At 33.2% G+C, this 144,179-nt stretch overlaps 1 protein-coding gene, 1 long non-coding RNA gene and 1 pseudogene across 2 annotated transcripts; 1 reads left to right on the top strand and 2 right to left on the bottom strand.

Annotated features, from left to right (window-relative positions):
• Positions 1-53,091: 53,091 nt before the first annotated feature.
• LOC133184286 (uncharacterized) lies at positions 53,092-80,177 on the top strand. Its single transcript, XR_009720806.1, has 4 exons — positions 53,092-53,187; positions 54,604-54,714; positions 54,964-55,166; positions 80,163-80,177. It is a non-coding gene; the product is annotated as an uncharacterized LOC133184286 (long non-coding RNA).
• LOC133180992 (THAP domain-containing protein 1-like) lies at positions 74,960-76,366 on the bottom strand. The gene is made up of 2 exons (XM_061315490.1): positions 76,115-76,366; positions 74,960-75,744 (listed from the first exon to the last, which is right to left on the bottom strand). The coding sequence occupies exons 1-2, from the start codon at positions 76,290-76,292 to the stop codon at positions 74,960-74,962; spliced, it is 963 nt and encodes a 320-aa protein (XP_061171474.1). The 5' UTR covers positions 76,293-76,366.
• A 12,278-nt stretch (positions 80,178-92,455) lies between the features above and the next one.
• Positions 92,456-93,783, bottom strand: LOC133180984 (uncharacterized; annotated as a pseudogene).
• Between the last annotated feature and the right edge of the window lie 50,396 nt (positions 93,784-144,179).

Here is a 144,179-nt window from a genome sequence, read left to right as displayed (position 1 = left end):
AAAACACAGAAATTTCTCACTGCAATACCAGAACTTTCGGCTTCACAAATGAACGACAGCTTATTTACTAGCCAGATTCGATATTTTACTGACTATTGACGATAAGGACTACCGGTAACTAATAATTAAATAAAATTGTATGACAAACAAGATGACTTCAGCTTTCCCATTGTCAACATTCCTTATTATCCCAAAGTATTTGATACTCAAGAGCATGCTCAGAATACGATTAATTTTTAAACCGAGGCAGACAACTAAGAGATGAGTTGATGTTAAAGGGATTTCAACAAGCTCGTTTAAAGTCAGCATTTCGTAAATTCTATGATCATTATACTAATCTTGTTGGCAAATATAACCTTTCATGGGGCGTAGTTTGGCTGACGTGTTTCATACCAATTGCAAGACCTTTGTTTTATTTTAAATTTGACTTCGGAATTTCCGTCTACCCGATCAATACATAAGTCTTGCGGCGGGTGTGACAGGTCAATAGGGGATGCTTACTCCTCCTAAGCACCTGATCCCACCTCCTGGGGTCCATGTTTTATGCCCTGTTCACATATTTGTATTGTTTATAGATTCTTTTTAAGATCGATCAATATTCCTTATCTTCACTTTTGTAATTCATTACCTTTAATAGCGATGACCGAGGCTATATACATAATACACATAAATCCATTACTTACATCGGTATTTACATGCAAATGTCGGAGTTCAAGTTTTATGACTTGCCGAACGGTTATGGTGATGACATGCAAAGATTTAATCAAAGTCGTTTCAGAAAAACAGACTGATACGACCTACGTTTAAATTTAAAAAAAAAAAAAGATTTTGCTGAAGATAAATACATCTCCGAATTTGCAAATAATTAATGATAATTACAACCAACTTTTAATGTTTATTTCAAATTACTACAATTCTACACCACAGTATGTCTCAACATTCGATTGATAATACGAGAGGTACAACAATAAATCTTCTTTGTTTTCTATTTCATAGTAATTACTGGCAAAATTACATGTACTGAGGTGGTACAACTGAAAATATGTTTTGTTTTCTATTAAATAGTATATATCTGTGGGACATGTCCTTATCGACAAGAAAATATGAATAAGGTTCATTGCAGGAAATGATTCCAAAAGTGAATAAGACATGCCACTCTCGACAGCTAGCAAGACGGAAAAAAATCGACAAAAAGCTACATACACCGGGAATATAATAAACATACTTTATTCAATGGGTTATAATTCCATGGAATGTTATTTCTGTTCAATCCGCCGAGAACTTGACTACCAGTCAAAATAAAAAAAACAAAAACAAAAAACAAAACAAAACAAAAAAAAAAACAAAAAACAAAAAACAAAACAAAAAAAACAAAACAAAAAAACAAAACAAAAAACAGAAAAAACCGCTGGTTGAAAAACGAGGAAATGTGTGTTTTTATTTGAAAATTGTTTTTTTAAATTTCTAAAACCGCAGATCCTTTACCCCCACTGAGAAGATTTAAATCTAAAGACTTTCAAAATTATTTTTACCATTCTCAAAAGACTTCATAATGTTACTCAACGAAAAAAGCGTGATTTCCCATAATCAGAAAAATCATAACATCAGTTCATGCATTTTAACAATGCATACAATATTTTCGTGGTTTAATTTTACTGTACAAAAGACATAATACGAGATTCAAATTCTAAATTCTGAGATTCAATATCTCTATTCAATATCTAAATTACTCAATCAATATTCAGGTTACATATACAAAACAGGAATAAAAGCCAGTAGTACACAACACGATATTTAAATCAAATTCATTAAATGTTATAAGTTCATTTTTGCAATTTTATTGGGATTCAGTGTGGGTGTGCATCCTGTATGGAATACCATTATGGTCTGAAAATATCTTTCAATTAAGATTTTCCTTACATGAAATACATGGGAATAACGAACAGTATTCAAGCTCAAAAGTCCATTAAACAATACAAATTTTGTAGCAGAGCAAACACGGACCTCTAAAACATCAGAGGTGAAATCAGGCTTCATGGAGGAGTGAGCATCCCCTGCCGACTGGTCACACCCGACGCGTGCTCTTGTCATGATCGAAAAATAACGGAAACATTCATCGACAATTCAGTGTGTAAATAATGACCTAAAAATGAGTAAGAAAAACGTCAGTCAGCATTTGATTAAGTGATAAATTATATTTGCTGACAAGGTCATTGTATTTACCATAGAACTTACGAAATGACGACTTTAAACGAGACTAATGATATTCCTGTTTCATCAACTTGTTTGTCAATAATTTACCTCGTTTAAGAAATCGTTCATAAGTAGAGCATGCTCTCCCTAACAAAAAAATACTATAGTAAACTATAGATAACTATAGTTTACTATAGTTAACTATAGTAAATCAAAGTTCCAAAGTTTTCACTATAGTAAATCAAAGTTCCAAAGTTTTCACTATAGTAAATCAAAGTTCCAAAGATTTTACTATAGTTAATTAAAGTTCCAAAGTTTTCCCTATACTTAATCAAAGCTTCAAAGTTTTTTTTCATTTGTTAAACAACTTATGTATTTTTATTAATTTTTTTTTATTATTTAGCCGTTTTAGGGGAGGGGGTGATTATGGGGTTGGTTGGGGCTGGTTTTTGTTGTACATCTTCATTTAAATATACGAAGTAGTTAATTCGAATGCAATATTTACATTAATAAATTTAAAAAAAAAAATACATGTTGACTGAAGTTGATGAAGCAGATGTTTTAATTCTAAATGACACGCCTTTTTATAATATATTATTTTTCTCCATAAATAAGACTTCCGTTACGTCTGCATAACATTAAAATTAAATACATTGAAATAAATATTGCTTATTTATCGGCGCAAGCGACAACCTTTACATTAAAATTCATATCTTGTACATTATACTTTTAGGGGAGGGGTCAGGATTTTAAAATGTTCTCTAACGCTTTCATGAATCTTAAACTTGAAATATCATAAAATGTAAAGAATGGGAATCAAAAACATAATTCCACGGGATTTATCGTACTTAATTAAAGTTTCAAAGTTTTCACTATGGTAAATCAAAGTTCCAAAGTTTTTACTTAAGTAAATCAAAGTTCCAAAGTCTGTACTATAGTAAATCAAAGTTCCAAAGTTTTTACTATAGTAAATCAAAGTTCCAAAGTTTTTACTTTGGTACTATAGTTAACTATAGTAAACTATAGTTAACTATAGTTTACTATAGAATTTTCTTGTTAGGGCTTGCAGATCGAATCATCTGAGCGATATAAACCCCTTATGCAAGGTTGAAGATATATTGCTGCGTAAATAAGGGAAGTTGACGATTGGAAAGTTAAAGTCATCATGTTTATCATAAAGCATAAAGGTTGTTAGATTACCAATAACGTTTTTTTTTTTCAAGTAAAATATCCAAATATGAAACAGATATGTCAGACTCTGTGGTATTTTTTATTTCAAGCTCACCGGGATATATCGTATCGAAATAAGAATCGAAATAGCCATTGTTAATTGACAATACGTCGGTATATCTAAATATAGAGTTGAAGGCCACAGCAAGTGTTTTCTTCTTTTCACGTATAGGATTTTGAACAAATTCTGCTTCATATGAATACAAAATAGGTCTGCTAATAACGGGGTGCAACTGGTACCTAGTTAATGATAGAAAGTTCAAGTCATCACAATTATCATAAAAATTTATTGTTAGTTTAAAATTTATGTGTTTTTTTCTAGTAAGATATCCAATTATGAAACAGATTTTGCAGACTCTGTGGTGTCTTTTATTTCGACTTCAAAGGGATATATGGAATCAATGTAGGAATGAAAATGAATATTGTTAATTGATAAAACGTCGTTGATATGTTTAAATGTTGAAACAAATTCCTGTAGGAAAAGAAAAAAAATCCCCCAAGAATTTTTATTTCTTACAGGATATTCTTTTCCCCAGGAACGGGCAAATATTTTGAAAGCAGTGAACTTTTCTTATTGGAATTTCGCACTAAAATATACATAGTATGGGAAATTATAAAAACATTCAAGGAAACATTTTTCCTAAGGGATTTTTTCTTTCTTATATACGAGATTATATCCCTTCAGGAAATTAAGATCTCCCTTAACTTAGTAAATTTAAATTGCTGCAGTAATTTTGATATGTCCTGCAAAAATGTCCGAATCTTACAAGGATTTGATATTTTTCCTTCAAAATTTCTATTTCTCTAGCAGGAATTTATTTTAACATGGGAATTGTCTTTTCAAAGGTGACTATCTCACCTGTCAGGTAAGATTTACCTGTAACAAAGGTAGTTTTGAACTTTGTGAGTGTTGGTCTACATGTACATGTATATGTATATGTGGTTTTCATGTAAAAATAAGAATTTTGCTTTCGCCGATTTGCCATTTCAAAAGTGTCAGATTTGTCAGACAGTGCTCAAAGTTCGTGAATTTTAATACAAGTATCTCAAAAAAAAAAAAAGCTAAAATCTCGTGATTTCTCATCAGAAATGGATTACAAGAGAATAGTGCAGGTTTATGAACAGTAAAGTTAGATTATTTACTTCTTAACATTTTTCATTAACATATCTTCAAATCTCTCTCTCTCTCTCTCTCTCTCTCTCTCTGTCTCTCTCTCTCTCTCTCTCCTTTTAAATTTTCAATAGTAACTATTTAAAGAGATGCAAGATATTTTCAAATTCTTCATTCATTTGATACTTGAAACAGTGTTTTCTCCAGTTATTTATTTCTTTTATGAAGTAATTTTACACTGCTTCACTAAAAATATACAATATTTTTTACCTTTATTGCCTTTACGTATATCCCGAAAACTTTTTGTATGGACTGAATATTAAAGATGTTGTAATATCGTACATGAGTTTACTTGACAATCGATATTTACTTATAAATTGAACAGTATGTTCCTTAATATTACACTTCAGCACATATTTAATCTTATTTCCTTATACGCGTCGTTGGAGTTTAATTATCTGATAATAAAAGTCATAACGAAATTTGATGAAGATTATTAAATTCTTTTTTACACTTCAAAACACAGCTTTTATTCTTCTTTTTTTCTTTTTTTAAATATTTATGAATTTTGCAGCTTTTCCTCTGTTCTCTTTCGTTTGTCGTTAAAGAGTTTTTTAAATTGATTTTAACTTGATCAAAATATTTGAAATCCTTTCTTTAGGGACAGAAGATGATGATTAGTGCTTCTGACTTCTTGGTGTGATAAAAAATGATGATAAAAAATAAGCTTTTCTAACATTAAACAGATAAACAGTAAGTGTTCCAGTTACGAATACTGGAACTTTTAAATGGATTCATTGATTTTTTTCCCTGGATATTTTTTATTCTATCTTTGTACAACTCGAAATTTATTTGGTTCTCAAGCTTCTAATGTCCTCGTAAAATGTAGATTACACTTTTTTAATACATCGTAATTATCATATGTATTTTCCTAGATATTTTGTTTAATGCAGAATCACGTAATGTTCTAATATTAAATATTCTCCCATACAGATTGATGGGGTCAAATTTATACCATAAAATATTTATACATGTAAGTATATTAGTATATACCCTATTGCAAAGGCAATTAAAAACACATTCTCGATAGATCAAAAAGTTAAAATATGAAAGTACGTTTAATTTAATTTGAACTTACACAGAGCTAGCGAATATCTTATCTCTATGAAGATTTACAGTATTAAATTTGCAGCATTTTACTTACCAAAATGCACAACTTTAAAACGTTTGTTTTAAGGATTTGCTTTTTAGATCATGTAAAAGAATTCTTTATAAATATTTTAGTATGAAAAACACACACACACAAAGTCATCGATGCCGTAAGGCACGCAAGTCTGTTTCGGTCAAAGTCGATCAAGTACAGGGCCTGATCCCTCCCCTCTGAAATACAGTATACAAAAAAATTAGCACACCCTAATTTTTAAGAATCTGGTAAATACAAAAAGTTTATATATAGTTTTTCATCTCCTAAAAAGACTCAGCACTAGTCTAATGCAAAAATGCCCGAATCGGGAGGGGAGATCAGGAATGCTATATATTTTCTTCAACCATGTTTTCACCTGATCCTCAATATAAATACTATTATGACACCCGCTATAAACTTAAATTTTGTGCTTGCAAGTATGAAACTATTTTCTTATCTGTAATGAATATTTAAAGTGAAAAAGTAAGCTTCCTGTATAATTATGTAAATCTGTCTCCAGTAAGAAAAGATATTGGTGACACCTCGTGACTGGTGTTAGCGCTCTTATATTTCTAAAATATGGCAAAGGTTGAACTGTATGTAATAAATTTGCTCTTTGACTTTTGCTTTCTCGTCTCAAATGTAAAATCAACGCATACTCATTTACATTAGGAATATAATCTGTGTAAATTAGGCGTATTTTATTACACAATCAAAGAAGACGTTTCTTGCTGTGGCTTTCAATTCGTCATTTATATTATATCGACGACGCGTTATCAATTTACAATAGTTACTTCTACAGAGATGTCGACTTGATATGTCACAGTGAATTGAAAAAAAAGATACCACAGAGTCTGACTCATCTGTTTCATATTTGAATGTTTAACTAGAAAAAGACGTTAACGGTAACCTAACAACAAAACTTGATGAACGTTATTTCAACTTTTCTATCGTCAACTTCCCTTGTTTGTGTTGCAATATAACCTTATCATCTTCATATGTAGTTTATGTCTCCCAGTTGATTCGATACGCAAGATCATGCTCTACGTTCGAACAGTTTCTAGAGTCTCCCAACGATAACTTTAGTTCCTTTTGAGATTTTGCCATGAAACGTTATACCTTTCATCAGTATTACTTTTAGAAGACCCCTACTGATTTTGAGGTCAAAGAACAAGGCCATAAATTTAAATATTGCATACATAGATTTGAGATGATTACTTGAGTTCTCTTTAGACTTTTACAATGAAATGAAGGTCATGATATTCCTTAACTATAAAGACCCCAATTGATTTAAGACCAAAAGCTAAAAGGTCAAGGTAAACTTTTTCCACTTTCTTCCACCCTTTTCTTTTTTCATTGACCGTCACCATAGCTCTGTCGGTAGAGCGCTCGCTCCGTGATCGGAAGGTCGTGGGTGCAAACCCGGCTGCGACTGACCTAAGTCAATAAAAAGGTGGCAACAGTTCCTTCGCCATGCGCTCTGCAATTTGAAGTGGAAGTTCAGGTCTTTCGGTTGAGACCTTAAACGGTCTAAGGTCACGGCAGGCGTTGGCACGATAAAGATCCCTCACTGCTCAATTGCCCTAAATGCCAAGTATAGTTCTAAATATGAAATCTTTCACCAGAAAATGGTAAGTCTCTATAAGAGTGAAAAAAAACTTACAAATGGGACGTAAAACAACATACAATCAATTAATCTTTTTTCCTTAAAAGGGGAACAAAAGACTTGGGTGAATTAGTTTGTTTCTCTCTAAAATCCTATATGAACCCTTTTCACATGCATATGTCTCTCATGATCAGCTGATTCGATACCCAAGAGCATACTCAATTATTTATGAACAATTTCTAAAACGAGACAAGTTATTGACAAACAAGTTGATGGAACAAGGATACCTACAGTCTCGATTGACGTCATCATTTCGGAAATTATATGGTTGATACAATGACCTTGTCAGCAATTACAACCTATCATTAAGTCAAATGCTGACTGACACTCTTCATACTAATTGTTAGGCCATTATTTACACACTAATTTCCGTTATTTCCCGATCATAACAAGGAGCACACGGCGGATGTGACCGCTCGGCAAAAAATGCTCCTCCTTCATGGCACCTGGTTCAACATCTGATGTTTTTTGGAGGTCTGTGCTCGTGTTTGCTCTGCTCCCGCTTTGTATAGTTCGAATGGACTTTGAGCTTGAATACTGTACGCTATCTCCATATTTCATGTAGAATTTTTGTATTTTTTGGTGAGTGGACGACAACTCTACTTTCAATCATGACAATTTCGGAAATGTAGGTTATGCTGAAAATGCTCTGGTTACTTGAAGGTACAGTACCAACCAGACCCAACCTGACACCTAAGCACTCCCAGAAAGCAGTCCCTGGGACTGCTCTGGGACAGCTAGGGACTGCTCTAAAAAGCAAACCCAGTATTCAAGCAGTCCCTGGGACTGCTTTTTGGGAATGTTGTTCACCCATGCGTGAAAATGATTCTGAGTGATTAGAAAGCCCCGTCCTTTGTGTATTCTGAATTTGCAGGTTTCATTTTGTACAGTAGTTTTGTTTACTTTCAGCAGAGAAGTTGTAAAAGTAAAATCAACAAGGATTTTCCAAAAAATTTAACAAATACGGTTATAGTTAGTGAAGGAAAATGGGATATTAATATATGTCAACCACCGATTTCGAACCATTGCAGTGTGAAATCAATTAGAAATATTAATTTAGTGTTGGTAATAATTAAAAATTGTCTTGCCAGTTTAAAAAAACGGAAGTCAGAAAATGATTTTTTTTTTTAATCCGTGTATTTAACGTAAATGCAGGTATTTGAAACTAAACAGTTTATTTAATTCATTAAGCTGTTAAATTATGTACTGAAAGTTTACATTATTCTAAAGGAGGAAATAATCACTGCATTATATTAAAATTTTAGAAAATATTCAAAGTCATATGCTGCACTGGAGAGTGATTATATTTTTAAACTGTAAAGGCAGTTATCACGGAAAGAAAAAGAAAATTTCAATGTCGTTTTTACTACCGCTTCAAAATAAAACCTTATAATTAATTCCAATAAAGACAATCTATTCTATGACATAATCTCCCGTCATATAAACAACGTCAGCAATTATTCGTTGATTTTCGTTGATTTTTTTTTCGGATTAATTTTTAACTTATAAAAAGGTTTTACTAAATATATAAAATTATCTTTTTAAATAAATATGATTGAAAATATCGAATTATGTCTTTTGTTTCTTATTTCCTTTTGTGTACGTTTGAAGAAAAACAAGAAACACAAAGCCGTACACGGTGTATAAAATGTGTACACACCTGGCTAAGTTTTCAATCGCCTTTGGGCATGAATAGCAGACACTCCAAGCGTGTTTTTTGGGTATCAGTGTTACACATCACTGACTATGCCGGTCAACAATCATGACATTTATTTCGTTCTTCAGTCTGCAAAACCCTTGCTTTAATAAATATGGTATAAATGTATTTCAGGATTATTTAATTTCTAAAATATCCGAGGTTGTCACTTGATTGATCTACTTAAACAATAAAATGCTTTCTTTGGTTGTTAGTACTGAAATTAATGATGCAGCTGTTGCAGAAAAAAGGTATAACCCGCGTAAGGTATATATTAAAGGGTCTTAACCTTTTAGATAATTCCTTCAGATCATCCCAAGGAAGAAGGATCCCCCTCTGTCAGTCTATGATTATCTCCCTTGAGTTTCTGCTTAGTAAATGATTAATTCATATTAAGCAACTTTCCTCTTTCTAATGACCTTTCAGTTTCTTGCTTCAGACCGCTGTTGCCTTGTACATGTATACTTTTTCCACTACTAACCCACGCACCTGCTTTTTATCATTGTGTATCAATTTTAATGCGTTGCATTCAGCGACATGCAGCAAATGCAGGTACCATAAGGAAGTTCCTACCAAGAGTTTGCATTCCTCTTCAAATAATTTAATTTTGGTTGTAAAGCGTCTTTTGATTGGATGAAAAAATAGAATATAGCGTATAACCTGGGTTGCCTACGTCACAATGACTTACGTCGAAAACGTATCAATCCGCTTGACGTTACATTTAAAATACGTACAGTTTAAAGGCATTTTTGAAGGAGAAATTGTTTTATTTTATACACTTAATGATGGGAAATTGAATTATAAGGAATGACTTTAAAAGCTACCCAAGTGATACTGGTATAATCTGGGTTGGAACAGTTAACGCTTCGCGGTTTATAAAGCGTAAAGTGCCCCAACCCAGGTTATACCAGTATCACTTGGGTAGCTATTAAAGTCATTCCTTAATTAATAAGGTTTAGTAATCTAGTTATTATATTGAAACACAATATTCCCTTAAATTATTTAGAAAAAATAGAACAGAATAAATGATTAAGATCTAAATGTCATTATAATTCTGAATTATGCACCTAAGGTTTATGTTTTATCTAGCAGCGAAAAAAGGTTACGTTCACTTCGGATCATGGTCAATGAAATGACAATGAATCTTTCGAAAATGCATCCTTAGCATCCTTATACTTATGCAAAAACCACCTGTTGATTGTTTAAATGATCGGAACCCCCTCCCAAAGCATTTTTTACCAGCTTATACGTAGATATAGTGTAATGATTTCAATTATTGAAGACTGCATTACAGGTTTCCAGTTCACATGACAAGAGAAACTTAGACAAATACAACAGTATTCCCAACATTATGAATGGCTTCCTAATGTCAATCAAGTGCTTCAAGATTTTCAACAGAAAGAAGATCAAGACCTTGTGTCATAATTGTATTTAATCTTATCTATAAATTTAATATGTCACTTAATTATACATAATTAACAGAGGTCAACAATGAGCGTATTACATAAACTTTGAAATGTCGTCGTAAATCAGTATATTTTTTTTTAAATAATGCTAATTACGTAACGCAAACCGTACATCAGCATGAGCAATGATAATTCTGAGAATATATTTTGAATCCAAGGCCGCTAGAATAAATCAACTTAACTTCCTATAATTAGGTAAAATTATTATTATTATTTCATTTTTTTTTTTATTTTTTTTTTTTAATTATTTATTTATTTCCTTATTTTTGCATTCTAATATTTTTTAAATAAGAATAATATCGATTTGATCTAGTAAAGTTTCAATTTCTAAACCGTTGATCCTGTACATTTGATTTGTCACTCATATCGACCACATGATGCAATATTACAAAATGCATTTGTAATTACAACATTCATAGTCATTTCTTCATTTATAAAAAGTGTTTTACGCGATTCTTAGAATTACATTTGATATTCACTACATATTGTGCTAATTCCATTAGGCATCAACTATATAACAAGACACGTGTAATTTATAATTTACATTTCATTAAAATTCCAATACCTATCACCATGCAGTTACACATAAAAACGGTCCTTCAGCAAATGCGTTAGAATTCATGCAGTAACTCTAATGACAAATAGGTCAAAAAACATTTAATAATAATGAAAATGGTTTCCCTATCAGAATGGAATATAGCGCAATAAGGAAATATTTCCTACCATAAAAAGTTATAAATTATAATAATTAAAACGAATGGTCTAGTTAAATTATCTGGCTCAATATTATGATTATCTTATTCTTTTTCGTAATTTTTTGCATTTATTCTAGCCACTTGTATGTTCTTCTATAAGCATGAGAGAGAGAGAGCCCATTTTCCACTAGTTAGCATGATCAACATTTTGATTTGTCTCGTTGTCTTAGTCTAAACTATTGGGAAAAATGTCTACATCATGATCCATAAAGCTAGGGTTAGCAAAGCTTCTCTGCATTTCAAGGATCAAGGTACTCATTGATGTTGGCCTTCTGTTTTCTTCCTTAGAAACGAAAATCTGGTTGGCCCATTCTTTCTATCTATTAAGGTCTGTTAAGTTTGATGTAACTTTTTCACTCATCCGTCTGAAAATTATCATTCTGTTAGGCCTTTGTTTTAGTTACTTATATGACAACGGAATGTTCCGTCTACCTGAATTTTACATAGGGCTGAGGGCGGGTGTGACCGGTCAACAGGGGGTGTTTACTCCTCATAGCCTCCTGATCCAACCTCTAGAATTTCCAGGGGTCCGTGTTTTATGCCCTGCTAATAAATTTGTATTGTTTGTAGATTTTTATGAGACCGATCACTGTTTAATATCTTCACCTTGTAATTTACTACGCAAAGACCACACAATGGGAAATGTACGGAAGCGTATTAGTGCCACTTTATATTTTTTTAAAAGTTAGTAATTCCAACTTTAAAGTTGGTTATTCCAACTTTAATTTTCGCTTTTCCAACTTTAAAGTTGGATTTTTCAATTTTAATCTTGGCTTTTCAAATTTTAAAGTTGGATTTTCCAACTTTAAAATTGGCAATTCAAACTTTAAAATTGGCTTTTGAAGTTGGACATTTTTAAGTTGGAAATTCCAACTTAAAACTAAGAAATATTAACTTTAAAGTTGATACTTTTAATTTTAAAGTTGGCTTTTCTAACTTTAAAATTGGCTTTTTTCAACTTTAAAGTTGGTAATTCCAACTCTGAAGTTGTTAATTCCAACTTAAAAGTTCGTAATTCCAACTTAAAAGTTCGTAATTCTGACTTTAATCTTGGCTTTCCAAACTATCAAATTTTATAATTCTAAGTTTAATCTTGGCTTTTCCAACATTAAAGTTGGTAATTTCAACACTATTTGTAATAGTTCTACACTACGAAAGAACAAAATAACAAATTACGTTATCATTAATTGGAATTTAATATTACGATTTTTTAAATTTGTTTAATTTTATGCCCACGTAATGGAAGATTTGGGGCATATTGTTTTTGTCCTATCCGCCCGTCTTTCTGTCTGTTTGTCTGTTAGAATGTTTGTTTAGCTGTTTGTCTACAAAAAACTCTAAACTTGCCCATAACTTTTGATTGGTTGGAACTATGGCTTCTATATTTTACAGGTGTATTACTTGTGTCAAGACCTTTCTTTTGGTATCAACATGTTTGACCTCTTGACTTTGACCTTGCAGTTTGACCCACATTTCCATAACTTAACCAAGTTTTAACGCTGGCCATAACTTTTGAACGGATGGTGTTATGGCTTTCATTTTTCACATGTGTATTCCGTGTCATAAGATCTTGTTTATCATTGAAGGCCACAATGCTATAAATAGAAAAAGATACATGTGCGTCGCGCTTTCTTAATTCGATTTGACTTGAATATTTTCGTTGCTTTCCGAAACACAATGAACTCTAAACTTGCCCATAACTATTGAATATTTTCGTTGCTTTCCGAAACACAATGAACGATTAAACTTCGTCTTATCCGAATTAAATTCTTACGTATGTAAAGAATAAGGTAAGTGTATTCACCACGTAACTGAATAATAAACGTCTGCATCTCAAGGTAAATGAATTAAAATAATGTTCGTTAGTACTTAACATTTTCTTGCTGAATGTTTATTTGAAGCTGTCAGTGCATAGTAAACAAAGTAGTACAGGGCGTTATGTGAGCGCAGATGTTTAGATTTGCCGGATGCCTCATACGGAATCAACTGGGATCGGCCGAAGCCGATCGCAAAAATTTAAGGTACTCTACTGAATGTGAATTCCCGTCACATAATGCCGAGATTCAACCAAATAGCCATTCGCTTCTAATGAATCTGCTTGACAAACTCAGCCAGAGCAGTAGTATGTCTTAGATGGACAGAACAAACTTCTGATTACAGTCTCAGAATTTATTTTGTCTGCTCAAGAAATTTTATTTTTCAATAGCAAAAGGATTTATTGATGCACAATCAAAAACCTTTTTTGTGTCTTCTTATATTATCATCTGCATTACGTCTTCTCAATATTGCTAATCTATCTCAACTGAAACATAATATAAAGTATTACATTCAATACATATACATTTCTATTACATGTATAATTATTAAGCGTAACACATATTTAGATTTATCAATTAATCCTTTATCCAAAAATAGATGAATAATAATACTGTGGAATCATGTTAATTCATGTGCATCCAAAGTTTTGTTTTTTTTTTTGGTTCGTTGGAACGTAATTTCGTGGGTAACTCGTATATACAGAAGATTCAATGAATAAATATGTTGACAAAATAATTATTGTTCGTGGGGATGCAATTGCGTGAATAACGATGACCCACGAAATTCACGAACATTGATGATTCCACTGTATAATATTAATAAGGAAATAACTGAAGCTATCAAAACATTAAAAGCAAATTAAGTTTTTATTAAATTAATCTATTTGACATTTAGCATTGAGATTAATTTTCAAACATTTCTTGCTATCATATACATGAACCCTAATAAAGAAGCCCGAAGTCTCAGTATGCGTTAATTCCTCAATTGGTCTACAGGTCACATAATCCGAAGCACTGTGCTTGAAATTATTTTCATCCATTTTATTTTTGATTCATAAAAGGTATTTTCCTTGATGATTTTTGTAAAAAAATTATTTTCATTATATTCTTTTCTATTTATCATTAAACAAGATAAAATGTTTTAAGGACAGATTGTACCAAAATAAAATGGATGCGTGGATTGAAATAAGATTTTGACTTATTTTGGTCGTAAATGACGAAATTCTTAAATTTCTAAGAAATTTATTTTTATAATTCTAACAATTTTCTAGTATTTCTAAAAATAGACTGAATTTAATTACTAACACGATCATAATTCATTTGTGACATTAATGAAAGAACAGAATAAAAACAAAATAAAACATATTAATTTGAAATGTCATATATAAATTAACATCTGAATGCAGTTTTACATTACAAGTGGTGTCCCAGAAAATCGCGAACTTTTTAATTAATTTATAAACTACCTGACAAAATTTATCATTTTTGCACAGCGTTAGGAAATGATATGCATTTAGAAATAGAATTTAATAGGTGTTTAAATATAGGTGGTCTGCACACGGAAACGTTTAAACCTTCAAAAATGGCATTATGAGCTATGTTTCTTTATTACTAGCCTCTAAAGGAATATAATGTTTCAAAATTTACATTTAAAGAAACTCTATGATCATAGAGTACTCATGTGTAAAAAAAATCATTATCTGTATAGAGGAAATGAAAAACAGCAAGCAATATTTACATTTATTGTTTGGCGTTGTTGGTCGTGGCATAATATACAAGAAGCAAAGGGTCGCCAAGCAGGGCAGACCCAATATTCAAGCAACAACACAAGACAAAGCATATAAATTATTTGGCTGTTCCAGGTTTACCGCAAACAGTCATTTACCTTTAAGCTTAATAATATTTCTCGATTACAAAAAGCTTTGAACAAATTCAAATATAGCAACAACAAGCATAAAATAAGCAGCATAAATTAAAGCAGCATTTGTTTGTTCCGGGTTGACCGCCAACAATGAAATAAAATGTTATAGTATTTACATTATAAAATATGAAGCCAATGTCCACAGTTCAATGTCTTCAAAATATCATAGTCAGATGTACAAACTTGACACATCAGTTGAATGGATGGGCGCAAATGCCACATGACCTAAAACTTGAAAGTTTAAGATCACGTGTTTTCAAACCCAGAAAGACCAGAGGGGGTACAACGTAAACAAACCGGAATGGCATACCTTTCTCTTTTATAACGTATAGTGGGGTACTTTTGTGTGGAACGGTTATTTTGGGGTTTTTACGATTTTTTCCTGTGGTACACGTGATGAATAAGTGTAATAAATATAATCTGTGAAAAAAATGTCCAACAAACATCGGGGTCGAATGGGGAGGGGGGGATGTCCTGTCCACAAGTTCCTGTGGAATTAATCTAAAAGCACTTTGGATGTCTATTTTACCAAGTAAAGCCCTTTTTCCAAGATTAGCTATGATTTCAACCACATTGTCAAATGACGAGTAATGGATAGAACATAAATTTGGGTCTATGAAGTGATTTATGCTTTTGAACTTTGGATATGAAAGGTGCATGATCATACGCCACCCCCCATCAGACTTTGGTACTATTCCTACAGGTTTAATATGGAGATAAGGTAACGGAATTTCAAGAAAAGGGCCTATAATTTACCCATCTCTACCTCTTTCCTAACTTTATCCAACAATTCCTCATGATGATAACTCATGATGATAAGTGCCTGATGTTAAATTTTTTGACATAGAATGCATCCTTGGACCATTGTAATGTAATCTAAATCCCTCATAAAATCCCTGTTTTAATTCAAGTGCTGCAGTTTTATTTGGGTATGTTCAAGACTTTTTATTAACATTTCCCTATTAATTGGTGTTTTTCCCAATTCCCATAGGTCTGGTGGAATAGGGGTTATGATAGTTAGTGCCTGGCAAGTTATGCCTTGGAAGATTTGCTCTGGGGACTTTTGCCTGTGGTGCTCTGGGGCGAAAACGAATAGGAGTAATTGATGATGAGGAAGGAATTTTGGTATTTACCTGACCATAGTTATACCCTGCATAATTGCCTGATGGAATTTTAGCTTGATGGTATGAAGATGCCCGAGGGCACTGTGAAACTGGATGGTTACCTCGACATTTGATGCAAACATGGTTATAAGAACATATTGGGCGCACACAAATCCCTTCATAATTGTAATCAGAACATTTGTGTGATGAAGAGAGGGGACTGCACATGGGGTTTGAAATGCATTTGTTGGGCACATATAAATAAACCACAATTTTTTGTCTACATTTCCCCATGATATTGTTGGATTAAGGCTACGACGAAGACGAAATTGCTCGTATAGTTTTTGAAACCAAGACCCCCAACCCTTGATGCTCCCAACCTAGCATCATGCATGTATTTGAATAATCCTTGAACTGAATCGAGGTGAACTGCTGAGTAGATGCTGCTATATATGATAGAGGCATCCGTCCATTTCTCAATGCTATCAATTTTGACAGTTGGTTTAGTAGTTTCCCTTGTGACGAGTTCCCCCTTTTCGTTAATGTAGATAGATTTTTCTGAACGAACAGCATTAGTATTGTGAAGCAGCAAAGCAAGGTCTACCTAAGCTGACTTATTATTTTTGATTATATTTTGTGACACATTAAATGCCAACTGATGTGGAATATTTTGTAGCTTTTGAGGTGTACCTTGTGATTCACCCTTTGCATTCTGAATATCAGACTCTGAGGTACATGCGTATGATGTTGCAGAAGATTGCACACATGCAACTGTTGTTGTAAGGGGCTGGAAACCAACTGTCTCACTATTTTTGCTGAGTTGTTCGAAGACTAGAACCACCCCAGACTCAAAGGGTGCGTATACCGAACCCGATAGTGTACGTCGAACTCGAGCAAAAATTTCCTCATACGTTAAAGGCATCTATATCATATTTATATAGATGATATTTTTTTGACATCATAAATATCAAAAATATAACTTTATATGTTTAAACACCATTAGTTAGATATTGTCTATAACACGACGTCGGACGATAATGGGTGTACCAAAATTATCACTCAGTGCTGTGTTGAGCAGAGTATGGCTCTTATTTAATATAAAGAGATGTAAACAATGGAACCACACAAACACAGGTATTGAGTACTGGTTTATACCTGGTAAAAGAGGTTCCAAGATATCTGGACTGGTTATCCGATGGAAGAGTAACAAAATTCACAAACTGAAGAGTCTATGGACGTCATACGTGGAGACCGCTTTAGCTATGCAAAAAGTTATATTCATTGATCCATTAAGTCGATTTTATTGCTGAAAAACAAATCGCGTTACTAGAGATGCGCTTGTTTGTATTATCGGATCATGAGACTATTCCTGATCTTTCGTCTTTTTGTGAATTCGTATATACGAGGGACGTTCAAAAATAACGCGGACTCGGCTATTATTTACTTTTTCGGACGTCAAATAGTAATAAAATTTCACAGAAACATATTTCTTAAAGATTTCAATAAAATTTTGGTAAAATTTTGGGATTTTAATTAATTTCTTCTAAAATTACTGCTGTTTTGATATCGCTGATGGAGGTGTACGAAGCACAACAAAAAATTTTAAAAATCTCCATTAAAGCAAAGTAGGTTAGATTTTTTTCCTACTGTCAGAGCCACTTTTATCAGAATTAGATACATGTACAATAGAGCCAAGTTACAGATCAGATCATTCTATCATTTCTCTCTCGTTAGTATTTAATGACTTTAAGAGAGGTCGCGGCTTGTGGAAATTCAATAACTCATTACTTTATGATGAAAAGTACTTGAACTGTATTAAGGATGTTATCTTACAGGTTCAAAGACAATATGCAATTCCAGTTCACAATTATGACAACATGCACACAGTGCAAGATGAAAATATATTCTTCACAATAAATGATCAATTATTTTTGGAAACCTTACTATTAGAAATAAGGGGTAAAACTATCTCTTATTCATCATATGTCAAAAAGAAGAGAGAAAATGAGGAAAATTCTTTAATCAATGACATTAAAAATATGGAAAAAAAAATATTTCTGAAAGTAACGTAGAAGAACTATACGATAAAAAACAAGAATTAGAAAAAATTAGAAAGCACAAGTTACAAGGTAATTACATAAGAAGTAGAGCAAGATGGATTGAGGAAGGGGAAAAGCCCACAAACTATTTTTGTAAACTGGAGTCAAGGAATTTTACAAGTAAAATCATATCAAGATTAGAAATGAATAATGGTGAGGTTATTCATGATCAGTCACAGATTTTGAAAGAAATCAAATCTTTCTATGAAAATTTGTATACAATTAAAGAAGGGAATACAGACTTAAATTTAGATAATGAGTTGATACATACTGATGTTCCCAAACTTTCGTGTGAAGAATCAAACCATTTAGAGGGTGAAATAACCTTGTTAGAAGCCTCAAATACTCTTTATAATATGAAGGCTAACAAATCTCCAGGATCTGATGGTTTCTCCACAGAGTTTTTTAAAATGTTTTGGAAATATATTGGGCCTTTTGTCGTAAGATCTATTAACTATGGTTACAGGAATGATATCATGTCTATTACACAAAGACATGGAGTTATAACATAATTACCTAAAGGTGACAAGCCAAGACATTTTCTTAAAAACTGGCGTCCTATTACACTGCTAAATACTGTATATAAAATAGCATCTAGCTCTATTGCAAACAGATTTAAAAAATATTTAGATAAAATAATCAACCCTGACCAAACTGATTTTATCTCCAACAGATATATTGGAGAAAACATAAGATTGATATATGATATAATGCACTTTACAGAAGAAGAAGATATTCCAGGACTTTTATTACTGATCGATTTTGAGAAAGCTTTTGACTCTCTTTCCTGAAACTTCATACAAAAAGCATTACATTTTTTTCAATTTCGGCCCTTCCATCAGAAAATGGGTCACTCTTTTTGACACGGTTATTAAAGCTACTGTTAATCAAGGTGGTAATTTTTCTGATGTAATTGATATTCGGAGGGGATGCAGACAAGGAGACCCCTTGTCTCCATATACTTTTTTTGATCTGTGCAGAGATTCTAGCCATACAAATTAGAAGAAATAAAAAAATAATAGGTATTACCATTAGAAATGTAGAAAAAAAGATCTCTCAACTGGCAGGTGATACTTCCCTTATTCTTGATGGAAGTGAGGAGTCTCTTTTAGAAACATTGAAAACTTTGAACACATTTTCAGATATGTCTGGACTATGCATTAACTTCTCAAAAACACACACTGTGTGGATTGGATCCAAAAAATACAGTGATGAGGTTTTAATCCCAAATTATCAACTTAATTGGGGAACTACTAGATTTACTTTATTAGGGATAAATTTTGATGTTGACCTAGATAAAATGTGTGAAATAAATTATCAACCAAAGCTAGTGCAAATCAAGTCTATTCTTAGTCAATGAGGAAAAAGGTTTTTAACTCCAATTGGAAAAATTACTGTTATAAAGACACCGGCTTTACCTATTATATTAAATCATTTATTTATGTCAATCCCAAATCCATCTAATTCTTATTGTAAAGAATTAGAAAAACTTTTTTTTCTCATTCTTATGGCATAATTCAACTCATAGAGTTAAGAAAGATGTCATTGTTAAAAAATATGAAGATGGAGGACTGAAAATGATAAATTTAAATGCTTTCATTGTTTCTCCATCAGAGGTCGGAAAAGCAACCCCGAATGTTTTAACATTACCGGATATTAAAATTTTATACAGAGTCGCTTCCTATTCACGGTAGCTCAGTCGGTAGAGCGCTCGCTCCGTGATAGGGAGGTCGTGAGTTCGAATCTCGGCCGCGACAGACCTAAGTCGATTAAAAATAGGTAGCAACTGTTCCTTCGCCATGCGCTCGGCACTTTGAAGTGAAAGTTGCGGGTCCTTCGGATGAGACCTTAAAAACCGAGGCCCCGTGTCACGGCAGGCGTTGGCACGATAAAGATCCTTCACTGCTCAATGGCCCTGAGTGCCGAGTAAAGGTCAAAATTTGAAGCCCTTCACCGGTATATGGTGACGTCTCTATATGAGTGAAAAATTCTCGAGTGGGACGTAAAACAATATACAATCAATCAATCATCAATCCTATTTATCAAGGATAGACGAAGTTGAAAGTCCCCTCTAGCTAATTAGTATACTTGAGGTTATGTCTTTACATTCAATAAACTTGAACTCAATATTCAACAGATAAAATATCTTCCTTCATTGAGGGAAGATCTTTTTATAGTCATTTATTTCAAAGTTTGGGAAAGGGGGGCGGAGGGGGGGGGGGGGCGGGGGTCTACGTAATACATTCGAAGTTTTTTTTCCGTGAGTTGGAAAGGCCCGAGAAGTTGCGACTGACTTATCTTGGTCTAAAAACACTTGACAAACCCAAACCACGCACTTTTATTCAGGACACGTGTACAGTGAAATGAAAAAAAGTATATTCAATCCAGTTAATTTGAGAAAAAAAAAGTCCGGCATTTTTTTCAACCTCCTTTGGTTAATTTATTAATTAATCTTTTTTCCGTGAAGGAGGAGGGCATGGACAAAGGATTAAATAAAAAAAATATTTCCAGGTGTACAAAAGCACCCGTGCATGGACTTCATTTTAGTACTATATACTGTGATTGAAGTTGAAAATAATCAACAAATAGATTTACAGAATAGAGAGATTATGATTGATATTGTAAATAAAATTAAGAAAATTGAACACTATTTGATACAGGAACTACCTGGTATATATGTACATGAGCAAATGAGACTCTCTCTCTCTCTCTCTCTCTCTCTCTCTCTCTCTCTCTCGTATTTTTTAAAACTAACCCAGAAAAGTAATGTACGTAAGTTTCATGTCAATTATTTGAAAGAAAATACTCAATTCTATACGGTTAACGATACAAATAGTTTAATAGTTTATGACACAAAGGCTACCGATTATGATTTTAATAATTGAAATAAAGTTGTCAAAGTGTATTAATTAAGAATGTGTAAGAAATTGTGATATTCAATCGGTAGCTGCACTGAAGTTCACTGGTCTGAAAAAAAAATGGGATGGATGACCAGAGACGCCGGTCCGTCAATAAATTGTTTTTTTTCTCGCAAAGCTACATGTACAGTTCTGCAGTTAGATATTCAAGTGATTCTAAAATTTCCCCGGTGTACGTGTACCTTTTCCGTCCTAATTGATATTTTAAAAAAAATATGTTATATGTATTCTGAAATTTACAGTTCTGCACATACGATATAGTTTATTGTTATCTACATGTATAACCCGCTACCGATATTTAATCCCACAACAAAATTATGTTAGCATACTATACTTAAAAAAAGATCATTTACGGGTTTTGAATTAATTATAAAAACAATTATAAAGTTCTCTACCATGCAAGTTAATTTTCCCCATCTTATTTATAATTATTCAAATAAATTCCCCTTTTTATTTGTTCATTAATTGTGTAATATTTGTGCACATGTAAATCATAAGGTTGTTTTTATAATGTGGTCATTGAATAATTTTTATTATCTGTTGCATTATTTCCAATTGTGCAAAGACTCATTGTTTATAATCTTGTGTTTTATTATGTCATGTTATATTATTTGGTCATATTTTACAGGTTTTAACATCACCCCAAATTCCATTATGATAGTTAAATTAAAGTAACCGCAGATCGCTAGTCCATACGCAATGAATCACCAAATTAAAAGTAAAATTACACACGGTTGGGAAATAAATTGTTGGTAACGTAAAAACAATTAAAATATGGAGATAACGAACATTTAAAATTTAAGACTGATTAAATGCTTAGCGTTTTGTACTTAAATCAAATCTAAGATATTAAGATAATTTATTTGAAAGATTCGATTTACTTAAAGAAAATAATATTTTCCCGTAAGTGGTTTTGTTTGTAAATTAGATCTAGAATAGCAATGTTTGATGACTGCGCATTGGTTTACATGCACACGATGGACTGCTTTGACCACAACGATCGAAGGAATGGTTAATGGTTGCGTAATTGTAAACAAACACAAAACCTGGCTAGATGTTTTGGTATCATGATCAAATTTGAAATAAAGATAAACCAACATAATCTCAAATATTCGATAATAATAATTGTCCATTAATTGTCGTGTTTACAAAAATAGACTTAATACGCCGATTTTTATTTTGTTTACGGCTGTGGGTCAATGGTTCACACGCGGTGGATCGCTTTAGATCTTCTGGAAGGTTCTTTATTTAAAAACACAATAAAAAGAGAAAGTTGTCACCGAATAATCTGAATAGGAACCAAAGAGTACGTTTAAAACCTAATTAAAAAAATTAGGATATAGCGTTGAAAGATATATTATTTATGGCAAGTTTATTTCAGTTATACGCATAAAGAGTTCTTCTTCACTAGCCAAATGAAAACGGGTCCTTGTTAACGGGTCTAGCTTTTTTTCCCTACCATACACAAGACTCGAACAAAATAATATTTTCATGAGACAAAGAAGGTATAAAGGAACAACTTTTTATCGACAGCCATATCGAAATATTTTCTCGTTTTTGAGTTATAAAACAAAAACTTTCAAGGGCCCTAGATCCCTAATTTAAGGGGCCAGCTCCTTTTTAATGGTGTAAAATGAAGGGTAATTAAATTGTACACAACTTTTATTCTACATGTCTTAATAAAATATTTCTTATTTAAAAGATACGAAGGAAAACATGTGTCAATTTTTGCTCTTTCATGCGTCCTAATTTTTGACCCCTATCTAGCGGCAGTTTGAACGCAGAAATCAAAAAACAAAAACCAATGTTCACAATTTCATTGCTTCTGTTTCTTATATTCAGTAGTATTTATGTTCCAACTTTTGTAGTCTCGGAATATTTGTCTGGAAATTAAAGACCCTAAATTTTCACTTAAAGGGAAATAACTCGAAAGCGGAAGTGGATTTTGGAAAAATATTATATTATTCTGATAGAGTTTTGTAACGTCTATAAACTCTGAAATTTTGATTAAAATCCGTTGAGAAATAAACAAGATATGAGGCATCAAAGTTAACAAGTAGGAAAAAGAAGATAAAAATTTGGGCTGTAGCGGACGTTGATGTTTGGTATTCCGGGTAAAAATGAACATCCGAGTACAAATCTACATATGTTGCTCTATCATCACTGAAAATCTCACGTTCCTGTGTTAAGTGCTCTTCTTGAAAATGCCCGGACAAACTAACCCTCAAAAATCACAAAATCTCCAAAATCTCCGGACCGGAAGTGACGTCATCAAAATAAAAAAAAATATATCTAGATTTTTTAATTCTCTATCAGACCTGAAAGTTTCATGGAAATCGGGCGAGCCGTTTCTGAGAACTCGTGTGCACAAAATCGATAGAAAAAAAAATATAATAAAAATAGTGGAAAAGAAACCTAAAAATAACAGTAAGGTCTTCCGCCGAAGTCGGAAGACCTTAATAATAATAATAGAAAACAGACGGAAAAAAATAAGGTCTTCCGAAGGAAGTCGGAAGACCTTAATAATAGGGAAAAAGAAACGGAACGACAACAATAAGGTCTTCCGTTGGAGACGAAAGACCTTTATAAACAGTACAATCACTATAAGGTCTTCCGACTGAAAAGGAAGACCTTAAAAAGAAACAATACAATCACTATAGGTCTTCCGTTGTGAACGGAAGACCTAATAAAAAGAAACAATACAATCACTATAGGTCTTCCGTTGTGAACGGAAGACCTAATAAAAAACACAGTAAAAACAATATGTTCCCAAACTTCGTTCGGGGAACATAACAAACAGAAGTCTTTCCACAGATCTGGGCTGGAAAAAAAGGAGAAAAAAGCAAGGAAATAAATAAAACAGCAAAATTCTAATTTCTGTACTAGGATTTTAAGATCGGGTTCGGAGTTGGTTTTATTCCCAAGACAAGACGTACTGGGTTAGTCGCAAGTAGTGCCAGTTTAAGAATTTCGGACAAATTCTTGGGTATGTTTATGGGTTGGAATGGGATGGTTTTAGGGCCTAGATGGAAAGGCAAGGGTCTGAAAGAAGTTATAAAATTGATATTAATGGGAAATTGTGCATTTAAGGTGCCTAGTAAGAAGCGTGTACAGATTGAGCATAGGAGAAAACGTTTAGGAATGTACATGCATGATAGGTGCATAGTAAGAGTTGTTTGAAGATATCTTATTTGAGTTGTTTTATGTTTTAAATGGATGAAGATATTTAGTTTAGTATGTATTTCTAGATGGGAAACACGGGGAAGAAACTTGTATTGCTTTTTAATATACCGAAAATCGCCATTTCTGGGGATTAAGTAATTCTAAAAAAAAAATCAAATAAATTTCAAATGTAAAATAAAAGAAGAATGCTTGGTATTAAAATATTTAACGACATCTGAAGAAATAGGCTATAAAAGGTTTATATCATGTCTTTGCTCATCTGCACTTAAATTTCAAACACGACAGAATTTGTAATTTTCGCCTTAAAAATTCATAATTTCTATATACTTTAGAGACTCACCGTAAAACTTTCAGGAAACTTTCTTTGGGGTCTTTTCTGCAGTTAGCTTAAATTTTATGTCAATCCGAGGTGATGTTTGAGTTTTACAGTAATTCTGTACGTTGCTATTAGTTTGATTGTTTGGAAGAAGGGGGGGGGGGTATTTTACTCTAAACCAATTTAAAGTGGGATTTGTATCTTGTATCTACCTCCAAGAACTTAAGATTGATTGTTTGTGACCTTTAGGTCAAAGGTGAAGGTCATTAAAAAACTCTTTACCTTCTATCCTGCTAACCGAAATAAACACTGAAAACTGAATCTAGATACATGTACTTCATATTTCTTTTTTACCTTGGGTCAAGGTCAAAGGTCAAGGTCGATTTTCAAGTTCAAAGGTCAAGGTCATTTGGGTAAATAGCTAATACCAACAATTTATGTAGATTTCCAATGGCCTTGACTTTTGACCTTGACATAAATTTCAAGGCCAAATGTCAAAAGATTAATCCAGTATGCTAGATGCACGCCATCACTATAAATGTATACTGTTTATAATATATTTACTTGAATGTGCTAGCTGGCGTATATCATGTTTTTTTTTTTTTTTTTTTTTTTTTTTTTTTTTTTAAATACATGTATATACATGTGTAGCTACAAAAGTATCCTTCAATAACTGTCAATATAAACTTACATTGCACTGGCAACTTAACATTATACATACACTGAATGAGGCAACCAACGTATTGTTACATGTAGAAGAGAGTGAATATGGAATGTCTTAATATGGAGACGTCTCCGATGTCATCGATACTATTTCCGCCTTTATCTCCAAAGTTCCATTTTCACTTACAAGTCAGAGTTATCTTTCTTTGCCCATTGTATACACACTAGGTAAATGGGGAAAATGACGGTACCTAAAATCTAGAAAATGCGCAATCCAATTTTAAAACAAATTATATATTTGGTATTTGTAGACTAATCTCTGTTATGCCTAACAATATCTTGTAAAAATATTAAAAAACAAAAAGTTAAAAATTGACCGAAACACAAATTCACTTCCGGTTTGGACAGGAAGTGCCGGAAACAAACGAAAAGAACTTCGAAACAAAGAGAATGTCATGATCTAATACTCCCATAAATTTCACATCTTTACCTCACCGTTTGTGAGAAAAACGCCGGACAAAATTCCATTTTAAAACGGCGGTAACTTCGGATCGGAAGTGAATTTTTCAAAAAACGGAATTTTATATAAACTTCACATATCAACCTATTATGCAGTGAAAAATTATCAAAATTTATCGAAACATCTCTGAGTAATCGCGCTCACAAAATTTGGGAGGAATAATAATAATAATAATAATAATAATAAAAAGAAACAATACAATCACTATAGGTCTTCCGTTGTGAACGGAAGACCTAATAATAAAAGTGAAAAAGAAACCTAAGAATAACAAGAAGGTCGTCCGCTGATGACAGAAGACCTTAATAATAAAAGTGAAAAATAAACAATAGAATAATAGAAGGGCCTTCCGTTGGAGACGGATGACCGTAATAACTAGATGAGATCTCGTTGCGAGCAACGATTATGTCTTAAAATCTTGATTGGGAAATTTTGATTCATAAAAGAAAGTAAAAAACTTTAAATGTAAAAAATATTCATATCAACTCTTCAAAATTGTTAAGCAACTCATAAAAGAGTGAAATCTATCAATTTCAAACAACTTCCGGTCCTTTTTATTCACTTCCGGTATGACCGGAAGTACTCCAAATGACTTTCAACTCCTCACTGAGTGTGGAGGAATCATCCCTCAAAGTTTCAACAAAAAATGAGCATTTTTTCGACTACTTCCGGTTCGGAAGAAATAACTTCCCGTGGAAATAATATGACTCGAAACAGTCTATTTGCCTCTATTAAAAACATTTCAATTAGAAAAAAATAAAATTTGCATATTTTTAAACTACTTCCGGTGGACACGTCACGGCAACAAAAACTATACAGGTTTCTCACATCTACGAGTCAATCTATCATCCCTGAAAGTTTCAAGACTCAATCTCTAACCATTTTTGAGAACACTTGCGGACAAAATGCCATTTTTAAAATGGAAAATTGGCCATATTTCGCGACCGGAAGTGACGACGATAAAATGATCAGAAAACGCATAAAGTTCAGATACTTTGCCATCACTGCTGAAAGTTTCGTGAAAATCTATCGAGGCGTTCTCGAGAAATCATCTGCACAAAATCGGTAAGAAAAAAAAAATAATAACTAGATGCTGTCATGAGACAGTAATACCCTCACTAAGGTGTTTGCCTCTAAATGCACACTCCTTCATGTTGGGCTTACCAAGGAAAATGTCCAAATAATTCTATAATTTACACAGTACATGTATTCGTCAAATCGAGCATAAAATGCTCAGGTGACCATGTGACCCATGAACATCCTATACGCATTTCATATACTTAATTCATTACCAGTCTGAAATAACAGAATTTAATTAATGATGTAAATTAGGTTTTGATAAAAGAACGGGGGGATATAAATTTTTGGCCCATAATTGGAACTTTTTAAAGTTATATTCTCAACAACAAATAATATTATTTTAGTACAAAGCGTTTTTGATGAATTTATCAAAATGTGCAAACTTTTTTTAGTATTTGATTAGGCAAAAACCTCCTTGAAAAGCTATACCCAATCAATTTTGTCACCCCCCCCCCCCCCAACACACACACACGCATAATTTGCCTGTTTTTTTGAAATAGGCCTAGATGGCAACGTTATGTTAACACATCGTTTGTTATGATAATTTAAAATTTGTTCTTGTACTGTACATGTATGCGAACACCTTTTTGAAGATTTCTACATCACATTGGGCTTGCGTCACCCTACCAGTACTAGTACTAGTTTTACCATTATCATTTTTAGATTGCACATGGTGCAGTGTTACATGTATATCAGTGGAAATTAATTCATATTGTGTTTTAATTGGATTATATTTCATGAAGTTGACAGGACCTATGACAGTCGGTAAGTACAAGTTTAAGTATAGATTGGGGTAAAATAAACCGAAATGCAAATGGTTAGGTTAAAGTTTAAAAAGGATCAAAGATCATCGGCAATCTCCTATGCAGAGTTGTCGTTCGTTTCTCTCTCAGACACTGAATGTATGAGCCGATGGTAGAGAGTGGATCATCGGATGCCACAATAGACGAATTTCACATTCTGAAGAGTTATCTCCTGTTGTCAACATTACATTCAGTTACATGCACAGATCAGGAATTTTTTTCCGGGGGGGGGGGGGGGGGGAGGGGGGTCCACACCTCAGTCAAAAAAAAATTCCAGCCCAGAATTTCCTGAGGAGCCAAAAAAAAAAAAAAACAAAACAAAACAAAAAACAAAAAAAACAAACAAACAAACAAAATAAAAACAATGATCAATGATGGTGGGGTCCATGTTTTTAAAGGGGGAGGGCATCCAAAGTCATTTTTTATCTGCGTCTGTAAATCAGTATGTAGTCCTATTTAAATAACTCTGCAAATTCCAGGGGGGGGAGGGGGGGTCCAATCTCCCTAGCCGCTCCTTGTCCCTGAAATGACAACTGATCATGTGACTCCTAAATAGTAGAAAACTTTTCCATTTGACTATACATAATTTTGTTTCTTGTGTTATTATGTTATGTACATCTAATGGTTTAAGGTTATGAACCCTGGAGGTCATCCCCACTCTCTTAATGAACTGGAAATGTTCACAATATGAGTACATCAGATTAAATAAACAGTGCATCAATGATAAGATTACTTGACATTTCACTCATGAATTTGGGTCAACCCATGTACCCTCCTAGAATTAGGAATGAAAATCATTCAAAGAGATGGACCATTAAACTATTTGTATATATTCACATTTTTTTATGTCAAACCAAAGTATTAGACTAGTTTGCATACATGAACAAACAGGGGTCTGGGAAGGGGAAGGGGCAAGGGGAAGGAATTATCTCTTTACGTCTTAATCGTTGAAAACTCCTAAAATGAATGTTAACCTCAAATCCGACTTGTACGTCTTCATTATTTTTAAGTGGTGGTGTCTCCGTATGAGTGAAAAATTCCCAAGAGGGACATTTAACAACAAACAAACATTAATGACTTAAAAAACACAATATACATGTACATGCATGTATGTTTATTAGTGAACGGATATACCTCTGATCATATCTCTAGTTCTCCCTTGAATCAGAAATGATGATATAAATATTTTAAGAATGATTAAGAGTTGAAAATGTTGTGCATTTTAAAATTCACTAAGCTCTGTGGTTGAATTAGCTATACCAGTTTAGCCTATTAAATGCAACTCAAAGCACCTTGATAAACTATTTTTAATCATACTGTTTTCTGAAATGTGAAGTTTTTTCAACATGGATACAAGTCATACCTTTTCAGCTTCTGAAAACAATGCATGAAAAAAAAACTGCTTTTCAAATACTGTAACTCTTTCCAAGTACTTATGATCATCAGTTTTTAGCTCACTTGAGTTTTTCTGGTTTTCTGATCACATTTTGTTTGTCATCCATCTCTCCGCCTGTAAACTTTTCACATTTTTGTCTTCTTCACTACAACCGCTGGGCCAATTTCAACCAACCCTGCCACAAAGCATCTTCAGGTAAAAGGGATTCAAGTTGTTCAAGTGAAAGGTCACACCCTCTTTCAAGGGGGGATAATAAAAAATTAGTGAAAATTTGGTGGTATCATTTTAAAAAAGTCTTATCAAGAACCCTGACTGGGCCCAAAAAGTTGAAACTTTCTTTACATAGACTTAGTGTAGCTTCAAATTTGTTAAAATTATGACCCACAGGGGTAGGGTGGGGCCACATATGGGGATCCAATGATTTACATAGAAAAATGTAGGGGATTTTTTCCATCATAAATCTTCTTCTCATGAACAGCAAGGGCATTATTGTCATCCGTTTTCGCAAAAGGGACCTAGGGAACATTAAATCTCATTTGTCTGTCAGTCTGTCCGTTTGTCAGTCTGTCCGTCTGTCAAATAAATTTAACCTCGGTCATAACTTCTGAATAATAAGAGATAGGGCTTTCATATTTCACATGTACATTACCTACAAGAACTTTCTAAACATACCATGATTTTTGAACCCATGACCTTGACCTTGAAGTTTGACCTACTTTTCAAAAAATTTAACATTATTTTAAATTGATCATTTTGAAAGAGAAAAGATAGGGCATTCATATTATACATGTATATTACCTGTGACAAGACCTTTCTAAATATATCATGACTTTTGACTCTGTGACATTGACCTTGTTTAACCTACTTTTCAAAAATGTTATATTTCTTTATAACTTTTGATTGAGAAGAGATAGGACTTTTACATTTGACAGGTACATTACCTGTAACAAGATGTTTCCAAGCATGCTATGATTTTTTTACCCCTTGACCTTGATGTTTTACCTAATTTTCAAAAATTTTAACTTTGGTGATTACTTTTGAATGACATATGATAGGGCGTGCATATTTGAAACAATATGTCATAAATAATGGCATCCCATCCACTAGGACACGGAAAGCAGGGGATTTCTTTGAAATTCTTTGAATTTGCTTGTTAGTCATTTTGATATGGAAACATCCTCATATAGTGTAGATTCAAGTTTTTTATGCCCTGCCATGAATATGGCATAGGCATATAGTGTTTGTCATATCCGACTTCAATAAAACGTCATATGCTGATACATACTGATGTAAGCTTTTCAACTGCATCAACCTTTTTGACCTTGACTTTTCCTTTGACCTTGACCTTACTTTTCTTAAATTAGTGTCTAGATCAGTTTTGAATGAACAATTCAAGATATATTTATTAAACCTCATATGCTGATATATACTGCTGAGAGCTATCAATTGCGTGAACTTTTTTGACCTTGACTTTCCTTTGACCTTGACCTCAGTTTTTTAAATTAGTGTTTATCTACGTTTTAAATAAACCGTTTATGATATTTTTATCGAACTTCATATGCTAATAGTAAATACATACTGATATAAGCTTTTCAACTGCATCAGCATTTTGACCTCAACCTTTCCTTTGACTTTGACCTCTCTTTTCTCAAATAAGTGTTAAGCTCAGTTTTAAATAAATCATTCAAGATATTTTTATCAAACCTAATATGCTGATATGTATTAGTGGGAGCTATTCAACTGCATCAAAAACTTTTCACCTTGCACTTTCCTGTGACTTTGACCTCCCTTCTCTTTAATTTGTATTTTGCTTAGTTTTAAAGAAACAATCTAAGATATTTTTATGTAAGCATGCACTTATACATAATTTTGTGAGAATTTATCATCTATATCCATTTTTTTTTAGATTTTAGTTTCAAGTTTGAATTTTTTAAAGAAACCCTTCAAGATATTCTCATCAAACTTCATACACTCATACAAATTTTCATGTTGCATTAGTAATATATATTCGGCGGGGCATTTATGTCCTATGGACATATTCCTGGTTTTCAAATCATGACCTCCGAGGATAGGGTCAGGCCACAATAAGGGATCAAAGTTTTATAGAAGAATAAAAGGAAAAAAAAATCTTCAAAATTCTTCTTTTTAAGAACAACAAAAGCATGATTAATATGGAAACATTCCCAAGAAGTGTAGATTCAAGTTTGTACAAATCATGACCCCATGGGTTAAGGAGGAGCCATTTTTTTCCTGCCCCTATTTGCTATCCACATGGAAATGCAAATCTTAAAACCATTTTACACATCCACAGGACAGAATCAATCATCTTCCAAATGATCATGATTTAAGGCTAGTTCATAAAATATAAGGGAAGTTCTGGGATACAGGATGTTTAAACATGTTAATTTTTTTTTTTAATTTGACCCCCATTTGACCCCCAGGGGGAAAATAAGAATTCCGAAACCTCATTGCACATCTATAGGACACCACCAACCATCTCCCAAAAGATGATTAGGCTACTGTGTAAAATGTAAGATAAGTTCTGGGAACCAGGGGCTTTTTGCATAAAAAACATTATTTTTCGACCCCCATTTGACCCCCAGGGTGAAAATGAAAATTCCGAAACATTACTGCACATCTACATGACACCACCAACCATCTCCCAAAAGATGATTAGGCTACTGTGTAAAATGTAAGACGAGTTTGAGAAAGAAGAGTGTGACAGACGGACGGACGGACGGACAGACATGAGTAACAACAATATACCCGAACTTTCTTTAGAAAGTGCGGGTATAATAATAGTGAAAAAGAAACAACAGAATCAGTAGAAAGTCTTCCGTGAAGACGAAAGACCTTAATAAGAAACAGAGTAAAAACAATATGTTCCCAAACTCCGCTCAGGGAACATAATAACACCCTTTTTGACATAAACGATACCGTTACAGTACCAACCAGACCGAACCTGACAGATAGCAGTCCCTGAGCAGTCCCGGGAACTGCTTTCTGGGACTGCTCTTTAGCAGTTCCAGAGCAGTCCCACTGCGGTCCCAGAGCAGTCCCACAGCGGTCCCAGCAGTCCCAGAAAGCAGTCCCAGCAGTCCCAAAAAGCAGTCCCAGTAGGCGGGGTTAATAATTTGATGGGCGGAGCTTAGTCATAACTGAGATTACACAGTGTATCAACAAACAATGTCAGTAATATAAAGGCAGTTGAAATTTAATGATGCTCTTCTTTTTTAGGCGAAAAAAGTGTTAGACATGTTACATGTGCAGCATATTTACAATTCTTATGTGACAATTTTTTTCTGAATAATTAACAAAACTGCAGTATATATAAGAAAAAAATAATTATATTAAAAAAAAGACTTTCACACTCAAACTGTAATTACATCTGTAGTATATTAATTTGAAACCGAATTAAACCATTGCATGTTTATTAAATTTTATTTATTGACAATGGTTACTGCAAATATTTTTTTTTTCTAGAAAATGTGCTAATAAAATGAATGGCTTATTATATTTTTAGACTAGAATTCAATGACTTTGAAATACATGTAGATCCTACAATTATAGAGCAAGGCTAAGTCCCATATTACTCCGTATTATGTTTTTCATTGACGTTGAAGCTTCAGAAAATATACATGTATAACATGAATCTGATGACAGTTAATTTTTTTTTTTATCAAATTTTGCTTAATAATGTATTCTGGCTATCATTTTCATTCACTTGTCGATATAATTATTGTAAAAATCTTTACACAACGTAAAACAATTTCACTAAAATATTTCCTGAGCCCGTACATCAGTGTGCATGTACATGTAATTCAGGCAAGTGACTATGTCTCAGATATTTAAGAAATTAAATAATTCTGAAATATTTATACCATGTTTATTAAAACAAGAGTTTTGCAGTTTGAAGAACGAAATAAATGTCATTGTTGACCAGTATGGTCAGTGGTGTGTAACACTGATACACAAATAACACGCGTGAACTGTCTGCTATTCATGCCCAAAGGCGATTGAAAACTTAGCCAGTGTTTACACATTTTATACACCGTGTACGGCTTTTAATCGGCCAAACTATGCAGCTGTTACGTGTATCTTGTTTTTCCTCAAACGTACACAAAGAGAAGTAAGAAAAAAAACACACATTTCGATATTTTTAACCATATTTATTTTAAAAAATAATTTTATATATTTATTAAAACTTTTTTATAAGTTGAAAATGTCACAGAGCTATCCCCCAAGTTAATTAAATGTAAATAAATGACAGATTTAGAAGGCCTGATAAGGTTGCAGGTGCACGACGCAGGCGTTGTAGCCCTGCTTCCCATGGGTGTCATTTTAGCTATAGTTAGAGAGAGAGAGAGTTGAGCAAGCATGAATTTATAATTTGTTAGTGTGTCAGTTCTGTTGTCGTTTGTTTATTATGTTTGATAGAGTTCTGAGAGATGAAAATGAGCATTTAGTTAGGTTGATTTGTGTGAGAAACTGGGGAGTAAGAGATTTGGTATGGACATGCCCTGAGAACATGTGAGAAAAAGAGTAGAGAATGAGTTTGGAAGTCGATGAGAGTGGATGTATCTTATAATTGTGAACTTTGTGTATTACTATAATTACATTGCGTGTGTTGTAAATATGTAAATAAACTATGTAAATAAAAACCATCGAAATTATTAATCAGTGCCAGTGACAGGGAGGACCTCCGTCACAAAAATTAATCCGGGATCCGGGAGAAAAATCGACGAATAATTGCTCACGATGTTTATATGACGGGAGATTATTTCATAGAAAAAGAAAAATTGTCCTTATTTGAATTAATTATTAGATTTTATTTTGAAGCGGTAAAAAAAAACGGCATTGATTTTTTTTTCTTTCTTTCTGTGATAGCTGCCTTTACAGTCTAAAAATACTTACTTTCCAGTGCAGCATAATTATATATAGCTTTGAAATTCTTTTTAAAACTTTAGTGCCGTGATTGTGTCCTCCTTTAGGACATAGAATAATGTAAAATTTAAGTACATAATTTAACAGCTTTTATTAATTATATAAATCATTTAGTTTCAAACACCTGCATTTACGTTAATACACAGATTAAAAATATAATTTTCTGACTTCAGTTTTTTAAACTGGCAAAACAACTTTTTATTATTACCAACATTTAATTAATTTTTCTAATTGATTTTACACTGCAAAGGTGCGAAATGGGCGTTTGACGTACATGTATACATATGTATCTTTCAGTAGCTGACAGTATTTGTTATTTTTTTGGAAAATTCTTGTTGATTAATTTTCTTTTACAACTTCTCTGCTGAAAGTAAACAAAACTACTGTACAAAATGGAACCTGTATATTCAGAATACACAAGGGGCGGGGCTTTCTTGTCACTCAGAATCATTTTCACGCAAGGGTGAACAAAGCAGTCCCAGGGACTGCTGGGACTGCTGGGTCTGCTTTTTAAAGCAGTCCCACAGCAGTCCCAGAGCAGTCCCGGGGACTGCTTTCTGGGACTGCTTGGGTGTCAGGTGGGGTCTGGTTGGTACTATATATCATATACCTAGTAGTGTATCAGCCCTGATACACGCGTTTCGGACTAGGTGAGACAGCCTCTTGGAACTAGGGCTGTCTCGCCCTCAGGGCTGAGATATCTCTGTCTCAGCCCGTTGTCAAGGGGCTGTCTCGTCCTCAAATTTCAATCTATTATTTCTGTTTAATTTGTATGAATGAAGAGTAAAATTTACATTAAAGTGTTAAAGATAAATATTTTGTATACTAAAACTAGTCCTGAATCTTTAAGGATTATTTATTTATGCTAGAATATTGAGAAATTTGTTTTTAAAAAGTTCGCCAAATGATGGTAGTTGTGACTAAGAGAGGTAACTCTTGTTTACTTAAAGTAGTATGTTTTGAACAGAAATGGACGTTAATTTGCTTTGGCAGTAAGACAATATCAAGTTTTCTCTTTTTGTGTCATTATTTATTTTAATACATATCATAAGCAAAACAAACAGTCACTTTAAATCTCAGACCTGTGACAATTTGTTAAACATGTATCCCGGTTCGATCCAAAGTGAAAGTAGAGTTATCAAAAGTTTAAATCTTAGCAATTAAATGTGCACTTGATTGTAACATGTTTTTAAAGCACAGAGACTCATCTATTTAATGACCAAATCAGGCAAATCCTCACTTTACATGATTAATTACCTTTGCCAGCAACATCTTTACCTATTTCAAGATCGATGAACATCGAAAATAAAGAACGATAACTCATTTTAATTTAATAAAACATTTTGTTGGGAAAAAGTCTTAATATTTGTTCTTTTATTTCTTTGGTTTTAGATATATGATATAAACAACATCACACCACTGTTTTGATTTCGTCCCTGGTATCAGCCCGAGCGGTTGGTATCTGCCCAAGCCCGGAGGGCCCCGAGATCAAAACAGCAGTGTAATATTCTATATATCTCTCTTAAGAGGGCTGGGTGGTTGTGGCCATTTTCAGACTATATTGATCTCCTTTAGAAGAAGAGCTCCATATAAAGATTTACAAAATTGATCAAATTTTAAAACTAAAATGTATGAAATTTTTGTTTGCAAATTGATAGTTGACAGCTTAAGATATCATATCTAAAAAAATTAAGTTATATCTGATGGTTAATTTGTTGACCCCCCAGCCTCCTTAATCGGATCAATTTTCTTTGGGTACACAAATGTTTAAGACTTTAAAAAAACATATAGATTGGCATAGATTAATTAGATTGCAAATAGTTACAAATTACAATTTGAATTTATTTGTGTTTGAGTAATATTAAATTTTGTTCTAAAAGAATACAAAAAGGAATTTTTTTTATTAATATTCTTAGATTATATAACAGCTTAATCAGAATAGTCAGTGTTTTATATCTAAAAAAAAAAATGAAAACAGCGATTCGTTATTTCTAAATTAATTTTCAGAAGAACAGCAGATCAGATTAAAGGTGACATCTGACAAGATTTATTCACAGTTGGAAGCAGGGAAAAATAAACAATGGAGAGAAGTGGTCATTTTAAACAATATACCTAATTAGGTAAAAAAAAAAAAAAAAAAAAAAAAAACACGCACACCACCCCCCCGAGTCTTTGGTCTAACTAACACAAAACTAAATACACAATGTACAGTTACAGATTTCAGTGATATTTTTTTTTTCAAAATTTATTATAATATGCAAATAGAAAACAAGTTAAAATGCAGATTGTAAGCAATGACAATTATTTTTATACCCTTCATGGTATAAAAAGAATTAAAGCAGATGTAGATATGTTTATAAATATCTTAAAAACTGAAATCCGTTACGCTAAGATTATCAAATCATTTAAATAAATACACAAAATGTCGCCCGCGTGGTGCAGTGGTTAGAGCGCTTGCTCTAGAGTCGTAAAGTAAGGAGTTGATCCTTACGTCGCAGGTTCGAATCCCACTGTGGGACGTGGAGACCGGTCCATCGGAAGAGACCGTATAAACCGAGGTTCCGTGTCGCAGTAGGTGCTGGCACGAAATAGATCCCTCACTGCTCAATGTTCCTGAGTGCCGAGTAGAGTATAGGACAAAATTTGCAGCTCTCCACCGGCTAGTGGTAGCGTCTCCAAATGAGTGAAAATTTCTCGAGAGGGACGTTAAACAACAAACAAAAATACACAAAAACTTTCAATATCCGCGGCATAATCTGTCTCTCTTCGGTGATATACTCGGTTTTATATTCAAATTTTGTTTAATCTGTTGAATTCAGATCTTATAAAAGCGAGGAATACACGATCCAGAATTTAGACATAACACCGTTTTAACAAACCGAACTACTCAGTTACATGTATATGATTTTGATGTAGTATTTACATTGACTAGCATTCGTTTCTTAAAGATTATGAAATGAATACTTTTCAAGTACTGTGAATTCATTATTTTTCGATGACAACCAATTGTTTTTGTGATTGACCCAAACCACAACTCAAGGTGATCAAAGAACAACAAAATCAACTTCAGTCAATTTTGTTTGGAAAAGGACTATGTACCTGTCCACGAATTCACATAAAAAATGTGCTTTTGTAAAACTTCTCATTATACGTTCCATCCCAAGAAAATTAATGGAAGCACAGTACTAAAAATTAAAATTTTAAACCAAAAATAATTCCAATCTTAATTTTATTTATCGATTTCCTGTGTTTTGATTGGACGAAAACAAATTCAAGAAGAAGTTTACACATCGATAAATCCCTCAATCAGAACTACTTTCTTGACCCAGCTTTTATTGTAAAACAACTCCTTACTTCTAGTCTCTTTAAGCTAAACGATTACAGAAACTTGAAATTAAATAAAAATAAATAAATAATTAAATAAAAACGGACGACATGCAGGACTGACAGACGGGAATATTACATTTATGTCACTCTCAGATCACGAGTGTGAATTTAAAAATCTCTCATATCCTATTATCGTCGTTTCCAAGACTAAGCAAATCAGCTCAGTTCTCGGTGGCGCTGATATATAGGAAAGAGAAACGTACCTCAGACTCTTGTCTTATTAACATCAAATTCATATTTCTCTCCCGTCTTTAAACAAACCAGAGCAAATCAAGAGTGTCGTCGGTATGCTACTTTCATTTTAGAGCGTCAACATGGTCACGGATGAATTCTTCTGAAGGCTGCTTGTATTAACGATATTCGTTGACTTATTCAATATTCGAAGAGTGTTTATAAGTTTGTTTTATTGATTTTTTTAACAACTTGAGTAAAACTTTATCGATGTTCATCTCGATTAGGTTTCATTTCCACATCGCGACATAAAGTATTCCTACGCTGTATACAGAAATAACGAATTGTATGGAGGCTTCAAAGAGAAATAATTTTAACTTCGTAACTGGAAATATAAAAATTAAACGTTCTTTTTGAAAATTTTATCGAGATGTAAACTCTTGAAATTTTACTCACAAACTTAGCTTAAAAGTGCTTCGCACTTTTATTTAGTTTGTGCGTAACATGTCAAGAGTTTACACTTCGTTAAAATTTTCAAAAAGAACGTTTAATCCTATAATGAATACTCAGCTATGTTAAGGAAGGAAATGGAAAATGGTATCTTAAGTTTGTACATTCTTAATACGTATTATTTTTAAAAATCTTTGTAACAAAGTAACTGTAATCATGTAGGAAAGGTAATATAGATATCCATAATAGATAGGTTTGTGACCTACTCAGTGCAAGTTACATTGCATGTACCAGTTGTGGTTCACGTGACTGGTATAAAAATACAATTGTTCAGCTGAATGTAGAAAATGAGGGTAGAAAATTGCATACGCATGTTTTTGGAGAAAAATTAATACATATTAAAAAAGATTTACATCGGCTTCCCGAAAAGTGCTGGGAGCTAGTTTGAGCTGTTTCGGAAATACTCGTAATTTTGTCGAAAATGCGTATAATAGCTCAAAATTTCCACTTTGCTTTAATTCTGTCATGAATAAAAATAATGTTATGCAGATCAGAATCAGCTCCCAGCACTTTTCAAAATATACATGATATATGCAATTGATATTCCATATTTCAGTTCAAACAGTCCAGACTATGCCCTTGCACTTTTGAGGTTAATCAGGTACATGTATACACTTATTGTGTTAGCGATATTCTTTACATTCTCTGTCTTTGTGCAGCTCCATAGCACATAGATAAATTAATAATCTTTGTTTTAAATAAATTATTTCCTTTTTAATTTTATTGATTAGATTTAAACATTGGCGAATGTTTTATATTTATTTAAGCATTTTTGTAATTATTAAACCAATGGATTCACTCCTCTGGATCACTTGTACTGCGTCAAGTCAAGGCTAGTGACGTCATTTATGACACAAGATTTGCTATCAAATATTGAGATTTTACAAGCTTTTATAAATTAATGATAAAATAAATGAATGCAGGTTGTTATTTACGCATCATCATGTGGTTAAATAGATTTTTGTCGCTTGTTAATTTTCAATTACGTCACAATGAAACTTCCTATACGGTGCATCACAGTTGTGAACTCAGGTCTTCCTTAACAGAGCTGGGTACATATTGATTTCTTATGAGAGTTTTTATTAAAAGTATAAAGTAGTCATATTATTTTTTTCAGAGAAATGTGTAACTTGTAAATACATTACGTTGATTATGATTTGCCTCAGAATACGCTGTTCTTGTATTACTTGCGACTTTGTATAATAAGGAAACACGAGAACTAATTTCCCCATCCAATAAAGTTCCAGAAGTGTCCTACCTTTAGAAACAAATAAAGGGTATGCTTTATCAATTTCTAAAATTGTTAAGTTGATTATATCGACGGAATTGAAGGTACTGAATTAAAAAATGTAAAAGGAAAATTGTAAAATAAAGTTAAAAATTATCATTCAATTTATGGAAGTTCGTTATCTTTTAACATTTACATTTTACGCACTGATGTTTTCAAAAGCTTACCTGAAATTTTAAAAGTGAAAATATTTGATATTGCAAATTCTAAAGGAAGTATGTTTATTTGAACTTTTTTTTAAAGATTAAAGGTACTAAAAAAGCATATTTGTCAAAGAGTTTCTTTAATGAAACAGTATTTGTTCGAATTCCTCGGTGTTTCTACCAATTTCATGCTATGTTTCAATATGTTGTATTTTAAAGAAGCCGTAAGTTATCATATTCAAAAGCAAAATTCAGGAAATCAATGTAGATGTTCTCAGAGTGAGCTTTTGGTAGTAGGCAATATGTAACTAACGTCCATTTTGATTGGGAAATTGTTGTTTTTCATTATATTGTTGTATTAGCTACTGAGCATTCAATGTTTAGCGGATATATTTGATTCATTCATTTACAAAATATACAACTCAGACTTCCAGATAACTCTCCCCACCTAGACCTGAGGAAATCAAGTTAAACAAAAACAAGAGCATGAATGATTTTACTGAAAGTGATAGATCACCTTTGATACGTATTAGAAAAAAGGAAGTCAAGGAATATTGCTGCAGCAAAGAAGTGAAATGATAATATGTAACAGCGAATGGTTACTGGCTTATACGTACCAAATAACGCCAAAACTACATTAATTCATTCCATGAAATGAAGCAGTCTCAGCAAATAACACTAAAAGCAATTCATTTAAATACAAGTCGACTCTACGTTTTGAAATTTAATTCAATTTTGCTTTTCACCTCTTATCCCGTGGAAGGTGGTAAAGAAATATATCCAGCAAAGACTTCTGTAAACATTTTCGTGATGTTCGATCATTGCCTTTTATGATCGATATAATGAACAATATTGTTTATTTAATTTGGCCAGATGTCTGTTCGGCAGAGCGAACGTTCGCGCGCGCTCGCAAAAATTCCTTATCCCCCCAACAGAAATGTTTGCGAACGTTCGTTCTGTTGAACAGGCCTCAGGTTTACTGCTCCAAAATCTCTTACTAATATCATATGCTACTTTTTTCAATCCAGTTCAAGCTTTGACAGTCGTTCATGGTTCTATAGAGAAAAATTAGATTTGAGTATACCGTTAGTTGTTCTGTATGTCATTGAAATTGTTGAAATGCTTGCAAAGTTGCCTGGTGACGAAGTTTAATTTTCTTATCAAAACACGTTCAAAGTTATATTTGTAGTATCCGTATGTATTAATAGTAATCCGGAATTGTTGTATATGAACGAGTTTGGTTTGTAGAATATGTAATATATAACAGGTAGTGTGGAATAAAAAAACAAGAAGTCCGTGCATTGGAACATGTGGGTTACGTTGTTCTTTGAATCTAAGTAAAGTACTCATGTAGTAACTTGGTTAAGTAAGATATCATAATTGGCGACGAAGACAAAAAATGGCACAGTTCCTGAGTGATTTACCAGCGGTACAGAGCTTCGGTGTACACGGAGACTCGACAACAGTAAGTGCATGTTGGCAAAAGTGGCTACGTTCGTTTGAAATTTACTGTACTGGTAAAGGTGTGACAAATAATGAACAGAGAAAAGCTCTATTGTTACACTGTGGAGGAGTAGAACTCCTAGGCGTATATTTTATGTTCGAGATCAGGGAACTTGGCGGTGGCGAAAATGAGTAAAGTGTTGAAAGAAACAGTTCAACGACTTTTTTGTTCCACAAGAAACGTCCCGTATGAAAGCCATTTGTTTAGAAACATGATTCAGAAATCAGATGAGACAGATGGCCAATTTATTACGCGTTTACGACAGCGAGTGGAGTTCTGTAAATTCGGTCAGCAGTGATGAACAAATTCGGGACCAGGTAATAGAGAAGTGTATTTCTCATCACCTAAGAAGAAAACTTCTTGAAAAAGTAAAGGATCTCACATTAGAACAATTGCACGAGCATTTGAATCAAGTGAAAAAAAGGGCAAAATTTATAGAGTTCGGGAGTAGTGCCAAAGCTGAAGCAGACTAGTGTGAATCATGTGGTTAAATCTCGCGATGCAAAGACACAAAAGCAGAAGCGAAGTGTTTCAGGTGTGGTGGATTAAATAATATTTTAAAAGATCTCAATTGTCCAGCAAAAGAAGTGAAGTGTCAAAACTGCCATAGGAAAGGTCACTATGCAAAATTCTGGAAAACTAAACAGAAACATGTGAACTTTAAGAAATGTCCAAAAAACAAAAAAAAAGTGAACTTATATTAGTGGACTCTGATGATTCTTATGATGAAGATTATGCATTTATGGTGAATGCTGAGAAACATGCATCCAGTATTTCTGTGACGATAGGAGGAGTACAGACAGACATGATTACAGATTCAGGAGCAACCTGCAACCTGATCAGTAGACTTCAATAGGAAAGACTCAAGAAATCAAAAGTGAAGTGTGAGTCACGCAAGTGCACAAAGAAACTATTCGCATATGGAAGTAAGACACCTTTAGATGTTGCAGGAAGTTTCACAGCAGAAATTTCAGTTGGAAAAACTTCAGTCATGACAGAATTCATTGTTGTGCAAGGTCATGGACAAAATCTTTTGGGTAAAGACATTGCGTTACATTTGAATGTGCTCAGACTAGGACCAGAACAAGTTAACATTGTGTCAAGAAGTCTTGTTAAATCAGTTTGGTGATGTATTTAGAGGACTGGAAAAACTTAAGAACTTTCAGTTAGAGATTCCCATTTGCAGCAAAGTTAAGGCTATATAAAGGAGGCATGGCGTTTTTATATGTACCTCAATGGAATTGACTTTGACCTTCTTACAGATCATAAGCCTTTTGAATACATTTATTCAGGAAAGTCAAAACCAAGTGCGAGGATCAGTAGATGGGTGTTGCGTTTACAGCGATATCAATTTAAAGTTGTGTACATTAAAGGAAAGGACAACATAGTTGATCCGTAATCACGATTGACACAAATAAATGAGAGAAAAATCAAACAGACAGATACTGAGGATTTTGTGAAATTCATATCTCTACATTCTGTTCCGAAAGCGATGTCAATCAAGCAGATAGAAAGTGACTCGGCAAATGATCAAGTTCTTAAAAGCGTTCGTAAAAGTATTCAAACAGGACAATGGACAAAAGGTGAAAACAAACCATATCTGATTGTGAAAAACGAACTGTCAGTTATTGGAAAACTTGTACTTCGAGGAACTAGAGTCATAATGCCTGAAACTCTACTTAACACTACTTTGAAAATCGCCCATGAGGGACGCCCAGGAATAGTGGTAATGAAAAGACATTTGCGAACAAAAGTATGGTGGCCTGGGGTGGATCGCGATGCTGAAGAGATGTGTAAGAGATGTCATGCGTGTCAAGTAGTGAGTCAGACGTCCAGTCCAGAGCCTGTTAAGAGTACTGAACTTTCAAAAGGACCATGGCAGTTACTTGGTGCAGATTTACTGGGACCTCTACCATCCGGAGACAGTCTATTTGCAGTGGTGGATTATTACAGTAGATATGTGGAAGTTGAAATCCTGAGAGAGACCACAACCGACAAAATTATAAAAAGTCTTCACAAGATGTTCGAAACACATGGTTTACCATTACAGATTGTAACCGATAACGGCCCTTAATTCATCAGTATGGAATTCAAAGATTTCATGGAACAACATGATATAGAACATTGGCGAGTGAGTCCGTTTTAGCCCCAAGCAAATGGTGAAGTAGAAAGACAGAACAGGTCGATTCTTAAACAATTAAAAATTGCCCAGGTGGAGAAGAGGAATAGGCGAGATGAATTGTCTGATTATTTGACCATGTACAGAACGACACCGCATTCTACAACAGGAGTCAGACCATCTGAAATGTTATTTAAACGGAAAATCCGGACAAGATTACTAACCCTTGACACTAAGTTTTATGATCCAGATGATATTGACCAAGAAATCCGTGACCGAGAGGCAGAGAAGAAAGGAATTGCAAAATGCCATGCGGACGAAAAATTTCAAGCAAAGGAAAGTGATGTATTAGAAGGTGACAAAGTTTTTCTCAAACAGCGACCCTAAAACAGTCATCAAACTTTGAAGCGGTAACCATATAAAGTTGTGTCCAAGAGTGGAAACAGTGTTACCTTGCAGAAAAATGGTGCAAGCTACAGGCGTAACATTACTCATGTCGATATCTGATAATACAGTGTGTGAAACGAATGATTTCGAATCACCTGAATCCGGCAATAGTGAAAGTGTGCCCTATGTGTTAGTGAATTCGCGTCCAGTGAGGATCCGGATACTGCCCGGCAAATTTGATGATTTTATTATGACATAGTGAACGATTATTGTCATTCGTAAGAAAATCTGGTATATACCTATGTAAATCTTTGTGTATTGGTCATGCATGTGTTTTGCTATTTTTGTTTGACATGAGTTGAAACTTAAATGTCATTATAAAAGGTGAAATGCATTTATATTTCGTGGATAATAATAATTTCTATTTTTGTGTTCAACAGATATTGATCGCTATTGTTGTATAAAAAATGACAGAAAAAATCCAATGACATTAGTGACTATATATTTTTAACATGTGATTGTAAAATAATATTATAATAAGTAATTTGTATTTTTCTTAAAATTCTGTAATATTGATAAATTTATTCTGAAAAGGGGAGGAATGTAATATCCGTATGTATTAATAGTAATCCGGAATTGTTGTTTATGAACGTGTTTGGTTTGTAGAATATGTAATATATAACCGGAAGTGTGGAATTAAAAAAAAAAACAAGAAGTCCGTGCATTGGAACATGTGGGTTACGTTGTTCTTTGAAACAAAGTAAAGTACTCATGTAGTAACTTGGTTAAGTAAGATATCACAATATTATGATGTTTTATTGAACTAGTATTTTTTTTTTATCTTCGGGAAGCTTTTACAAAATAAGGACTTTTTCGATCGCAATGTCCATAAATTGTCCCATGAAGTTATGATCTCAATACCAAAACTTTCCCATGCCACCAGATACAATTTTTTTTCTAAACTTTTACCTGTTTGTTCCTATCATAAATTGAATGATAAAAACCAAGCATATTCAAATATAAATTAATTTCTCTTTTAGTTCGAACAAAATATACTTTTCAAAGATATACCAGTACACGAGTGTGCGTTTGTTTTTTTGAGTGTTAACACATCATAATTTTGGGGGCTAAGTTGTCATCCGTTTGATTTAATAGAAATGCAACTATTTACTGAATTGCACTATAATTCCATGGAATGACATTCATAACTAAAGGTCTAGCAACTTTGATTAAAAGCTGGTATCACAACAAAATGAAATGATTGTTGAAACACAGCAACTAAAACAATTGCCTATTCATTATTCTCTGACCAGAAGTATTCCTTTTAAATGAATGATCGGCATGGGATCATAAAGACAGCATTATGAAATGTCTTGAAATAAGATTGTAGACTTCTCTTTTTAATTAACTTCAATTGATATTTTTCTATGATCATGAGTATGCATATACATATAATTATTTTTAAATTTTCATTAATTCTCAACTGAGTACGACGTGTAAAGGAAAGCCATATTAATATGCTTTTCTTGATATATATGTACCAAATTCAAATAATAGAACAACTTTTGTCAGGACATTGTTGTTATATGAAAAAGTATGACCACGTACATTATGTTGCCTTTAAAAAATATTTTTCTTTTGGAAAAACATGAAAAATGTAATGTGGATTTTTTTTAATTTGGATGAAAGACATGAAATCAAATAGGCTAAACCTTTGAAAAGAATAATAACTCTGAAGATAAATTAACTATTTTTTTTTTTTTAGAGTTCTTAATTGAAGTTGCAAGGAAATAAAACTTTAGTATTCATGCATGTACCTAGTCAGTTTTGTTAATGACTTTTTTCTTATTAAAAGGATCATAAATTATGTTCAAAGACATCTCCCCTAGGCGTCGAAAGCAAATTGAAAGTTGTGGGGAGGGGGCTAACCAACAAAAAAATCCCAATTTTCAATGCATGTCGATATTATGTCTATGGTTGCCAAAAAAAGCAGACGAGGCGCTAAGTTAATGTTAAGAAAATAGTTTGAATGACTTTGCATACAATTTGCTGAATGAATGTTTCCCTCTAAACTCCAAACGAATTATGAGCCGTGTGCAAAATCAATGGACACATTCTATAATAAGAGATAGTGTTATCGTAGGTCGATGGAGGCAGTGTGATTTCATGTAATGTTATGGCTAAGTGATGCTTTATAAAATCATCATAACGGTAAAATTCAAAATACTCCCAAACTGTGAAATTAAAACTTTCTTTACAAACGATAATATGCTAGAAGTCCAAAATGCTATTAAAAAAAAAAAAGGATACATGAGCGTCGCGCTTTTTAAATTCGATTTGACTTGAATATTTTCGTTGCTTTCTAAAACGCCAATGAACGATAAAACTTCGTATCAACCGAATGACATTCTTACGCATGTAAAGAACAACGTAAGTGTATTCACCATGTTACTGAAAAATAAACGTCTGCATCTCAAGGTTAATACATTAAAATAATGTTTGTTCGTATTTAACATGTTCTGAAAGTTTTATTTGAAGATGTCAGTGCGTAGAAAACAAAGTAATGCAGGGCGCAATGTGTGCGCAAATAGTTAAATTTGCCGGATGCCTCATAAAGAATCAACTGGGATCGGCCAAAGTCAATCCCAAAAATCTATTAGTAAGGTACTCTAGATCTACTGTGGGTGAATTCCAGTAACACTATGCCGAGATTCACCCAAACGACCATTTGCTTCTAATGAATCTGCTTTACAAACTCGGTCACAGCAGTAGTATGTACTTTAAAATGGACAAAACAAACTTCTAATTACAATTTCAGAATTTGGCTTGTCTGCTCAAGAAATTTTATTTTTTCAACAACAAAAGGGATTTATTGATGCAAAAAAGCGTTTTTGTGTCTTCTTATATTTTCATTTGTATTACTTCTTTTCAATATTGCTAATCTGTCTCAACTAAAACATAATATAAAATATTACATTCAATACATATACATTTCTATTACATGTATAATTATAAGGCGTAACATTTAGATTTTAGATTTATCAATTCATCCTGTATCCAAAAATAAATAAATAATAATACTGTGGAATCACATTAATTCGGGGACAAGCAAAATTTTATTGGTGCGTGGGAACGTAACTTCGTGGATAACTCGTATATCGATATACAGAAGATTCAATGAATAAATATGTTGACAAAATAATTGTTCATGGGATGTAAATGCGTGGATAAAGATGACCCACGAAATTCACGAACATTGGTCCCCCACGAACATTGATAATTCCACATAATAATATTGATAAAGAAATAAAATGAAACTATCAAAACATTAAAAGCAAATTAAGTTTTTATTCAATTAATCTACTTAACATCTAGCATTGAGATTAATTTTCAAACATTTCTTCCTAGCATATACAGCATTAACCCTAATAAAGAAACCCGAAGTCTCAGTATGCATTAATTCCTCAGTTCATCTACACGTCACATAATCCGAAGCATTGTGATGTAAATTATTTCATCCATTTTATTTTTTTGATTCATGGGAGGTATTTTCCTTGATGATTTTTTTTGTTTTATTCTCTATATATATTCCTTTCTATTTATCACTGAACGAGATAAAATGTATGTAAGGACAAATGATACCAAAATAAAAGAGATGCGTGGATTGAAATAAAATTTTGACTTATTTTGATTGTAAATGACGCAATTCTTAAATTCCTAAGAAATTCAATTTTATAATTCTAATAATTTTCTAGTATTGCTAAAAACAAAGTGAATTAAATTATTAACACGATCATGAATCATTTGTGACATAAATGAAACAGAATAAAAACAAAATAAAAGACCTGAATTTAAAATCCTTACATAAATTAACATCTGAATGCAGATATGAACGTGTTAACATTACGTGAGGTGTCCCAGAAAATAGCCAACTTTTTAATTATTTTATAAACTACCTGACAAAATTATAATAACATTTTTTGCAGAACTTAAGGAAATGATATGCATTTAGAAATAGAATTAAAAAGTGTAAAATATAGGTGGTTGGCGCACAGTAATGGCATTACTAGCTATGTTTTCTGTATTACTTTCCTCTAGAGAAATATGTTACAAAATTGACATCCATTGAAACTCTTTGATCATAGAGTAATCTTGTGTAATTTTTTTTTTTATTTTGGCCTCAAAAATATCAACCAGAAGTCTCTGATGAGACTGTAGCTCTACTGGTCTGTACGTATAACAAAGGAAAAGTAGCACTTGGATTTGAAACTTTGCAACATGCATCAATAAATAAAATTATGTATCTTAATGTAGTCTACTTCTGTGCCAAGCTATATCGAAATCAAACGAAAACTGTAGGAGGAGTAGCGTTTTAAAGGAATTTCACAGAACTTTGTATTTTTAGTAACCACGACAACACCGTTCATTGAAATAAAAAACTGATGCACTAAATTATGTATCTTAGGGTAGTCTACATGTGTGCAAAGTTATATTGAAATCAGACCAAAACTGTAGGAGGAGTAGTGTTTTAAAGGAATTTTACAGAAATTTCTATTTTTAGCAACCATGGCAACACTGTTCATTGAAATCAAAAACCGATGCACTAAATTATGTACAATTATACAGTATACTTGTGTGCCAAGTTATATCGAAATCAGACCAAAACTGTAGGAGGAGTAGTGTTTTAAAGGAATTTCAAAGAAATTTCTATTTTTAGTGACCATGGCAACACTGTTCATTGAAATCAAAAACTGATGCACTTAATTATGTATCTTAGTGTAGTCTACTTGTATGCCAAGTTGTATTGAAATCAGACCAAAACTGTAGGAGGAGTAGCATTTTAAAGGAATTTCACATAAATTTCTATTTTTAGTAACCATGGCAACACCTTTCATCGAAATCAAAAACCGATGCTATAAATTATGTATCTTAGTGTAGTCTACTTGTGTGCCAAGTAATATTGAAATCAGACCAAAACTGTAGGAGGAGTAGCGTTTTGAATTTTTTTTTTACGGACAGACGGACGGACGACGGACACCTTACTATCGCATAAGCTCTTCTGGTCTCTGACCAGTAGAGCTAAAAATATGATGTTAAATGTTTAACACTATTAGTTAAATATATCTATAACAAGACATTGTACCAAATTAAATTATCACTCATTGCTGTGTTGAGCAGAGTATGGGTCCTATTCATACGGGGAGGAGATGTAAACGATTGAACGACATAAACACATGTATCGTGAACTGGTTTATACCTGGTAAAAGAGGTTCAAAGATGGTTGGACTGTTATCAGATGGAAGAGGCGTCTGGTAGACCAACAACAATCACGACAAACTGAAGAGTCTAGAGCTGGACGTCATACGTGGAGACTGTCGTTAACTATGCAAAAAGTTAGGTTCATTGATCGGAAATTGTCCATTAATTCGATTTTATTGCTGAAAATCAAAAATCGCGGTATTATAGATGCCCTTGTTTGGAGTTATCGGATCATGAGCCTATTCCTGATCTTTCGTCTTTAAGTGAAATCGTAGATACTTCCTTTTCCTTGAAAACGAAAAAGAAAAATTGTATTTGGAAAAAAAAGAGCAGACGCACTTTGTCATTTCAAGGTGTAAATTTGTTTGTTTTTTCTTGTATTGTGTTAAAAATTCATCTTTTTGTATTAAATTTAAGGAGAACATTTTTTTTTTTTCAAATGGAACTTTTTCTGATTATATGCGACAGTATGTAAATAATTTGTTAGATATTGTGCTGTACAGAAAGTAATGAAGTTGTCAGTATATCTGTAAGTTTGAGCGCAAATGTATCAGAATCAATCAAACAAAAAATTGTTAAGGGAGAGTAGATTGATTTAGGTCAGCTTCTATCTCATCCGGTCCAAATGGATGATAAACAAACGCTGACAGTCTCTAATGGTCAACTAATAATTGAACCGAAACGAGCTACATTAAAATGTACAAATGTGCAGCAGTGAACTGATACATTTTTGATTTTTTCTTCAATGCATGCCACTGTAAACCCTACAAAATTTTTTGGATTTGCTGAAATACATGTATATACCCACTGTTCGACTAGGGGCTAGCAGAAGTGCAGGTACAGGGTGGAAATTATTAATTAGGAATTTCGAATGAGAACTGCATAAATTGAAGCTCTTCATGGGGAATCGTTAATTAGAAACTTTGGCTGATGTACATAGTACCATTATATATTGGTCATCTTCAAGAACCTTAAGGAGCGGGGGGGGGGGGGGGGTCTCAAATGTTATGATTTTAACAATTATGGGGTATGTGTAAAACAGCAGTGCAATTGTTTGCATAAGTGTTTGAGTTGTTGTTGCCTTTATCCATCAAAATTGTGTGTAGGGTCTCCTTACAATCAACATGCTTCTGGAAATTGTTCAGGCCACAGATACCAATGAATGAACAGAAGACAGTTTCCTTCTTCAAGACCACCCCAGCAAGCCAGAGCACGATTCCCCAGTGTACCACAATCTAAAGGGCATAGGTTTTTTTCCAATTCAAGTGAAAGTTTACTTGGTTTATCTACAAATTACGATTATGATAGGAATTCAGAAATTTTGCTAAACGATTTGCTAATTGGTTGTGCTTTTTTTGTTGTTGTTGAAAGTTTCAAATTAAACTCAATATAACGTCAGGGTAGCTCTGTCAGCAGTTAGATGTCCCTTAGCTGATGATAAAACAGTGTGGCCTTCCATGTCACTAACCTTTGTGGGTTTTAAGTTAGATTAAGTTAAAATGATGATAAGAATCCCAGCTGATTTGATCAACATATTTATGTCAAAAAAGAAGGCTACTCCGAGGCAATTCCACGCTCTTGCAGGTTTGATGAATTTCTGTTTGTGTGCCATTTCTTTCGAGTCGAGTAGGGCATTCACTAGGCGTATTTACGATGCCATGCAAGGTGTTTCTAAACCACATCACTTCATCAGGTTTTCTGTTGCAGTTATAAAGGATTTGAATGTATGGCTTACCTTTTTAGATGCCTTTCAATAACTGCTGTTATTTTCCACCAGTATACTGGATAAAAACTGATCAACTATTTACTGCAGGGAATTCATATTTAGGTTTTTGGTGCTTTCTTTAGGAGTCATTTATTCTTTTAATTTCAATGGCCCTCTGAATGGGCTGGTACTGAAGTAATTAGGAACATCACATCTCTTGAACTTGATACAATTCTCTTAGGAATTCATGCTTTGGGAATGTTAATTATTCATCAAGAAAATAGTTTTACAAGCTGATCATGAGGCCTTAATTATAACAATTTTGAACAAAAGTCTTCCATCTTAAACAATGTGCAGTTCAGGGCTTATTATATTTCAGGTATGAATACTGAAGTTGCTAATTCATTATCTCGTCAGTTTCAACGTTTCCGTTACTTGCATCCCAGGTAGACTTGGAGCCAACATCAATTCCAGATTCCTTTCTAACCATCATCTTCAGGCTGAATTTGACAGATTAGTTCAGAGTTCAATTGCACCAAATACAAAAATTGCTTGTCAAACAGGCTTAGTTGAATTCGATCGTTTCAGTTTATCTTGTAGGTTACCTCTGGTTCGGCCTCCTTCTGAAGAACATATAATAGAATTTGTAAAAAGTTGTTTATTAAAGGGTTTGTCATCTACATCTGTTAGTACCTACATGTATTTGTCTGGTATAAGTTTCAAATGTAAACTTGCTTGTTCTCGGGATCCTCCGAAAATTGTTATTACAACGATGGTGGCAGGCATGTCAAGATTGGAAAGCTTTGTAGATGCTATATTTCCCATTAGACCAAATTCTTGGAAAAAATATTGAATGTTCTCACAATCGTTTGTAGATCATCCTATGAGACTTCGTTTTTTTCAGCAGTTTTTTCGTGTTCATTTGTTTGTTTTTTTTAGGTTGGTTAGTTCGTGTTAGATAGTAAAAAGTAGTAGTTTTCATGCCATGGATGCCACAAGCATTGAGTTCTCTCAGGACAATACAGAAGAAAAAAAAAATATTTGGCTTATTCTAAAACTGACCAACGTGGTAGAGGGTTGCTTTGGTTCTACGAGCAGCACAGGGAAAGATCTGTCCAATTAAGCTGCTGAGACAATATTCAATTCAACGTCCCCTAATTAGAGGCCCTAAAAAGTTGGTTCATACAACAATTTACACAAAATTTCAGTTTATAGTATGATATGTTTTATTTATATTTATTTAAGAAGGTGTAAGAACATTCATGGATTGTTGGATCATCAATAATAAGGCATGCTTTTGGCCATGGGAGACAAAATAGAGGGTCCAATCGTGGGTTATCTACATTACAAGCTAATATCTAGTGAAATAGCAAAGGCGGGCATGAATTGGCATCTTTTCCTCAAAATCAATTCATTTAAGGTATGAAGACCCCCCCCCCCCCATACAATTTCTAGTTCTACATTGCAGTGGCAATGACATTGGTCAAATTCCGTAAGGTGTTTTGCGTCAGAGTATAGATAATTCTCTGGATTCACTCTCGATACAGTTAGCAAACACCACAATTATTTGGTCTCAAGTATTGCCTAGATTAAATTGACGTGACGTTAGGGCAACCATACTCTTCGGTACCCCCAGTTCACTACAGTTAATTACAGCTTACTAGTAGTTAAAAGTGGTGGTGTACAGTTGTCAGAGCAAGGCAACCAGAACTTTATTGAAACTTTGAGGAAAAAAAAGCTTTGCTCAATTTATCATGTCGGGGGAAAAGTTTTTAAATAAAAGTTAAAAAAAGAAGCTTTTCTTAATAAAAGATAAAGGCAAGAGTACTGACTTAATAATGTAAATAACACAAATATAGATGCTTTCTTATAGTTCCTGTATTTGCAGTTCTGTCATTGCTTTAGTTCATTATGTAGAATTTATGTGCTTTTGCCTTGTTTGTGTGAGTAGGTGGGGTGGCCATCGAGCAGTGAGGGTTTTTTATCGTGCCACCACCTACTGTGACACGGGACCTCGATTTTTAAGGTCTCATCAGAAAGTTCCGTGTCTTTCATTTCTTGTGGCGGGCGCTTGGCGAAGGAACAGTCACTACCTATGTTTGGGTCTTAGGTTTGATGCGGTGTGCGACCCCGGCCTCCCGATCACGAAACGAGCACCCTACCACTAGGCTACCGTGTGAAATAGATGACTCGTAAACTAAAAGGAAAAAAGCAAATGAAGTTTCAAATATATGATTCGAATGATTTTTAAAAGACGCACAATTCCTGAACAAATTCACATACACCACGTTCTGACGTTGTCGATATAATTTCAATGATTCTAAGAATATCCGCTTTATTTTGTATATAATGTACATTCATACATACTGCAATGACATGTTAATTTATTCATATCTGCAATGACATGTTAATTCATTGCATTTTTTTTTCTTTCATCAATGTCACAAATGATTGATGCTGACATGTAATTTAACTCAAATTTGAATTATTTTTTTTAAGTTTAAATTCAAAGTAATGATTGGTCCGCTTAAAATCTAGGATGAAATAAAAAGATCCCAATAATACTGAAAAATTATCTTCAGCGGTCTTCCTTAAAATGGGAAAAGTGTTGGCTGTTTTAGTGTTCCTTTTCTGTCTGCTAAGCATTATTCACGGTAAGAATTTCGTTATATGTTTAGAAAAAGTTATACTTAAGTATAAATTATATAAAAAAACTCTTTTTTAACAAAAAAATCATGAAAATAACAACGAAGACATGTTAACAAAGTGAAATTAATAACTCTACCCGATTCATTTGTAATTCAAGGTTTAAGAAATAAAGTTTGAGTTTTTGTGAATGTTGTATAACCTCAAAGTGTAAGATTGAAGTGTTGTTTCAAATATAAGAGTCGCCCGCGTGGCGCAGTGATTAAAGCATCTGCTCTTGAGTCGCGGAGTAAGAAGTTGATCCTTATGTCGCGGGTTCGAATCCCACTGTGGGAGGAGGAGACCGGTCCTTCGGATGAGACCGTATAAACCAAGGTCCCGTGTCGCAGAAGGTGCTGGCACGAAAAAGATCCCTCACTGCTCAATGACCCTGAGTGCCGAGTATATGTATAAATATGCAGATCTCCACCGGCAAGTGGTGGCGTCTCCATATGAGTGAAAAATTCTCGAGAGGGACGTTAAACAAACAAACAAACAGACAAAATAACAGTCATAAATATGGCCGACTGTTTCTTCTATAGAGAAACGAATTAGGTCAACATGTTGCGATTAAGCTGTTCCATTTAACGCCATAGGGTCACTTTGTTTGTTTACTTGTGTATTAGTTGCAATGGAATGCAGACGATTTGATCTTTCGTTGGGTTAAAAATATCCTTTAATTATTTATAAACTTGTTTGTAAATATTGGTTTTATGAATGTAAAAAAAACACAAAATCCCTTGTCTATTTTACTGCCTTATGTGAAAATGTTGTGGGGAATTCCGTGGAACAGCCTCATTTAACTTTAAAAATAGACATTTTTCAGCTGCTTTAGGCAATACACCCTGTTTAGACTGCGGAAGATGACACATTGATATGGTCTTAATAAGTCTTAGATTCTAAAGTAAAATATTCATTTCAACTCTAGAAGTTTGATATGTGTTTCTCTTTTTATATTTTTTTGATGACGTTCGTGATTTATTTGAGGAAAAATCCGCGGTATTTCTTTGATCTCGGCAATAATTGTAGTAGAATTCACAATTATGATTTGCAAATTGATATTAAGTTGTATAGATTTACACGTATAAAAATAGAAAGCTAGCATTTTGAACACAATATTAAGCTTTTGTAAAATCTTATTATAAAAATCAAAATTACAATATTAGTATTTCGTTTTAGAAATTTAATATTTGCTTTATTTACAACCAAAAAAGGTCTTAAAATTTATTTCAATCAAGGCATCCATCTTTTTTTAATCATCTGTCCTGAAATATGTTTTATGATGAACAGAAAAGAATTTATAGGGAAAAAAACATTAATAGAATTGGTCAATGAAAATACGTCTTAAGACTTAAAAAGAAAACATTGCTTAAAATAATTTCCAGAAATATATGGTGATGGAGAATGCACCAACGTAATATGTAGTTTTGTCTGGCCCTGTCAAAGTAACTATTACTGCGACCATAGACTTGGTTGGCGGGGTTTTTGCTGTACATGTAAGTATAAAATATTTAAAAAATTAATCTCAATGCTAAATGTCAAGTTTATTATTTGAATAAAAACTTTATTTGCTTTCATTGTTTTAATAATTTGATTACCTTTGATATTATTACTAATTTATCATGTTTTGGAGGTGGGGTGGGGATAGGAGATTGATATATAAATCTAAATATTTTACACTAAATCATTGTATTAGAAAAATATATGTATCAAATGTAATAATTTATATTATACATGTATTTCAGATGATTAGCGCGATGTGAGATGTAATTCAAATGGAAGATGTAAGAAGACACAAAAAGAGCTTCTTTATTAATATCTGTGCATTAAAAAAATCCCTTTTGCTTTTGAAAAATTAAAATTTCTTGAGCAGACAAAATAAATTCTGAAACTATAATCATAAATTTGTTCTGTCAATCTAATACACATTACTTCTGCGGCTGAGTTTGTTAAGCAGATTCATTAAAATTGAATGATCGTGTGATTGAATCTTGGCATAGTGTGACAGGAATTCACCTACAGTACAGTACCTTTGATTATTCATTGTTCTTTGTTCAGAGAATATTTTTTTGGCAATTGTTCTAGTTGTTCTGTTTCAACAATCATTTTTGTGTCACCTGCAGAGAAGAGCGACACTTAGGGATCACTTTACCTGGCGTCTGCCTGTATGTATGTACTTCTAGCTGTATGTCTTGAGAGCTGGAAGACATTTGCATTTGAAATTTTTCACATATATATTTTGCTTTGCCTTATGGCTTTTGTAAATTACCATGATTATGGACGTCGATCTTGAGCTTGGCCTTTGACCTACTTTTACAAAAAGTTTATGGAACCAATATACAGTTTATTTTTGACATTTGAGAGGTAAGTCTGTGCTTTATAGCATGTGTACTGTTTGCCATAAGATATTATTAAACAACCATTCTGAGAGTATTGCATAAGCAATACATGTCCCCTACCGGTATCCCCTTTTCTTTTAAGGATGTCATTTTATAAGACCCTGTATATGATAACTGCGCCCCCCCCCCCCCCCAATGTGGACATATGGGATTACTTATTTATGAATCTGGTACTATTTCGTCAAGTATATTAAGTATTCTCTGGTAGGAATTGCTGAAAACAATGCACAATATTACTTTACCGTCTTCTGTCACAATCGACGACCCCTTTTCTTTTTAGGATGTCATTTTATAAGACCCTGTATATGATAACTGCGCCCCCCCCCCCCCAATGTGGACATTTCGGATTACTTGTTTATGAATGAAATGTTGGAATGAAATCTGTCTTACAAAGACGTGTTTGACTAAAATCGCATAATGTATGAATAACATGACAATTGCTTACGTTACTCGTTTTCCCTAACCTGGCATTTACCACCGTGTAACAAATCTCTGCCTTTAATTTATATCTTATTTATAACTTATAAATAAAAAGGGATATAAAAAACAAATCAAATCGGGAAAAATATTCAGTCTTTATTGCATCTGGTACTATTTCGCCAAGTATATTAAGTACTCGCTGGTAGGAATTGCTGAAAACAATGCACACTATTACTTTACCGTCTTCTGTCACAATCGACGACCTCGTTTTTCGAACATTTTAGTGCAGCACGAACCCGATCGCGAACCCGATTATAAAAATAGAGGAATGCTTACAACTGATTTACTCTAGCACCTGTTAGTCAAACGTGACAGAATTCAAACTTGACCTATAGTTTGTCACTATAAAGCTACCTAGCAAGTTTGAAATCAATAATTTTAAACCTGAGAACCTCCACTCTCTACCATCGGTTCATACATTCATGTGTCTGAGAGAGGAACGAACGACAACTCTGCATAGGAGATTGGACAGCCTCGTTTTGTAACATTAATATAGTGCAGCACGAACCCGATCTTGAACTATTTTTAAAAAAGAGGAATGACTCTGGAACCGTTTGGTAAAACGTGATAAAATTCAAACTTGATCTGTAGTTTTTCACTATAAAGGTACATAGCAAGTTTCAAATCAATTCTCAAAAGCATAAAGAAAAAAATACAAGTATATTTCTTAAGTTTTTTTAATATCATACTTATTTTTTTAAGTTTTGTGATCCGAGGGGGGGGGGGGGGGATACAGTTGGTTTGTCTTATAGTACTTTGTATGTAAATTATTATATGGAAAAATTCTAATTCTTTTAAATATCCATTCCATTAATTTATTTTTTATCAACATGTTCGACCATACCATTTGTATAACGAATTGGTGTTTCAAAAAAGGTGTGTGTGTATGCTTTTCTAATTATAATGAATAGTGGTTCATTAGCAAATTTGATCGCGAAAATACCGCGAATATTAGTGGTTCATGTAAAGTCTGCAACACAGTAAAATTACAAATGATGGAGATCCCTGCATTTTATTCCTGAGAGTTGGTAATATATTGTGTATATAAGCTTTTTAATCAAAGTTGCTAATCACTTAAGTTATGAATGTCATATCGATAGAATTCAAGTACAACCCCGAAATAGTCGTCTTTCAAGTAAATTAAAGGGATGAAGAATTTAATCCCAAAACTTCCGTGTTAAAACCCAAAATAAACACACACACACACACACAGAGAGACTCATGGACTGGTGGTGTATCTTTGAAAAGTATACTGTTAATATGTGTACATAAATTGCCGTATTCAAAATTTAGCGCATTTACTGGGCATTCAATAGTTTGCGTTATCATGAATTAGCGCTACACACATCTTCACCATTTATTTATATTTATGTACAATTGCCCGACACAGTAAAATTTTCCCCGACACAGTAACGATTCAAATTTTATGGGTGCGACACAGTAAAACTTTCGCGACACAGTAAGATCTGAAGATCAGAAAATCAGAACATAAATTCTCTCTAACTGAAACTTTGATTAAACAAATCTACCGTCTTTCAATTTTTTAGGCAGAGCACTTAATTATCTCTTAATTAGCGCACTTCGTCTTGCTTCACCTTGCATAATCAATTATCTCCTAGACCCTCGCTGGACTTTACGCAAGAAGGAACAAAGACAAATAATTTGTTTTCAGACTTCCATGTAATCGTATAATTGCTAGTGCATTTTTAAGATTATTTAGAAATTAAAAATTTATTATAAATATTCAGAACCACGTTTCTAGAATTGTGTTGGCACTGTGAATCAAACTAACATGGTATCGTAATCTTTTTATTGATGTTAATGTATTGTTGAAGAATTCAAAGACCCCCAGAAGTATTTTACTATTCTAAAGTTTCTTTTTTTTAAATTTTAAATTTGTTTAACTGAAAAAAATCACGTCATATTTACTTTTAAAGTTGGGAAGTAGATCCATTTTATCGACCAGAATTTCCTCTGCTCTTCAGAGCATGTGTAAATTATTAAGTTCAATATACATTGCATATACAAAAATGTCAAGGTTTAATATTCACGGTCAACTTGTAGACGGTGATACAAGTATATTTCTTCAGTTTTTTTTATATCTTACTTATTTTTTCAGTTGTGTGATCCGAGGGGTGGGGGGTGGGGGTTGGGGGGGGGGGTTGTTACAGTTGGTTTGTCTTATAGTACTTTGTATGTAAATTATTATATGGAAAAATTCTAATTCTTTTAAATATCCATTCCATTAATTTATTTTTTATCAACATGTTCGACCATACCATTTGTATAACGAATTGGTGTTTCAAAAAAAGGTGTGTGTGTATGCTTTTCTAATTATAATGAATAGTGGTTCATTAGCAAATTTGATCGTGAAAATACCGCGAATATTAGTGGTTCATGTAAAGTCTGCAACACAGTAAAATTACAAATGATGGAGATCCCCGCACTTTATTCCTGAGAGTTGGTAATATATTATGTATACAAGCTTTTTAATCAAAGTTGCTAATCATTTAAGTTATGAATGTCATATCGATAGAATTCAAGTACAACACCGAAATAGTCGTCTTTCAAGTAAATTAAAGGGATGAAGAATTTAATCCCAAAACTTCCGTGTTAAAACCCAAAATAAACACAAACACACAGACTCATGGACTGGTGGTGTATCTTTGAAAAGTATACTGTTAATATGTGTACATAAATTGCCGTATTCAAAATTTAGCGCATTTACTGGGTATTCAATAGTTTGCGTTATCATGAATTAGCGCTACACACATCCTCACCATTTATTTGTATTTATGTACAATTGCCAATGCGAATTCCTTTAATAAAATAGCTCATTTATAGAACTTCTCATTCCCTAACATTTCTGTGTACTGTTACGGACCCAACTCACAGTTATTATAGTATCCAAGCATTTCAAAAAGCCGCCTTCACTCTCCATTTCAATAAACGACAAAACACTTAGGTATGTTGCACTTTGCCACTAATGTGACTTTAATTATTGAAAATAATTGTTATTAATTACAGTGTACGTAATATTGGTAAAGAAATCCATAAAAATATTAATTTGCTACTATTATCTATCTCAAAAAATCACAACAAAATGAAACCGAATTATGAAAATAATTGATAAGTAAACATTGATTACATAATATGTAGCGTAAATGATTACATAATATAAAAACATTCTTCAAGTTCAGACCCCAAGGAAAAGAAAGAAAAAAGGGGTAAAGTGCAAGTATACCTGTCAAAAATAAAAAGTAATTGTAAAAGGAATAATCTCCTTCCAGTCTGCAGAGATAAACATATGTCCTGCTTGTCCTTTTGAAACGTTTGTATGATAGTTCCACACATATTAATGAGCTGGTATGAACAAACAGATGTCCTACCTTGTACCAAATGAAACCAAGAGCCATAAATGTACACCTGGATGAAAAAATTCCAAGTCAGAGATAAACATATGCACTGCTTGTCATTCAAAAAAGTTTTGTTTGTTTGTTTGTTTGTTGTTTAACGTCCCTCACGAGAATTTTTCACTCATATGGAGACGCCACCACTTGCCGACGGAGAGCTGAAAAATTGTCCTACCCGGCACTCAGGGTCATTGAGCAGTGGGGGATCTTTTTCGTGCCAACACCTACTGCGACACGGGACCTTGGTTTATACAGTCTCATCCGAAGGACCGGTCTCCACGTCCTACAGTGCATTCGAACCCGCGACTTAAGGATCGACTCCTTACTCAGCGACTCTACAGCAGACGCTCTAACCACTGCGCCACGTAGGTGATCCATTCAAAAAAAGTAAATCTACTTATAGCAGTCTATTAGTAGGAATACTGCTACTTAAGGAATAACTATGTCGCAAATGAACTGTTAATAAAATCCAAATCAGGGATAAACATATGACCTGGACTGAATCTGTCTCGAAAGTTTATTCACACAGACACTGATGTTGAATTTGGTTATCCAAGGTGTAAAAATTATGTCCGACATCATAAAGGTGTTCTTGCCTAGGTTGAACGTTTTTCACACTCCTGTGTACGCCTAATGAAGGTTTTCATTTAATATAACTTTATATTTTTTAAAAAAGTTACTGTTAAAAGTTGTCAGAGAATATTGTATGCATCAGTAAAACAGAAGGTAAATTCAGATGAAATGTCAAGGGTTGGCAATTTCCCCTTAACGACAATCAAGCTGGAAAAGGCGGAAGAGGAGGTATCTTTACTGGATGTTTGTCTGCCCATGTAGCCAGTTCTAGGAATTGCTGTAAGTTGGAACGAGAAAGATAGTCACATAGAAAATTTTCTTTGCTTGACGAATATATTGCTCTAAGATAAATATTAAATTCTAGACAGGTTAACACCAATTTCCTCAACAAAAGCATTAAGTGCTTATCCTTAGCTGTTTGCTTATTGATCACATGCTTGATTGTCAGTGTTAAACAAAATGCATTTATTAGCAAGGTATTTTGACCTCGTTTGAACAGCAAGTACAATAGGATACAAAACCAAAATAGCTATATTTTGGTATGGCAAATTAATATCCCAATTTCATTGAAACCACTGAGAACCAAGGACTGCAGAATATCCAACAGCCTCTTATGCATCCTTATACAACTTTATTTCAGTAGAATGTAATCAAATATCAGGCAAAAGCATGGTAAATCCAATGTAATTTTAAAGAAAACTCAGCCAAACATTTAGATCTTCTTTTACCTCCTTTGTAAATATAATTTTATATCATTGGTTTTTTTTTAATTCCAATGGTCAAGTCTCTCAGTCTTCTAAGAAAAGAACTGCCGGGCAACACTACATTACATACAAAATGCAATAAACCTATCAGTGATTGAAATTCCTTAAGTGTCATTTTTTTGTTGTTGTAAAATTAATTCAATTTTCATAACACACTTAAGGATCTTATCATCTGGAAGCCTAGATTCCATTTTAACTGAATTCAATTCATATCCAAAGTAATTTATGATCTAGTTGGGGCCACATGTTTTTTCCAGTGCTATTGGGACCCCTATACCCATCAACATATTAAGGAATGCCTTCAGCTGTTTCACACATTCAGTGGGTGATTTATTAACTATTATAAAATCATCTTAAACATGGGATATTTTCAGTTTATTCTGAGCTATCCATTGTAATGCTGTTGAAAATCTTTCAAAAATTCTGCAAGACCAAATTGCAAGCACGAGTCCACATAATATTTGTTATTCCACTTGAAACCAAGATACTTAAATTGTGATTGATATATGTTGATAATTCTAAAAGCGGACATTATATCTGCCTTGCAGCAGTATGCACCTTTTTCACATTCTTTAATTAATTGAATAACAGATGAGTATTGAACAAATGACTCATCCCGTGGAATCCCGTCATTGATGGACTTGTTTTCCGGATATGATAGATGATGAATCATTCTGTATTCCCCATGTTCTTTTTTTCAACTAAGCCTAACGGAGAGCATTGTAAATTAGGTATAGTTTGATTTCAAAAGGTCCATAAACCCTCCCAGCCAAAATTTCCTTTTGTTTCTTACGAATGTATATAAGCTGTGGGTTTTAGAAAGCAGAATTAAAATTCTTTGATTCAATACCAGGGCATTCACCAATAAAACCCAAAGGAAACCCATTAGAAAAACAATTTATTAGATATTTGGATTCATCTTCATCATAACCAGCTAACCATTCCGCCAATCTACTTACTTTTACTGGTGTCATCCCTTTGTTTGGAAAAATTGGCAAATTCTTTGTTATTTCTATTTGTTTGGTTGTAGAATTTTTGCAGGAAACGAAAGGGCTGCTGTGTTGTTTTTTTTACAGTGAATAAATGGATGGAAGCCACCACAGTTGTAACACTTATGCCATCCTCGCAATGCCAGGGGTCCTGAGTCAACACGTTGCCGTTGGACCCCTGGTATATTAGGGATTGCTTCTCTCATTGAGAAGCACCCCTTGTATATTAGGGATTGCTTCTCTCATTGAGAAGCACCAATCAAATTAAAGCTTTTATTAAAAGTTAGATAAGGATTCAATTGACACCTCAAATGCACTTGTTACAAGTTGTTTATCATAGAATGGCTTAATGTGATTGGTTGAAAAATAAGAAAAACAATCAAGATTTGTAATTTTTTTCGAAAGACATCGCTTCAGTCAGCCCACAAAATATCGAATTAAATATGCCAGGGGTCCAACGGCAACGTGTTGACTCAGGACCCCTGGTATTGCGAGGATGCACTTATGTTGGAAGCGACAGGATAAACCTGCAAGACACTGCTTACCTGCATGATGATGGAAACAAGCCCCTTTCGGGCTGGGCCCTGACTGTGCGTCTTTATTTTAACTACTTACTTTTGTCAATAGATCAGTTTTGAGTCTAGCATTTACATACAATTCCATGTGAACATCCCCCATGCTACCTGTCCTTGTGATACAAGCTGTCTAAATTCTGCATCATAATTTTTCCAATTACCTTTGGCATCAGCAATACTGTATCTCTTACTGCCTCTAAATGCTTGGCTAATTTTGACTGCTGTTCAGGATATTTTATACAATAGATTGCTGCATACCTGTTCCAAGATGTAATTCAGTCATGCATAGAAGAAACACTTGAGTTGTTTTCGGCATCGATCGTTTTCAACCTGGTGAATGGTTATCTTCCCCTGAGTATCACTATTCTCTATTTGCAAAGATAACTTATCCTTCTTTTGTTTTTCCTTTGATAACAGTTTATCAAAATCAATGCACTGATTAGACCAGATCTTGGCCTTGATTTGATCAGACACAAGAGCTTCTTTTGGCACTGCTGTGCTGAAAAATCCTGTTTGTCCCTTACCTTTATTTGACTCATCGTAACGGGCAATGCACTAGACTGAGTATTTACCGTGACACTATTATCTGAGATAGGAATCTTCGAAGATGCATGCACATTACTATTGTCTATACTCCCCTGATTATCCGAGTTCGATGATCTAGTGTTGACAACTTCGCTAATAAGTGTTGTTATTGAAGCCGTAACCCTTTCAGTGACAGTTTTGGTGATTTCTTCCAACACATCATCTGGTGCCGAGGTTTGCTCTGCTACCAACCTCTTCTCTTTCCTTATTCGGGAAGTATTGAGTGGAACCGCTCCTGCCCTACCTAACCGTCTCTTTGGAGGCATGGTATATATGCTGAAAATATATAATTCTAATTCTTTATATAATTAGTGATGAGGTAAAAGGAAATTACTTTATGCTAGAGCTAATTTGCTATATCCGGTCAATAAAGAAATAAAAGGGATATGATCGGATCTATATTTTCCGGATTTATTATGTAAACTATAGACATATATATAAATACATTAAATCCGTAAGTTTTTCTTTACCTTTTCTAACACTTTCAATGGAATGTCAGGTTGAATTAGCTGCTCAAAGGGTACTTTTGCATTCATATTATCGTTATTATTTTTTTTTAAATTATTAAATTAAAATTAGCTGGTTTATAATGATATGTATGTATAGAGAAATATATTTTGTATATTCAGACTTTTCCGAATAAGACAGTCACCCTCTTAAGTAATGTTGATGCCAAAGAATAAGATATCACAATATAATGTTTTATATCTTGTCACCAGGAATCACAAACAACTTGTGTTGATCCTAATGAGGAAAACCTCGAGAGAGGAGTTTTAATACAGTATTGTCCCCGGGAAACACAAACAATTTGTGTTGATCCAAATGAGGAAAATCTCGATAGAGAAGTTTGTAATATTTTCCTCAGGAAAGACAACAACTTGAATGTATGGATCCTAATGAGGAAAACCTCGTGAGAGGAGTTTAAATACAATATTGTCCTCGGGAAACACAAAAAACTTGTATTTATCCCAATGAGGAAAACCTCGATAGAGGAGTTTGTAATATTGTCCTAGGGAAACACAAACCACTTTTATTGATCCCAATGAGGACAACCTCGATAGAGGAGTTTGTAATATTGTCCTCGGGAAACACAAACCACTTGTGTTGATCCCAATGAGGAAAACCTCATGAGAGGAGCTTAATATTGTCCTATGGAAACACAAACAACTTATGTTGATCACAATGAGGAAAATCTCGATAGAGGACTTTGTAATATTGTCCTCAGAACAACTTGAATTGATCCTAATGAGGAAAACCTCGTTAAAGGAATTTTTATACAATATTGTCCTCGGGAAACACAAACAACTTGTGTTGATCCCAGAGAGGAAAAATAAATAAATGAAAATATAAATAAACATCAATAAATAAATTAATTAGATAGTTTAATTAAATAAATTAATATTGCAATCAAGTAAGGAGAGTATATTGATTATCAACAACAAGCTTAGTTTATACCAATTTTAGAACTGGGTCTACTCTCTTGACCTAGTTGCTAGCGCTCTCGAGCGCTAGCAACTACGTTAGTCTATATTTCTGGAAAAAGCATACTCGACTTCACGGTCGGACATTCTGGGAAAACTACTGAAGATAGGTTGTACGATGATAATTTCGTTTTATCATAGAAAATTGATATGATACGAATTCTGAATTTCTTAATTTATTGTCTAACCAATGATTAAAATACAAGAACATTTGGGTCATTTAATGCCAAGATTGTAGAAATCAACTGGTAAAACCTAGCTTTCCTTAAAGCTAACCATGTATACTACCTTCCTAGATAATTCCGGCAAGCTCAGAAAAAAAAAACCCAGGAAATCTTTCAGAGTTTGTCGGAAAGACGCAAGAAGAGATTGATACAATGCAGTAGCACTGATATAATTATAATTCTTTAATTTTTCATTTTTCATTTTTTGACGGAAAAGCCCGAGTAATGATCCGATTGTTATTGCCAGCGCTCTCGAGCGCTAGCAACTTCGTTAGTCTTTTTTACTGGAATAGGTATGCTCGACTTCATGGTAGGGCATTCTGGGAATACTGCTGTAGATAAACTGTACCATGTCAATTTCGTTTTTTAATCTGAAAAAACATATGATCTGAAGTTTCGCGTTTTGTTGTCTAATCTTAAATAAATGTACAAAAGGTAACAATAAATGCCAAAACTGTACAGATCAGTTATAATTTCTAAAATTATAATTAAAAAAACTAGCTATTTTTAACTATCTTCCTGGATCTTTCCGGCAAGCTCGGAATAACAACCTCGGATATGTTTTCCGAGCTTGTCGGAAAGGCCCGAAAGGATGCGATTGCTACAAAACAGTACCACACTGGAATATTTTTAAACTAGGTGTTCATTGGTTCTACTTATTTCTTATTTTTCACTTCAAAATTGAAATTACAGTAAACTACAGAATGCTTTAAGCACAGTTAATGATTCATGCCATTGCCAATGTGAAACCACACTCAAAACAAAGCTTTGGAGTTCATTATTGTAATGTTTTTTGACTTTGGGTATCCCGAATTAAATCCAACAGTAGCCTTTTTTATAGATAGTCTGATGAATAATCTGTATTAAACACTGAATAGCTGATACATTCACCATTCTGAATTAAGACACATCCCCCCAACACTACCTCCAGTGTACCACTGTGTCTTCCTATTAGTAATTAGGGAACTTCAAGGCTATTTGATTCTGAAGGGGGGGGGGGGCTGGCAGATTTTGGAAATAAATAATCTGTCCTCAAAAAAGTTGAAAATAAATAACTGTCTTTCCACGACCGGCAAGAAAATATATAATCTGTTATTGACAATTGCTTTTGTCAAACTTTTTCAGAGAAGAAGAAAATAAATAATCTGTCCTTGATCATCTTGAAAATAAATAATCTATCCTTGACTGGCATGAAAACAAATAATCTAAATCGAAAGATTTTGTCAGACCCCCCACCCGACCCTACTCCTCAGAATCAAATGGTCGTCCCCTTAATCGATTCAGCAAATTAATCCAATAATTCATATATCTAATCTGTGGTTTATGATAGCTACAGCGCTAGCTCACCTATCTTTTTAAAAGATAAGCTTGTACAATATACATTAGGTTGGTCCTCTGCGCACGTTTACTGAATATACAGTCCTCGTGTTATTTAATTAAGAGAGAACCTCCTCCGCTGATAATGACAAAGTAGAACTACATGTATTTGGCGTATACTTTTTATACAGCAGTATTCTTTACGCTGGAGAGCACTACCGCTCATAGACCATGCAGGGAAAATATCAGAGATAACATCGTCAAAAAAACCTTTTCATTTTTTTTCGTAAAAAAATTATTTTAAGGGGGAAAGAAAAATAATCATAGCCATATTTAAGTAGATGCCGCAAAGAAAATCTATTGAAAATCGGTATGTTTATTTAAGATTAGCAGGTAATTAAATATACACATAAATTAAAAAAAAAAATCATTTTTTCTCTTTATCTCTACCTCTCTCGTGTCCGTTATGAATAGAAAAGAACATAAAGAATGTATTATAGCAAATTGATTATCGGCCGCAGCAGCGGCAGATTATTCTAATTGTGGTTGTGTTAGAAAGTGCACATGGGGAAATGAGACGTTATTTCTTTATTAGTTCAGTAAAATAATTCTTTAATGATAACGTATAAAATCATGGGTAAAATATTTTAAAAACTTGCTTTAAACTAAGTTTTAATTGTTATTATGTTTCAAATTAATTTTCATTTGTCATCAGATAATAATCAATTTATGATTATGTAAAAAGAGTTTACAATATGTACTCCCAAACCTGGGAGTGTGTCAGTGTGTAAGATATGAACGTAAATCGTCATGATTTTCCGAATTATAATTCAGTGGTAAAAGTGCATGATGAATAAAATTGAAAAATTGTTCAACTGGTAAAAAATTGTTTTGAATAAGCTACAGCTGTGAATGACAAAAGGATATATTTTTTCTTACTTTTTGAACCGCGCCATGCAGCATAACCTACTCTGCAGAAATCATCGGTAAAGAGGCCTACATCTTCACTTTGATGACAATAAGTATTCTTATCATTCATCACTGATTTAATTAAATCGGCGAATCAATTTGATGAACAAATGCACTAAAATTTCTACTTATTTGATGAATTTGTATTTTTTTGTAATAAGTTTTTTTTTATCTGTTTATTTTTATTTTTTTATTTTTTGCTTTGAAGACGGTCCGAAATAAAAACGATCTTCCTCTCAGCTTTGATTATCTTATGCTTTATTCGACGCTTAATTGGGAAAGTATTTTTTGAAATGCTAAATTTTGTTCGCATCTAATTTGATGCTTTGCATCAATTTTACTAGGTATATATGTATTGTCTATTATTATTATATCTATAATTATATGTTATATATATTTATTATTTATGCCCATTTGGGGCAACCTCCCCAAAAATTTGACAAGAGAAAATAATGAAGTAAACAAACTCGAAAATCCTATTGGGGGGGGGGGGGGGTTCTGTGTGTGATACAGAGACTGATATACTGGTATTTTGATTATATTCATCGATTTAATTCATTTATTCATTCAAAAGTTCTTTGAATTACAGTTACGGAAGTTTAAAAAAAAATGTAAATAATGTGTAAATGTAAATGTAAATAATGGCATTCTTATGATTCTAACATCCAGACCTGCTTTTAATTTATTTCAACCTAGCACTCTTTATAAAGCATGCATATCTTAGATAATTAAGAGTGGTTCTATGATATTAATAGTATATGTCACTTTAACAGTGTTTAAACTTTACTAAATGAGGCATACACAAAAAATGTATTCACATACTTAATCCTGTAGTTTCTATAAGTCGTTTTATACATGTACATGATGAATAAATGTTGTTATCATAGCCTGATAACGTTTTGTACAATTGTTTTCATTTATAATTAAATCTTTAAATACTGCTGGTTAATTGACTCATTCTAAGTCCATTTTATCAAACGAAATGGGAAAATTATACATTGTATATATAAAAATGAAAATGTAAATTGAAGGAATAACTATATGTAGTTGTGTATCTATAACTACAAGTACTTTAAAATCCTTTGATGTTCCAAAGCCTTATTTTATGAACAAAAAGTCTTTACCACCTATAAAGAAGATTGTTAGTAATACTTGTCCCCCCCCCCCCCCCCCGCGCTCTTTGTCTAACAATATGATTATTCACACTCTCAACTGACGTTAATGTTGTACTATTGGAAAATTTGACAACTGAGACAAGAAAAAAAGACGTTCAACCTAGTTTAATAATTGTACCTGCATTGGCACGATATCCCTGCATGATACAAACTTGTCGATCACTGAATTCATGTGTTAATTTTTGCAAAGCATTTAAAATCTTAATACTCGGAATTACACGGGTGAATAGAATTTCTCTCTAAAAGTGTATTAAAAAATGCATTGAACATGCTTATTTTAACACAGTTTTGAAGGTCATTTTAAACATAATACTTCCTGATTATTGGACAAAAAATGGAGTTGTTGAGTTTTCTTTGTAATTTATATATTCCTTATCATGAGTATATTATTAAATTACACATTAAAACTCATTTTCCCCTTTTGTTGCAATATATGGATTTATAAATGAAGTAAAGTCAAACACAGTTAAAATTAATTAAAAGATTTATTGATTGATTGTGTGTTGCTAAACGTCCTGTTTAAGAATTTTTCACTCATATATCAGTGAAGGGCTTCAAATTTGGACCTCCGTACTCTGTAGTTAAATACTCTATACTCAGGGCCATTCAGCAGTGAGGGTTCTTTAACGTGCCAACGCCTTCCGTGTCAGGGGACCTCTGTTTTTAAGGTCTCATCCGGAAGACTGGTGTTATTCACTTCTAGTGCCTGGGTCTTGGCGAAAGAACTGTCACTACTTATGGTTATGTCTTAGGTTTGACGAGGCGCGGCGAACGAGATCACGAAGCGAACGCCCTACCACTAGGCTACAATGACCTTAATTAAAACAAAACCAAGACCAAACAAAATAAAGGTCAAGATATGTTTTAAAAATAAGGTCAAGAATTTAAAACAATTGTTACAAAAAGAAAGGTCTTGTCAACAGGAATACGCCTGTGAAATATGAAAGCCCTGGTACCGACCATTCAAAGACAAGTCATAGTTTCTATCAGATTTGTACTCTTTTCAATGAATCACGTAACATTATTTATATCATTTATTCTGCATTGTAAATCTTTAATCCATTTAATTATCCAAATTTTCTTCCCTGGAACTTCCAACAATTAAGAATTGCCAACTTTTGCCTACCAATCTCAAAGAATGAAAGCTCAAAATCTCAACAAAAGAGTTTTCATTATACTTTATGCAACTTTCTTCTCAAGATACATTTCAAACTTTTTTTTCAAACTATTATTTTTTTTTTTAAATGATGGAATCAAAACGATGTATTTGATATTGGAAATCTCTGAATTAATATTTGATTCGATTTTATCTAATTTGATCAAAACACTTTTAAATTCTGCTTTGTAATTTTTCATCTATCAAGAAGTTAAGCAGTTAAAACTAGATTGTATTTTTCCATTTTGAAAATTAATGACAGAAAAGAAAAGGCGGCCTTAAAAATTATCTTTGATTTCAAAGCAATAATTGTTATTTTATAAAAGGAAATTTGTCTTTAACCCCACGACATTCTAACTTTACATATTTTGTCGGAAGCTTTTTTCAAACTAACTCCGTGTAATTATTTTGATTAAATCTTTTTTCGATTGCTTTTAATGTTTATACAAATACATTTATTATTCTTTTCATTTCATTGCCAATGCACCTTTTTATTGTCTGTTTTGTAATTACACAATCCTTTAGGGTTGTTTTTATATTCTTCCTGGTTAATATGCACTTGGATAAGCAAGGACATCAAAAACGTGAATGAATGCCCTTCATTCTTATTTTTTCTGACAGCAAACATTGGGATTTTCATTTCTTTCTCTTTTAGCAATAACATTTTTTCTCATTTTATGAAAACAAAAGGCACATGGGCCAAAACACTCGTCCGAATCACCTATGCCCTGATGTTCTTCAGAAGAATTTGATAAAATTCTCATGAAAAAAATGGCTCCATATTGCTGCCCTAATTTAGACTTAAAGAGTAATGATTTAATCTACTCTACCTGAGGATACGTACATATTAATATACTAACACTTCATGGCCCTGCTGTTCTTGAGAAAAAAAGATTTTTAAAGTTTTTTTTCCCCATTGGGGGGGGGGGGGGGTCATGATTTGAACAAACTTGAGTCAACTTTGAAAGAATTTCTCATATAACATGAATTTCATCTTTTTCTGGTCCAGTCTCTCTTGGAGAAAATGTTTTTTTTTTTAAGATACCATCAAAGTTTCACATATTCTAATTATCTCCCCCTTGACAGCAACTGTGCTGCTCTTTTGAAAAATCTTGAATTCTTTTTAAACAAAGCAGATTTGATTGAAATTGGTTTAGTGGTTCCGGAGAAGAAGTCAAAAGTGTTAAAAGTTTGCAGACGGACGCCGCAAAATATGATCAGAAAAGCTCACCTGGGCTTTCAGCATTTTGTGAAACAAATAAACAATCAGAGCAGATAAATTTGTAATGATACATTAAAGTTAAAAAAAAAAAAAATTAATTAAATCGCAAATAATGAAAAGAATATATCTTAAACATCCTCAATTGCTATTTTCTCAATTCGTATTTTATCAAAGTACATAGATGACACCGAAAAAATAAAAACAGAAGTAAAATGTTTTACCTTTAAAAAATTGATTCCTATATAAATTTTTACTTTAAAAAGTCCAATGTTTTACTGAACGGTCATAATAAATCGATGTTTGACCGCACAGTGAGATATTGGACGGCTTACGTCACACAGTGGGTGGTATCAGCTAAATATTATTTCCATTCATGATGGCAGAATTGGCCGAGTTTTACTGCAGTGCGGGTAAAGATTTACATCATTGAATCCAGCACAAGATACAAGTATGTACAAAAAATATATAAATAAATAAAAGGTATAACAAAACATTTATTGACTGTGTTCTCGGACAAAATGCGTTTTGTCGACCCCTCGAACCAAACAGTTTGCCTTCGGCTTAACGGCCTTAGCAAACAGTTTGGTTCTTGGATTCGACAAAACGCATATTGCCCTCGAACCCAGTCAATAAATGTATATTAATTAACACATATAAAGAAAAACCACATAATTTTGAAATTCATGAAACAGTGTTTGAAAATTTGCAGAAATTTAAAATTTCAATTAATTTGAGTTACAAAGTGTAGTACATTGTCATTATATTTTTGAAAAGTTTTTAACAATTTTATCTTTATATGAAGAAGTTGCCAAAACTATATTTTCTACGTTTGTATTATATGAATGGGTGTGTCTTAACAATAAGAATTTATGGAATAGGTTAACTCCAAGAAACAATTCTTTAAAGAAAAGTAAGATTCAATTCTCAACGGACAACAAGGCAGAAATCAATGGCGGAACTGAAATATTTCACATTTTCTTGCTATATTTTTTGTTAAATTTAATACATTCCAAAACCGTGGATACTTATAAAATTATAAATACTATTAAATATAATGATTAATTGATTGTTGTCTCATCCTAGTCGGCAATATTTCATCCATAATGAGCATACATATCGGGATTTTGTTTTACATCTGCATATAGGTACTGCATTTAAACTTGAGTCAGAATTGTAAATTTTATGGTATTGGAGGGATATATGTACCCTTGTCAATGGCATTTAAACAATTTACCAGTAACTTTTATCTGATTACATAACAGTGGTTGTAACGAGCGTCAAACCAAATAATAGTTAAGAGAAATCCTCTTAGTCATCATCAGTATCGGGAATGAGACTTGTATATAATGTTGACACACCCTGTATTCATAATCAGTCTTTGTAAAGAATATCTTGAAACATCAGGGGAAAAAAACCTTAAGAAGTACTTTGCTGAAAATTGATACAATACCTCAATTGTAGTTTCTAAACTTCACAAATACGAATATCTATTTCAAGATCTAACTGAGCTTATTTGAATGGTCGTGTGAGACCTTGGGTGACTGTTTAAAATCGAATAATCTTCTGGTTGAATTTGGTTGAATAATTGATAAAAATAATAAAAGTTTAGTGTACATACCATGTAGTTGCATCTATAACATAAAAGCTATTCGAAATTTCGGTTTACCTTAGTGAAACTGGAAATTTAAAAAGAAATTATTAAAGGGTTGAAAATGACACAATTTTTCAAAAAATCTAATTTTTAAAAGCATCTTCCTTCTATGACTAAACCATTATTAACAGTTTCATGATTAGAAGCTGTAAATACGTCTTTATGGGTGTTACGTTTCTTTAAATTGTTTGTTCTCGCTGTATAATCAAAGAAACATGTCTTTCAAAAGTAAGTAAACTTTAAAATAATGTTAAGGACCCTCTATACACTGACGAAAAATGATTTTTGAACTTTGAGAAAATTATATAGTGTAAAGGAGGATATTTTGAAATTAACTAATTCATTTTTAATATAGGGAGCGTCCCTTTTTTATCCAGGGAAAATCTTCAAAGATAATGACGTAATTATAAATAAAATTCGCTTTTGCTTACTCAAATGGAGAAAATACATGCAAATAAAGTTTTCAACTACTCTATCTTGATCTAATAGTAATGTTTAGAATACTTGGATTTATTTTAAATTATGTCATACAGTGCAGATTACAATTTATTCTATTTCTATATCAAATGATGGGTCAGTCTAACTACACAAAAGTACCCTGAAATTATTGTGGAGTGTGGAGAGGGTCCTTAAATGTTAGAATTTTTACTAATAGTCTTCATTTAATGTATAGTCGCAGTCCATTCCATAAACTATGAACTTATTTTTCTATTGTCTGCATTTTCATCCATGAACACTTTAAGAATATAATTACAAAATATGATAAATATAAGTGAAACATAACAATGCTGACTCATGACTGTGCTCATTTGTCCAAATATATGGATATGTTTGATTTATAAATACTTGTGTCATGAACTATACGTACTTTGTCCATTGCTTTCATGGCACCTGATCCCACCTCTGATACTTTTAGAGATCCGTGTTTGCTCTGCTCCAGATTTGTATTGTTTCAATAGGCCTCTGAGCTTGATTACTATTTGTTATCTCCATATCTCATAAAAGAGACAACAGTCTGACAAACCTGTTTTATATTAAGATGTTTTACTAGAAAAAGACGTTAATTGTAACCTAACAATAAAACTCTATGATAAATGTGTTGACTTCAACTTTCCTATCGTCAACTAGGTTGGCCAGTTGATTCGTTAAGCAAGAGCATGCTCTATGTACAAACAATTTCTCAAACGAGGCAAGCTCTTGTCAAACAAGTTGTTGAAACAAGGATATCAAAAGTCTCGTTAAAAGGCAACATTTCACAAATTCTATGGTCGATACAATGACCTAATCAGCAAATACAATCTTTCATTGAGTCGAATGCTGACTGAGGGTTTTCATACAAATTGTTAGGTCATGAATTGTATACGGATTTTGTTCCCTTTGCCGATTATGCCAATAAGCACACGGCTGACCGGTCGACAGGGGATGCTTACACATATATGGCACATGATCCCACCTCTGATGTATTTTAGAGGTCCGTGTTTGCTCTGCTCCCGATTTGTATTGTTTCAATGGACTTTTAAGCTTGATTATATTACTGTTTGTTATCTCCATATTTCATTGATTTCACTTCCTTTTAGGTACAAGTATTTTGGAACTATTATTGCATCTTTGTCACTTACATAATTCCTATCTATCAATCACAATATCTTTGCATTTTAAAATCCCCTATTTACAGCTAAAATACTTATGTGTATGGTGGGCCATGTCAGTTAGATGTGTATTAGGCTTTCCGATTTTTTATATCTGTCCTATGACTCCTCAGGGATTCTATGAAATGTTATTATTATTATTTTTCTCTATTATTGCCAGCTCTCTGATTGGCTCAAACTAAATCACGTGATCAAGTATAAAAAGTCTTATAAACTGGGTGTTTCTATTTTAAGCTTCTAAACAAATTTATAAACCTGCTATTTCTAAAATTGGAAACATTCTTCTGTGAAGCGCTGACTTCATAATAGTTTTTATAGACTGGATGTTTCTTAAAATAGATACTGCAGATGCTCTTAATTGTGACGACATAATGCGAATGACAGAACAATGCCTTATATGAGAAAGTATTGAGCATTAGAAACATGGGATTTAAGACATTTCTTATTAACTGATAAAAGAAAATAATAAAACAATTGTAGCCTTTTGATTCGGCGTGCAAAAATGTATAATTAGTATGCACCAAAAAAATTGATTTTCGCTTAATTAAACTTGATTATATTTCAAATACACAAGTCATGTAATAATTTTTATGACTGAGGTTTGCAAACTTGATAATAAGTTTTAAATTGGCACTGTTTAATTTAAATAAAAGAGGTCTTATACATGCACCAAACATTCTTAGATGACTTTAAAATCAGCAAAAAGTGTGAAGCCATGCACGTTTCAATTATCTTAAATGTATGATAAATAGAATACTACATACTGAAATCCATATCATATGTCACATCAACCCATCGGGTTCCATATAAGCCATTTGGATTGAAATAGGGCTCTTCGGGCTGATATAACATGAAATGGATTTTTGTCTACAATATTCTCTATATAGATGCTTATATTGTCGCATAATTTTCTTGCACAATATCATGGTCTTTTTATAGTTACTTGATAAGTATTTAGAAGCATGAAAAAATCGTTTATTCATGCACAATATGATGGCTTTTTTCGGTTATTTGATTAGTATTAAGAGGTTTGAAAAACATTATTTATGCATATTATATATATATTTTTTTTAATTGTAATGCATCAGATTTTGTAAAGCTACTTTGACCAAAGAATAATCAGTTGGCTTTTGTTTCAGGCCACTTCACAAGTCCTCCTAATGAAGTATAAAGGACATCCAGCCATGCATGGAAAATGTTTGTCACTGAAGACTGGCTGATATTAAATCTGTAGGCCAAGTCGTTCATTGCAAGATTCCTCCTAAGTTTCACTAGGGTCAGCAACAGTTCATCTTCTTTTGGTAACTTTGTCCTTCTCCTCTTCACTTTTGTAGATGTTACACTCAACACTGCACTTAAAGTTTCAAAATTAGGGAATCCAGTGTAGAACTTGGTGCGTCGATCATCCCCTTTCAGATTCTGGAAACTAAGTGTCTTCTTCTCAAAATCATCCCGCTGAAATTTGTTTTCTTCTTCCAGTCTTTGTAATGAGGCCTTTAACGCTTCAGTGTCTTTGACGTGTTCTTCACACTTGCGCTGTAACAGTTCCTGCTCTTGTTTCAACTCGGCACAAGTTTCAGCATTCTTGTCGCACACACTCTTCAGGTACTGGTTTGTCACAATCAGACCTGTCATGACTGGCAGTGAGATTTCAGTTTGTACGGCCATTTCGCAGATAGATTGCACTGGTGTTTGTGTGGAGGTTCCAGTTGTGACACTTAATGGTTCTTCCTGGCTCAAGGAGAGTAGAACTTGGGCGGATTCGTTTTTAGCAATGTTCTCTTTTCTTTCAAGAAGCCTCTGGTGACGTTGAACTTTTTCTTGCAGAATGCTTTCAGGAACAGCTCGGTGAGAAAAGATTGTTGGCACAAAATCTGGATTTGTGGGATCCCTTGAAGGCTGGCCTATAACCAAAATATTTACTGTATTAATTGCTGTACAATAACTTTTTTGTGAAATTATGTTTTAACAGTTTAAAAAATGCACATTCAGGGATTTTAAATTATAGGTACATTAATCACCGAAATATTGACTTTATGGAATATAATACGTATCATGGATGGGCTTGAAAACATTATCTAAATTCGATTTCTTATTGTTTATACTGTCTTTGATAAAAATACTGAGGAAATTCGGTCTTTAATTCGATTTGTAAGGAAATTCGGTCGCCAATGTAATCTAAACACACTTTTATTTTTATCACTCATACCACTTGTTTTAAGGATTATAAATATCCAAAAAAATACATTAATATATTTAAAAAGTTTTATTTACCGTTTATAAAATGTTTGGAACAGATCCTTGAATGTTCGGTGGGCTCCCAGTCGTCTCTCTTGATGGCTGACACCCACTTTGCTCTCAGGTGAGGGTCCCTAGGTATTCTAAAAAACTTGAGATCTACGCCTGGAATCTGTCTGTTTTTGCAGCCATATGCACAGCAATGGGCAGGCATCGTGAAGATTTTAAACTAGAGAATCCAACCACGATATCGATGACACATGTCATACAGGTAAACAATCAAAATGGCGCATATACAGGTAAACTACTATAATAAGATTAGCGTGGCCTTGCCCTACGCAGCACTGCACATGCGTACGCGCACGGAATTATGGGAAGGATTTTTTTTTTAAATTAAAGGCGCGTAATAAGGTCTATATGTAAGTATCGGGAATTTTTTTTTCTCTTTTTTTTTCTTTCTTTTCTTTTGTAAAAATATACATTTTTCATGTATTGATATAAAAATACCATGACTACAATTAGCAGTTAACATAATTAACATCAGAGAAAAATCGTTAAACATCTTAAATACGCTTTATCAGTAAATGTTACGAAAATTTAAGAGAATACAATACTGTACGACTTACTATTTTGCTTAGTTACTCCGATAATTAGTTCGTTCAATTATTTAAATCGCGCTTAATTTTTTTCTTTTAATTACAGTTTTAAAAAAAAACAAGCTAAATCAAGATTTACATTATTTTTTTGAAAAAGATTAATCAAATTAATACCATAATGTAGTAGTTTACGATTAGACATACATGTACATGGACATTTATGCTGTACATTCTATTTTTTTTTATTTTCAATTAAGAAGATCAATTATTTGATGTTGATCTGGATTTATACGAAAATGTACAATAGAATTATAAAAATAAAATAATTGAATCAAAGCACATACATAAACATAATCTAGTACAGTATCTTGAGATAATGAGATGCTATAATTTGTCAAGAACCATTTTTTTAGTAACAATTGTAATAACCATTGCTTTCTTTTTTTCTTTTCTTTTATACATTAGGGTATGTTTTGTCTGATAAATTTACGCAATGTATATAAATGGATTTTGAGATGAAAAAAAAAATCTGTAAATATAATATGCTACCTGGATATTTAAAATATATTAATTTAATTTTTTTTGATAATGTTAAAAATAGTTTCACACTGTACATTAACACGCTTTGCTTGTACAATGTTTTATTTACATCGAATGACAAATTGGCATGCTGATTGGTCGACCCGCTGATTGGTTAACACGTTTTTATCGCTAATCCTGATTGACAGCTCTGTTACGCAACACCGAACGCGCGTTCGCTCTCTGGGTTCGCTACTGAATTTGGGGTTCGCTTTCGGCGTTCGCCTCTAGGTCCGCTGCGGGTTCGCTCGGGGTCCGCTGGGGGTTCGCTCCGGGTCCGCTGCGGGTTCGATTCGGGTTCGCTCGGGGTCAGCTATAGCGAACCCCAAGCGAACCCGAAGTGAACCCAGAAAGCGAACACGGGGTGCGCTTTCTGTTAGGTTGTGTCTGGTCGGTACTGTATATGGGATGAAAATTTCAAACTTATTTGGTAATACTCAGAGAAAAACTGTCAGATATTTTTTGATTGACTATTTTGAGACCTTGGGCTACGGACTATACATATGGTATTTTCATTTAATGAGAGACCATAGAAAAATAGTTGCTTTTTTCAGTAAATATTTGTTAAAACTAATACCTTGGAGTTCACACGTGTTTAATAAATCCTTTCATTTGGATATTAAATCAATTTATACAAAATCCTGTGAAATTTAACAAAATAAAACAAAAACGTTATATAAATTCACAATAAGAGTAAAATATAAATAGTCAGAACAAAATAATACATGTCAGAATTACATGTAATTGGTGTTTTGATAATAAAATATAGTTTAAGACCATCTGAAGACCAAGAATGAGCTTTAATTTAGCATCTAAGAAGGATGAATTTCATGTGAGCACGGTGGCTACGGACTATACCAGTAAACATCTCTATTGTGGACAATCAACTTAAAGAAATTATAATTGTTTAATAAAATTTTGGGCATTTTTTTTTATTAATTGGTTTTCTATAACAGTTCACACCACTTAGTTTGAGTATTTATAATACCATACTTAAAAATCAATTGTCTAATGTACTGTGTACTTTCATTGCCAAATGAAATTCCAATTCAATTAATTAAAGCATAATTGGTGTTCAAACTATAATGAATAAAAGCAACAGGAGCTGAAATTAAATCAAGGCATGATTTGTGTGTGTGTGTGAGGGTGTGTGTGAGGGTGTGTGTGTGTGTGTGTGTGCGGGGGGAGGGGGGGGGGTTACAGACTATATTGCTTCATTTTTTTTTTTCAATTTAATGTAATGCATATATCTCAAGATGGTCATTCAAAAGGTGTATCAGTATATAATTTATCATAATCATATGATTTAATTTAAAAAAAGCAAAACATGATTGACCATTTGAAGTAAAAAAAAAACTTAATTGTACAATATTTACCCGTAAAGAATCAAATGAATGCTTTTTTTAAAATTAACAATTCAGTGACAATTAGATTGGGTGACGCAATTATAAGAGTAAGTAGGCCTCACTTTGTACTAAATTGCAAAGTAAGGAGTTGATCCTTATGTTTTGGGATCAAATCCCACAAATCCGACAATGGGATGTTAAGATTGGTCGATGAGAACTAATAAACCATTGAATCCCCATTTTGCAGTAGATTCAAGTAGGAAAAAAATCTCTTGCTAATACAGAAGTACGGTTATATGGTCTGTAAATTTGCTAAATTTATTTGTACAGTCTGTAGCCCTTTTGTAAGTAGGATTTGTGTCTCTAAATATTCTTTTAAAAATATTCCAATGCTAATTATTGTAAATGGATTGATAATATGTATCACAAGAAGGAAAACTTTATCATGTATATTTAGAAATATGTTGTGACCACAAACATAACTAGACAGACTACAAAAGCAAGCCTTTAGTTGAAAAATGTTAATTTTCAGATATTTTATTTTTAATTACAGTGGCATTTAAAAACATTGCATTTGTTCGAATAAACATATTTTTGTATTGTAGTTATTGTATCAATAATGTATATGACTTTTTCTGATTTATTGGAGGAAAAATCCGCAGTATATCTTTAATCTCGGCAATAACTGTTGTAGAATTCACAATAATGTCCTGCAAAAGTTAGAATTTGAGCATCATATAAAGTTTTTTAAAGATATATTAGAGAATTATAAAAATCAAAATTACGAAATAGTATTTTTTAAAAGAAATTTAATATATGCATCACAATCAAACAAACTAGATCCAAAAATTTAATTTTATTCATACAGCCTTTTTTTGTATCAGTTGTCCTTAAATACGTTTTATCTCGTTTAATGTCACACAGAAAAGAATTTATAGAAAAATATTATTTTTTAAAAAATCAAGGAAAATCTCTTTTATGAATTAAGAGTAAAATGGATAAAAATATTTTCCAGAAATATATGGTGATAGCAATTGCCGCGTATTATGTGGTTTTTTCGATGAATGTTGGAGTGGCACATGTTGCGACTTCAGATATGGTTGGCGGGGTTTATGCTGTACATGTAAGTATAAAATGTTTAAAAATTAATCTCAATGCCAAATGTCAAGTTCATTAGTTGAATAAAAACGTTATTTTTTTCAATGCTTTAATAGCTTTATTTCATTTTATTTCCTAACTTTTATATCGTATTGTTTTTATGGATAGGATATTGATTCATAAATCTAAATATTTTACGCAAAATCATTCTAATAGAAATATATATGTACTAAATGTGATAGTTTATATTATATTTTAGATGATTAGCACTACTGAGAAGATGTAATGCAAATGGAAGATGTAAGAAGACACAAAAAGAACTTATTTCTTAATTGTGCATTCATATATCCCTTTTGCTATTGAAGAAATAAAATTTCTTGAGCAGACAAAATTCTGAAACTATAATCAGAAGTTTGTTCTGTCAGTCTAATACATACTACTGTTATGGCTGAATTTGTAAAGCAGATTCATAAGAAATGAATGATCGTGTGGTTGAATCTCGGCATTGTGGGACAGGAGTTCACCTACAATACAGAATGTTATTAGATTTTTCATTATTCTTCAGTCATAGAATAATGTATAGACAATTATTCTAGTTGCTGTGTTTTAACAATCATTTTATTTTGTTGTGATACAAGCTTTTTAATCAAAGTTGCCAATCACTATAGTTATCAATGTCATTTCCATAGAATTCTAGTGCAACCCAATAAACAGTTGTCTTTCAAGTTAATTAAACGGATGAAGACTTTAATCCCAAAACTTTTTATTTTTTACACCCAAAATAAACACACACACAATCATTTACTGGTATATCTTTGAAAAGTATATTTTTTTAAACCACAAAAGAAATTAATTCATACTTAAATATACTCATCAATAAATTATAAGTAAGCTGTGCAGAGAAACAAGACAGAAAAAAAGGCTTAGAAGTATTTTGAAGTTTTGATTTTATTGTAAGATTATGCTTAATGTTATTGAAAAATAATTTAACTGTAGTTGTCATGTTTTGCAATAGATTTGCTTTACATGCAAGTACCTGTTATTGAAAAACTTTTTTAATTATGAATTACACTTAGTTATTTTTTATTTTTTCAAACTACCATATCCAGATTTTAGCAACTTTTGATAGAGGGAATTTTAAACCTAATAGATAATTCACATGCAGAGGAAAGCAAAAGATGTTAAGTGAATGCCTTGAACAGCTATACTTAAACGTGTACATAAAACTTTTTGATTCTGATTCTTGGTCTAACAAACATGTACATATAAAAAACCTTTAAGGATTAAAATTATTTGTCATCTTATTCCTTGATAGAGAGTAATGAAAAAATTCCGTCAATATAGAAATTTATTCCAACAGTTTCGAAACTTCATAAGAAGAGCTTATATGCGATATTAAGGTGTCCATCGTCTAGCTGTCTGTCTGTCCGTCTGTCTGTAAACAATTTTTCAAAATGCTTCTCCTCCTACAGTTTTAGTCTGATTTCAATATAACTTGGTACAAAAGTAGACTACATTAAGATACATAACTTAATTGATCCTTTTTTAATTTTGTTAAGCGGTGTTGCCATGGTTACTAAAAGTAGAATTTTCTGGGAAGTTCCTTTGAAACAATCCTTCTACAGTTTTGGTTTGATTTCAATATAACTTTGCACACTAGTAGACTACACAAAGACACTTAACTTAGTGCATCGGTTTCTGATTTTGATGAACGATGTTGCCATGGTTACTAAAAACAGAAATTTCTGTGAATTGTTTTGAAACGCTACTCCTCCTACAGTTTGGGTTTGATTTCAATATAACTTGGCACACAAGTAGACAACACTAAGATACATTATTCAGTGCATCAGTTTTTGATTTTGTTGAACAGCGTTGGCATGGTTACTAAAAATAGAAATTTCTGTGAAATTCCTTTAAAATGCTAATACTCCTATAGTTTTGGTCCGATTTCAATATAACTTGGCACACAATTAGACTACCCTAAGAGACATAATTTCTGATTTTGATGAAAAGTTACTAAATATACAAATTTCTCTGCAATTCAAAATTTCAATTTTTCAAAAAAATTCAAAATGCTGCTCCTTCTCTAATTTTGCTTTAATTTCAATGTAACTTGGCAAGCAAATAGATTACACTGAGATATATAATTTCTTTTTCAGTTGTTTTGATTTGATGAATAACGTTGCCATGGTTACTAAAAAAGAATTCTGTAAAAATCTTTTAAAAGGTTACTCTTTCTACAGTTCTAGTATGATTGCAATAATCTTGCTACAAAAAGAAACTAAACTAAGGATCATTACTCTATTTATTGCTGTTGCAAAGTTTCAAGTCCAAGTGCTACTTTTCCTTTGGAATAAGTACAAACCAGTAGAGCTACAGTCTCATCAGTGACTTCTGGTTTAACATTCTATTAATAATTATCTGAATAAACAGTTAAAATTTAGGGAAAAAAATCATACATGGCGGGGATGTTTTAGTATTGGAATCATAACTTCATAGGACAATTTATGAGCATTGCGGTCAATAAAACCCTTATTTTGCATAATGTTTCCCTAAAATATAAAAATACTAGTACATGTACAATACAAAGCCATAATAAAACTTTGAAAGGTTTTTAATAACAAAATTAAACAGTCAGGCAAGTCTGCAAGTATTTCAACAAGTTCCACGACACACAGAACAACTAACAGTACACTCAAGTCCATATTTCTATAGAACCACGAACGACTGTAGAAGCTTGATTTTCATTGACAAAGTATCATTTTAATGGAAGATACCGGAGCAGTAGACATGGTTGCCTAAACAATGTATTGTTTATCATAAAGGCAATGATCGTACATCAGCAATAAGATTTACAGAAGTCTTTGCTGGATATATTTCTTTGTTACCTTCCATTGGATAATTGGTGAGTAGCTAAATTGAACTGGATATCAGAATGTAGATTGATTTGTATTTACATGAATTGCTTTTAGTGCTATTTTCTGAGAGGCTTCCTTATATGTAAGGAATTAATGTACTTGGTAAGATCCAGTGCACGGTGTCTGTCACATATTATCATCCCTCTTCTTTGTTGCAGCAATATTCCTTGAATTCCTTTTTTCTAATGTGTATCACAGACGGTCTATAATTTTTAGTAAAACCACTATGCTCTTGTCTATGTCTAAAACTTGATTTCATCAGGTCTAAGTAGAGAAAGTTATTTGGAAGTCCGAGTTGTATATTTTGTAAATGTGGAATCAAATGTGTTGAATGCTCAGTAGCTTACAACAATATAAAGAAAAACAACAATATATCATGCAAAATGGACGTTGCTTACAACCAAAAGTTCAACTGAGGAGATACAGTTGTATATCTACATTGTTTTCCTGGCTTTTGAATTTGAATATTAAAACTTCATGAATTTTTAGAATTTGTTACTTAAGAGCCATTCTCTGTAACGACTTGAACTTTTATATAGAAGCTGTGGCACGCGTAGTCTCAGAATTTCTCCAAACTCTCTATGATAAAAGTCTTTGATACCGTAAACTCAAATCAGGCAGAAATTGGTTGCTACGTGTCATGGTTACCATGGCAACATGTCCTAAAGTTTGAAAAATGGCATTTTTCAACATCTTCAGAGTCCCACAGTTAACGTTTGCAGCAAAGCAAACAAGTGGCAATGATTGTTTCTGAAAGTTGAAGGCCTGATGTCTTAAATGCATGATAAACATGATTGGTAAATCAACTACTACATACGTTACTATGGAAACAAAGTATTCAAAAGTAATAATTTTGCTCATATAATTTTATAAAGTCATACACTTAAGAATAAAAAAAAAATATAGGTTGAAATGCAAGCAAATAATAGACAAAAGATCCTTGTAACATATACCAAGGAAGAAATATGATATTTCTTATAGGGTGGCAATGGTTGCCATGGTTTTAATACCAAGAAAGGATTTTAAATTTACTCTCTTAGTGATTAAATTTAATCCTATCTTTTTAAAAAGCATATTTCTATATAACAAATGATCAATTTTTAAAGATGTTTATGTGACCCTAATTCTCACATTTCAAAAAATTCAAATTCAATTCTTTAAATAGAGCGTTGCTATGGAAATAAGCCGAAAAAATCTGCATAAAAATCTGAAAAATATTCTGTTTCCTTGGATACGTACCCTTTTATGTAGATTCCCAAAACTTTTATGATTGGTAAATATGAACAACTAACCTGACTTTCAATTTTGACTGCCACCCAATCTCTAACTGGATGCAAAAAGCTGGCACATAGGGTTTAATATTGATATAAAATTAACAAAATCGGACATTTTCCCTTCTTGGTTACCATAGCAACAGTGTTGTATTTTTCAACAAACGTTATCAATATATGATATTCAACTTTAGTTTTACCAGATAAGTACTATTCAAGGTGAGTCAAATAATATGTTTCTTGAATAAAAGGTAAGTAAATTCCTAAGGCAGCAAAATAATATCACTTTAAACTACTGGTACATTGTTTCCATGGTTACACTGCAAAGTAACAATTAATCCCATTTTTTCTTATGTTGTTGGTGTTGCAAGGTCCTAAGGATGTATATGTGCCAGTCATGAAATTTATGATTTTTCCTGAAGATAGTAGCATTAACCCAATCTTAGCAACACATTTTGGATGGTAACACTGTGTTACCATTGCAACCATAAAAGTTATTTTTAGAATAATATTGCCAATACCTAATTACTTAAGGTCAAATATTTTTATTGTTTTTTTTTAGGTTGTTGATTGAGTTTGATCATTTAACACCTATCATTAGTGAATATTGAGCGTTTTTCTGCATTTTTCAGCATCTAGAATGTATTCCAAATGTACCCATGGTTACCACTTACTTAGAGATAAATTCTAAATAGTTTCTTTATAGCATAAGTGGCAACAAGGTGTCAGGTTTTGGGGAGAATGGTTTGTTTGTTATTCTTATTCTTTATTAAGGCTTAATAAATATTCAAAGTAGCTGAAAATCTCAATTTTTCCAACTTTTCTGGCTGTTACCATGGCAACCAAGACACATAGCAACGAAATTTTATTTGATATATGTTTCTGGTGTCAAGTTGTAATAATGGGCAAAGTTTCATCAAAATCGGCGACCATGCGTGGCAAAGAAGTTTAAGTGGTTACAGAGAATCGCTATTAAGTACAAATTTGCATCGATCGATCGATCGAGAGAGAGAGAGAGAGAGAGAGAGAGAGAGAGATATTCTTAATCCTATGCAAAAGGGTTTTATTGCTATGACTTAAACTATAGAAGGAGATCTAATGACAAATTGTACCCTACCAGACCTTGAAGTTCCCTGATGGAACAAGGGGGGGGGGGGTTACCTCTGAAAATACAGTTACCATAACAAAAGTGTTACAGACGGACAAATGGACTAGTTAATAGCTTATCTTTGGAAGTATTTTTTTTTAATTAAGTTTAACTGACAAGTGCTACTTTTTTACGTGTCTGTCTTTTAAATGTCATCCCTCAAAAAACTGACCATTCGATCTTTGTGGACAATTTCTGTTGCATATTCCAGTTGAATAATTTATGTATTCAAAGCATGTATGACAGCTTTGAAAGTCGCCATCAGGATAAAGGCGACAATCCTCCACACAAATATTTAACGTATCTACAAAATATCACATGAAATTGGATAAAACAACGAGAGGAACAAACACTGTTTCATTAAAGATTGTAAAGTTTTAATCTAGGATATTTTTGACAATTCTTTTTCGGACTCCATGTGTTTTATTTCCAACTAAAATTTGCAAAACCTGTGATATTTTGATAACAAATATTTAGTTTAATAGCAACCTTACGAGACAACGTTTTTGTACTAAAACTGGTGAGAATTTGACTTGCATTTTGTAAAACTTCCAACGATGTCTATGAAATTGAATGTTCTCTATGCGGACTGATTTATATAGGGGGACCTAAAGGTTCACTAAACAAGAAAATGTCGGGGCATAGATTTAAAATAAATAATGGGACCATTTTAATAAATATTTCGATTCGATATCGCTATAAGAGAAGCATGAATGGACATCTCTTTCAAAATGACGGATTGGATTGATCAAACAAGTGTAAGCGTGTGAAAAATAAAGATCATAATTGTATTCATTAATAAACAGTGAAAGGACATAAGGACAAAGTTGCTATATTTTCTATAGTAAATTATATCGGTAAAATATATAAGGGGAATTGGGGGGGGGGGGGGCACGTGCCCAGGGTCCTATGGCTATGTTGTTTATTTTATTACAACGGTAGACAAATGTTCGGTTAGCAACATTCAGTGTCAATCTTGCTATGCATGGGCAAAATAATTACATATTCTATAATTATTGATAAGGAAACCGCTCGGGTCTCGCAAGATACATAACCAATCAATACACAAGTTTCAATACATGATGTAATGGCATGGAAAAAAGATATAAAAGTATTTAAAAATGATTAAAAAAAAATTAATTATTTTTACAAAAAAAAAATGCATCCTCTATACACTTTAAGGACTTTGAAAAAATCGTATAGCCTAAATGTACGAAAGCCTAGGCCTATTAGGATCAAACTACGGTAAAAAAAAAAAATAAAAGGCGTTATAACGCCTTTTCAAAAGGCGTTATAACGCGAAAAAAGGCGTAATAACGCCTTTTGAAAAGACGTTATAACGCGGAAAAAGGCGTAATAACGCAAATAAAGGCGTAATTACGCCTTTCCAAAAGGCGTTATAACGCGAAAAAAGGCGTTATTACGCCTTTCCAAAAGGCGTTATTACGCCTTTCCAAAAAGCGTTATTACGCCTTTCAAAAAGGCGTTATAACGCCTTTCTAAAAGGCGTTATTACGCCTTTCCAAAAGGCGTTATTACGCCTTTCCAAAAGGCGTTATTACGCCTTTCCAAAAGGCGTTATTACGCCTTTCCAAAAATTTATAATATAATTTATAACATTAAAACTATAATCTAAATATTGCATAAATAAAGATGGCTTTGGTTCAACCTTTCATATATTTACTATTTCAAAATAACGCCTTTCCATTTTTGGATACAACTCCTTTTCAAACAGGCCGGTAGTACGAATGTGAGTGGGGGGGGGGTCCCCAACCCCACTTTTGGGGAGAATAGTCTTGCTATATTTTAAATATAAAAAAAAATCATTAATTGATTGCCTTGGTCCCTTAACATTTTGTTGCAGTATGGTTAAACTCGGGCAAGTCATTGCATTTAAAAAAAGTTTTACCGAAAAATTAGAAAAAGTTTCCCCCCAAGTTTAGGCAGTTTATTTTTTTTCGGGGGGGGGGGGTCTTGTTTTTTTGTTTGCTTGTCAATTTTATGGGACCCCCCCCCCCACTTAAAAAGCACGGGCCTGTCAAAAACATAATTATGGCCTTTTAGAAAGGCGTAATAACGCCTTTTGGAAAGGCGTAATAACGCCTTTTTAAAAGGCGTAATAACGCCTTTTGGAAAGGCGTAATAACGCCTTTTAGAAAGGCGTAATAACGCCTTTTGGAAAGGCGTAATAACGCCTTTTGGAAAGGCGTAATTACGCCTTTATTTGCGTTATTACGCCTTTTTCCGCATTATAACGCCTTTTCAAAAGGCGTTATTACGCCTTTTTTCGCGTTATAACGCCTTTTGAAAAGGCGTTATAACGCCTTTCAAATTTTTTTTTACCGTAGTTTGATCCTAATAGGCTTTCGTATAAATGAGTACGTACATGTATTAAAATTACTTAGTTCATGTATGCCTTTTTAGTGTACACAGAAAATCTTGAAAGACATCGTAGTAGTGATAAAGAAAAATGCGTTCGCTTTCCCAATGGTGTATATTCCATATAGGCAAAAAGGCTGTAGCCTACACTTCATTTTCTTGATGCAAAAATAAAAAAAAATATTTATACATGTATTTGGTTGAAAAATGGGGGAAAGTTGACCATAAATCTTATTCATTTACCAGTTACTAGAATATATTTTCATCAAATGCAATAAAAGTATTTTTAGCAATCCACACTTTTATGCCTATCCAATTTTTACAGTATACAAAACTTTTGATTTTTATAGCTGGTTAAATCTAAAATTTAAATGTTACCCTGAAGTCGATATCAGACTATTAAAAATGACATCAACAGGAGTCTACTAATATGTTTGGGTTAGTAGGGAGTCAAACATAAAACATTTTAAAAATTATATTTAGATTATTCAGTAAAGAAGTTTCCATAACTTCCATGCACTGTGTAAGGATTTTAAAATTTCTCAATTTTATTACAAGTGGTCATGAAGATTTTAATTTCTGTATCATAAAAATATGTTTAAATGATTTATAATTATATTCACTGGAAAAATGACAATGATATATGTCTCCAAGATCGCAAAAAGTGAGCCTCCGAACCCCCCCCCCCCCTTCTATTGAGAGGGGGCGACTCCCTCCTTGCCTATCCGCAATTAGGCAATAATGCGCTTTAGGTGAAATCTGTGACCTCACATTAGTTTACACATTAGCCGAAGGGAATATACGCCACTGTTTCCCATTATGAGAAATACATAAAAACTGCTTTTCAATTAAGGCTTTGAATACTTGAATTAATTAAAAATCATATAAACAATACAGACTGGAATTTATTTTATTCCATATCAAATAGTTGATCAGTCTAACTGCACAAATTCACCCTTACATGTAATGAAATGTATCCTTAATTAAATTTCTGTGCAGTGTAAAGACGATCCTCAGCAATTCATATCAATAATTTATTACAGATTCCCTATTAATCAAACAAACAAAGATATTATTTTGCTTGTTTAATGTGGCGCTTCTGGCCGCGGTGACCAATTTGCTGGTGCTACCACAGGGCTGCCCCACAATCAACAATCAATACAACAAATGTGACGACCCAAATCGGGCGGATCATGCACTGGGTAGGTCACAAGTGCATGAACGTCACCAATTCAATAGCCGTGTTTCGAGTTCATCCGGAACAACGTTTTTATTTCTCGTTTAGTCACGCCATGTCAAAAATGTTCAGCAAGGAAACTTCCGGTTTCATAGCTATGGCAGAAGGAATCAATTTTTACGGCTTTCAAGTGCCAGATCTTAAGAAATATCTGCAAGATAGAGGTATTAGCTGCAGCATAGGCAGGAAAATAGATCTTGTGCGTTTATGTGAGCTTGCTGAGGAACTTCGTCTTGAGGTAATCGTTCGTTCACTGAAGCATTAACTGATCAGCTGATTAATACATTTCGTAGTCGGAACCGAGAACGACAAAAATAAAAGTATCTACCTTACAATTTATAAATTAAAAGATATGTTTTATTCAAATTTATTTTATTCATGGATGTTTTTTGTGGTTTAGCATAACCTGGTTAAACATATTATCATTCACCTTTCTGTATAATGATGACATAGGTTTTGACATCTACAAATGACGAAGAAGAGTACTCCGTGTTTGATGCAAGGCGCAGGACAGTGACAGTGGGAGACCAGAAAATTATTTTAGACCCTGTAAATGCTGTGACCGATTGGTAAGACTTTAATTTTTCACACTTTATGTAAAATTATATCTATTGACTAAGCTTTTCAGTATTGATACATCAAACCAAACAATTGGGGTAACACACACCTAAACCCACCTCAGTTTTCACAAAGTGAAATGAGCCCACATGATAGAGGCCTATTAAGAACATTTTTATAGCAATTTAACAATTAAGAAGTTGGAAGTTTAGATATTGTCTATATATTAACTAACTACTTTTGCAGGTGTAAGGATTTGGCCAGTATACCAGACTTTGAATCGTGTGATGTTTTGGTATACTTAATGAGGTGGTGTGGGTGGAGTCATGAACGACTAAGCCTTTATAAGCAAGATAATGGATATCGGTTACACATGGCTTGCCATATTGACGATGTCAAGGTTGCCTATCATGTCCACCAAGAATACCTTTACTTGAGGGCAACTTGCATGCCTGAGACAAGACAGACAGCCCTGCCTTATGATGTATGGATCTTGGCAAACAAGACAACAGGAGAAATTTTGTCTGGTGGATGCACTTGTGTGGCGTAAGTACATTCCAGTTTTTAGGTAACCTCATGTTAAATACATGTTGTTCTCTGTTTCCATGAAAGCATAATCTCTTGAAACTGATACAGCATATTTAATAATGTGAAGTCACAGTCTAATTATTGAAATTCAGGTTCATAAAATCTTAATTCTTATATTATTTTTTCAGGGATAATGGAACTTGCAAACATTGTGTTGCTTTTCTATTTTCACTAACAAGTTTTTGTGAGAGACACAGAGACCGAGGAACAGAGGTAGGCACTGATACACAGTGTATCTGGGATAAACCTAGAAAAAATCTAACCCCCAGAAGATCACCGACATAGACATGAGAGTGGACCAGACACATCCCCAACCAACATCTGCTACTGTTTACTTGTATGACCCGACAGTTCCCAGTCAAGGTCCCCTGGCCACTGTTTACTCGTATGACCCGACAGTTCCCAGTCAAGGTCCCCTGGCCAACCACGAGAATTACTTCTATGAATTATGTAGAGGTACAGGGGCTCTTCTTTTACAGACACTTTATGACAAGTCTTTCGAAAGTGATGATGACGATGATAATAATGTTGTACTTCCATCAATGTCAGATGTCTGCAAGAATATGCAACCTCCTTATGACATTTTTTCAGTTACCGAAAAATTGAAGAATATTTTTGATAAGAAAAAAATTACTGAAATTGAAGATCAAACTAAAGGGCAGAATGAAAATCATGAATGTTTTGAACACAGAATTGGTAGAATTACTGCCTCACATTTTTCATCAGTTTTGCATTTTAGATTTATAGAAAATGAAGAGAATTATATTTCAAAAATGATTATGGGGAAAACTTCAAAAGTATCTGTACCTTCTCTGGCATTTGGTAAGCTACATGAACCAGTCGCTAGGCAGCTTTATTTTGAGCAGTATAAAAAACAGCACAAACATGCAGAGATTAAGTTATGTGGTTTATATGTAGACTCAGATTATCCATTTTTAGGGGCTTCTCCAGATGGTGTAATTAAGTGCAATTGTTGTGGTGAAGGATTACTTGAGATAAAATGTTCCTTCTTGTATCAAAATAAAATGCCCAAAGATGCTTGTATTGATGACCATTATCATGTTGTCTTAGACGAAAATGAAAATATAAGACTGAAATTTGATTCTCCATGGTATGTACAAATTTAGGGCCAACTAGATGTGTGCCAAAAACAGTGGTGTGATTTTGTATTTTACACAAAAAAGGGCTTTATTGTTGATCGTATATATTTCGATGAACACATATTTAAGAGAATTATTGAAAAATCTCAGATTTTTTTTGAGAAGTACCTTTTTAGAGCACTAAGACAATTGTAAAAATAGTTATGTCAGCAGAAATATTATGTATTTAAAGTCTCAAACATACATTTTCAACTCTTGTAAAAATGAGACATTATGAACAATTTTCTTACTTTTTATTTGATTATCATTCAAGAAATATATGCTACTTGTTACATTGAAGTTCTTATACATGTATTTTATATCAGAAGTGAACACAATAAAAAAAAATATTTCTGAACACAGATGTCAGTTATAAGTATACATTCCAATATGGAACATCGATTCCTTACTTTTTGACCAAAGGTTCTTGAAGATTACAAAGAAATGCACATATGACAAGCATTTGATCAGCAAGTGGTTTTAAATTTGTTGGCATGGTGTTGGACATCATATGAAATGTTTTTAACCTTCCTATAGCCCTCTCTACATGGATGCGGAATTTTGCAATGTTCCTTGTTTTAAGTATTTCGGAGGCAGACAAATACTTACCTTTACCCCAGGAACACTTCTTTGTGAATGGAGGTATTATAAGTCTAGCTCTGCGTTGAAGCAAAAAATCCCTGATCAAAAATCCCCTGTCTGCCATTATTTCATCTCCAGCTTGTATGTTGTCTAGGAAACCACTTTCCTTAGTGATATACCTATCGGAAACATTGCCACCCCACAAATTTGATACAAATGTAAATGCACCAGAAGGTGACACACCTACCAGTGCTTTATAAGTATTATGTTGTTTATAGGAGCTAAATGTCTGAGACTGAGCAGTTGGATTTCTTGGTTTTTTGATGAAAAATTCAGTGCAGTCAATACAATTTACATTTGGAAATTTAGCTCTGAAAGATGAAGGCATGAATTTTTTAATTACATTTCCTGAGGGCCATTTTAATAAAGGTTTGAAGATTGTACACATGAAATTGATCCAGGTGGTGAAGACTTGAGAAACTCTTGAGGTGGATACGCCGAATAAATCTGCCATGACAAATGTAGTCAAAGCTAGTCGCAATCTGACCAGAGTTAAAACAAACTCCTGAAACCTGCTGAGCTTCCTCTTTGGGCCCGACTTTGCATTTAGACTGTCTTTCTGATAAAGTTTCTTTGTAGTACTCCCTTGTCCTGACCAATACTTCAAAGTTGGTGAAGCCTTTTCCAAAATTAAATATCTTAATAAATAAAGGGGAAAGTTATTTATTAGAAAATGTTATTTAATTATAGAAGATAAGATACCACAGTATTGATAAAATTTTGTAATATTAAAGACGCTTTGATCAACCTTTTTAGTGTTGTAAAAGACCATGTATTAACATTTATAATATCACTGAATTTAGTGTGCACCAGTTCATACCATATACACCATTTAGGATTTTCTTTGATGGTAGTCCAGTATACATCTTTACATTTTTGTCATCCTTCACAACTTTGTTTATAAAAAGCTCTCTCATGAGTTTCTCAGGATCCTCCAGTTTGGTTGACTTCTCCTCGAGAACCTTGATATCTGCAGTAGTGAGTGAGGTTTGGATTCCTATATCTCTGGTTGACATGTCATTACTGCAAAAACTACCACTGATGTAGCAGTGGTCCATGTCTACATGAGTACCTACAGTATATTTTAAATGTAAATTTTTGTGCAGTAAGCTTACCTCTCTTTAAGTTGCCAGAATTTTAAAATATGACATTTGATAGATAGCAATTAAAATGTTAATAATTCTTTTAAAAATCAAAAATTTTCACCTGTGTCAGGAAAAGATCCAGCTGTTGGACGCTCATGATCACTAACTTCTATTTCTTGAGTTATTGGCCAACTTCCATTCAATTCTCCAGAAACAAAAATGGAATTGTCATTATTAATCTGTGAATGCTGAAAAATAATAATCCTTAATTTAAAAAAAAAAATTAAAATTCAGTTTTCAAAAATACAATTAAATTATCAAATATTTTTATTGATCTGCAATGATAAATACTTGTGCACAAGTTTTGTTACTGAATTTTATATCAGCAAATAATCTTACATACAAGTACTCTTTCACTGGCAGCCAGGGAATCCACTGGGGGAGGAATTGAGATTTCAGATTGAGTGTCTTGTACAGTACACTTTTTCCTCTTGGATATTGAAGTTGTTGAAAGAATCTAAAGATAACAAATTATAAGCACTCAAGACTATAGTATGTGTCTCTCTAAATTGTAATACTCCATACCTATTTAAAATGTTAAAAGCACAAACAGTTCTTAATTTTGTGTTTAATCCTACAATATATCATAGCACATTATCATTTTCCAGTTATTTTGATGCAGGTTTGTAGAGCTATAATCTTGATTTTAAATTACATCAAAAGGAAATAGTGTGCACAACTATGCCAGGCAGACAGGCACCAGTCATTCGATACGTACAATCATGATACCTGATACTAACTTTGGGATGTTTAATAATCAAAACCATAACAAACCTTCAGACTTTCCTTAAAATTATTATATGCAAAGAGCTCTGGGTATGGATGATTTTCTGTTGGTCTGCCTTCCTTAAAATGAAGAGAGCATACTCTGTGATTTCTCTTTGGCTCATAATTTTCTCTTCTCAAGAGGTCCAGCCAGCGTTTTCTTTGTGCAGGCGCTTTTTTCTGGGTTGGAAAGGGATAAAATCTTACATCTTTCATGTAACCATATCTTCCCCTTTTTCTTTCATCAGAATTGCATCCCTCCGCAACGCAAAAATAGGATTTTGTGTCAGACGACATCGGGTAACTATCGTAAACAATCACAACCGAAAGTACCCTTGCTGAACATTTTCTGTAAATCACGTGATCGGCATAACTAAACGTAAATAAAAACGGACGTTCCGGATGAACTCGAAACGTGACTATTATAAATCAAGTTCAATCAATAAATCAATAATCCATCAAGTTCAATCAATCAATCATCATTCAATCCATCAATTCAATATCAATCAAGTCAACTGCTGGTCAATTACAAGCCAATGCACAAATTCAAATCCTGAATTCAATTTACATGTGCAATAGGATAAACAATGGAATGAGCGTAAGAATATGTGTTGCACTCCTCCAGTTGCGTTGAGGTGTGACGGAATACGCCACTTGCAAGGGCCATGAATACTCGTGTCTACCACGAGTAAGAATGGAACTGCAACCGCCACCAATGGGGGTGCCAAGAACCATGGTGACGGCGGCAGTACCTCAACGCAAATGGTCACCGTCGACCAGGGCCTGCTCATTCACCAATACAACTTATAAAACAAGTGACTTATTAGTCAATTACTATTCAATGCATTAAAACAAAATATGAATTTAAATCGTCAACGGTCATTGACCTATTCCGTTATATGTGTTGAAATGCAATTATGGACTTGTGAGAATAAAATAACTCCCCGTTTAATCTAAAATTGTGGATCCATACCTGCACTCTATTCCCTGTCCTGTTGTTTTATTTTATCGTATTACTTACCTACTAGGTTGTTACTCCTGTTATGCATTTTTATGGCTTTTATAAAAATTTAAACTATCTTTGCAAGTATTGGTTATAGTTGTACTAAAAAGTGTGGAGTTTATCAGACCCAAATTGAACAAAAACGAGATATTTACGTCATCTCTCAACTTAGAATACTTTTAAAAACAATATTTGTGTACTTAACCCCCCCTTCTCATTTCCCCAGCTGCATAAATCATATTTCCTCTTCACAATTTATCAAACAACTTTAATCCATAGTAAAATTTAAAAAAAAAATAAATAAATCATTGAAATGAAAGAAAGTAAAAATATGTGAGCCTTGTAACAACTACTTAATGGATGCCTAAACATGTACATTTTATAGCCAGCGTTTCAAAGCTAAAATAACCCCCCTGCATGTTAGTGGCAAATGTGCTTTAGCGGTTGCTCCCCAATTGTAGTGAATGAGATTTAAATTTTGTATTCTACAAATAATAAAACCTATGGGCATGATATGCCGTATCCAATACTGACTAAACCTGCTCGAAGTTTCCCTGAAAAAAGGATAAACACCTTTTATGACTGGTCATGGAAGTACTTGCAACTACATTCGAATCGTTAAACTGTTTTAATTAAAAATAACTGCCAAGGCTTATTAATTTAATCATCACCTATTAAGTGTTTTAAAGTACGACTAATTTTAGTTTTATATAACCTCATGCCATAAGGGTAGTTTAACCTATTTCAAACAAAAGGAAGAATACTTTATATCGCTATTACTTAACGTAATGAAACTCTTTTGCGTTGAAGGTAGGAACGTTGATTAATAGCTGAGGACAATGTGCTATAGCTATTGACTACACTATGAGATCGATCACTGCAGATTTTTAAGGGACATATAATATAAGAAAGAAGCCCTGGTGAAATACCTAGCTAAATGTTCGTTGCAGCACGCTATGAAATTAAAATGCTAGCTCTCTTGTGTTAATTTTTTTTTGTGGATATTTCCCGCTAAGTAGACTATTCTAATAATAAGTTTAATCATTTTCTTTCTTATTTTGGAAGTCTAAATATTCCGAATACTTTGACTTGCTTTCTGAAGTGCAACCATCGGCATTACATTGTACCTTCGGCATACTTATTGTTCGTATCATTCAATTGTCACGAGCGTAAACAATATATGTAAACAACATGTTATGCCCCGAAAATGAATGGAGATTTATAAGTTTCTTGACTTTATTGCAAAACAGCCGCAGTAAGTTATACAATTCGAGGTAATTGCGATACTAAGTGTTCTGAGTATTCAAAAAATATCTGTAAGGGAGTAGTTTTATCTCTGGGAAATTTAAGGTATAATCGTGGACCATTGTGTATTACACACAATTATACATGTATTTGGTAAAAATTAAACAGAATGATAAAATTAGTTTCAAGGCTTAAATCCCCATTAGACACTGACATAGGTGTGCAATAAAATAGAAAAACACAATAAAATATCCGAGAAAACAAATTCTTGAGTACGTTGCAACTCTTTGTCCATGGGTATGTGCGGTGGAAAAAAACTGGTATACTTTATAAGGCATACTTCTGGACATATCTTGGATATCTTTTACCAGATTAGCTTAAAATTGAATGTCAGTGTACCTTAAATAAATGGATCAATATTGTTTTGACAACACATTATTAACTCCTTGGTTTTGACTTTTCTTATGTACTAGTAAATTCAATATTGCAATTTCATATCAACCTATTAAATCTTTAAATAATAATAATAATTGATTCATATATAATTTAACTGATTATTTGACAAGCTTTGTTTCCCCATCTCGTCGAACACATTAGCAGACTATCCATTCAAAGATAGCCTGATAAGCAACATACGGAGCAAGTACTGGGTGCTGCCTATCCTAGTGAGACTCCTGACCAATCACTTTTATTAATCTGCCTATCACAGTGCTCTAATAGCTTAACTAAATATCAGAACTAGTCCATCCGACGGAGACGAGGAACCAATTTGATTTTGACCATCTTTTTAAAAAAAAATTACCAGTTTATTTGAAAAATGCCCCCCCCCCCCTTCACACAAAGACTCGCTTAACCAAATTATACTTTTCCCTAGAATGTAATCTAATAGCTGCGATTAATTGAAGCTGGATTAGGATCTATATCATTTGCCAAATCCACTTTTATATCTAGTATTAGCACAACTGCAACATTTCCTACTTGCTTCTTTTTGGCAAATCTTTAATTACTATTCTAATGAATTACTGGGGAAGTGATAAGGTCATGCTTTGATGGAAAGGAATGTTGTGCCCATTGCAGCTGTTGACTCACTGATAAAGCTGTCTTAAAAAAATAAAATTAAAAATGTTGACCTGTTTTTGGTAATGTACCTGAAAATAAATAATCATGGTAACATACAGTGCAGGAAACTAATTTTGTTACAGCATCGATGCTGATTTGAATGCTTCCTTTGCTTGCTGATTTAATGCTAGTAATCCTTATCCTGATGCTGTTTTATAATTAGGTCAATGCTACCGGAAGTAGCATCATGCTACCGGAAGTAGATAATGAATTTCAGCATTGCCGTTTAAAGCAATAAAAGTGCCTTTTACAATTATTTGATCATAATATCTCACTATGTACCAATAATGTGAATACTTTAACCAATATTCTTTCTTTCTTTTTTAATTTTTTTACTGAATTAAAACTCATTGATTTTCTGATGCTAGTGGGATAATGCTGATTTTATGTAGGTCAATGCTGCTTTTATCCTTTGCTTGCTGATGCTGATCCTGGTAATGCTGTTTTTTAAATGCTGATGCTGATACTAGCTCGATCCTGATGCTACTAATGCTTATGCTGATGCTGGTTTATGTAACAGAATAAGTTCCCTGCACTGTACATCTGTAATCACTATCAATTACTTAAGGTTTTTTATGTACTTACTGCCTTTTGTACCAATATAATTTGCTCCTTGCTTGTGCCTGAACCCTGCAAATTTGCCTACCTATTCTAATGCATATGAAGAATACTTTTCCACAGCTTTGCTGCAGTTTGACTGCTCACTGTGAGACAAATGCTTGCAAAATTAATAAGAAATAAGAAATGTTTTCATCCTATTTCAATAAACTGTGATTTTGCTTTCATTAGTTGGATTTTTATGCAGAAATTGACCATGTGGACGAAATGAGCTCCCATATGTTGTGTAACATAATATACAAGTTAACTCCCATCCCATTATGTAATAGGAAAATCAGTTCATACAATATCATCCATAAAACCTTACACCTTTTTGTTTTCTTAAAAAAAAAAAAGATAACAAACAGTACTGTTCCAAACCTTTTCAAAAGACCAACAAACAAATGAAATGATACAAGTCTGCAAATAGAGCATAACACTTACACAATTTAATAAACCTCCTCTCAGTACACACAGTACTTTGATTACTTGAAAAGTGAAAGTGCACAAATTCTCGTGAATGCTTTCTCCGATTTAACGACGATTACATTTTGTAAAATGCGAATCAATATACCTCCTTCGAGCACGATAAATCTATGTAGAAAACAAACTAAAATCCTTCTAGTAAGCCCAGCTTCTGAGAATATTCCGTGTTTTATGAAATTATCCCCCCCCCCCCCCGTTATAGCTATGATAGACTCGAAGTTCATTTCGCTCCTAAAAATAATAACTCAAGTTAAACAATCATTTGACCCCCAAACTGATCTTAATATATTCCTGTTACCTGTAAAGTCTCACAAATTACAACATCGCGTAAAATCAATATTTACGAAAAAAATCCAATCAGGCCAAATCCAAAGTCAAACTTCGCCATCGATACGTCTAATTTGCTTTGAAACTACAAACCTCAATAGTTATACTAAAAATCAAACTTATTTGATTTAAAAAATTTAAAACATTGCCACAATTTAACTCCCCAAAATTTTCCATGACCTTACCGTTTAATCGATTCTTCTAGAAAGGAGGTAGAAAAGAACTTATTATTAGACTATATACAAATGGACCTAAATTATCCGGAATGATAGCTTGTGACTAAGGGTGAAAATTTATATTTATCCGAATGTACGTAACTTATCCGGAATAGATAAATATTACTAGGGTTACTGAAATAAACTCACTTATCCGAGACCAGGCTCGTATAAGTGGTAATGTTCCTCCCTCATCAATGTGCATATTAAATAATTTATCGACATGCAATCTAATTTCGCAAGTCAACGATAAGACCATATAATATTCTATATATGTATCTATTTTTTTTTGTTTAATGAGGAAAATAAAATTTTATACATATTTTACAAAACGTTACCCAAAATTCATTTGTATTTTGTTTTGATACATATAACATTTTCTCTTGCATTATTAATTATGCAAATGACCCATTTGTTATCAATATATTCAGTGATTTCTTGATCGTAAAAACTTAATAAAGGGGAGTAATCAAATATTGAATCCGCCTTTTGATTGGTTATTTTGGATCTTGAATCTCGAATCTCGAATTTCGAATGTCGAATTTCGAATCTCGTATTTTGAAACTCGAATCTCGAATGAGCCTTCTGGGCTTTCGTATATACCTACCAGTTTTACTTTTTACTGTTTTTCTCCTACTTTATAAATTAAATTCATAAAACAAAAAACCCTGACACTTAACGTTATCTTTATAAACGCCAATCCCACCTCTGACCTTTCTTTTGCCGGTGTGAAGACGAAAAATGACACCCATAGAATAATGACCGTGGGTCGTTTTTCGCCGTTGATTAATGACCCCCGGTCATTATTCAACGACGATTAATGATCCCCAGTCATTATTCGACGTCGAAAAATGACCCTTTTGCCCGTAGAAAAAATGTCATCACCCTAAAAATATGCATACCCCATGTGAAGAAAAATGAGCCCTGTAGAATAATGACCCCTTGTGGATTAAAGTTGAAATTTTTAGGGGCAAAATGAAAATAATAAATCAAGAGATCTGTTAGTCAAAATGCTCACCTGAATCTAATTTGGAATAAATCGATGATATTTTGATCTCATAATTTCACATAATACAATTATTGCTGTTTTTAACGGCAATGCGATGATTCAGAATCTAGAGGAGTAAAAGATTTATGCCCAAAGGGCAAGGAGAGCATTGTTTTTCGATGGTGGAAAATCATCGTACCGACAGAAAAAAACAGCAGTAATTCTTTTAATATATGATTTAACGATTTAATTGATAGAAACTGATTAAGCAGACATGTCACGTTTCTTGTTTGCATTTGCTCAAGTCCTAGCCAAACACAGTGAGAGAATCGGAGTTAACATGATCATAACCAGTCTCAATTTTGCATTTGAAATCTAGTTTTGGTGTAATGTAGAAAAAATAGATATCAGGCATGGCATCGAAAGGGGAAATGACGCATTATAAGAGGCAAAATGACAAATCACCTTAGAAATATCTTTGATGGACCCCTCAAAACGTTTAATGATGTAAAGGGGATTTCCTTCTACTCTACTGTACATATCAAAAAGTTGAGAGTAGGGAAACCAGACATGCAATGACCATTTTCAAGCAAAAAAATAATTTACGTTCATGTAAATGGAAGGGTGAGGACACTCCCACCCCACCCCTGATTCTATGTGTCTGAATGTTATGTTTACCATGTCCACTCAAGTAGGTGAGATATGTTTAACTATTCTGTACAAAAAAGGGGTTGGTTACGAAACTTTCAATGAACATTTTCAAAGTAGAAATTGCTAAAATTTACATTCATAAAAGGGAGTGGGGTGCAATCTCTCATTCTTCTCCGATTCTTTGCTTTGTACCTGAATATTATGTTCACTTGACTGGAATTCGGATGTAGGTGAAATAACTTTTCAGAATTGTTTTCAATCTATTTTTAGTTCAATGTAGAAAAAAATAAATCCTTATATTCACCTGGAAAGTCAATAAAATGGTCTGTCTTTAATTACAAATTTAGAAATCTACTTCAATATATACAGTACTGAAATGTTTCCATATTGATTTGACAAATGTATCTCCGTTGAAAGTGAATTTTAAGAAAAAAAATATTCCTCTTACATGTATGTATCCTATTTTCAGACGACCATGTAAACAGACTTGAATGTACATTATACTGGGATTCTTCTTTATTACTTCCATATGTTTGAAAAGAAATTTCCATTGAGTAGACCACTGTTTTTAAATAAAATTGAATGATAATACAATTGTTTTTATTCCAGACATGCATAAATTTTAAATTTTTTGTCCTTCTTATGTTTGCAACGTCTGCTTCATATTTGGACGTTCTACTGAATATATACGATAAAGACCAACTAACAACTAAATTGTCTGACAAACGGGATGACCAGCTTTTTCTATCGTCAACTTTCCTTATTTACGTAGTAAAATTCCCGCTATCATTTGCATATGATGTTTACGTCTACCAACTTATTCGATACCACAGAGCACGATTGATTTTTAAATCGAGGCAAGCTACTGACAGAAACATGTAAGCTGATGTTACAGAGGTTTCAACAACCTCGTTTAAAGTCAGCATTTCGTAAATTCAATGGTAGTATCAATGGCCCTGTCAAAATTATAACCTATAATTCGGTGAATAGCTTGGCCCTTGTTTTTATACTAAATTCGACAACAAAATGTCCAGTTTACCTGATTTATTCATAGGGCTCACGGCAGGTGTGACGAGACAACAGGGGATGCTTACTCATTCTAGACACCTCATCCCATCTCTGCAATTGTCGGGGGTTCTTTTTTATGCCCTGTTCACAGAATAATATTGTTTGTGAATATTTCAAAATCATCACTGTTCGTTATCTTCACCTTTTTTTCATTAGGAAATATATCAACAATATGTCGTTGGCAGGAGATATTATGTCATTTTCGATAGATTCTACCTCATTTGCACGACCTTTTACATGTATGTCATTCAAAATATATATATATATATTACATTGCATAACTTTCCGTATTTATTTCCGGAAACTTATCTCATTCCTTTTTTTCCTTCAATTTTTTTTAAAAAGTTGATCCTACTCAAAGCAAGCTGAATACTTTGGGAGACATGTTTACCATTGAAAAGTCAGACCATCACGCTTGTCTGTTATTTAGCTATAACGTCTATAATCAAATACCCAAATATGAAACAAATGCAAGACAGTGTTAAAGGGAAATTACGTTAAGAGTTATAACCAATAGTAGCCATTTTGTGATTTTCTATATGTGCTGAGAACACAGTAGACTTAAAATATAGAAATATGCATGTAAATGTAATGCTGTTTTATTGCTTTTTAATTGCGCGTTCGTCGAGTATTTGTCAAAAAGGGCATAAACTTTTAAGAAGAATTAAACATTGAGATTCAAACCTTGGCATCAATCACCTGTTATAAATTTTGTACCACTCTGTTGGAAAAGGGGTCATTTTTCAACGGGAGGCAATTTTTTTATAGGATGCACATCTAAAAGAAATGACCCCTAGGGCTCTTTTTCTACAAAAAAGCATTTTTTTTCTACGGCTTGGAGGTCATTTTTTGTCGTTGAAAAATGACCCCCAAGTTATTATTCTATGGGGGTCATTATTCGTCTTTACACAGGTATTCATCATAAACCTCCATAAACACTGGAAAAAAATCTGGATTGGACGTCATTTTCCTTATCTAAAAATTGTCAAAGTTTATAAAACATGCTTGCATATTAGAGATTGTAAAATAATGAGTGTATGAATTCATTAAAATGTTCTTGTGATGAACTAATTGTTTTGCAATAGGAGGAGCTAGTTTATAATACATCCACTTTGTTTTTCCTTGTGGACTGTTTGTTAACAACTGATTACATGTAACCAAAAATAGTGGCATTAAATGTTTACAAAATAACTTACAACTCATGAAACCCTTATTTTATCTCTTAGTGAAATCATTAATCTTTTAAGCAGGGCTGTGACGTTTTCTTTGCTACATGTACAAAATTTGTCTCTTAGTTTGAAATGAGATGAAAAAAGATATGCATCAATTTATATTTTGTCGTTTCTGATTGAAAATTTTATTTATGAAATTTAACATATTCTCTATGAAAAGATTGTTTTAAAATTGTTATGTTCCAAATCTATAATTTTTGATTCATTTTAAATGTATCTAACATTTAAGTACGAGCGGGTTAAACACAAGAAAACAATTGAACTGAGAATTAGTTGATTTCATTAATATAACCATTATCAAATATATTCATTAGTAAGATGTAATTAGAATTACCTTTCATAAAAATAAGTACAGAAAGGAAGTTTTCAAAAACCTATTATTACAATATCTGTGAATTAAAGACAATACGTACTAAATATAATCTATTGAACTAATTTTAATGCAAAAAATGCCAAAGTCTTCTAATGCCTACTTTTAGTTTATATATTATTCCTGCATATATTAGTAATAAAGCCGTTTAATCCAATTGCAAATTTACAAGCGGTGTCACAATGAATCATATTCTGAACATAAACACAGATTATACATTAAGATAATTGTACATCACAGATAATTGTATTTGACAATGTTTATTATATACATGGATATAAAAAAGCGTACAAACATTACTCTTTTTCATCACATGTATTGCTTGACCATTCACATCTTTTGATGCTGTCATCCCAAAGAAGATCTTTCGCGGAACACTTCATATAGTGTATCTGCTGATTTACACAGGACACGTAACCGTGACATGTAGTACAAGATTGGTAATTTCCGTCTGTTATATTGTCGCAGTCGTCAACACATGATCCACTCGTCACGTTAATGCAGGTTTCTCCACATCCTCCTAAATATAGATATTTTGGCATATGTTTGACCTTTTTTGGGGGGAAAGGAAGTAAAAGATCATGATGCAATAAATACGGTATTTTCAGATATATCTAACAGGAATTTAAGATTTTAAAAAATAATTGTATTACATGTAAAGAAAACATTTATAGTATCTGGGATAAAAATAATTTCTCAAAGATAGCTTGATACACGGCTCAAAACATACATTTCTACTTCGGAAATGGATATATTTTGCCCAAGTTGTCGCACTAAAAACAACTAGCTTGCTCCAATTGTGACTTCATGTATATTAGATATTTCCTTTCCCCAACATTTCTATTAAATTTTAGATATCATTTTCTTCTATGATTTTTTTTCTAATGGAAATTATTATCCAAATATGCTAGGAATTTATTGGTACGGAAGCCCATTAGTGCCAATCTGTATATATAAAGAAAAAGCTATATATAAAATCAAACCTCTCGATATAAAGGTAATGCGAAATATGAAAACAAAAACTCGAAATTTAAAAAGGAATGCAAAATGTAAGAACAAAATTTCGAAATATATAAAGGAAATGCGAAATACATTGTATAAAAGCAAAACTTCGATATATATAAAGGGAAGTGCGATATATATAAAGAATAAAATTTCCACTGCATGACCTGTATTGCTCAGCTGTCCATCAAAATAAATTTACAGTTCAACTCCTGGCAGGAGGAAACTAGTGAATAGTATTCTTGTATTGCGTTCCCAGATTCAGCAGAATTGTGTTATTCAATAACGTTTTTTTTTTTATTTACACAGGTAAAATATGCATGAATAAACTGTTTAATTGTAATATTACTGAATATGATACACTTAATTGAATAGATGAGTATTTCATTTTTGTACTGTTAAAATTAGTAAAATCTAGCACATTTTTGTGTGTATTTATTGGTTATAATTGTACTTTATATCAATTTTATTTTGACAGCCTTACTTGTTCACTGTTTTACAAAATAGCTTACCCTCACAACTGAGAAATTTTGAAAATGATTTTCAACATGGTTTTTCTTATGCCCATAATCAAATTAATTCAAATAAGTTGTAAACGCAAAATACGCCCATTGATAAACATTTATGAATATATATATATATATATATATATATATATATATATATATATATATATATATATATATATATATATATATATATATATATATATATATATATATAAGAAATCGGAATTGGGAGGCGAAAGTTAACATTTTAGGTTTTTGATGTGAAAAAAAATGTAATGTTAGGGAAATAATAAAAAGGAAATACTAGTTTATGCACACTTATATATAGTGCGGATTATTGTTCCACGTTATAAATATAAATAAAAGTGTAAATAGAATAATGTGTTTTTATTTAGCGAGAAGATGTCGAAAAGAACCCCTGCTTTAAGTTCGTTCTGTTATTGATTTTAAATTCACTATGTATCATGTGCAAAACAAAGTAAAATGTTGCCTACTGTGCAAAACCTGATACGGCACACATGCCGTTTTGTACTAATATTATACATGTATTTAAATGGACAAAAACAAAATTGAGTGCTAGTGATAATACACTGCTGATTAAACAAACAATATCTTTCATTCTCTGCCCAAGACGATTGACATGTAAGAACAAGAGTTTTTGGCTTTAATATATATTAATCATCATATGAAGACAGTGAATACCATCCTGAATTGATACACTAAATACTATCCTGAAACTGAACCTAATCAAACAGTATTGGCGAGCTCTGGAAGCAGTGTATCAGATTTTGGCGAATCACTGATGTAATGAAGGTATTAAAGGTCACACCATTGAATTTTTTTCTCTTAATATATTTTGCATTTCCCTTTATATATATCGAGATTTTATTTTACATTTTGCATTTTTTAATATATTTCGAGGTTTTGCTTTTCGCATTTTCTTTATATATTTCGAGGTTTTGTTTTTATATATATTGCATTTCCTTTATATATAGTAGACATGTTTGCTTTTATATATAGCTTTTTCCTTTATATATGTAGGTTGGCATTAATGGGCTTCCGTTTTTTGGTTTTCAATAGATATAACATAAAGAATAGGCCCAAGAGCTAAGGTATAATACAACACTGTAAAGGATCCATAGAAGTATAAAACAAAATTAACTGACAGATGAAGCTATGTTGCCCAAGAATTTCAAAAATTCCAGTAAAAAATCCCCTTGCTTATTGTAACGCGCGAGACCCGAGTGATCTTCTAGAGATTGTTCTTGGCTTTCCCAAGTTTTACAGGGATGATAATGAATGGAAAATATACAAACACAATGGACACTTACCTTATGTGTAAGGTATTCAATATATACAGATATTTTAGTCACTTTCCTAGTACTACAATAAAGTTCACAAAGAGATGCTATTTATGTTCATAAATATGCCCATTTCTTGTTTATGTTTATTGTAAGTTTTATAACTTGATGAAAAGTTGAAAACTACATGTAAAATTTTGTTGCCGTTCAGGGGTTTTCTCCCTTATGCAACTTGTGGGTCTCCCAAGTCTGTATAATGGACAAAAGAACTCTAAGTCAGGATTAAAATGTATAAAAATTTATTATTGGTTGTTGTATTTAATTTGCATAATCTATTTGAATGATTATCCCTATTTCTTGCTCCCGTAGAAATATTATTTCTCTCCCAATTAGAAATGGGAATAAAATATTCTCAAATGGGAGAATTAAGTTTTAGGGAATTATAAATAAATTTACAAAAGTATAAAAGTATTTCCCAAAATACTGGGAGTCTCTTCACAATACAATTGATAGTTATGGGAGAGTTATTTCACCTCCCAATAATTTTCTCCCACAGAACAATTCAATATAATTATTAAAAGTAAAAAAATAAAATATTATCCCAAAATTCATCAGCTCCCACTAATTAATTAATGTTCAATAGTAATTACCCAACGGCTCTCGCTCCCAGACATGCTGGCGATACGAGTTGTAAAGCCGAAGTGGCAAAAACTTACAAACTTGCAAAACTGACACGTCGATCGATCTGCGCTGGCTTATATAGGCATCGGGCTCGATTGTCGTGACGTCACGACAAAGTGAAAATACCCGCCATCTTTGTTATTGCAAAGAAGCTTTGATATGCTGCCATGCCGATCGGATCGACGAAAGGAATCACGCACCCTAGGGCGCGGATAATATACTGTTTGGTACATTTGGGACTTGTGCTGATGAACTTCGTAAACATAAACAAAAACAATCGTAAACAGTTAAAGCCTGACTTGGGAATGTAAGATGTCGAGGAATTTCGGGGTAACGCTAATTACCGACCTCGTCCCAATGATGAACATGGTAAATATACAATTGATGATGAAATAAACATACAATTAATAAACATATTATTAGTCGTTTCATAGTCCAATATGTTACAGGGAGTATTGTTTAACTTGTACTGTGTATTTCCACAGAAATGTTTCCCATAGTAGTGGGAATAATTAGAGAACCGTAACACGGCCCCCTCCCATGTGAAGAACATTCGTCCTCGAATGGTTTTATACTTCAAGTCAGGGAATAAAAAGGTGGGTACAAGTTTTTATGTTTCCCTAAGTTGTTGGCACAAAAACGACTTACATTAAAAGTGCATACTATAATTGACAATAAATTAATTGATAAGTATATGTACATCATAACATTCAACAGTTAACAAGATATTTGATCAAACAGATAAGTTATCAATATACAAAATCATTAACAACATTCACGATAAATATATCCACAGACTAAAACAAGTATGTACATTGTACATAAGTATATATAATACAGAAGTAGTGTCCTCATCATATGTAATATCACTTCAATTCACAAAAATATTGTTGGCATTGTCTTTTCCAGAATATTGGAACAATCTATCCATAGGAGGCTTTGTACGACAGCTTTTGGCTTTTCTTCTTGTATGGTATACAGTACTGGATTCATCAAAGGATGGCTTTATCCGTAAGAAATACTTAGCATGGGAAATATATATTTGTATAGTACAAATATCCCATTAACAATTTGAAAGAGGGAATCTATGCATTAGATTCGAACCACGTGGGCTTATTTGTTCCCAGATATGGTTTTAATCTATTATGGTGGATAATATCCCCCTTATGTTTTGCATTTTTCCCTATTCTGTAAAGAACATCATTTATTCTTTGTAAAACAATGAATGGTCCCTTCCATTTAAGGGATAACTTTTTGTGTAGTCCCATATTTTGATTTGGGAAAAAGACCCATACAGCATCTCCTGGGTCATATTGATTTTGGTGAATTTTTTCATTGTAATCCCGTAACATAGTATCAAAAGATGTGCTTAGTTTATTTCGGGCAAATTCATGTATTTTATTTAATTTTTCTGATAGATTTTGGGCGTATTCAGAACTTAATTTTGATTCATATTTTTCAGGATCAACTCTACCAAGCACTAAATCTACTGGGAGTGTGACCGATCGCCCAAACACCATTTCACATGGGCTTATCCCTGTGGCCTCATGGGAAGATGATCGATATGCCAACATGAGTAAGGGTATCAGGTCATCCCAATCTTTCTGATTTTTGCTAACAAATGCTGAAAGCATATTTTCAATTGTTCTATTTGCCCTTTCTATCATCCCATCAGACTGAGGTCTGTAGGGAGTAGTACGGGTTTTATCTATACCCAGTATTTTACACATTTCTTTGAAAACATCAGATTCAAATGTTTGCCCTTGATCTGAGTGAATTTGCATTGGGACTCCAAAAATGGAGACCACATGATTGATTAATTTCTGAGCTACTGTAACTGATTTCTTATTTCTAATAGGGATAGCATCAACCCATTTGGTGAAGTAGTCTCCCACAACTAGAAGATAAGAATTTTTCCTGTGAGTCATTGGTAAAGGACCTAATATATCCACTGCCCATCTCTCCATAGGAGCACCAACCAGGTATTTTTGTAACTGGGCCTTTGGGATTTTATTAGGAGATTTTCTAGCTGCACATTTGTCACAGCTCTTACAGAAAAGTTTTATGTCTTGGGACATCTTGTGCCAGAAATATTTATCTCGGGCCTTTGACAGAGTTTTATTGAACCCCAAATGTCCGCCCGTTACATTACAATGTATTTCTTTCAAAACTTTCCCAGTGATAGATTTTGGGAGAACAGTTTGAAATTTTGGTTGCACACTTTCCCATTTATGATACAGTATTTCATCTATATAATGCAGAGAATCAAATCTTGCCCAGTAATATTTGCATGTTTCATTCAGATGGGATATGTCTTCCCAGAGAGGTTTCTGTTTAGCTTTGACCCATTTTATTACTTCCCTTAGATCTGAGTCTTTACTTTGTAAAGCCTTAATACTATCTTCTGGTTTTTCATTTTCTAGAAGGATTTTGGTTTGTTCTAGTTGTGTAGGGCTTATCCCAGAGGGAGTTCCCTTAGATCTTGTAGTAACAGCACAGTTTTCAGGTACACCACTATTAATGTTGGGACTATCACTTACATCATTATGTTCAGTGTCAGATATTATTTCCCTTTCTACTTGGCATTGGTTTTCATTGGGAGGCTCATTTTGCAATGGTTGATTAAAAGAAAATTTGTCTTCTGCCTTACTGCAATGCTTACAGTCTAGATCTCCCTTGAGACAAGATCTGCGGGACAAAGCGTCCGCATTATTATGAGTGCGACCTGCTCGATATTCAATTTTGAAATTGTATGAAGACAAAAATTCAAACCAACGTGCTATTTGTCCCTCTGGATTTTTGAAATTCAACAACCAAGTTAGGGACCCATGATCTGTTCTGACTTTGAATGTTTTCCCATATAAATAGTGGTGAAAGTGCTTTATTGAATTCACTATAGCTAATAGTTCCCTTCTAGTCACAGAATAGCGGCATTCCGCTGCACTAAATGTCTTACTGTAATAACTTATGACTTTCTCTACTCCCCCCTGCTCTTGGGAAAGAACAGCTCCCAAACCTATGTTAGAGGCATCTGTATCTAAAATAAATAAGCCTTCTTCATTAGGATAGGAAAGAATGGGAGAACTAGTTAATGCTCGCCTTAGCTTGTCAAATGCTACATGGCAATCATTATCCCATACAAACTTCCTATTTGCTTCTGTAAGTTTATGTAATGGCCTAGCCATATCTGAGAATTTGTAGATAAATTTTCTATAGTATGAACAAAGACCTAAGAAGCTTCTAACTTCCTTAACATTTCTAGGAATGGGCCAATTGTTGACTGAGTCAATCTTTGAGGGATCAGTGGCTATCCCATTTTCACTCACAATATGTCCCAGAAAGGGAACTTCTTTTTGCAAGAGAACACATTTCTTTGGGTTCATTTTTAAATTAGCCTCCCTCAGTCGCCCAAAAACTTGTCTTAAATTGTCAATATGTTCTTCAAAAGTTTTAGACAATATTATTATGTCATCTAAATAAACAAGACATATTTTCCATGAAAGATTTGATAAGACCCTTTCCATTAGTCTTTCAAAAGTTGCTCCCGCATTGCATAAACCAAATGGCATGTTTAAAAATTGCCAATGTCCTCCCCCTGGTATTGAAAAAGCTGTTTTGGGTTTGTCTTCAGGTGACATTTTAACCTGCCAATACCCACTCTTAAGATCTATGGTAGAAAATAATTTTGAACCTGACAAGGCATCTAATGTTGTATCAATTCTTGGAATGGGATAACTATCCTTAATAGTGACATCATTTAACTTTCTATAGTCTATACAGAACCGGATTGTCCCATCCTTTTTCTTAACAAGGACTATGGGAGAACTCCATGGACTGTCTGATGTCTCTATCACCCCCCTATCTAACATATCATTTATTTCCTTCTTAGCTTCAGCCATTTTAGCTAAAGGAATACGTCTAGGAGGTTGCTTGATCGGGAGTGCATTTCCCGTATTTATTCTATGCTCTACTAAATCTGTTGAACCCATATCAGATGATGAAAGGGAGAAACTTGTTTCAAATTCCCTTAAAAGATTTGCTAGTCTCTGTTTTTCTTCAGAGCTAATACTAGGATGAACCCTATCTAAAATTTGTTGTAAATGATCGGGCATATGGGTATCATTCCCATTACAATTAGCCCTTATATTTTTCACAACTTCCCCATTCTCAATATCTTCAACCCTTTCTATTGAGGCTACTACACTACCCTTGTGTAACTTTAAACTTTCGTCACCTAAATTCAAATAACGCACTGGGACACTTTCCCCATCTACTTCTACCAAAGTTTTTGAAATCAATATCTCATGTTTTCCCATAAACTTTTCTGAGGGTTCCACTATGGCAGCACCCCGCTGAAAATTGGGACTTTCTATCCTAGCAGGGGCAATAAATTCACAATTTGGGGGAATCACTAAATCTTCTGTCAAACGAACCCTACAACAATCAACTACACTATTTTCATCACTAAAACAAGGGATTTCTTCTCCCTGAATTTCAAATCTCATTTTCTTCAAACAAATCTTACATGAAAACTTCTTCATAAAGTCTACTCCCAAAATACATTTGTTTTCAATATTCGCAATGATAACAGTATGGGAAATTTCAATATCTCTAAGGCTAAATTTAAGGAGACACTCTCCCACAACTGGGATGTCATCTCCATTTGCTGATCTTAATTTCACACTACAAGGTTTAACACTTGATTTTTCTACTAATTGTATCTTATCAAACAGTTTGGGGCTTATAATAGTCACACTTGATCCGGTATCTACTAATATTGTTGTTTGAATATTTTCTATTTTCCCAGCTATAAAAATTCCCTCATTTCCTCGAACATCTCCCACTAAAATACTTTTGGGACTTTGTTCATTTTGAGGTTTACTCCCTATCTCTAAATTCTGATTTTTCGTAGTCTTATTTGATACCGGACCAACCCCTGTACAACTACTTAATGGTTTATTCTGGGGCTTGTTCCCAACTCTCGCCGATTTCCGCCCCATGAATTCGACGTTTGATGGTTTCCCTGTCTTTGAAAACCAAAGTCATTTCTATGAGGGGATGGCTTCTGGGAGTATTGATTCCCCTGATTAGTTCTATTTCCATAACTATTTCTTGACCCGTATTTGTCATGTTCCCAGTTGTTGAACTGTCTGGGCCTATTGTTTGAAAATCTGTTTTCCCGTAATCTCCCATAATTTTTGGACTTTGGATCAGAATTTTCCAAACCTGACAAAGAGTCTTTTATGTCTTTTAGCAAAGAAAGAATTAAATCTTCATTTTTATTGATGGGAGGTTTTTGAGAGTCTATGTTTGAAATTACAGCATGTACTGGCTTTCCTCTTTGGGCATCTGCCATTTTATGCGTCTCTAACCTAATTGCTAAAATTTCAGCCTCCCCAATATCTTTAGGCCTTGCCTCCCGTATTCTAAGGCGCATATCTGGGTCTGGGAGAGCATCAATAAAATGATCTAGAGCTAAAATGTTTGTAAGGTTAGGATCAGCAGTCGGGTAGGATTGTCTGATTAATTTCTTAATTGACTGAGCTAATTCAGATAGGGACTCATTTTCTCTCTTAATCCTGTTTTTCAGTCTTGCCCGATACATCTCTGACCTTTCTACTGACCCAAAACGCATACTGAGAACTTTAACAAGGGAGTCAAAATCCCTTATCTGAGCTTCATTAAGCTCCCCTAGAATTGCCCTAGCATTCCCAGTTAAACTACTGGCGAGATACAAAGACTTTGTTCTGTAATCCCAACCATGTAACTCTACCAAAACTTGAAATTGGGCTAAATAATCTTCAAAATCTTCTACCCCATCATATGTTTGTGGTTTGATTGAGACTGTTGGTTTCACTTGATTGGGAGAATGTAGGCTATTGTCATTTCTGTTCACCCTTGAATTTGGGGACATTGGGTTTGTGAAAGATTCAAATCTCTCCCCAGCCCCTAGAAATGGTGATTGACTGGGATTTTCAGAATGATTCCCATATTCATGTAGACCAGTAGCTTTCCCATGATTCTCAAGTGATGATAACCTCCCATGTAATTGATGGGACTCTTGTCTCATTTGTGATAATTGTTCTTCAAAACTTTGTTTCATGCATAGAACCTCCCTATTCATATTTTCAACTGCTTTTAACAATAATTCATTTATATTTTCAGAACCCTTGGGAGCTGATGTTTGTTTTGGTGAAGATTCATTTTGAAAGAGTTCTTCATGGGATGAATTTTCTACTTCTGCCTGGGATCTTGGATCAAAAATAATCTCTCCCGAATCTTCTAAATGACTATTCTCCTGTGACATTTTTAATTTATTTGTATAATTATTGTCTTTTGTCCAATCAGATAAATGGGAATAAAAATTGAAGAATCCCACTTCTGACACCAATGTTGCCGTTCAGGGGTTTTCTCCCTTATGCAACTTGTGGGTCTCCCAAGTCTGTATAATGGACAAAAGAACTCTAAGTCAGGATTAAAATGTATAAAAATTTATTATTGGTTGTTGTATTTAATTTGCATAATCTATTTGAATGATTATCCCTATTTCTTGCTCCCGTAGAAATATTATTTCTCTCCCAATTAGAAATGGGAATAAAATATTCTCAAATGGGAGAATTAAGTTTTAGGGAATTATAAATAAATTTACAAAAGTATAAAAGTATTTCCCAAAATACTGGGAGTCTCTTCACAATACAATTGATAGTTATGGGAGAGTTATTTCACCTCCCAATAATTTTCTCCCACAGAACAATTCAATATAATTATTAAAAGTAAAAAAATAAAATATTATCCCAAAATTCATCAGCTCCCACTAATTAATTAATGTTCAATAGTAATTACCCAACGGCTCTCGCTCCCAGACATGCTGGCGATACGAGTTGTAAAGCCGAAGTGGCAAAAACTTACAAACTTGCAAAACTGACACGTCGATCGATCTGCGCTGGCTTATATAGGCATCGGGCTCGATTGTCGTGACGTCACGACAAAGTGAAAATACCCGCCATCTTTGTTATTGCAAAGAAGCTTTGATATGCTGCCATGCCGATCGGATCGACGAAAGGAATCACGCACCCTAGGGCGCGGATAATATACTGTTTGGTACATTTGGGACTTGTGCTGATGAACTTCGTAAACATAAACAAAAACAATCGTAAACAGTTAAAGCCTGACTTGGGAATGTAAGATGTCGAGGAATTTCGGGGTAACGCTAATTACCGACCTCGTCCCAATGATGAACATGGTAAATATACAATTGATGATGAAATAAACATACAATTAATAAACATATTATTAGTCGTTTCATAGTCCAATATGTTACAGGGAGTATTGTTTAACTTGTACTGTGTATTTCCACAGAAATGTTTCCCATAGTAGTGGGAATAATTAGAGAACCGTAACACGGCCCCCTCCCATGTGAAGAACATTCGTCCTCGAATGGTTTTATACTTCAAGTCAGGGAATAAAAAGGTGGGTACAAGTTTTTATGTTTCCCTAAGTTGTTGGCACAAAAACGACTTACATTAAAAGTGCATACTATAATTGACAATAAATTAATTGATAAGTATATGTACATCATAACATTCAACAGTTAACAAGATATTTGATCAAACAGATAAGTTATCAATATACAAAATCATTAACAACATTCACGATAAATATATCCACAGACTAAAACAAGTATGTACATTGTACATAAGTATATATAATACAGAAGTAGTGTCCTCATCATATGTAATATCACTTCAATTCACAAAAATATTGTTGGCATTGTCTTTTCCAGAATATTGGAACAATCTATCCATAGGAGGCTTTGTACGACAGCTTTTGGCTTTTCTTCTTGTATGGTATACAGTACTGGATTCATCAAAGGATGGCTTTATCCGTAAGAAATACTTAGCATGGGAAATATATATTTGTATAGTACAAATATCCCATTAACAATTTGAAAGAGGGAATCTATGCATTAGATTCGAACCACGTGGGCTTATTTGTTCCCAGATATGGTTTTAATCTATTATGGTGGATAATATCCCCCTTATGTTTTGCATTTTTCCCTATTCTGTAAAGAACATCATTTATTCTTTGTAAAACAATGAATGGTCCCTTCCATTTAAGGGATAACTTTTTGTGTAGTCCCATATTTTGATTTGGGAAAAAGACCCATACAGCATCTCCTGGGTCATATTGATTTTGGTGAATTTTTTCATTGTAATCCCGTAACATAGTATCAAAAGATGTGCTTAGTTTATTTCGGGCAAATTCATGTATTTTATTTAATTTTTCTGATAGATTTTGGGCGTATTCAGAACTTAATTTTGATTCATATTTTTCAGGATCAACTCTACCAAGCACTAAATCTACTGGGAGTGTGACCGATCGCCCAAACACCATTTCACATGGGCTTATCCCTGTGGCCTCATGGGAAGATGATCGATATGCCAACATGAGTAAGGGTATCAGGTCATCCCAATCTTTCTGATTTTTGCTAACAAATGCTGAAAGCATATTTTCAATTGTTCTATTTGCCCTTTCTATCATCCCATCAGACTGAGGTCTGTAGGGAGTAGTACGGGTTTTATCTATACCCAGTATTTTACACATTTCTTTGAAAACATCAGATTCAAATGTTTGCCCTTGATCTGAGTGAATTTGCATTGGGACTCCAAAAATGGAGACCACATGATTGATTAATTTCTGAGCTACTGTAACTGATTTCTTATTTCTAATAGGGATAGCATCAACCCATTTGGTGAAGTAGTCTCCCACAACTAGAAGATAAGAATTTTTCCTGTGAGTCATTGGTAAAGGACCTAATATATCCACTGCCCATCTCTCCATAGGAGCACCAACCAGGTATTTTTGTAACTGGGCCTTTGGGATTTTATTAGGAGATTTTCTAGCTGCACATTTGTCACAGCTCTTACAGAAAAGTTTTATGTCTTGGGACATCTTGTGCCAGAAATATTTATCTCGGGCCTTTGACAGAGTTTTATTGAACCCCAAATGTCCGCCCGTTACATTACAATGTATTTCTTTCAAAACTTTCCCAGTGATAGATTTTGGGAGAACAGTTTGAAATTTTGGTTGCACACTTTCCCATTTATGATACAGTATTTCATCTATATAATGCAGAGAATCAAATCTTGCCCAGTAATATTTGCATGTTTCATTCAGATGGGATATGTCTTCCCAGAGAGGTTTCTGTTTAGCTTTGACCCATTTTATTACTTCCCTTAGATCTGAGTCTTTACTTTGTAAAGCCTTAATACTATCTTCTGGTTTTTCATTTTCTAGAAGGATTTTGGTTTGTTCTAGTTGTGTAGGGCTTATCCCAGAGGGAGTTCCCTTAGATCTTGTAGTAACAGCACAGTTTTCAGGTACACCACTATTAATGTTGGGACTATCACTTACATCATTATGTTCAGTGTCAGATATTATTTCCCTTTCTACTTGGCATTGGTTTTCATTGGGAGGCTCATTTTGCAATGGTTGATTAAAAGAAAATTTGTCTTCTGCCTTACTGCAATGCTTACAGTCTAGATCTCCCTTGAGACAAGATCTGCGGGACAAAGCGTCCGCATTATTATGAGTGCGACCTGCTCGATATTCAATTTTGAAATTGTATGAAGACAAAAATTCAAACCAACGTGCTATTTGTCCCTCTGGATTTTTGAAATTCAACAACCAAGTTAGGGACCCATGATCTGTTCTGACTTTGAATGTTTTCCCATATAAATAGTGGTGAAAGTGCTTTATTGAATTCACTATAGCTAATAGTTCCCTTCTAGTCACAGAATAGCGGCATTCCGCTGCACTAAATGTCTTACTGTAATAACTTATGACTTTCTCTACTCCCCCCTGCTCTTGGGAAAGAACAGCTCCCAAACCTATGTTAGAGGCATCTGTATCTAAAATAAATAAGCCTTCTTCATTAGGATAGGAAAGAATGGGAGAACTAGTTAATGCTCGCCTTAGCTTGTCAAATGCTACATGGCAATCATTATCCCATACAAACTTCCTATTTGCTTCTGTAAGTTTATGTAATGGCCTAGCCATATCTGAGAATTTGTAGATAAATTTTCTATAGTATGAACAAAGACCTAAGAAGCTTCTAACTTCCTTAACATTTCTAGGAATGGGCCAATTGTTGACTGAGTCAATCTTTGAGGGATCAGTGGCTATCCCATTTTCACTCACAATATGTCCCAGAAAGGGAACTTCTTTTTGCAAGAGAACACATTTCTTTGGGTTCATTTTTAAATTAGCCTCCCTCAGTCGCCCAAAAACTTGTCTTAAATTGTCAATATGTTCTTCAAAAGTTTTAGACAATATTATTATGTCATCTAAATAAACAAGACATATTTTCCATGAAAGATTTGATAAGACCCTTTCCATTAGTCTTTCAAAAGTTGCTCCCGCATTGCATAAACCAAATGGCATGTTTAAAAATTGCCAATGTCCTCCCCCTGGTATTGAAAAAGCTGTTTTGGGTTTGTCTTCAGGTGACATTTTAACCTGCCAATACCCACTCTTAAGATCTATGGTAGAAAATAATTTTGAACCTGACAAGGCATCTAATGTTGTATCAATTCTTGGAATGGGATAACTATCCTTAATAGTGACATCATTTAACTTTCTATAGTCTATACAGAACCGGATTGTCCCATCCTTTTTCTTAACAAGGACTATGGGAGAACTCCATGGACTGTCTGATGTCTCTATCACCCCCCTATCTAACATATCATTTATTTCCTTCTTAGCTTCAGCCATTTTAGCTAAAGGAATACGTCTAGGAGGTTGCTTGATCGGGAGTGCATTTCCCGTATTTATTCTATGCTCTACTAAATCTGTTGAACCCATATCAGATGATGAAAGGGAGAAACTTGTTTCAAATTCCCTTAAAAGATTTGCTAGTCTCTGTTTTTCTTCAGAGCTAATACTAGGATGAACCCTATCTAAAATTTGTTGTAAATGATCGGGCATATGGGTATCATTCCCATTACAATTAGCCCTTATATTTTTCACAACTTCCCCATTCTCAATATCTTCAACCCTTTCTATTGAGGCTACTACACTACCCTTGTGTAACTTTAAACTTTCGTCACCTAAATTCAAATAACGCACTGGGACACTTTCCCCATCTACTTCTACCAAAGTTTTTGAAATCAATATCTCATGTTTTCCCATAAACTTTTCTGAGGGTTCCACTATGGCAGCACCCCGCTGAAAATTGGGACTTTCTATCCTAGCAGGGGCAATAAATTCACAATTTGGGGGAATCACTAAATCTTCTGTCAAACGAACCCTACAACAATCAACTACACTATTTTCATCACTAAAACAAGGGATTTCTTCTCCCTGAATTTCAAATCTCATTTTCTTCAAACAAATCTTACATGAAAACTTCTTCATAAAGTCTACTCCCAAAATACATTTGTTTTCAATATTCGCAATGATAACAGTATGGGAAATTTCAATATCTCTAAGGCTAAATTTAAGGAGACACTCTCCCACAACTGGGATGTCATCTCCATTTGCTGATCTTAATTTCACACTACAAGGTTTAACACTTGATTTTTCTACTAATTGTATCTTATCAAACAGTTTGGGGCTTATAATAGTCACACTTGATCCGGTATCTACTAATATTGTTGTTTGAATATTTTCTATTTTCCCAGCTATAAAAATTCCCTCATTTCCTCGAACATCTCCCACTAAAATACTTTTGGGACTTTGTTCATTTTGAGGTTTACTCCCTATCTCTAAATTCTGATTTTTCGTAGTCTTATTTGATACCGGACCAACCCCTGTACAACTACTTAATGGTTTATTCTGGGGCTTGTTCCCAACTCTCGCCGATTTCCGCCCCATGAATTCGACGTTTGATGGTTTCCCTGTCTTTGAAAACCAAAGTCATTTCTATGAGGGGATGGCTTCTGGGAGTATTGATTCCCCTGATTAGTTCTATTTCCATAACTATTTCTTGACCCGTATTTGTCATGTTCCCAGTTGTTGAACTGTCTGGGCCTATTGTTTGAAAATCTGTTTTCCCGTAATCTCCCATAATTTTTGGACTTTGGATCAGAATTTTCCAAACCTGACAAAGAGTCTTTTATGTCTTTTAGCAAAGAAAGAATTAAATCTTCATTTTTATTGATGGGAGGTTTTTGAGAGTCTATGTTTGAAATTACAGCATGTACTGGCTTTCCTCTTTGGGCATCTGCCATTTTATGCGTCTCTAACCTAATTGCTAAAATTTCAGCCTCCCCAATATCTTTAGGCCTTGCCTCCCGTATTCTAAGGCGCATATCTGGGTCTGGGAGAGCATCAATAAAATGATCTAGAGCTAAAATGTTTGTAAGGTTAGGATCAGCAGTCGGGTAGGATTGTCTGATTAATTTCTTAATTGACTGAGCTAATTCAGATAGGGACTCATTTTCTCTCTTAATCCTGTTTTTCAGTCTTGCCCGATACATCTCTGACCTTTCTACTGACCCAAAACGCATACTGAGAACTTTAACAAGGGAGTCAAAATCCCTTATCTGAGCTTCATTAAGCTCCCCTAGAATTGCCCTAGCATTCCCAGTTAAACTACTGGCGAGATACAAAGACTTTGTTCTGTAATCCCAACCATGTAACTCTACCAAAACTTGAAATTGGGCTAAATAATCTTCAAAATCTTCTACCCCATCATATGTTTGTGGTTTGATTGAGACTGTTGGTTTCACTTGATTGGGAGAATGTAGGCTATTGTCATTTCTGTTCACCCTTGAATTTGGGGACATTGGGTTTGTGAAAGATTCAAATCTCTCCCCAGCCCCTAGAAATGGTGATTGACTGGGATTTTCAGAATGATTCCCATATTCATGTAGACCAGTAGCTTTCCCATGATTCTCAAGTGATGATAACCTCCCATGTAATTGATGGGACTCTTGTCTCATTTGTGATAATTGTTCTTCAAAACTTTGTTTCATGCATAGAACCTCCCTATTCATATTTTCAACTGCTTTTAACAATAATTCATTTATATTTTCAGAACCCTTGGGAGCTGATGTTTGTTTTGGTGAAGATTCATTTTGAAAGAGTTCTTCATGGGATGAATTTTCTACTTCTGCCTGGGATCTTGGATCAAAAATAATCTCTCCCGAATCTTCTAAATGACTATTCTCCTGTGACATTTTTAATTTATTTGTATAATTATTGTCTTTTGTCCAATCAGATAAATGGGAATAAAAATTGAAGAATCCCACTTCTGACACCAATGTTGCCGTTCAGGGGTTTTCTCCCTTATGCAACTTGTGGGTCTCCCAAGTCTGTATAATGGACAAAAGAACTCTAAGTCAGGATTAAAATGTATAAAAATTTATTATTGGTTGTTGTATTTAATTTGCATAATCTATTTGAATGATTATCCCTATTTCTTGCTCCCGTAGAAATATTATTTCTCTCCCAATTAGAAATGGGAATAAAATATTCTCAAATGGGAGAATTAAGTTTTAGGGAATTATAAATAAATTTACAAAAGTATAAAAGTATTTCCCAAAATACTGGGAGTCTCTTCACAATACAATTGATAGTTATGGGAGAGTTATTTCACCTCCCAATAATTTTCTCCCACAGAACAATTCAATATAATTATTAAAAGTAAAAAAATAAAATATTATCCCAAAATTCATCAGCTCCCACTAATTAATTAATGTTCAATAGTAATTACCCAACGGCTCTCGCTCCCAGACATGCTGGCGATACGAGTTGTAAAGCCGAAGTGGCAAAAACTTACAAACTTGCAAAACTGACACGTCGATCGATCTGCGCTGGCTTATATAGGCATCGGGCTCGATTGTCGTGACGTCACGACAAAGTGAAAATACCCGCCATCTTTGTTATTGCAAAGAAGCTTTGATATGCTGCCATGCCGATCGGATCGACGAAAGGAATCACGCACCCTAGGGCGCGGATAATATACTGTTTGGTACATTTGGGACTTGTGCTGATGAACTTCGTAAACATAAACAAAAACAATCGTAAACAGTTAAAGCCTGACTTGGGAATGTAAGATGTCGAGGAATTTCGGGGTAACGCTAATTACCGACCTCGTCCCAATGATGAACATGGTAAATATACAATTGATGATGAAATAAACATACAATTAATAAACATATTATTAGTCGTTTTATAGTCCAATATGTTACAGGGAGTATTGTTTAACTTGCACTGTGTATTTCCACAGAAATGTTTCCCATAGTAGTGGGAATAATTAGAGAACCGTAACAATTTAATGAATTGTCATCAATACTAACTTTAATAAACCGCCATTTAAAAATTAATGACCTTTTCAAGTTCAACTTTGTGTGTGTGTTTTTTTGTTTTTGTTTCTGTTGTTGTTGTTGTTGTTGTTGCTTAAGATCCTGGTTGTATTACATCAAACAGAGCAACCCTTAGTGCAAGTCAAGCAGGAGCATGGGCAAAAAAATATCTTATCCCTGTATATTTACTGGAAGTGATGCCTTTTTGCTACACAAACTGGTATCAACACTTGCCTCTGGGCTATACAATAAACTTGTTAATACTTGTTACCAACACTCGCCACTTGGCTATACTGACTATACTATGCTGACTACAGCATGGCTTGTCACAAACTACAACATGTCCCCTAGTCACCCTGGCTCTCTGTGATCATGATCAGTTGTGATCAGCTGTGATCAGTTGTTCACTTAGATATAAAAGTATAAAAACAACTTTATGCCATCTCTTGCAAATTACACTATGATCTCCATGATTTTACCTGATATTAACTCATCAAATGTCAAACAGGACTTCACGGTATACACATACAAAAAACATTTGACCATTTTGGTAACTATATCAAATAATCATTAAGTCAATGGTTTATACTAGTGTTGTCAAATCGGACGATTTTTAGTAACCGGTTACTCGGATGGATGTCCTTTAGACCTCAGAACATTTTGTTTGCCCTATATATAATTCAGTGTTAACTATAATACACATTGTATGTAACGTCTTACAATTTTTATATTTATCTCATCATTTGTATACGGTATACGTATATACAACTCACAAATGCACTGCATATGGATTTTATTTACAATTACTAACACACAATGTCTGCTAAATAAATTCTTTCTCGAATACCCGTAATAAATGGTTGTTTTGCGGGATGTCCTTTTCATAACTGGTTTCAGAGTTATATTCAGTTTGAAGTGGTTTAGCATATTTGTTGTCCCATTGTCCCTAATTCCATTTCACATATTTAACACCTCACAGACATAATTTCAGTCATTCTTTTAAAATATTTCCATGCTTTTGATGGGTGTCTTGGCATCTTCTTTAATCTTGAACTGCGGACAATTATAAGTTTATGTGACGTAATTGTATTAAACCCATGCCCTCAAAACTTGTATACCGTGGCCAATCAAAGCTATCAATTACATAAACTTTGAAATACTAATCAAAATTTGACAGACGAGTTTATAAAACGCTAGATCGAGAATTAAATTGAATAACGGTAAATAAAATTGGGACATTAGAAACAAATACTGATTTACTTTGTTAAATTCTATATCCGAGTAACCGAGTGGCAGTTTTACTAACCAATACTCGCATCGTACGACGGTTAACAGGTTAACCGGCACACTATGAAATTACACCATTCAGTCGACGGAATGGTAACTGAATGCTCACTAAAGATCCTTTCCCGTGATCTTTCAGTTATCATTCAGTCGACTGAATAGCAAATACACTTCAGGGGCCTTTCAGTTATCTTTCAGTTTATCTTTTTTGTTAAAAAATCGGCTCTTTTTAACCAAGAAAATTTTATTTCACGTTTTCCTATTATAATGGTATTAAATTAATTTATTATAATAAAGTAATAAAATAATAATTTTATTATAATAAAAAATGAAAGTGAACCTAAGAAAAAAAAGTCGTATAGAAACTCGCGGTTGTACCGGATTCTCCCGCTTGATAGACCTGCGACCTTATCCATTGCGCCACGGCGTCTTGCTGACAAATTGGGAGATTTAAATCAATGAATTTGAAGAAAACGAATTGGGATAAATATAGCTAGTTCACCTGTTGTATCAAAGAGCTTGGCGATGTGTGTATATCTTGTATACATTTTGCATATTCTGTGTCAATTGTGCGGATTTTGGGTGCAGACTAATTAATTACACATCTCTTATCGGGATGATGACGATTATCGGCGACGGGCAACTGTTCTTAAAAGAAATGATTCAAGATAAATCTTCAACTTGGAGAACGATGTAAATTCTCCATCGAGAAAATTATGTAAAATAATTTTGAAACGAAATCTTTTAAAAGCTAAATTAGAATGTGATTTTCACAATGAAATATATGGAGATAACGAACAGTATTCAAGCTCAAAAGTCCATTAAACAATACAAAATGGGAGGAGAGCAAACACGGACCTCCAAAACATCAGATGTGGGATCAGGTGCCATTGAGGAGTCAGCATCCTCTGCCGTCTGGTCAACCCGCCGTGTGCTCCTTGTCCTGATCGGGAAATAACGGAAAAATCCGTCGACAGTTCAGTGTGTAAATAATGGCCTAACAATTAGTATGAAAAACACCAGTCAAAGACTCAATTATAAATTGTATTTGCTGACAAAGTCATTGTATCGACCATAGAACTTACGAAATGATGACTTTAAACGCGACTGCTGATATTCTTGTTTCATCAACTTGTTTGTCAATAACTTACCTCGTTTTAGAAATTGTACATACGTAGAGCATGCTCTTGCGTATCGAATCAACTGAGAGATATAAACCCCGTATGCAAGTGTTTTCTTCTTTCCACATATAAGATTTTGGACTAATTCTGCTTCATATGAATACAAAATAGGTCTGCTAATAACGGGGCGCAATTAGTACCCATGGGAATTCCAATAGATTGTTGGAAGACATAGTCTCCAAAAACCACAGAAACAAAATCTACAATATTAAGTTTCTTCCAAAATAGTCATAAATAATAAAATCTGTCTCTTCTTTTGAATTTAATGAGTCTATGTTTAAATTGTTATTTTTAGTGTTAAAAAATTATATTAAGAAATAAATCTTACGGTCTATAATCACAATTTAACACTTTAGTAAACAATTTAAAGACAGTTGAACATCTAACATCACCAGATCAACGCACCTGAATATTCTTATTACAGTAAGAATAACAAAAACACATTTAAAGATGTGAATAATTTTCTTTAATTGTTAAGGAATAATAAGTGACAAACTAATGAAAAGCCGATGAAAAGTCGTTGAATTACGACTGAAATGTCACTGAAAGGCGACTGAAAGACGACGGAAAGGAAATGGAAAGGTCACTGAAAGATACCTGAATTGTGGCTGAAAGGTAACTGAAAGGTAACTAAAATGTACCTACCATTCAGTGACTGAATGACCACTGAAAAATCACTGAAAGCCGCCTTTCAATTTAACTGAAAGGTCTTGTTTCTTCCTGTGTGGGTACTCTTTCACAACACTAGTTTAAACTGCTTTAAGACAAGATTCCGACTTTGAGCATATTTTGATCATTTAAACCAAGCATTTATATTTATGTTGTTTCTATATATATATATATATATATATATATATATATATATATATATATATATATATATATATATATATATATATATATATATATATATATATATATATATATATATATATAACATTCTTTGTTGTACTCTTATTCAATCAAATAACCTGTTGACAAAATTGTTTCAAAAAAATTCTTGATTAACACAATCTAGCAAAGGGAAGTAACTCTCATACCCAGGAACAAAAAAAAAAGCAGATTTACTAATTTCTGGTTATACTTTTACATATATTATATTATTGCATTTAGTTTGTTTGATTAATACTCAGGGGCAGAGGTGAAGATTTTCAAAGCATAAATGCATTTTTCCTATATTATCAACAGAGACCCATCCAAACACCAAAATCCATGAAATTCACAATTTTGGAAGAGGCATCCTTGCTCATCATAACTCATGCGTTTAGTTTGTTTGCTTAATACCAAGGAACAGATTTTCAAAGCAATTATTCATTTTCAGTATATAATCAATAGAGTCACCCCATCCCCCCACTCCCCCACCCCCACCCCACCCTCACGGAACCTCTGACCCAGGAGTTATAAAATACACAATTCTGGAAGAGGCACTCTTGCTCATCATAACTTTGTATTTAGATCATCAGCTTATTGCCCAGGAGCAGAAGAGAAGATTTTAAAAGAATTAATGCATTTTCACTATATATTCATCTAACACCAGAACCCGTGACCCTGGGGCCATGAACTTCACAATTTTGGGAGAGGCACCATTGCTCATAATAACTATGTACTCATTTCATCAACTTAGTACCAAGGAGCAGAAGAGATTTTCAAAGAATTAATACATTTTTATTATATAACCATTAGAGCCCCAACCTAACACAAAACTCCTGACCCAGGGGCCATGAAATTCACAATTCTGGAAGAGCGCCGCGCTGTTAAAGCATACTATGAAGAAATTACCGGAATATAGACGTACACAAATAGACAAGTACATGCAATACGTTCTTCCTGGAGATATTGCTTATAAGGGTAATACCTTTAAGTCAAAACAAATCAAGTTATAAAACCATTTAATGAAATAGATCTATGCGGAAGAAGTGGATACGCATGACGTACGATGATGTTGAATCAAATCTTTTAGAAAAAAAAATTACCACTGATTTCAAAATGCATGTAAAATGCCAAAAAACAAACAAACAATCATGTTATCTAAAACTTATTGTATCGTAATGGTTATTTAAGTTTGTTGGTGCTGTTTTACTACCATTATTTCTTTCATTTCTCTCATAAGAAATTCAGAAAATTGTATAAAAAAATATTAAACAAACAACAATTTTTAAAATACTCTTGGCAACATATTCGTGAAGGTTAATTTATAATGTGCATAGATATAAGAAACTGGCACAGCTGCATAAAAAAAGTTAAAATATTTTGTGGAAATCCATAAGAGGAGTTGTAATATTTCTAAGGCAGGTCCTGCAACTTGACGATTGGGTAAGAGATACAGAACAACACGAACAAGTTTTCATCACTTCCACTTTACTGATGTTTCAGAGAGACTTATTTGAACTAATGTTTAATTAAAGTTTTGTTTGTCGTAAGATAAAAAAGTAAAATCAAGCTTATTGAATTATACTATTATAAGTAATCTAAGTGCAACACTTTAAAAAAGCGGGAGTGGGGTGATCATACTGAATTCAAAACAGAGCTTGAAATATAAAAAAAAAAATAGAGTGGAATCATTTTAATATGTGGGGGTCATTGTTCGTCGGCAAGCAAACTTTTGTTGGATCGTAAAGCGTAAGGACGTAATTTTGTGGGTAGCTTGTGTATACAGAAGAATATATATATATATATATATATATATATATATATATATATATATATATATATATATATATATATATATATATATATATATATATAAATAATTAAATAATTAAATTATAGCATGTAGTTCAAATGCAGGTCAGAGTTTAACTGCTGTTTTGTTCTACTCCCAATTGATAGTCAGATTCTAGAATGTAGTTCAAATGCAGGTCAGTGTTTAACTGCTGTTTTGTTCTACTCCCAATGGATAGTGCGATTCTAGAATGTAGTTCAAATGCAGGTCAGTGTTTAACTGCTGTTTTGTTCTACGCCCAATGTATAGTCAGATTGTAGAATGTAGTTCAAATGCAGGTCAGTGTTTAACTGCTGTTTTGTTCTATTCCCAATGGATAGTGAGATTCTAGAATGTAGTTCAAATGCAGGTCAGTGTTTATCTGCTGTTTTGTTCTACTCCCAATGGATAGTCAGATTCTAGAATGTAGTACAAATGCAGGTCAGTGTTTAATTGCTGTTTTGTTCTACTCCTACAAGTACCTCAATGCACTTAATTCATTAAATTCGTTGTAACATGTCGCAATGTAGCATTTAGCTATTACTATGCATGTTGTAAGTCCCAATGATTTATTTGTAAAGAAAGGTCAGTGAGTAACTGCTGTTAGCTATTATAAATACCCTTCTCCTGACTTAGTTTGCTTGCTGGCTCATTTAACAGTACTTGGTGTTTGTCATCTCATTTACTAAGAAATTATTTTTCTTTCATACATATTTCTTATCCATATTTATTAACATTTTTCGGATATTGTATTAGTACATTGTCTTCTTTCAGTTTATATTAACTACATTCTGGTGTAAACTTTGGTTGATAAAACAATAATAGGTAGATTTTCATTTTATTTACTTTTACTTCAATATAAGGATAGGCCAGTGAAACGTCATTTATTCATTTAATCCAATAGAAAAATTTCTTCTACTAAAATGACACGAGGACCATGCACTAATAGTCTTCTATATAAACGGGGAAATTGAATAAATTTTAGGTAGACTGTCCCTTAAATTTTGAAAATTAGCAATTAAAAAATAAAAAAAATAATAAAATAAAATAAAAATTGTTCTTCTATGCGGTCCAAATGTCTACCTATTACTTCACCGTTTCTAGGATTTCAAAGAACATTGAACAATATTAACATGGTTAAGATGCATGAAATAAATTGTTTTGATTGAGGTCCAAGTTTATTTGGCTTCTTTCAAACGCACAACTGACGTTTAGATAATTCTACGGCGAATCTTACGCACATAATCTACACGCATGTGACATTATCACTGTGTTACCCGCTGTCAAGTGTGTTGCTAGTACTGAGGGTAACATTACAAATTGTTAAAAGCGTCTAAACCATTCAGATTGTAGTACATTGTATTTAAAACGAAAGAATAATTAATATTTATTGTAACGTTTTACTGCCAATGTTTACAATTTTAACATAGAATGTTATGCGTTAAGATTGATTTCTAAACGCAATTATTAGGAATTAAGCCTTACTGTTATAAAATTACGAAAATGCAGCAGTGTAAAACTATCAAACTAGTCCTGATAATTTCATTTCACATGGATAAACTGGATTTTCAATCATACAGTTACGATATCTTTTGCCCTCCAAAGATTTATCATAGTGTTGAACACCCCCTTTATCGTAGAGAAATCGTCCTAATAGTAGATTTTAGTTATTCAAATTTTGTGAACGAGACAAAGAAAGTATGATTTCAACGAAGCTATACATTCCTTTTTGTAAGGATGAGGAAATACAACTCGATAATTTGCAAATTTTCTTTCTCAGATATGTAACATTTTATACATTCTTTTCACCTTTTTCTCTCATAATCCCAGTCCTGAAATTAAATACCCTTTTCCACAAAAATTAAGATTTGTATTTCAATTTTCCCCATAACCAGAAATTCAAAAACTCTTAAGAGAAGCCTAATCTTGAATATATTGCCTAGTAGATTAATATTTGCTCACCCTTTCAAATTACTGCACTCATGGCAAGATATGGCGTATATATTGTATCTATTGAAGGAGGCATAATCCTGGATATATTGTACTGCAGAACATGAATTTCAAATGGTCCTAATTATGTAACATGAATATCTTATATACACATATATCTTATATAAAAGTTGGGGAAACTTTTTTTTTGTATTAGAAATGGGTATGGAATTGTATGTCAAAATTTACAGTGAAACGAATTTCACAGGTGTCCCACTAAACAGTTTCCACTGTAATGCTTTTTACAATATGGAAATCTTAATTATCCGTCCAGGCATCTCCATATACCAGATTTTGTAAGTAAGAACGAAATATTTCTAATTTCCAATTTATTACAACATACGCAATGTACTCCTTTTACTGGGTACATTCTAGTTGGCTTATGCTTATCAGGAAGTTGTCTTTTTTTACCTACTTCGCCAATGGGATATTTCCCATTTGAATGCCTGTTTGTTTTGGATACAAAAGTTCAGTTTTATCGATTTCTAAGTTTTTAAAGGGTACTTGGTGTAGAACAACAAACAAGTTATATAAATGGAATTTAGAAGTTTATATGTTATGATACCGATACCGGTATTTCATTAATGATATTATTTTCTTTCCCTTTTCTGCAGAAGTTGATCTCAATGCTTCATTGCATTCTGTGCTTATGTTTTGATATTTGACGACAATAAAAGACTAATTTTTGATAATTGGACACCTGTGAAGTATCAGAACTGGAATCAAAACGACGAGCGCGAGACACCAGTTGATCCTGTCTTCAGCTTCCTTTTGACTTGTCATAATGACGGTAGGTGGTGCTGGGTAAGTGAGAGGAATTATACATACTATACAGGGCAAGAGGGACTACAACTACCCTTTATTTGGGAGGATTCTCTGTTTTATTTGGAGCCGGAGGAGTATTGTATTACATAATGTTCCATTTTTTTAAAAAATGAAAATAAACCACATGCAAGCATTGCCTTTAATTATCAACGAGAAAATGGTAATGTTAGATTAGTGAGTGAAAAATATTAACAATTGAATGGAAGCTTCTGAATTTTGTGGAGTATATTTGTTGACTCGGAATAGATTTATCGTCAAGTTTTTGCTTTAACTTGTTGATCATTGTGGGACTTTGCATGCTATACCATTAAATGATATATTTAAATTTAAAAGAAATACTTACCGTTACATGTACACTGCAAATTCAAAAACTATTTGAAATATACAGATCTTATTCCAGACATGAAGGGCATACATAAGGGTAAAGTTAAATTCATTATAACATTTTGCATTGTCTTTATAAGAAGAATGTAAAAATACATTATAATTCATTAAATTTTCCTTCAAGGAGGTTTGTAGGTTTGTGCAAGGAACCTTGATTTTTTTTAAAAAATATTTCTTAAATTATTCTACTGCTGTTAACGGGTAACTTTAGACATACTGTGCTTCAGCATATTCTAGAAGTGGTGTAAATCAGATGTGGATCACCCGAAACTCTAAACAATTTTTTTTAGAAAATTTAAAATCGCCAAATTTTTCAAAAGTCTATAACTTCAAGACGTACGACTTTTTAAAGATTTACACAATCATTCCCTCGCGATAAATGGAAAACCGGGCTTTTTGATATCATAGACGTCTGCTTCTGTAATAAAAAAAAGGAATTTTTCACATCTTGTGTTTAATCATCAACGAAATAACTTCTGTCATTAAAATTCACTCTGATTCCAAACATAAGTACTATGGGTCTGATATTAAAAGGATGCTGGAGTTCCTCATTGTCAACATATATATAGTGTTCGGAGATCAAGTGCTCAAACAAACTGTTGGAATCCTATAGGGCATTAATTGTGCTCCTTTATTAGCCGACCTTTTTTATATTCCAATCAGAGAGAATTTAATATACTTCTATATGAGAAGAGAAAACACTTGTTGTGGCCTTCAACTCGATATTCAGATAATATAATTCGACGACGTGTTTTCAATTAACAATATTTCCATTCATATGTTGACTCGATGTATCCCAGTGAACTTGAAATCAAAGACGTATGTGAAAGCTTGATTATGAAGTGTATATTCAGTTTTTTCAGACCATGTCCCTCGGGGGAAGTGTTTGGCTACGAAAGGTTATCAAATTTTTTTCATAAAATATTTAGAAAAAAATCTTTCAATTTTTTTTTCAAGTTCTACTGGGTCAGAAGAGATGATACTCATTTAAAAGCTTCATTACATAGCGTACGTTCAACTTTGATGTGAAAGCTGTCACGAAAAAGATCCCTCACTGCTCAATGACCATGAGTTCCCAGTATAGGTCTTAATTCGCAGCATATGAAAAATTCTCTCGAGATAGACATTATTACAACAAACAAACAAAACCGAATCAGTTTTGTTCAAATCATTACCCCAGGGGTAGGGTGGGATCACAATGGTTGATCAAAAATTTTCATAGGAATAAATAGAGAAAACCTTTAAAAATCTTCTCGTAAACCAGACAGATGTAGCACCGGCGCAACCCCCACCCTCCAGGTGGTTTGATTTTTTATTTATTTATTTATTTATTTATTTATTTATTTATTTATTTTGTTTTGGAAAATTCTCTTTGTTTAACTTGTATATACTTGTATATATTCTAAATTTATTCCACAGGTAAAATTTCATAATTAAATAATTTACTTAACATATACAGTAACACATCTTTACATACAAATTACATTTGTTTTGCTTGTCAAAAAATATTGAACCGCACCGCTTTCTCCCCTCCGTTCTGAAATTTCTGGATCCACCATTGAGAAACAGCAGTAGACCCGTGATTAGTGATGTTTATTAAAGTATCCTCAGGTAGCGCATATTCAAGTATCTTCAAATAAAACCGGGCCTAGGGTGGGGCCATAATGGGCGATCAAAGTTCTACAAAGGAATTTATGGGAAAAATCTTTAACATTGTCTCCTCATATTATAGTTATATTTATATGGAGTATTGCCGTGCATTGTCTTGCGACATGTTCTGATGGATGACAATATGCATAGTGAGGGTAGGTCCACATTGTCGCCGACGACAATATGAACATGACGAGAAAATATACCGTCACAATCACGCTGCTTGAAATGGCATACGAGACACGTCAGTGTGATTCACACACCGATTACATTCACAAAGCTACCAAAAATCAACAAAAGAAATCCTGAAGCAGTAATATCTGGGGCGACAAGATGTACAGTGAGGGTGAGGTACATGATGCCGCCAGCGACAATAAGTACATGTGTAATTTTTCAGCCGGCGACAATATGTACCGATGGACGACAATATGTGCAATGAGGGTAGGTACAAAACGACAATATGTACAGTCACAGGGAATGACCAGTCAACAGGTGAAGCTTACTCCTCCAAGGTACCTGATCCCACCTCTGGAATGTCCGGGATTCATGTTTCATGCCCTCTTTACAGATTTGAATTGTTTATGGAGTTTTTGAAATCGATATATGTTCGTTACCTTCACATGTTTTTCATTTAAAATGATGAAATTTTATTTTGAAGAATTTTATCCATAGAAAGTGAACTGCGTGTTTAAATTGAATTTCGAAAAGCAGAATCAAATCCAAGTTCTCTAAGAATACAGTTATAACAATGAGCCTTGCAAACAAGTTTATTCCTTGTTGGTTGGAATCATAACATATTGTCTATGTAGTTTTTGTACTTCTTTGATTACCTCCGATAAATAAATGGAGTGATAAATAAATTTATTCAAACCAGATAAGAGTTAAATAGCAAATACAAAAATTGAGTGACATTACCCTGGTCGCGGAGTGATGTGACCTTGGTCAGGGAGTGCATTGACCTACTGTGAAATGGAACTGGAAAGAATAAACCCTAAACGAAAAAGGTTTTTAGCGGTGAATGGTCCTGACAATCTCTAAACATGCAGTGTAATCACATCTTGTCACATAGCAAATGATAAAGTAAACCCAAAGGATTAAAAAAAAATCATATTGAGCCTATTAAAAGTGTGTTATCCGATTCCTTTGGGATAGGGTATCCACTGTCAAAGAAGGAAAGAATTTCTAATTTCTCTATATTATCAAATGCATTCATCATCATTAACGAAAAGTTTAATTAAATTGTTTTTTTTTTACCGATATGAATATGCATCAGAAGTCTTAAGTTTAAAACAGGTTAAAAAAAGACAATTAAAACTCGAACCAAAAAGAAAGTGTCAAAATCCATAGATGTTTTTTTTTAACATTCATGAACATTATTAGGTATCTAAGCTCAATCAACAGTGTGCGCCCCAGGGTTTATGGAATATAACCCTGGATAATTACCCCTTATACTTTTGCTTTGCTTTGAATGAATATTCTAAAAAAGTGTTGTGGGTTTAATTTTTAGTTTACTTTCAAGAACATTTTTATTTATTTTATTGAGCTTGTAATAAAATCTAATTTTTTGGTGTTGCAATTGTTAATTCATTAACTGATCAACTTTATTAATTTATATTATCCTTTTTGGCTAGCATGTACATGTAGACAGAATGTATATTATGACGATTTGTTATCTTGGCACTTCTTCAGGGGAACTAACACTCAGATTTCCATACGTAGAAAGTAATACTTAACACGAAGTACCGTTCACGGTAGCTCAGTAGGTAGAGCGCTCGATCCATGATCGGGAGGTTGTGAATTCGAATTTCGGCCGCGACTGACCTAAGTCGATAAAAAATGGATAGCAACTGTTCCTTCGCCATGCGCTCGGCACTTTGAAGTGCATATTCTTCAGATGAAACCTTAAAAACAAAGGCCCTGTGTCATGGCAGGCGTTGGCACGATAAAGATTCCTCACTGCTCAATAGCCGTGAGTGCCGTGTAAAGGTCAAAATTTGAAGCCCTTCACCGGTATATGGTGACGACTTTATATGAGTGAAAAATTCTCAAATGGAACGTTAAACAACATACAATCAATCAATCATTAACACAAAGTAATATTATTAATTTTTATGCAGTCGTTATCGAATATTCGGGGGCATATATATTTTGCTCTGTCCTTCTGTCTGTTTGCTTGTTATCTGTTTATTTGTTAGTCTGTAAAAACAGGGTTATCCGTGGGTCGTTTAACGTGGCGAGCTCGCCACAGTTAAATTCTCTAGCACCACAGTTAAAAATCAACGCCATAGTTCCGCGACGGTTAAATATTAGCGCCACAGTAAGATAGCCGTTGTTGATGAGTATAAATTTATAAACTTAAAAATGAATATCTACATTACGTACTGTTTATCTAATACTAAACTGTTATTTTACTCTAATTAGGGCCAATTGTTTGGCTTGTACAATCAATTATCTTCCAGGCCTCGTTGAGCTTCATGCATTCATGAAAAGAGACAAGCCATTTTTTTCACACTTCCAGGTAATTGTAAATATTTTTTTTAAATAATCTTTAAAATTACCTAGCTTTACTCACTAAAACCACGTCTCTAAAATTGCAATTTTAGAAACATGGTTATTTTAGTAGAGCTAAGAAGTTTTTAAAAAGTAAATAATGTAATTCAGTTAATGAATTAACAATAGATAGTTTTTAGTCGGTCCAAATTAGCAAGAGTTATTTCCCGTTGGCTCAATAAAATATATACAAATTTTGTTGAATATAAAATAAGAAATAGGCCCGCATCTTCATATGGCAGTGTTCGTAAATAAGAACGAAATATTTCTTATTTCCAATTTATTACAACACATATAATGTACAGTTTTTACTAGGTACATAGGAAAATAAACAAAACGTTATTGCTTCAGGAAAAAGTTCAACCACAGACCCCCTCAAAACATAGTACTAGATACAAGTTTTCTCACTTCATATGAAACATTATTTCAAAGAAAAAATATGAATAGAATTCCATGATCAAGAAAGATTAAGAAAATGTCTCTTTAAAGAGAAAAGTTTCGTCTTACTGATGGATGGTCGTCAATTTGAGGTCTCTCATTCCTTAAATTTTCATCTGTTGAAAAAAAATAATTTAAATAATATTTCAGAAATACAAAAGCGTACTTTATAAAACTCATCCAAATTCTCATATAACCGTTTAAAATAATCATGAACATACCAAAAAAGTAAATACTGGGTATTAAGATTTAATGTTATTTACCTAGTGACGCTTGATTAGCATCATGGTTCCCCTCACAGTTGACCCAGTCTCTACTGTAGGATGCCAAGGTTTGTGCCAGCTTGCCGGGTACCAGGGACCGTTAAGGAAGGCATGGTGACACGCGTTATACCACCAGCCTCCTCCGTCCCCGTAACCGCTAGCACAGTTACCTACAAATCTATCGCTATCCCTGTCTGTGGTGGAGAATTTCATCCCTGACAGATCGAAGCTACCGGGATAACCAGTGTGTAACATTCTGTCACCTGTCGATTTACAGAAAATATATTACAGGGATAATCATTAATCTAATTATCAACTAGTACTTATTGTAACGGAGATTGTTACAGATGTTCCCCAAACGCTCCCCTACTCCCTCTGGGTACCCATTCCCTATAAGCTTCATTTAATTAAGCAAAATCCCATGCGTTGCGATGATTTGAATTTGACTTTTTTTAAGTTGACTATGTTTCAGCTCAAATAATTTTCTTTGAACATGAAACTTTCGTGAACAAGCCAATATTATATATCAATTACGCGCAGTAAACTTTGAATTCTGTAGTAGTTAAAAATGTGAATTACTGAAAATCCTCAAGAAATATAAGCTGAAAAAAAACAATGGAAGTTCAAAGGTAGTTATGCTCGTTACAAATAATTAAACATTATTTTCTTTGTTTTTAAATATTTTCATCTATTTTTATTAGCAATAAGAAATTCAGTGACCTAGGAACTCGTGAATTGTATCAACAAAGGATATTGTGAAAAATGAAAAACGTGGAATTAAAGACAGATACATTATATTAAAAAAGAAATGTATCTTTGTCGTTTTTTAACGACTTAATAACCTTTCTAGGCATAAATGAATATGTTAGTATACTTGATTGGACCCCGATTTAAAAAAATAGCTTTAATAAAAATAGTAGTATTAATAAAAATACCGGTGTCGCCCGCGTAGTGCAGTGGTTAGAGCGTCTACTCTACAGTCGCGGAGTAAGGAGCTGGGGGTCGTAACATAAAGCTTGCTAAGTTTTTGACTTAAGTAGGGTCATAAGTATGTTTTAGGTGCAATCTTAGGACCTGCTTAAGTACTACTTAAGTATGTCTTAAACCGTAACATAAAACTGACTTAGCTAGGTCTTAGCTAAGTCAAACTTATGTTCAAAATATGTGTTATGAATCTATGAATCATCCTAGTTTTTCAGTTTCTCTATCTATCTATCTATTTATCTATCTATAATATATATATATATATATATATATATATATATATATATATATATATATATATATATATATATATATATATATATATATATATATATATATTTGTAAAAATGATTTAGTTACGTTTTTAATCACATATATATTAAAGTTGAGGTCTTTACCTATCGGTTTTAGCTAGGTTAGATTAGATTTCATATTTAATTAAAGTTAATTCTGTTTAAATTATTCGAAATATTTGAAAACAAATATTGCACGGTCACAAAGTGGCATTAGTGGTTCATTGTAAATGCGTGAATATTGTTTATCACTCGAGACTGCGATGTTTTCAGTTTACCGTTTGTTGTTATTCTTTCGTTTGACAAATGTTCACTTGCTTTCAAATTGTCATTCTCGCAGACATGGCACGATAACCGAACATCTATGTACTTTAAACTGAAACTCTAATAAAAAAGTACAAAACAATGGGGACATTTTGAATTTGTTTCCTCCCATATCAGCAAGCAGAGACTGCAGACGTTTTATGATATACATATTTACAATTTAATGAAGGATGGAAAAGAATCGTTTTCAGAAAATAATTTTTCATATATCTCCAACTTATCAACAACTCTCTCTCTCTCTCTCTCCCTCCCTCCCTCTCGAACGTTAACGGTAGTGAACTCTGTCTGAATCCTCGCTTGTTGCGTTCTACATTCAATCTAATTTACAGATAATCTTTATCAGTTTTCTAGTCATCATCCTTTAATTCGCCGACAATTTTTAAAATCATTAATTTCATCTCATTTTTTCACAGTGAACAAGCAAATCCCTGATTACTGTATACAATTTACTTATAATGATTAGTGTTTATAACCTAGGTCCCACTAATATTTCAAACGTATCCCCAAAATAATATTTTGCATTTACATGTATATGTCATTTGGAGAGTGACATTGGAATCAGTGATGACCCCCCCCCCCCCCCCCCCACGAGACGAAAAACTAAAATTCTTATACCAGTATATTAAATATAGAAAATTATTTTTTAATGCATAATATAAATAGAGGGATATTTTAACATAGAAAGTCAACCTTAAATAGTTCTAAATATATGTTTGAGAAAGTTAAGACATACTTAAGTCACCTCTACCGGCCGCCTAAGTTTTGCTAAGATTGTCAAATCTTAGCACGTTTCTAGTTACGGTCTTAAGTTTAAGACTGTACTTAAGTCCTACTTAAGCATGGTTTTAGACTTAAGTATCCTTTATGTTACGACCCCCTGATCCTTAGTCGCGGGTTCGAATCCAGTGCAGGACGTGGAGACCCGTCCTTCGGATGAGACCATATAAATCGAGGTATCGTGTCGCAGTAGGTGTTGGCACGAAAAAGATCCCCCAATGCTCAATGGCCCTGAGTGGCGAGTATAGTTATGAATTTGCAGCAATCCACCGGCAAGTGATGGTGTCTCCATATAAGTGAAAAATTCTCGAGAGGGACGTTAAATAACAAACAAACAAACAAAAATACAAGTAAAATCTATCATGTATTCTGGGAAGAAATATAAAATAACGACCAGTCATTATTTTCAAAAGTCACATTGAACATTACAAAATGAGAGCAGTGAACACGCTGACTTAGAACAGGTGTAATGTGGGAGGAAGCACCCCCTGTTGACTCACATCCGCCGTCAGATTATTATCATGATTAAGTAGACATTCAGTTGAAAATTCAGCATCAAAAAAGGACCTAAATATCTGTATGAAAATTGTTCATCAAAAAACACAATGCTTATGCAATCAATCAATGCATAGATCATAGATTTTTGCTGTAAAAGCTGTGAATTACATTATTTAATTGCTCAATTGAATACGTGTGTTAAAAAATATACTCTTGATGGATTTAACAAGAAGACATATATGAGTTTTGATACTATAACATATATCAAAAAATAAATTTTAGTCTTGATTGCAACCATAAATCATCTTTTTTATTTCCTCCTTCCCAATTCTTTTTCTCTCTCTTTCTTCTCTCTCGTTATTTCTTTCTCTTTCTACCTAAGACATACCCAAGGTACCCGTGGCAGGTCCTGCAAGAAAGAGTTGATATTTCTCTGTTTCATCGGAGATCGAGAATCGAGCGTACATTTCATACAGCCTTGTACCATCCTGGATCGTGATGGTAACATATAGAAATGAGTTGTTCTCTTGTGTAAACTGATGGATTACGTCATTTCCTGCAAAAAGATTTATTTAAATCAACTGTTATGTCCATTGCAATACCATTAATTCTATTTTGAATATGAATATACTTTAACGAAAAATCAATATACTTTCTTAAGCTGTAGATATTGATGCTAATTTTGGTCTCTTTCAAAGACCATCCCCGCTGAGTGATTTAATCCTCTCGCTCTCTTTTTTTTTTCTTTTTATGTAGGATTTCAATTAAATACGCTAAGTGAGTATCGTCGAAAACTTATTACCCCGTCTTAAAATCAGATCTTTGATACGTTTTCATTTTTTATCTGCCACAATAAAAAAACTTTTCGAATTTAATTTTGAAGCGGATGAAAGTTCCTATTTGAAAGAGATTTACACTTACCAACCCAGACGTCCTGTTCTGGTGAACCAAAACCATTCTTATATTCATTCCAATTTCTGTCAAAGCTTAAGGATCCATTAACTCGTTTCTGAATTGCCTTTAAAAATTAACATGTATAACAATACAATTCATTCTTTCGAACAATTCTCTGATCAGTATGTTATGATATAAACTCCAAATGTTCAAATTAAATTTTTCATCCTACAATCCTTTAAACAACAAGAGGACCGAATGTGAATTATATTATGTAATATTAATTTTGAAATAAATTAGATACCGTCCATCCCCCATCCATTGTCTCCATATCGCAATAAACTCTGACAGGACTGGTAATGGTGCCATAGGGATATATTTCATACACCCCTGTATCAGTGTGACCATCTGCATGAAGATCCTTACAATCTATGGGAATAACTAAAGCGGAGAAAAACTTACAATCCACGGGAATAACTGAAGCGGAAAAACTTGCAATCCACGGGAATAAATAAAGCCGAAAAACATTACAATCTACAGGACTAACTAAAAACAAAACAAAATAATGCTGGAATCATATTATGTATATATACAGGAAGTGAAAGGATACATTATACCTGCAAGAATAATTAAGATTAATTACTGAAGTTAAGTTGTGAACTACAGTGTTGATTATGTTAAACTGCTCCTCATTACCTAATATTTTTTGGTTTAATAAATTTGTCAAATTTTTAATCTACAATTTCTTCTAAAAAGCACCGGTCCACAGAGAACGCTTAGTAGTACATGGCGCAGGATTCCCATCTCAGCTTTCAGAACAGCCATTGAACAAAAGCAATTTCGAGTTATTAGCTTGAAGTGCATCCTTTTTTATATTCAAGTCAATTAAAATAACAATTTTCATATGGTTAAGAATAATACAGTGTTATTAAACTTAAAATGAATTTCCTTCCTGTATTGTTACCATGTAAGATTTGATCTTTTTTTCCATTAGTATTTCCTTCACAGTAGAAGTATAACTTTTTTTTATCAAAGATAATACTAACACAAAGTAAAAATAGAGAAAAAATATATAATTTCTTCCATTTCAAATTCACTTTTCATTCGAAATGAAAATAATAATAAAAAAAAAAGGAATAGAAAACAGATAGGACTATTATTTGGAATTAATTATGTGGGGGAAAACAATTGTTTATACCACATAAAACAGTAGTGTCTAAGGGAAAAAAATAGTATCGTTCATAGTAAATATTGATGAATAACTTCTTCCTTAAAGTTGTGCGATATAAACCAATGACTTTTTTTTATGATTTGTGGCAAACATTATACATACAGTCATGGGAGTAATATCTCCAGCCCCCTTCATTATAAATCTCCGACGTGAAATTCTTCTTATGCGTACGACATTTATTAATTTGAGAATTAAATCCAAAGAAGCTACATTCCTTTTGACAGAGAGCGGCACACTCGATCAACGATGTAGAATTGTATTCTTTCAAGAGTTCATTATTTGATGTTTTTTCATCAAATTCCAGTTTCGCGATGTTTTTTCGCGAAATAATGGTAGACTGAGACAACGCTAAGAAGACAAAAATTAAATAGATAGCCCAAAGAGCGCCCATATCGTATTTTGTACTTAAAGTTCCTGCTGCGTAAATGTAAGAATTTGAAATATGCTTTACCAAATGCCAAGTCTAAATATCAAAACATTCATCAGTTACTGAAAAATGATTGGCTAACTGTTACGTACTCCGTATGTTCCAATTATTAAAATATTGATTTGTAGGATTTGATATGAATAACCATAACTGTTTACTTTAATTTACAATGGTAATTCAAAATATCAAAATGAACGTTACTTTGCTTTTTATTAAGGCATAATCCACGCCTCTTTTAACCTGTGTATTTCTTTGTTATGCTTCTGATTACCCAGCCTACAATGGCGAGAAAATTACAACTTAATCTAATGTACAAAACAAGTCTGCAATTGACAACTACTTTGCTTTTTTATTCTCCTGTTTTAAACTCGTTTAAAATGAATGCTAAAAGATAAGATATGACATCAATGAAAATTAAAATTATTTCATTATGGCAAATTAAGTACCCTCGCCATTTTCAAAAACAGTTGCTTTCCAGAAGTGTGTGTGTATATATATGAATCAACTACAGGATTATTTCATTACAAGTTACAAATAACATAAACAATAAAGAATTAAAAAAAAAGAAATTAAAACTGACATTTGATTTTGAAGCATTTTTTCCTTTGAAAGAGAACTATGAGTACAAGTTGGATAACCCCTAGTAGTATTAATTAAATCTGTTTCCTCTAAAAGGCAATTATTGTAATAATGAGTCTTACAAACAAAGATTGTGTTGGTATCTGCTTTGGCAGCTGGGACCAGTACATATTGATCATGTATCTATCTAATTCCATTCACTTCTGAATTACTGAAGAAGGATAGATGGTTTCCATAATGCCCCTCACCCGCTTAATCGTTTGACACGATACTTCAACATCTACCTAGTGCAATTACTTTTAATCTTTAATCACTATGCCTACGTCTCTGTGGTTTGTTGAAAAGTTACATCACATTTACGTTGTTACACTGTGAACTTGAAGGATTCCCCACCCTACTGATATTGTCATTGCAACCATATAGAAAAGCAGTACCTAGGGTCCAGTATTCTTTTTGTTGTCTATGGAAAGACATGAGAATTGTCAGAACATTCTGTGGAAATGCTTAAAATCAGAGTCTGGAAATGTTTAAAGATTTTCTAATAAGGATGAAAAAGTTTTGACAACTTTTTTTTCTTCAGGTGCTTATGTTTCTTTGCAACGAGTATCTAATTCAGATGTTTTTCTTTATATGAAGAGGAAAGTTCCTCTGAATCATTTATACTGATTCAGAGAGTGAGAATACGGAATGGTGTATTAAAGGGAGAAATAGGGTTAGATGTGGAATAGAATTTATAAAGATGAATTAGATTTTAATAAAGTGTATCTATAGATGAATTAGATTTGAAGTTGGAATAGTGTATGGTTAGATGAATTAGATTTAGGCCTGTGTGCTTACAAATGAATTAAATTTATTCTTGCAATCGGATAATGTTTGTGAAAAAATGAACAGTGAATCAGTTATTTTTTTACTCAAATGAAATAACTCAAAACATCATTATATTTTTATTCCGAAGCGTGTTTTAATGTCCTGTGCAGTTAAAAAAATTATGAGAAACTGATCATGATTGTAATATATGACAAAAGTCAATGAAATGTTAAAGTCGGGGGTTTTCTCCTATTATATTCACCTGGTGTTGTTATATTACTCCCTTCATTTATAACTGTAGGTATAATAAACTGGCCTTATTCAAAAATTTATGTCGAAATGTGATGATTTATTCAACGTATTTGGTATTTGTCCCCTATATTATAAAAACAGTATTGATTGATTAGTAGAAGGCTGGATGCATTCATGGACCAGTTTTAAGAAATGGTGATTATACAATAGATAAAATGTCACGAGCATTTAAATTATTTAGTTTGAAATGAAAGTAACAGTAATTATCATCAGAAAATATTGATGTTCCATTCTTTTCTACTTTGTTACTGTCCCTGCTTATTATTTAATTCATGATAAACCAACAAATGGTGTAGTTTGATTCAACCATTACAGTAAGTCGTGAAAGCATTTATAGACTAAACTATTGTGAAGAATTCACGCGAGCATTGAATTTTTTTTCAACTCTAAACGAAAAGGCGACATTTATAGCTATATAACAATATTCATATTTCTTTTATACAATGGCTACTTTTTGATAGTTCATGAGAACTTAGAAAATAAATATCTGTGCCTCCGACATGTTCCTCCTATTGAAAAGCATGCACAGCATTTGGTACCAAATGAGTAAAAAGCATTACACACTTAAAACATTACAAAGTTTATATATTTGTTTCCGCTTAGCATAATGTGTTGAAATATACACAATAAGCACATGCATCTAACATCCGTCTAACAGTTAAACTGAACCTTTGTTTGAATTCCTTGAATAATTGTCTTCATGAATAAGATAAAATTAGAAAATAATTTCTATAGAAAAGAACCACATTTTTTGCATAGTTTAAATATTTTATTTCGAGACTCAAAACATTTCACAGTATTAAGCCTGATCTATAGATAATTAATAGTGTGTATTACACACACAATATTAAGTGTGTATTACACACACAATATTAAGCCTGATCTGTAGATAATTTTTCACACACACTATTAAGCCTGATCTGTAGGTAATTTTTCACACACACTATTAAGCCTGATCTGTAGATAATTTTTCACACACAATATTAAGCCTAATCTGTAGATAATTTTTCACACACACTATTAAGCCTGATCCGTAGATAATTTTTTACACACACTATTAAGCCTGATCCGTAGATAATTTATCACACACACGATTCTACTACACGTTACACAGTAAATTGTGATCATACACAAGAAAACATGATTCTTCAAGCAAAATGGTTGAGAAATAAATGCAATTTGAAAATGTATTTTATTGATCAAATAAATCTTGATCAACCATCTAAACATGTAATAGGAACAAATAAAAATATCTACCAAAAACATTCCTAATACTACATGCAATTGTCGAGTTCACACGAATAAGCAAATACAAAAGAACTGACAAAATGTAATCAAGTACCTCAACATAAACATTCAAAAGTTTACTTAACTTCTTCTTCATACAATGGTCATATTTAACAAATTACTCTGAAACAGTCTCGAAAAAACAGACAGACATTTCAAGCAAATTTACACATATAAAATACATATCCATTAACAACATTCATGCCACTTGAGAAAAAGTAAATTTACAAGGTAATATGTATGGGATTAAAAATAAGTTCAAATGTTAATCTCTCACAGTAATCAAATAATGGGCAAAGGTGGGGTCCATTACCCATAAGTTGAGAAGATCATGCCAATCATGATCTTTGAGACGACCCCACCAAAGCCAGTGCCTGCACATCATACACAAAAGGAATACGACAAATTTATGAAACTGCATCAGTATCTTACATTGCTATAAGCGATGTATACAACAAATATAAAACCAAGGTCTTGGCCATTCTTATACAGTCCGAAAATTAGAGTTGGAATGCAGGGGAAGTATAATGACTGCTACCGGCCCCAGCAGGTAACCATGTGTGAAGGTTGGTTATTTACATACAGTTTATTTGACAACATTACTAGCCAAAGCAGCTAACATGACAAAGTGGAACGTAACGTAGTTTTGAAACATAATTGAACTATGGCTTATACAATCACCTTCAAATGCATTACCGGCCCCAGCAGGTAAGCATATGCGAAGCTTAATTATATATACACAGATTATATCAATAACATTACTGATTCAAGGATGTAACACTAAACATAAATGCAATATGGCTTCATATATATACATATAAACATGAAATGCATAACCAGCCCCAGCAGGTAACACATAGAAGTATGTATGTCCTTAGGAACATGAGACTACTGGCCCCAGCGAGTAGCCCATTTAAATTGCCAGGAAAAAAAGCAGTCATAATGCTTCACTGTAAACGTGGTATATACCAGCCCCAACAGGTATACACGACATTGGCCAAGCAAGGGTTATAACAAAATCTATCAGTTACAGATTGCTAGGTATGTGATTTGAGCGGATATATTTCTGAAATGCATTTGAACTCCACCTTCCCATTGATCTGATTTGCGCATCTGTGCAACCATTTTGTGCAGCCACAGTAGCAGCACCTATTCTAAAACTGTGTCCCTTGTAGCATGTGCTATCTAAACCACAGGAGAGCAAACATTTATGAAAGGTCTTATTAAACAACCCCCTTGTCAACTGTAAACCCCCATTCTTTGCTTATTCGTGTGAACTCGACAATTGCATGTAGTCTTAGGAATGTTTTGGTAGATATTTTTATTTGTTCCTATTACATGTTTAGATGGTTGATCAAGATTTATTTGATCAATAAAATACATTTTCAACATATATGGTGTGGAGGTATAGGAAGGAGGAGGCATAAATAGATTTCTTTTGCCAAGTTTGAAAACTACATGTACACTTTTGTTAGCGTTCCTGATAATCTGGAAATAACTCCAGTATATAAATTATTTTGATGGAAACAAAACCATCCAAGTTAGAATTGTTTATGCATCTCTTGTACTGATTATTTCAACTTTTTTTGCACCCACAATTAATGCAAAGAAAGGATATATATACTTGCATATATCGCAAAATATTGCAAACAGTTTAAATATTTTTAGAGCACTGAAGAATATCATTTTATTTGAAACATCTATCAAATAAAAAAGATTGTTTTAACGACTTTTATTTATTTGAATAAATTGCTGATTTCGTAGCCGCTATTCTTATTTTATCAGTCTATTTGCTATGGAAGTTGCTGAAATCAGTACTTTGCTACAGAAGTTTATGAGATCAACTACAAGATATAGAAGTTGCTAAAATTAAATCATTCCAATAGAAAGAAAGAGTGCACTTTAGTATGTC

Source organism: Saccostrea echinata, unplaced genomic scaffold (genome assembly GCF_033153115.1).
Source record: "Saccostrea echinata isolate AGI-Se365-2 ecotype Australia unplaced genomic scaffold, CSIRO_AGI_Sech_v1 ptg000001l, whole genome shotgun sequence".
NCBI classification, from domain to species: Eukaryota; Metazoa; Mollusca; class Bivalvia; order Ostreida; family Ostreidae; genus Saccostrea; species Saccostrea echinata.
The sequence above is the reverse complement of the archived record's forward strand: the minus strand, read 5'-3'. Positions and strand labels throughout refer to the sequence as shown.

What these genes read in the sequence shown, in the direction of transcription:
- LOC133180992 (XM_061315490.1), bottom strand. Translation starts at nt 76,292, where the DNA reads ATGCCTGCCCATTGCTGTGCATATGGCTGCAAAAACAGACAGATTCCA. An exon ending in TTCCAAACATTTTATAAACG is followed by an intron (nt 75,745 to 76,114) that starts GTAAATAAAACT and finishes TTTTGGTTATAG; the next exon opens with GCCAGCCTTCAAGGGATCCC.